This window comes from Ranitomeya imitator, chromosome 10 (genome assembly GCF_032444005.1).
Source record: "Ranitomeya imitator isolate aRanImi1 chromosome 10, aRanImi1.pri, whole genome shotgun sequence".
In the NCBI taxonomy this organism is placed as follows: Eukaryota; Metazoa; Chordata; class Amphibia; order Anura; family Dendrobatidae; genus Ranitomeya; species Ranitomeya imitator.
In genome coordinates this window covers 131115125-131238209 of record NC_091291.1, presented here as the reverse complement: position 1 = coordinate 131238209, position 123085 = coordinate 131115125, and the positions used below count along the sequence as shown (strand labels likewise).

Sequence of the window (123085 nt, the reverse complement as noted above, 5' to 3'; positions counted from 1 at the left end):
CTGCACCTTTTTGAGTGGAACAGGGAGGAGGAGCACCATGTTGTTTAGGACGTGGGGCCCCACTGTACTGTGCAAGAGGGTGGGACATTGTGGAGCCATTATATGGCGTTAGGTTGCAGTGGACACACTACACTGTGAAGTGGCACCTTGGGGCATCATACTGTGTATGAGCATCATATTCTGGAGGGGGTGGGGGGGCACTGTTGCAGCATTATACTGTGTTAGATGGGGAAACCTTATGGAATCTCACTGTTTACAGTTCTTTGTAGGGGCATGATACTGTCTATGGAGGGAACTATAAGGTCATCATTCAGTGTGGAGTAGCACTTGGGCCATCATACTGTGTACATGGCTTCGTAGAGCAATCATATTGTATGGAGGAGTACTTGTGGCGTCATACTGTGTACATGGCTCTGTAGGGGCATCATACTGTATGGAGGAGAACTTGGGACATCATACTGTGTACATGGCTCTTTAGGGGTATCATACTGTATGGAGGAGCACTTGGGACATCATACTGTGTACATGGCTCTTTAGGGGCATCATACTGTATGGAGGAGCACTTGGGACATCATACTGTGTATAGTCATCTGTAGGGGCATCATACTGTATGGAGGAGCACTTGGGACATCATACTGTGTACATGGCTCTGTAGGGGCATCATGCTGTATGGAGGAGCACTTGGGACATCGTGCTGTGTACAGTCATCTGTAGGGGCATCATACTGTATGGAGGAGCACTTGGGACATCATACTGTGTACAGTCATCTGTAGGGGGATCATACTGTATGGAGGAGCACTTGGGACATCATACTATGTACATGGCTCTGTAGGGGCATCATACTGTATAGAGGAGAACTTTTGGCTTCATACTGTGTACAGGGCTTTGTAGGGGCATCATACTGTGTGGAGTAGCACTTGGGCATCATACTGTGTACAGGGCTCTGTAGGGGGCAACATACTGTATGGAGGAGCACTTTTGGCTTCATACTGTGAACAGGGCTCTGTAGGGGCATCATACTCTGTGGAGTAGCACTTGGGCATCATACTGTGTGCAGGGCTTTATGGGGCATCATACTGTATGGAATAGTACTTGGGCATCATACTGTGTACAGGGCTCTGAAGGGGCATCATACTGTATGGAGGAGAACTTGGGACATCATACTGTGTACATGGCTCTTTAGGGGCATCATACTGTATGGAGGAGCACTTGGGACATCATACTGTGTATAGTCATCTGTAGGGGCATCATACTGTATGGAGGAGCACTTGGGACATCATACTGTGTACATGGCTCTGTAGGGGCATCATACTGTATGGAGGAGCACTTGGGACATCATACTGTGTACAGTCATCTGTAGGGGCATCATACTGTATGGAGGAGCACTTGGGACATCATACTGTGTACATGGCTCTGTAGGGGCATCATAATGTATAGAGGAGAACTTTTGGCTTCATACTGTGTACAGGGCTTTGTAGGGGCATCATACTGTGTGGAGTAGCACTTGGGCATTATACTGTGTACAGGGCTCTGTAGGGGGCATCATACTGTATGGAGGAGCACTTTTGGCTTCATACTGTGAACAGGGCTCTGTAGGGGCATCATACTCTGTGGAGTAGCACTTGGGCATCATACTGTGTGCAGGGCTTTATGGGGCATCATACTGTATGGAATAGTACTTGGGCATCATACTATGTACAGGGCTCTGTAGAGGGCATCATACTGTATGGAGAAGCACTTTGGGCATCATACTGTATACGGGACTCTGTAGGGGCATCATACTCTATGGAGGAGCACTTGGGGCATCATACTGTGTACAGGGTTCTGTAGGGGGGAATCATAATGTATGGAGGAATACTTTGGGCATCATACTGTGTATGGGGCTCTGTAGGGGCATCATACTGTGTCGAGGAGCACGTGGCATCATACTATGTGCAGGGCACTGTTGGGGCATCATACTGTATGGAGGAACAATTGGGCATCATACTGTGTACGGGATTCTGTAGGGGGCATCATACTGTATGGAGGAGCATGGGGCATCATACTATGTACAGGGCTTTGTTGGGGCATCGTACTGTGTGAAGTAGCACTCGGGCATCATACTGTGTGCAGGGCTCTGTAGGGGGCATCATACTGTATAGAAAAGCAGTTGGGGCATCATACTGTGTACAGGGTTCTGTAGGGGGGAATCATAATGTATGGAGGAATACTTTGGGCATCATACTGTGTATGGGGCTCTGTAGGGGCATCATACTGTGTCGAGGAGCACGTGGCATCATACTATGTGCAGGGCACTGTTGGGGCATCATACCGTATGGAGGAACAATTGGGCATCATACTGTGTACGGGATTCTGTAGGGGGCATCATACTGTATGGAGGAGCACGGGGCATCATACTATGTACAGGGCTTTGTTGGGGCATCGTACTGTGTGAAGTAGCACTCGGGCATCATACTGTGTGCAGGGCTCTGTAGGGGGCATCATACTGTATAGAAAAGCAGTTGGGGCATCATACTGTTTGCAGGGTTCTGTAGGATCGTCATCCTATGCGGAAGGGCATTATACAGCTCTGGCAAAAATTAAGAGGCCACTGCAAAATGTTTAGTTTCTTTGATTTTTCTCTTTATATGTATATTGTTTAGTAAAATGTAAAATGTTCTTTTGTTCTATAAACTTCTGACAACTTGTATTTATTTTCTGAAAATGAGAAATGGTCAAAATAAAAAAAAACAAAGAACAGTGCTTTCAAACCTCAAATTATACAAAGAAAACAAGTTCATAATCATTTAGAAACACCAATACTAATGTTTTAACTCAGGAAGAGTTCAGAAATCAATATTTTGTGGAATAACCATGATTTGTAATCCCAGCTTTCATGTGACTTGGCATGCTTTCCACCAGTCTTTCACTCTGCTTCTGGCGCAAAAATGTAAGCCTTTCTTCTTTGTTTGATGGCTTGTGATTATCCATCATCCTCTTTATTACATTCCAGAGGTATTCAGTGGGGTTCAGGTCTGGAGATTGGGCTGCCCATGACAGGGTTTTGATGTGGTGGTCTCGTAATTTTTGCCAGAGCTGTAATTAATTAGAAACAAAGTACGAACCGTTGGCGGTCCGCGATGCTACAGCGTTTTACCGCGTGTCATTTTTGTAGAGGGCGCAGTATCGGACCATCTGTAAAGCACGCGTGCGCTGCCATAACCCACGCGCATGCGCTAGAATAGCAAGTGGTGCACGAACCCACAGGCAGCAGAGTCTGCCGCCCAGAACATGCACTCGCCAGGCGAGTGGGCCGGCGGTTTAGTTTCTCTGCCCTACATGATACTATGTTTAGCTTTATGATCTAACATTCCAGCGCCTGCAGGAGCATTTTTACACCCCTCCTAACCTCCTGCCTTACCTCTTTATTCATTTCATGCACTTTTCTGAGGTTAGGGCATTGCTGTCAGTGTGGATCATCTCTCTCCAGATCTTTGTTTTCATGCATATTACTATTTCTTTTGGCCATGTATGGGCCCAGGTCTACCACTTATTTCTAGATATCAGCATTATTGTTGCTATTGCTGGTTACCTCCCCATGTGTTGGGCCATACAGGCTCCCCTTGTTACTGGTTATATTGCATAGCTTATTACTTGCATGTCTATGTATTAATACCGTAATTGACAGGTGATTTTGTACAGGCATTATTGCAATTTTGGGTAATATAATGTATTCTGTGGGGGTAATTCTGCCTCCTTCATGTATTTATACACTTGCATTGGGTTTTGGCAGGGCTGTCACTTCTTTTAACCCCTTCATGACCTTGGGATTTTCCGTTTTTCCGTGTTCGTTTTTCGCTCCCCTCTTTCCCAGAGCCATAACTGTTTTTTATTTTTCTGTCAATATGGCCATGTGAGGGCTTATTTTTTGCGGGACGAGTTGTACTTTTGAACGACATCATTGGTTTTACCATTTCGTGTGCTAGAAAATGGAAAAAAAATTCCAAGTGCGGTGAAATTGCAAAAAAAAGTGCAATCCCATGCGGGTTTTTTGTTTGGCTTTTTTGCTAGCTTCACTACATACTAAAACTGACCTGCCATTATGATTCTCCAGGTCATTACGAGTTCATAGACACCAAACATGTCTAGGTTATTTTTTGTCTAAGTGGTGAAAAAAAATTCCAAACTTTGCTAAAAAAAATAAATAAATTTGTGCCATTTTCGGATACCCGTAGTGTCTCCATTTTTCGTGATCTGGGGTCGGATGAGGGCTTATTTTTTGCGTGCCGAGCTGATGTTTTTAGTGATACCATTTTAGTGCAGATATGTTCTTTTGATCGCCCGTGATTGCATTTTAATGCAATGTCGCGGGGACCAAAAAAACCTAATCTTGGCTTTTCGATTTTTTTTCTCGCTACCCCATTTAGCAATCAGGTGAATGCTTTTATTATTGATAGATCGGGCGATTCTGAACATGGCGATACCAAATATGTGTATATTTGATTTTATTTTTATTGTTTTACTTTGAATGGGGAAAAAAGGGGGGGGGGGTGATTTAAACTTTTATATTTTTTTTTATTTATTTCATTTTTTTAAAACATTTATTTTTTTTACTTTTGAAATGCTTCAATAGCCTCCATGGGAGGCTAGAAGCTGGCACAAGTCGATCAGCTCAGCTACATAGCAGCGATCATCACCTTGAGCTTTACTTGAGTTGGTACACATGCAGCACTTAAACGCATGTTCACATTGGCCACAAAACATATAAAACCTACAAGAGTCTGCCCTTATTCACACTGAGGTCAACATTGACACATGGTAAGGTTTTCATATTTGACAGTGTAGGACCGTCCCAATCAGAGTTACCTTGTCGTGGTGGGATGGCTTTTATGCTATGTTTTGATTAAAAAAACAAGTATTATTAAAAACTCTGTGTATGGCTATGTGCACATGATGCGGATTTATTGCGGATCTGCAGCAGAGATTTTTCTGCACAGAAACGCTGCAGATCCACACTGATTTATAGTACAATGTAAATCAATGTGAAAAAAAAAGCTGTGCAGATGGTGCGGAAAAATCCACGCAGAAACACTGCAGATTTCAAAGAAGTGCATTTCACTTCTTTTGTGCGGATCTGCAGCGTTTCTGCACCCTTCCATTATAGAAATCCGCAGTGGTAAAAACCGCAGAAAATCCGCATCTATTCCGCATAAAATCCGCAGCAAATCTGCACCTGTGGATTCTGCCAGGAGATGCGGATCTTTTGCAGAAAATTCTGCACCCCATTCCGCAGCGTGTGCACATAGCCTTAGGCTGCCGTCACACTAGAAGTATGTGGTCAGTATTTCACATTAGTATTTGTAGCCAAAACCAGGAGTGGGTGATAAATGCAGAAGTGGTGCATATGTTTCTATTATACTTTTCCTCTGATTGTTCCACTTCTGGTTTTGGCTTACAAATACTGATGTAAAATACTGACCAAATACTGCTAGTGTGACGCCAGCCTTATTCAAATGCACTTTTTTTGCTTTTTACTTACTTAGTTCCATCAGGATTTTTGCTTACTTTTTTCTCTTGTAGGTTTTATATGTTTTGTGGCCAATGTGAACATGCGTTTAAGTTCTGCATGTGTACCAACTCAAGTCAAGTTCAATTTTTGTGTTTTTTTTTTTTAAGGCTTGGGACCAAGGAAGGTGACGGGCACAAGGGGCCATTCTTTGCGTCTGGAGGAGAGAAGGTTTTTCCACCAACATAGAAGAGGATTCTTTACTGTTAGGGCAGTGAGAATCTGGAATTGCTTGCCTGAGGAGGTGGTGATGGCGAACTCAGTCGAGGGGTTCAAGAGAGGCCTGGATGTCTTCCTGGAGCAGAACAATATTGTATCATACAATTATTAGGTTCTGTAGAAGGACGTAGATCTGGGGATTTATTATGATGGAATATAGGCTGAACTGGATGGACAAATGTCTCTTTTCGGCCTTACTAACTATGTTACTATGTTACTATGATCTACCCTGTGCAGCGGGAGAATCCTGGTGCCTACACGCTCTGCATTGTCTGACTTCCAGAGACTCGGTTACAACTGATCGGTAGGGTGCCGGACTCCCACCTATTTGGCATGAGTATAGGTCATCAATATCTTAGTCCTGAACAACTCCTTCAAGGCCATTAAAGTTGGTCTAATACTTTTTGTGTATTGGTTCATCACAACTCTGCCCTGATAGATAATAAGGAAGGAGAGAAGGATTGGAAAGTTGATGCACAAGTTGCAAACTTATTAATCTCTACTGCCCTCTTCTCAGGAGGGATAGCAAGGAGCCAAGACGACCACATTCTCCCTTGCATGTGACCAACTGGGTACTCTTAAATGCCAGGTAACTAATGAGTGCCATCAAAAGTGAGTGCCACAGGAAACATGGCATATTCCACCACATTTTCTGGCTTTTTTGGTTCACCCTAGTTACTTACCCTAATGGGACATGAGATCTGTGAAAAAGACCTTGAATAACCCAAGTGTGTAAGTTGTGTAAGGACATACAGATTTACCAACATTATCCGGGCACCTGCTCAATGATGCAGTGTTTTCATTGCCTCGGTAGCTGTCATCACCAATCATTAATCTTTTATGATGAAGGTCAGGAAGCAGAAAGTAAGCTCCCATGGGTGCATCAACGTCGCTGATGTTCTACTCTGATGATGACCTCGACCACCAAAGAGCAAGGACACTGTGAGGAGCAGGCCACTTACTAAAGACTGTTGGACCAAGGCATGTAGAGCGAAGTCCATGGCTCTAAGGCAGAGGTCCCCAACTCCAGTCCTCAAGGCCCACCAACAGGTCATGTTTTCAGGATTTCCTTTGCATTGCACAGGTGATGCAATTATTACCTGGGCAAGACTAAGGAAATCCTGAAAACATGACATGTTGGTGGGCCTTGAGGACTGGAGTTGGGGACCTCTGCTCTAAGGGATGCAGACTTTTTCCAGCACGGAGCACCAGTTATGACTATATCATTTTTGTGTTTTATTAGAGATTTGCTTGCTCGTCAGTTCAGCCTGAGGAATCAATGTTTCCATTCAGTGACAGTAAGCAGAGAAAGACAAGTAGGCTGGATCTTATGCATACGTAAGGCTGGAACCAAGATTAGTAATCAAGGAACTCTATCCTATTGTTCTTCCATCTACTAGCCCCAGTTTGTGTGGATTGGGATTGTAGACCCAGTATAGCTGTCACTAGAGGGGGTCTCACATGCAGTCCCAGGTCATGGGCTTCTGGAATATTCTTCATTCTTTTGAGGTAACATCAAATGTTTAAAGGGAGGGAGAAAAAGAAGCCACATGTTTTAGTCAGAGAGTTGGGTGAATGACATTAAGGGGAGAGGATCCAGGCTGGGGTCCTGGAGCATTAGATGGATGGCCTATGGAGTTTTGGAGATCTGTTGACGGCTGGGCTGGATCCCCCTGCCATGGTTGAGGGATCTGTCATCTGGATTTCATGAACTGTAACTACAGGCTATACTGGTGGGAGATATGAAATCTGTCGGCCAACCACAAGTTGGAGGACAGTGAGTATCATCTGGTATGGGGCAGTGGGACTACCGGCCCCGGGGAGGGGATCTTGTGAACTAGGGGCAATGTATTTTGGCCATCTAACTGGATTTTCTGTAAAACCATGGATGGAAGGAATAAAAAAAAATAGTTGCATCGTTAACTTGCCTAGGAGATTATCACAACCCACAATCTCAGATCTTCACAGACACGTTTGTTTGCATTCGTGAAAGCAGAGGTTTAGGACGGACCATGTAATGTATGATAGCAGCAGACCGTTCTTTATTCTCATGACATTTTATGTCTTACAGAACATTTTTTATCACAAAGTAGCAAAACACAAACAGAAATCATGTTCTACCAATGCGTTTTATTTTCAGACAGACGTGAAAGATGACAAGGACATGGTCTTGGGGAGAAGGTAGTCAGTGTCTATCAGGTACGGCATTAACGCTCACATTATACTTAGCCCCACGTCCTCCTCTACTGAAGACTATCGAGATTATGGATGGGTCAAAGACTACACTTGGAGCACCATGTCATCATACAGTCACTACATGGGAACATTTTAAGCTTGGCTTTGGGCAAGTCTTTCCCTCACAGCTTCCCAAAGTTTGCCAATCTTGATTTTGGCTTCCTCGGCATGGGGCAACAGACGTTCTTTGAGATTTTCAGCCAGAGGTGCAAACTTCTCCTTCAGGGTTTCGATATGCTGGGTGATCTGTGCCCTGTATTCCTCTGCCTTGGGACCAGCGTTAGCTTTGACTTCTTCCAGTTTTTCGATAATCTTTTGCCTCAGCTCGTCAGTGTATGGAGCCAAGTTGGCACGAAGGGAGTCAACCTCAGCACGCAGCTTCTCTCTCAGATCTTCAGCCGCTGGTTGAAGTTTCTTGTAGAAGACTTCTAGGTTCTCTTTGGTTTGCTTCTTCAGCTCTTCTCCTAAAGGTGTCACCCTCTCTTTGAAAGACTTGACATCTTCAGCCCATTTTCTCTGGAAATTCTCGACGATGGGACGGATCTTTTCTCTGACAAGAGGAATGTCTTTCTCCAGCTCTGCAGAAACATGCTCTCTGACTTTGTCCATGTATGGGTTGATTTGCTTCCTCAGGGCCAGTGCTTTAGAGCTGACTTCATCAAACCTCTCTGCGATTTTCAAGCTGAAGGAACAAAAAGGTATAAAATCAGTTCAACTAGTGAAGGTAAAAGATAAAACAAAATCCTGAAACTGATCATGACGACTTCAAGATAAAAGTGATGTCCGTTAACGAATTGATCACGGGTACACCACCCATTCTGCCTTATTCCCGCGTGACCAGAGATGCAAGTGCCTAAAAAAGCCATCAAAAATAGTTGAACTTTCAAGCAGAGCCACCCCATCTTGGAGAAATACCCATAGTGACGTATCCAGTGGGCCACTTACTCAAGCTGCTTTCCAAGATCTGAAGACTCCGCTTGCGACACGGCTTCTCTACCAATATCTCGTACTTTATTTAGGTAGCCTTCAATAACATCCCGGACGTGCTGATACGGGGATTGGGGTTCGTCATGCTGCCATGGATAACGAGCCTGTGTCCCTGGGGAAAAGAGAAACAGTTGTATGTTAAAATCCCCGTATACATTAAAGACATTTTGGCAAGAGTGGACCACCGTCTAATGAGTATGAAGAGCCTCACAAATATCCCTGGACTGTTGATGCTACAGGAAATAAGGATTGTCTGTTACGAATTTAGAGATGACCTATTATTTGCCACCAATATTGTTTTTAGATATAGCTGGCATAAATGTCACTGTTTTTCTGAATCCGGCGATGTTTTTCTTTTTTTCCTGCGCCTCTCCGTTCCAGAGATACGGTGCCTTCTTTTCTATATATAAATCTAGTCTTTTTAGTCAAGAGGGCTCGGCCCTCATGACGACACCCACAGGGAAGAGTTAAGGACAATGCCCTCTTGGCTAAAAAGACTAAACTATTATACAGGAAAGATGGGGCCATATCTCAGGAACGGAGAGGAGCAGGAAAAAAAGAAAAACAACGTCGGATTCAGGAGAACAGCGGCATTTACACCGGGTAAGAAAATTACAAGTTTATGGAAAATGCCAAGGTCCTCCATAAGCTCCTAATCATTTTGTTCACAGTAGAGGTAAGCCGCTGTCTGAGGTGTCCAGCAGCAACCTGGAAGAAATATTGGTTTGTCTTGAGCAAATTTGGCCAGTACCTATCAAAAAGTATATGCATTGTGGGCGTGCGCTAGCGATGCGTCCGACGTAGGACTTAATGGCGGCGTTAACGGACTGCCCGTCTAACGGACGTCTCTAACGCAGTGGGAACCCAGGCCTAAGAAGTAAAACTTTTTTTTTTTTTTTTTTTTTTTACAGAAACAGCACCACACTTGTCCATGGGTTGCTTCTGCAATTGCAGCTCAGCTCTATTAGGCTATGTGCACACGATGTGCATTTTGCTGCGGATCCGCAGAAGTTTCCCATGCGTTTACAGTTCAATGTAAACCTATGGGAAACAAAAAACGCTGTGCACATGCTGCGGAAAAAAACCGCGCGGCAACGCAGCGGTTTACATTCCGCAGCATGTCACTTCTTTCCGCGTTTTTCCGCAGCGGATTTACAACTGCCCTTATGGAAAACCGCAGTTGTAAATCCTCAGTGAAAAACGCGGTAAATCCGCAGCGGTTTTCCCACTAAGGATTTATCAAATCTGCTGGAATCCGCTGCGAAAAAATCCGCAGTGGACCCAGATACATGTGCACATACTCTTAAAGTGAATGCCACTGTGCTGTAATGCCAGCCACCGCCTGTGGGCAGGGGTGGCGCTCTATTGTACTCAAAGTCTTTTTTTGTAAGTCTTTTAAATAACTATCAATAATAAATGTTTTAGACATTAAAGACCGAACACAGAAAATAAAGGATTCTAACTATGATTTAGTTACAGCCGCTTACCTGTGAGGAACAGGAGTGCGAGCGTTACCACGAAACCTCTCATCGCTGCAACTTCTCCTCACCAACTGTTAGGGTGGTCTGTAAGTCAGACCCTCAGGGATATTGGATGGTTGCCAGATATGAGGATGCTCGAGCAATGATGTGACAGAGACGGACGTAATCTGTTTCAGATGCCAGAGAGTTTACTGGTTATATACAGTTTTGTGTAGGCGTATACATTATGTTTGTGCGCGAATCAGCTGTTTATTACATATGAGATCATTCTTAATTCATCAGGTGATCCTTACATAAGAAATGTGTACAGACATGTAGTGTTGAAAGGACCCAAAAGGTACATCTTGATCAGCCTCTCCCTGGTAAGCAGTTACAGGTCAGAATAACTTAGCAAAGCTGGATATATCTGGACATATCCTGCTAGACTACAAAGTATATATGTGAATCAAATGATAGATCAAGGTGGTCCCTGATTTCCCCATCACAACCTATGACGGAGACACATCGGTATCGAACAGGAGTCACATTCCAAGTTTTGACTGTTGTGTTCTCATTTTTTTTTTTTTTTTTTTACTTTAAAGTGAGCTACTGATCAGTAACCACTTTTAGAACCTTTATTGGAAATGTAAGAAACTTTGTAATAATTTTTTTAATTGTATTTTTTTTTAATTTTATTGTATTTTTTTGTGTATTTTTTTTGTGTTTTTAAAGGGACTCCGTCACCTGAATTTGGAGGGAACAATCTTCAGCCATAGGGGCGGGGTTTTCGGGTGTTTGATTCACCCTTTCCTTACATGCCTTGCCTTGCGCAGGCATGTACTACGGAGGACAGAGAATGAACTTCAATCCAATATTGCAGCCAGCGGGTAAGGAAAGGGTGAATCAAACACCCAAAAACCCCGCCTCCATGGCTGAAGATTGTTCCCTCCAAATTCAGGTGACAGAGTCCCTTTAAATAACGTTTCCAAAAATAACGAGGGAAAAATGTGCAAAATGTAGAGAAAAACAGTAACGTACTGGAATGTTGGACTTAGGAAAGATAGAATTGTATCTCGTGCTCAGAATTTGGGACATATTTAATAATTGAATATTGTGATTGCTTCCATGTAATCAATATTTACAATTTAATCATCCTAATAAACATCCTAATAAAACATCATAATATATATAATACAACATCCTAATAAAAAAAAAAGTTGGACCCGTCAAAGTTTAGGGACTCCCCCCCAAAAAAAAGTTTCTACCTGACTCTGCTGAGAACTTTTGCCCCTTTTAATGACGAAGATTCGATCCCCCCCCACTAATGAAAATTTCACTGGAAAAAGTTTTTATCAAACTTTATAGTAACTCTTTAAGCCTTAGTAATAACATCTATCCTCAGGAGACACCGGTTCCAAATCAAATACAATGGCAAAATGGCTAAAAAAGTTCAAGCCCAGTTTTTTTTTAATACAATTCTTAATATCAAATTTAGCAAAATACAATAGGATAATAAAAAAGTTACACAAAAAAACAATATTATTCTATCTCTTCATATAGCAAATGTAATTCCCAATATAAAATCATATAAAAGGTGTATGACACTATGCTTGGAAAATACATGAAATATAGGAAAAATATGTAATAAAGATGGATTTGACACAATCACATAATAATGCACAAAAAAAAAAAAAAAAAAAGCATCTACGAGTTGTAGTGTGAACGCGGCTCTGCCCTATACGTATGCAGGTCACCTCCAGGTTGGGCCGCGCGAGCTCTTACCTTCTCTTCGCTGGTCAGTTGCTCATGGGATCTATGCTGGGCTGTTGCTGGAGCTTTATACTCCGATGTACACGCACTGCCTATGGTTTATCACAAAAGATAAGCTGTATCTGCAGTTTAACATACGGAACTTGGGGATTAAAGGTCAAGATGATGTGCTCGGAAAACACCAGGATTTGCTGTTTCATCCCCCTCCCAAGATATACATAATGGCCACATGTCCAGGTTAGTGGCAGGTGTTCTGTTAATACCTTGTACTTGAAAAATGCGGAGTCCTACTATAGTGTCATAATCCCTGACACTACATGATTAATTCACAATATAAGGATACATCTATTAATATGTTCCAGTGATGAAAAGTAAGAAAAAAATAAATAAAATTAAAGTAAAAGCCCATAATGATGCCGTTCCACCTTGCGGATTATTCAGACGTCTCGCTAGGACTCATCGAGGTCGGAGACATTTCATCCTCTGTTCCGATTTGCCGTCTGAATTCGCTCCTTGGAGGACAGAGATGATGATGGACAGCTCTAAAGGTTTGGCTTCTCCACCTGTAATTTAACAAAAAATGACAAATTCAACAAAGGAAATATGCGCAGCAATGTAAAAAAAACACCTTGCTGTGAACATATTTTGTCTCTTGTCACTTCTAGAGTCTAAAAAACACAGTGTGCACATACCCTAAGGAGCTAGAAGACATTTGGGAAATCCACTTTCATTTGCAGGAATTCTGTTGGCTCGAGCTATGGCATCTTGATGGAAGATCGATCTTACGAAAGCCTATGTAGGTCTACAAGGCTCTTCACCATTATATTGATAGTATCAAGCCATCAGGTTGCTGGTCTCCCCCTTCGCCTTGTTCCTTCTATTCTTCCCACCATGATGTCCTTCTCCAGTGATTGTTGTCTCCGTATGATGTGTCCATAGTTGGCAAGTCGTTGGTTGGTGATCCTCGATTCGAGTGACATGTCTGGCTTTATTTGTTTGTTCTTGGCATTCATGGTATTGATAACATCCTTCTCCAGCACCTCTTATCAAAGGTGTCGATTCTTCTTCCGTCTTGTTTCTTTATCATCCAGGTTTCCCATCCAGTTGTTACCAGAGAAAAGACCAAACTATGTACGAGCCGTGTCTTCATCACCAGTGAAATGTTCCTCGATTTGAAGACCTTATCCAGTGACTTCATTGTTGATTTGCCCAGAGCTATTGTTTTAGTCCATGTGAAACACAGATGACACATGGATGGTAACGAATGGACTAATACAATACAAATGGATGAAAAATTATCCTGTTTTAGCAAGTGCAAAATGGCCACATGTGATGAAGACCATATTCTTATTCCTCTATTTTCCTTCATGGAACCCAAGCCAAGGACACATTTCTTCCATCACGTGGGGACCTTCTGACAAACCAGTGCTGTGAAGCTATGGCACCAAGATTTATTTTTGCCAAATGCATTTTTCAGGCTTTTTACATTACTGATGTCATTGGGTCCACGCATATTGAAAATTCCTCTTCCAGAAGCGGCGGTGTCCTATGGTCAGTATCGTATTTGTAGTCCATGGCAGATGATGGAAATGGAAATCTGTCACCGGAAATCTGGTCTAGTGACGGGTGAAAGGGTGGTCATGTTGTCAACTGTAGACAATCCTTTTGGTCACTGAACAAATAGTTGTTTCACCAAATGTCCAGCTGGAATTTGCTCCGTTGGGCGATCGGCTGCCTGGTTAGTCTGCACGATAAGCCTGGGAACGCTCATTCATAAAAATCCTGCAGTGTAAATGGACATAAACAGGTTTATCCAGGATTATTTGACTTTTTCTTTTTTTTTAAACTATGGCCCTAAACACTAATAGGCAGGTAAGTGCTGGCTACCTACTGGTGGGCCTGGCGCTGATCTCTGCCGGCAAAGAGGTCACAGAACGCTCCTACCAGCAATTCTTCTTCTCTGCTCTGTTGACTCGGCGTGACTGCTGCTGTCATGTTGATTGACAGCTGTCTTCTCACTGCCTAACTGCGGGAAGCGACTGTCAGGCTATACACTGTCAATAATGGGGTCGGAGGTTATACACCGGGAGTAATGTGGCCTGAGATTATACACCAAGGGTGAGGGGGCTGGAGATTATACACTGGGAGCGATGGGACAGACGTTTATACACTGGGGGGTGAGGGGTTGGAGGTTATACACTGGGGGTAATGGGGCCGGAGGTTATACACCAGGGGTGAGGGGGCTGAAAATTATACACTGGAGGGTGAGGGGTTGGAGGGTATACACCGGGGCTAATGGGGCCAGAGGTTATGCACTGGGGGTAATGGAGCCGGAGGTTATACACCGGGATGACATGGAGGTCAATAACCCTGAGGAACCCTTATCAGGAACAGGATTTCCAGTTTTACTGGCCTTGGAGGTCACGAGGTGAATTGTTCCTGTGGACTATGCAATTTCTTTCCTGTGCATCCTGCCATACCATAGATCACACCATATCCCGTGAAACAGGTTATTTTCTTATGAGTCATGTTCTTGCCTGGTATATTGGAAGGTGCAGTAAAACCTTGGTGGTGTTCACGTTTCACTTACACAGGAAAGAGTATTTTTTAGGCGATTGGATAATTTATGCCGGCATGAGATAAATCATCGGCACATCAACAAGTTACCGGCAGCACGGTGGCTCAGTGATCAGGGTTGTTCCTTTGTAGGTGTCCTGGGTTCAAATCCCAAAGACCACATCTGCCATGAGTTCGTATGGGTTTCCTCGGCAGTGTGGGAGGACACCAAAGAAAAGTTTTGGAGTGTGACCTTAGTGCCATCAACCTTTGGCCAACAAATTATAACGTGAGCCCCATAGGGTGTGATGAAAAGTGTAAAGTGCTGAATGCAGGGGCTTAGTGATCATGGACACTGAGGGTGCGACCAGACACGTGTGGGAGTAGGAGGTGGCACCAACGTCAGCACCAATTTCACCTGGATGTACGTCCTCGGACACAGAGCCAAAAGGTATTGCTGTGCGGGGGCCGGCCAGCTTCCTGCACTGCAATACATGCCGACAGCCAATCAGAGGCCAGCAGATGTTGGCTTGCCAGTGACATCATGCGCTGCCTGTGCCGGCACACCCAAGTCAGATACCGGCTAGTGCACCAGCTATAGAAGACAGCAATCATCATGGGAGAAGGTGAGAATTGTTTCTTGTTAAATTGTGCTTAAAAAAGTAAGGTCCCACAATGGGGTGGGGTTAACATTGTTCCTGGAAGGAGCCCAAGATGGGGTGTATGACATTATTCCCAGGAGCCCAGGATGGGGGTAACATTATTCCCAGAAGGAGCTCAGGATGGGAGAAGGGGGGGGGGGGGGGTGTGACATTATTCCCGGAAGGAGCTCAGGATGGGAGGAGGGGGGTGACATTATTCCCGGAAGGAGCTCAGGATGGGAGAAGGGGGGTGACATTATTCCCGGAAGGAGCTCAGGATGGGAGGGGGTGACATTATTCCCGGAAGGAGCTCAGGATGGGAGGAGGGGGGTGACATTATTCCCGGAAGGAGCTCAGGATGGGAGGAGGGGGGTGACATTATTCCCGGAAGGAGCTCAGGATGGGAGGTGACATTCCCGGAAGGTCAGGACGGGAGGGGGGTGACATTATTCCCGGAAGGTCAGGACGGGAGGAGGGGGGGTGACATTATTCCCGGAAGGAGGTCAGGACGGGAGGAGGGTGACATTATTCCCGGAAGGAGGTCAGGACGGGAGGAGGGGGGTGACATTATTCCCGGAAGGAGGTCAGGACGGGAGGAGGGTGACATTATTCCCGGAAGGAGGTCAGGACGGGAGGAGGGGGGTGACATCATTCCCGGAAGGAGGTCAGGACGGGAGGAGGGGGGTGACATTATTCCCGGAAGGAGGTCAGGACGGGAGGAGGGGGGTGACATTATTCCCGGAAGGAGGTCAGGACGGGAGGAGGGGGGTGACATTATTCCCGGAAGGAGGTCAGGACGGGAGGAGGGTGACATTATTCCCGGAAGGAGGTCAGGACGGGAGGAGGGGGGTGACATTATTCCCAGAAGGAGGTCAGGACAGGAGGAGGGGGGTGACATTCCCAGAAGGAGCTCAGGACGGGAGGAGGGGGGTGACATTATTTCCAGGACGGGAAGGGGGTGACATTATTCCCAGGAGCCCAGGACAGGAGGAGGGGGGTGACATTCCCGGAAGGAGCTCAGGACGGGAGGAGGGGGGTGACATTATTCCCGGAAGGAGCTCATGACGGGAGGAGGGGGGTGACATTATTCCGGGAGGAGCCCAGGACAGGAGGAGGGGGGTGACATTCCCAGGAGCCCAGGATGGAAGGAGGGGGGTGAGATTATTCCCAGGATGGGAGGAGGGGGGTGACATTAATCCCAGAAAGAGCCCAGGATGGAAGGAGGGGGGTGAGATTATTCCCAGAAGGAGCCCAGGACAGGAGTGATATTATTCCCAGGAGCCAAGGATGGGAGGGGGGGGGGGGGGGGTTTGACATTATTCCAAGAAAGGGGCCCTGGATGGTGGAAGGGGGACATTATTCAAGGAAGGGGCCAAACACGTATTTATAGGATCTAGAATGCTGCAAGAGCACATGTATCTGACCAAAATGCAGGCCCTTTTACACTGAGGCCCATGGGCCTCTAGTTACACCACTGGCTGTATAACAGGAGCCTGGTATTGCCGGTCCTCTCCATTCATAGGAATTGTACAATATCCGGTACAGGACACGGCTCATAGATAACAGCAGCATTCTTTTAGTTTAAAATGAGAAAAATAAAAAAAAAATATATAAAAAAAAACAATTGCAGCCCCTCTTCTCCAACTCTGGACTGCCCCCCTTGTAATTATGTCCAGGTAGCTTTTAAATAACCTTGAAACCAGAGAGGGATTGATCTGCATATCACAAGTTTATTTCCAGGAATTCACTCCCCAAAAAAGAAAAAAAAAAAAATCTGTCTGACGTCTCAAAATGAAAAAAAATATATATATATCACTGATACAGCCATTTTAATACATCTTTTGTAGTTTTTTTTTTTGTCTAGTCAAACATAAATAAGGAAAAATATCAACCAGTAAAACATAACGAAATCATTACTTTGGACAAAGATCGAGAGCTGTTTTGTTACATTCAGCGGATTCCTGCGTGTATTGGATGCAAAGAAAATACTGAACAAAAAAAAAATAAAAAAAAATTCCCAACATACTATACAGGCTCTTCATAGGAATAGAAAGAAAAAAAAGACAAAATATAATATAAGGGCCGAGGCAGCTGTAATGGGCTCTCGTAACAGAAGCACACCATTCCTTCAACCACTTGCAGCAAACGTTTTTACAAAAAAAAAAAAAAAAATACAGGATAATGGCATTTATCGCCTTTTTAAAAAATTTTAGCTTAGAAAATAATGCGCGGTGTAAGTCATGGACGTGGCTTCTCATGCTATGGATGGGGCAAGTAGAAGTTGTACGGTCAAACGCGAATCCTGGTCTTTGTTACATGGCCTGGGCAACGTCACATTCTCCAGTACCTTGTCAAGAAGAAGGTATTACAAGAACATGCACGACTTATTTTTTGCATCCTTTAGCATTCATATAATGGCCGAAGGTCCCGGCATCATTGAAGTCTGCTTATCCAAACTACTGGCATAATAAATCCATAAAACCGTGAAAATTCGGGAAAGAGATATGATCTGTTCAATGTGAATCCAATTGGTGATGAGTTTTAGTAAGTTTGTTGGCCCTCGGAAAATTCAATTTTGCCCAAATTGCTAACATAAAAGAAAGCTCGCGGTCTCTTTACGCAAAGCAGAAGATTGCATCAGCCAGAGGAGGCCAACGTGATCTGGAATGATCATATCATTCGTAGCCTGTATAAAAGCAGAGGCGAGGAATGCAGCAGCCAATTTCGTGGCGAATCTGGATAGTGAGAGGACGTCGTAGCTCATTAATAAGAAATAGGGAGAGAAAACCATAAATCACTGAAGAAATATTACATGGTATGTGTGACGGGACAGAATAGCTCCCATCCAATTACCCATATAAATGAAGGCTCAGAGAAAAAGATTTGACGGCGAGTACCCAAAATCTTCCTATGTTGAGAATGTTTGGACATTACAATTGTGAAAGTGTTCCGTATAGTCCAAGGAGCGGTACACCCGTCCGTTCGAAACAATTGGAGGCTTTGGAGTACACGCAAATTCAATGAAAATAGAATTTTAGGGGGAAAATTTGACGAATATGGTGAATTCGAAATTTTGAAGATTCCCTCGTCGGGATTTCCAGCCATTGTAGTTCATCTTTACTCCTCACACAAGTTACATGGTTTACTACCATCCTGACGCCAATTTGACCCTGCGGATATTTGTATGGAACATCGATCACTGCCGAAATCTAAGAACCAAAACAAGGTACTGGAGAACGGTGATCGTCGGCCGTCAGTCCGGCTGCAGCGGTAACAGCACATTATACTGCTTTGCCTTATATGTTGGTTTTCCCATCGTCCATTTCTTTAAAAAAAATGAATTTCTCGGATTTTGATGTCATCAGTAATGGCAGCGGTTAAAGGATTTTATTCTTCTTCTGCATTTCTAGGTTTTCTGAATAACTCACAAGGTGTGTTTGGCTAAATATGGCTACCAACGGTGTACCCAATTTGTACCGCTTGCTCACTGTATCCCATTTATTTTCCACAAAAACTTCAGATAAGGTCAGCTAACTCTCCCCATAGCCATGCATGCTCAGTTTGGCAGAGCGTGAGTATGTTCTCATAGTGGAGCAAGTCGCTGCCAGACACCTCTGCATTGGACGCCCAATCTATTTCCTCTCCCAATTTCATAAAGTTGGGAACGTTTTTCTATGCATGTAACATTTACGCCTCTCCGTTCAGAATACATGCATGCTCAGAGAAGTGGAGTGTGCAGGTGTATAAGTGGCAGTAAGGAGAACTAGCGGTGTTGGCATGTCTGGCTTTACCGTACAGGATCAGGACCAATTCTGTACGGTAAAGCCATACATACAGATTAGATGGCTGCGAGCTAAACGCTCAGATTTCCTTTATTGTTTCGTGACGGCCAGGAATTTATTCCAGTCCTGCAGGGTTATGATAATATCTTCCAGGAGGGCAATAAATAACTTTACCTATTATTCAGATACATAATTCCTTATCGAAAACTGGCTCCAAACCAGCTCCACGTAAAACACGGGGGCAGGGGCACTTTTTGCATCAGAGCGGTTACCCAACTCCTTCTGCAGGTTAGTCAATACCTGTCCGTTCCTAGAACACAGGCTCCCGTTGAGGTACACCCCCGCTTTCTAAAAAATGACTCATCGGCCAAACACTTTAGAATGTGCGGAACGTTCTGTGTCCGCATAAACCACAGAGGGGTGCAAAGGCCAGATTGCCCATGCTCATTAACCGATGGATGAACCTGCAGATATCAACGCCAATGTCCAGGGAACCAGTACCATTAATAGAATTATCTATAAAATAATTCTAAGAAGGGTAACCCTGCAACGCGTGAGCAGCAGGCAATAAATCTGAAAGGAACTGGAGAGAAAAAAAAAAGGAACAAAAAAAAAAACAAACAAAAAGAGAAAGGATGCATATAAAAAGCATGCAACTCAAAGATACAGAACATCCACCATTACTCCATGAAGAAAGCCAATAATTACTCAGCGGCTGTAAAGAACTCAGGGGTACGTAACCCGGGGGGCTAGGGCGGCCTCGAGGTACCTACACCCGAATGCTACAAACACTGAAACGAAGTCCACAGCTTCCCATCTTTTACTGCAAACTCTTTTCCGAGGCAGCAAAATGGAATTATTTCGTGCACATGCCAGGAGGGTACGGACGGGTGCCTTAAAGACTGAGGGAAGGGGAAAATGGCTAAAATAACATTTAAATAAAAAAAAAAAAAAAAAGTGTGAGTAGGTACAGCAGCATTAACACTAGAAGTCCCAGAAATTTCGAGCTCCAAAGGTTCCAAAGGTAGAAATGTTAAATGACAACTCTCTGGGACTTCTAGTGTTAAAAGAAAAAAAAAAAAAAGGTCAAAGTGACGGAGTGAGTAATAGGAACAAACGATAGGCAAGCATTGGGAATGGGCCAAAAAGCTTCGCTATCAAAAAAACAAACAAAAAAAAAGACAACTACCACTAACTTTGTCCTGTCGGCAGCACGTCGCGCGTATTGCCCCGATTGTATCAAAAAGGTCTTGTTAAAAGTGTACGGGAAAGTTTACAAATCGAGTCGTACAAGCGAAACAGCGGCGTGTGACAAGTATGGAATGATCTCCAGGTGTATGGGAACGTTTATTACATCCATTCTCCTCCGATGTCCTTTCCGCAGCACGTCTTCAGCCATCGCCAATTTAATCCCCTCCTAAAACTAAAATCACTATATCTATATACATATATATATCTATATATATAGATATATATATATATATATCTTTCTCTCTATAAATAGATCTATTATGGCGTCATAAGGGCGTAAAAAAAAGGTGATGAAAAGAAGAAAACAAGTAGAACAAACGAGAAAATGAACACTGAGTGGGGGACCCACATGCAAACCTGCGTTTTCTGCCCTCTTAAAACACAAACTTTTGTTTAGTCTTATTTCTTTCTTTTTTTTTTTTTTTTTATTACCAATAACATTTTTCATAACATTTAGGGAGACAAAACAATTAAAAAAATAAAAAATAAAAAAAATGAACGATGAAATTAAAAACGGATAAAAGGGAAGAGGACGAAACATTTCTTACATCAGACGAGAGAGAGGCGGTGAGAGCCTGCTTCGGGATTAGCAGGTGTATTTTTATTTTCTTTTTTTTTTTTTCTTCTTTCTCAAATATATATATATATTTATATTTTTTTATATAATTTTTTTTTTCCATATATATTTGTGTTTGTAAGAGAAAAGAGAGGCTCTTTGGGCCAAAATTGAAATGAACTGGTGAGGAGTGCAGGGACGACACACACACGTATATAAAGACATGTTGCCCCCGTAGACCCCCCACGTGACGGCGTCCTATGTCGCACAATATATGATGTATCCAGCATACGCTTCCAAACTTAAAAGTCGGCTGGTTGCATCGTCAACTTAAGGTATTAAGGCAGCAGGGGAAGGAGTGCAAAAAGTTACACGAAAGGGGGCGAACAGTTTACAAGTAGAGCGAGAGGCGGTAAAGCATGGAGGATGAGTGACCGGTTGCTCGTAAAGGAGCTCCCGGTCTAGTTTTAGGGAGGGGGGGGGGGGGAATGCTGACCTGGGATTACAGCCCTGATCAGACGCAGCAAATTCAACACTGGTTAACAGAAAGCCAACAGAGAGGACGACGAGAAACCTTTGTGCGCGTGATGAATAAGTAGAGATATAGACGATGTAAGGCGATAGCGTAGGACAAGGTCTTGTTTGCATCAATAAAAATGTGAGCTGGTTTTATGACCGGACCTCTGGGGAAGGGGGGAGAGAGCATATCCGGCAGCAAATATCTGCACGGCCGTCCTGGACTCATCGCTTAAAGTCCTGTAACAGCGGACATAAAAGGCTATGTATGACCCGACCAGTAAGAGCTGCTGATCTGTAGGAGCACATGTCTTTATATACACACACACGCACCCACTCATGATATATACATCCTTACAGACAATTATATACATGTACATATATATATATACACAGTCCCCACACATACTCTACAAGGAAAACACTTAACGATCTTGTCTCAGACCCGCTCGCTGCTGCATGGAGATGACAACATTCCCAAGCGTGCAATCAGGGGTTAATTACGACCATGATCGATGACGGACGAAATGCAACGCGCACACACAAAAAAAATTAATCAAATGTAAAATAAGTAGCATATTGCACCAGGCGTAATCTCCCAAGGGCCTAACGGGCACCTGTATGGGATCTGTGTCTATGAAAAGTGGCTGGGCAGGAGGAGTTGGCACCCAGGGCGTAAGGTTTACCCCACGTCGACGCACAACCTTAGAGGAGGCCAGGGTTGCTCGTCATCTACATAAATAAAATTAGAGTTCTCTATTGTCTTGTCCTCAGCGATGAGGAATCACTTGGTATGGCACGTCGCATCAACAGAACACCCTCCAAAAGGCAGCAGCTTTATCATGTGCAAAACATGGTGCCAACGTCGCTGATCTCAAGGGTCCCCACCAGGACCCTTACTAGTACAAATATCGCTCGTGTAGCCTCCATCCCACTTGCAAATAACATCTTACGTAGGTCTAGTCAGAATTCTTTTGGGTCATCTCTATGTGTGAGCAATGCGATTCACCTGGTTTTCCAAGGCATCCTGGGCTTCTCTTCTGCCGCCGGCAGCCCGGCTTCTCTCCTGCTGCCCACATCCTGACTTCTCTTCTGCCGCCGGCATCCCAGCTTCTCTTCTGCCGCCCACATCCCGACTTCTCTTCTGCCGCTGGCATCCCAGCTTCTCTTCTGCCGCCCACATCCTGACTTCTCTTCTGCCGCCGGCATCCCAGCTTCTCTTTGGCCACCCACATCCCAACTTCTCTTCTGCCGCCGGCAGCCCGGCTTCTCTTCTGCTGCCCACATCCCGACTTCTCTTCTGCCGCCGGCAGCCCGGCTTCTCTTCTGCCGCCCACATCTCGACTTCTCTTCTGCCACCGGCATCCCAGCTTCTCTTCTGCCGCCCACATCTCGACTTCTCTTCTGCCACCGGCATCCCAGCTTTTCTTCTGCTGCCCACATCCCGACTTCTCTTCTGTCGCCGGCAGCCCGGCTTCTCTTCTACTGCCGGCAGCTCTTCTGCTGCCCACACTCCGGCTTCTCTTCTGCTTCCGGCATCGCGGCTTCTCTTCTGCTCCCGGACTCCTCTTGCGCTTACTAGGCAGCCATAAAATCATGACTTTGCATGAGGGCTAGAAAAGCCAGACACACTCAGATGTAAAAGACAAGCAGTGGCTACAAATTACTGGACTGGATGACAGACGAATCGAAACGCTCATCCATTGCTCATTACTCCTTGTCGAATCCCTCCAGTCCAGTCTGCCTTTGCCTCAAGTGTGTTGATGACATCTAGTGCTAACCCAAAGTTTACCAAAAATGGTTCAAAAACTTTAGAAAAAGTAATAAAAAAAAAACCCTACTTAAAATGGTACATACTTCCTACACAATATTATTTTAGCAAGTGGGATGAAAGGTTTTTCTCTCTCTCTCTTTGGCTTGGAATAACGAAAAATAAAATCAAACACTACCTGCTGAGTAAAATTAAATAGTGCAATTTGTGAAAAATTTGGAACTTGTCAGAGGTCTTAACTCCCGACCTGTGTTAAATCGGGTAAACGTAATCCTGTGAGCCAAGATGGAGAACGAATGTACCCAATTAGTGTGTATGGAGAAGCATAGGCTCTCGGTCAGGTGCCACCTCTCCTACTACAGCACTGCACCCTAGGTACTAGCTGCTCCTGCCAGACCACCCTTGGACATCAGTCTTGTGTGCACTGGTCACCCACAGGTGCCGGCGTCTCCTGCGTCCATGCTCGGATACAAGCCCCTACCCTTGCGAGGCTGCAGTCTCTCTTGACACAGTAGGTGCCGTACTTTTACGGTGAATTCTTTGCTGGTGTTTCTGTATTTCAGTCACCAAATATTTCCCGCCCCAGCCAATATTACCCTTCCCCACCCCCATCTAGCGCCTTGGAGCAAGATTTCTGCATTTCTTGCCACTGCCTGTAGGGGCGGTAGATCACAGACCTATAACAAAAAAAAATAAAATCCAGGCCCTTCTTTTTGTGATGACTCAAAACTCCTCCAATGGGAGGACTTAAAAATAAAAATATGACGACGTAGTATGAGGGGCTCTTCCTTAAGAACTAGTCTGTGATGTGGTGGGGTGACATGGCGAGTCCGTTCGGGGAAGGAATACAGATGAAATTTGGCGCTAAAGCTGCAGATACTGTTGGTGTCAAAAAGATGGGACCTTCTTGTTTCTTCACGGGAACCTGCAAATAAGAAAAAACAAAAGGGAAATTATGCCACCATCAATGCAAGGAGCATGACCAGCTACGAAGACGACCGGTCGGCTTAACTGGGACGACTTGGAATCTACTTTTATGTCCCAGAAAATATCAATGAAGGAGTGACACTTCCAAGAACTCCTCCTGGAAATGCATGAATAGACAGGGTGCTGCCATTCTCCTTGTTAAAGGTGTCCGTCCATGCACCGCCTGCGACTGTCAGCACTGATCTGACTGTTTCCACAGTTTGCATGGACAGGCTGAATCAGGTTGGTTTTCTTGTACCTGTATCTAAACTTTTATTTTGTTTTGGGGTATTTTTTTTTTGTCCAGGATGGAAAGTTACAAAACTTTGCAAATTACTCTTTATTAAGAGATTTGTTTTCATTCCTGAAAAAAATAAATAAAAGCATATGGCCTGTATTTGGCATCCAAACCCCAGCTGCCTTCATGTGTACGGATTTCAGGCTGATGAGGAGCACAGATGATGGCAGTGATGGCTCGGCCCCTGTGTCACTAACGCTGGGGATACTGTACCCATCGCTGCCATCATCTGTGCTCCAAATGAGTACAATCCCAGAGCAATGCAGGCAAATAGACTGGGGAAAAACAGGAGCTTGGAAGCTTCATAAATGCAACTTTTTTATTTTTACAGTACCGTAATTAAGTTATATATCCTAATAAAGTGATCTGCAAAATATAAAACTTTCTACACTGGACAAAATGATTTAAAAAAAGTTTACTTAATGTTTAAGAGTTGTTTTTTTTTAAATGATTAGAATGGTATAAAATAATAAAAATTGTAATACCTCACTGATTCCCCTCCGCTCTTGGTAAAGTGACCGCTGCAGCCAATCACTGACGACAGTGGTGAACAAGCTACACCAATATAGTTAGTGACTGGCTGCTCATGGTCACATGTTGGTTTAAACCCAGCAGAAAGGACAGAATAGCAGAAGATCTGGAAAGTTTTGGAGCAGGAGTAATAAATGAAAGTAAAGTCGAGTATGACTTTTTTTTTTTTTTCTTAATTATTTTATATCATTCTGAGCTTTTATTTTTTTTGTCACCGGACACCCCCTTTAAAACTGTATTTGTATTAATACCTAGAAATCTGCTCCTCAACGGGGTGCTTTAATTATTCCCCCAGTAGTGCTTTATCTAATCATCAAGATTAGCCCACCAGGGTTGCTGGCATGGCCACTTTCCATACCCCTGATGAACAGGTAACTAGCCACAAGTTTGTTTAAAGTTTGGTCTATTAAAAAGGGACTGGACAATTGCAACATGTGAGATTGGACCCCAAAAATGAAAAAAGGGGCAAAAAAAAAACAAACAAAAAACTCTGCCCAAAAGAGACCAAACTATGTCAAGAACCCAGAAAACTACAGAAGTGAAGAACTCGGGACTTCGTACCTCCCTTCACACTCCCGCCTGCTCCATGCTGAAATTCAGATCGGTGTGTTTGTACCCCAACAGCATGGTAGCGGGGTAACAAGAGGTGGCGAGGTGCTGCCCTCCGTCTCCGATCACCGACAGCTCCGTCTCTTCGGGAGATCGCTCACAATCTGCTCGAGGGAAATCAGTGTGAATACACACATCAGAAAAAACGCAGACGAAAAAAGATGAAGGAACGTCACGTCCTGGTGAAAGCAGAAAAGTACGTAGGAGGCGACTTACCCTCACCCTCTCGGTCCTGAAGCTGCTGACTCCCCATGAGCGAGGAGCGGCTCTGAACGGCGTCAGACATGCGAGCCGAGCTCAGCGCTTTACCTGCCATCAGACTCATACCAGCCAAATTATCCAGCTGCACCTGCAACAGAGCACATCTGTGTATACGGGCGGCCCACCTACTGACGTGCTTGGCCCCCCACAATCCCATATACATACATAGGCATCATCACTGGTTTGGATGGTGTGGTGCCGCTGCAGCATCCTGGTCCGGGCGTGCTCGCTGGGGGAGGACCGTGGAGGGTAGGGGACACCGTTATGGTCTGGAACGTCCATGACGTGAGGAGGGGAAACTCGGTCCATGCAGTTTACCGAAGGTCCTGGTTCTAGGGGAGATATATAAAAAAAAAGAAAGTTGATGTTCACTTGTTTCTGCCATAGTAAATTAGCAAGAAACTGCAAGCAAGAGAAAAAAATAAATCACAAAAAACGACCAAAGCTCAGGTCATTTGTGGTTGCTCATGCCAGCTAAAGTCGTCCGCAAGTTGTGCTCGGCCCGTGGCGATATATGGGACGGCACAGCGGTCACAGCCCAACAAGTCGTGGACAACTTCAAAGTTTACCTTTAGTTGGAAATCATGGAAATCACATTGTGTGCAACCATTCTAAAAAGGTACAAAAAAAAAATGTTTATACGACAAGAGACATCTTTCACTTTTTGCTGCCGTAAAATATTTATTTGGAGGACGATCCGACAATCCTACAGAATGAGGAAAATCAAAAACCGTCAGTATGGGGAAACTTCAATGAACCAGGAGACTGCCAGCAGACAGTAAGATTGTCGCAAAAGATGACTAAATATTGATTTAATAAAAAATATCAAGGCACTTCTTTGCTTAAAGGTGTTCTCCAGGGTCTTGTATGTTAATGACCTATCCTTTGGGGGAGGGTTTGCAGCTCCCACTGCGACCGAATGTACATAGTATATAGAGCCGGAACAGGACAGCGCCACACACGGTGTAGTGGCCATACTCCGGTACTGCAGCTCAGCTCCTAGCTAGGTCAACGGGAGCTGAGCTGCAGTACCTGAGAACGGCCACTATGCAGTGTATGGCACTATTCTGGCTTTGTGAATCCGGCCGCAGCGGGGGGCTACAAATATCAGTTCGGTTTGTCAGACCCCAATCTGATATTAATCGAGAAGTTCGGCCGATACTGTAATGTGTAAGGGGGCATCGGCCATCTGATTGTCAAGGGTGATGCCAACCTCTTTGTCCTCCTGGAGAGAAGCCACTGGCTGAGATATAAGTCAGCGGATTTTCTCAGAGAAAGCAGGAGCTCTGGGCTGACGGCTATCTAGTGCATTTAGCCTTGACCATGAGTGCATGGGATTCAGTCCTTTCTCCCCTCATCTGTCCTACGAATGGCTGTAAAACAACCATCTGCAGCAGGAACCTCTCCCCAGGACAAAAGTACACAGCTGGTAAGCCCCTGCTACCGAGCAAAAACCAGAAGACTTAAGGTACCGTCACATTAAGCGACGCTGCAGCGATCTAGACAACGATCCCGATCGCTGCAGCGTCGTTGTGTGGTCGCTGGAGAGCTGTCACACAGACAGCTCTCCAGCGACCAACTATGCGAAGTCCACTGGTAACCAGGGTAAACATTGGGTTACTAAGCACAGGGCCGCGCTTAGTAACCCGATGTTTACCCTGCTTACCAGCGTAAACGTAAAAAAAAAAAAAAAACTACATACTTACATTCCGGTGTCTGTCCTCTCCGGCGCTCTGCTTCTTTGCACTAAGCGCCGGCCGGAAAGCAGAGCACAGCGGTGACGTCACCGCTGTACTTACACAGTGCAGAGAAGCAGAGCACCAGAGAGGACAGACGCCGGAATGTAAGTATGTAGTGTTTTTTTTTTTACATTTACACTGGTAACCAGGGTAAACATCGGGTTACTAAGTGCGGCCCTGCGCTTAGTAACCCGATATTTACCCTGGTTACCAGTGAAGACATCGCTGAATCTGCGTCACACACGCCGATTCAGCGATGTCTGCGGGAGATCCAGCGACGAAATAAAGTTCTGGACTTTCTGCGCCGACCAACGATATCACAGCAGGATCCTGATCGCTGCTGCCTGTCAAACTGAACGATATCGCTAGCCAGGACGCTGCAACGTCACGGATAGCTAGCGATATCGTTCAGTGTGACGGTACCTTAACCCTGTGTTCCCTGCAGGATTTCTACAAGAAAGATCATTTCAGGAACAAGCAAAAACTCCAGCTGAGTAGACGCCGTGCTCTCCTGTATGCCGCCATCACTAGTTTCTCGTCTTCCTTTACTCTGTTTCCTTTCAATATCCAGCAATGGAGAAAATTAATGAAGGATTCTCTAATATTGATGTTTTTGGAAAAGCCCCTGAATTATATGCAAGCCAATGAAGGCGGTCTGATATTTGGGGCACAAGTGGCTCTTAGCGGTACAACAGTCTAAACCCCTAGCACTTTCTAATACCATAGCGCCCGTCCGTCCCAGTGCTGGTGAACGGCACTGGAGACTTTCGGAAACGCGGCAATGGCAGATCCGTAGGTGTAAAGGCGGCGCAGAAGATCCATTCAGCCACCGCCGGGGGGATAATATAATGCAGAAAGGCTTCTGTCCTACCACCTGGCAGTAAATCTGCCAATGCAGAAAGGAAGGGGTTAACCGTGATAATGCAGTGTGCATAAAGGCTGTGACCAGCTTCTTGATGAAAGTCCAAGAGGCAGATGGATAACGGGCCATAAAGAGGAGCGGGACGTGCAGTGAAAGCATGGATGGCAGTGATAGCTGGCGCTGTAAGCCATTCCTGCCGACGGGGCGGCCTTACCTCTGCTGGCCACCTTGGTCCTGCTGTACGAGGTCTGCGGCTGATACTGCGCTGTACTCAACTCCGGCAGAAGAGACTCGGCGTCGTCATGTCCGCTCTCCTGCAGGGGTTTGCTCAAACCTCTGATTGTCCCTCCCTCGCTCATCCTGTGTCCCTCCCCGGAGCAGTCCTCCTCCATGCTCTCCGAATGCAGCATGGCAGGATGATACCGGGGTGGCGACGGCGCGTGCGTGGCCTGCTGCATACATTCTTGTGCTCGGATCTGCAGGAGGTGGTGGTAGGGCTCGGCGGGCGGCGGGTACGATATGCTGCCTGCATCTACTTGGTTCAGGTGCTGGTTGAACAGTTCGTTCAGCTCCTGCTGCTGTTGCTGGTGCTGTTTTATGAGCTGCATGAAATCCGCCGGGGGCAGGCGTGCGTCCGCGTGGCCCGTCAGGGAGTGGCGCGGGGAGAGCAGGCCCTGCAGCATGTGCGGCAGTTGCTGGTGATGTCGGCTGTAAGTGCTGGGGGTAGGAGAGAGCAGTGCTTGCTGCAGCGCCGACGTGGGGTAATTCTGTTGGGGCGTGGCACTGAACGCGGGGTACTGTTCTAGCTGCGGGACTTTCAAGGCTTGAGAATAACCAGCGGCGGCGGAATGGTTGTATCCCGCGCTTCCTTGGCTCGTGTATCCCGATGGGGGAGGCCTCGGCTGGTCAGAAAACACGTGAGGGTGTAGATGGGTCTGGTCGTAAGTTGTGGAGGGAGAGAAGCGGCCCATATTCAAGCTGGGAAAAAAAAATGGAGAAACGGATTAGTAAAATGGAGAACTACAAAAGCATCGTCCACCAGAAAAGTTTTCTGCGCCACTTCTGTGCCCATTAAGTAAAATAGCTTACTTGCAATTTTTTTTTTTTAATGAAAATATGCAACTTAAAAAAAAAAAAAACCTCTCCAAAAACTCTGCGTTCGACCGGATTTTTACAGTCTGAGTTACAGCTGCTCCGGATCCCAAATAACAGCATCATACACACCCACGAGGTTATTCGCTCAGGTCGAAAAACAAGGTCATGTGTACGAGGCCTTGACCAGGGCAAAATGAGCCGATTGCCAGAGGACATGATGGAGGGAGCTCAGGTATTAGAGGGACAGTCGGGGGCCACAGGAGAAATTTTAGAAATGCAACCCATAGATTGAAATCTAAAGGACCCCTGAGGGCGGCAGCAGTCACCCCTTTAACTATGCGAGCTGCTGCTCTAAAGATCTCGACCGACCTGGGAAGGTTTCCCCTGGCAGCCGCTGTTATGACATGTTTCGTCAGAGAAGAAAGGTTTCTTAAAAGTCACTAAACACTACATATATTATTAATTAGATCTCTTAGAACTGATGAAACTGGTGTACTTACTTGAAGAAAAAACATGGCAAACTAGCAACACAATTCTGACAGGTTGTCATAGTAATTACACCAGCCTCATTTGGTCTAAAATATATTAGATTTTAATCGCCTCACTGCATTATTTTACACTGGTAATAATATAATTAAAAAAAGAAGAATTAAATAAAAAAAAATAATAATAATAATTACAAAACAAAGTTGCGCGTATCTTCGCCGCTGTACCTGTGCACTTCAGCACTGTCGGCGCTCAGCTGCTTGGACAGGGGTCGGTGGGTATAATTGCCCAATGAAGCCATGAGCGATGCCCGTTGTTGCATCTGTATGTGATTGGCACAAGGATTGATAGGAATACCCCGGGCGGCTCCGGACATGTCGGGGGGCTCCTGCACCTGGATGGTGACTTGCTGCGCTGACTGCTGCTGGTTTTGCTGCTGCTGTATGCCCATGCGTGGCAGTGTGATGCTAGGAGGGGGGGAGCCGCTGTTAGAAGGCTGGTAGAGAGCGGCGTGAGCGGGCACCCCCTGATACTGAGTGGAAGGTTGGGCCCCTAAAAAGGTAGAAACAAAAATAAAAATCTGTGAGATCAAGAAAAAAAATAAAATAAAGGAAGACGAAAGAGAACTTTAAAAGGAGCAGTACCATGTGTCTGGAGCATGGCACTGGAAGATGGCGGGGGGCTATTGTTTGGCTGCCTGAAGAGGTGGTTGCTGGCTGGATTAGGAGGGGGACTAGAAGGCTGGATTCGCAATCTGAAATCAGACAACAGGATAAATCAGTGACGAGGGCGACCACTAAAAACGGAAATTACAACTGTCTGCACGCTCTTGCTGCTATAACACAGCCCTTTAACAGGAACACGTCATCAGAAAAAATGACCTATTGTGTCATTCAAGTCTTTATTTTATAAGGATTTTTTTTTTTAAATCTCATTTTGATCATGTACTTTATTTTTTCATATCACTATCTAAAAACAAAACTGAAAAAAATAAAAATCCTTTAACAGGGCATTAAAGGGAATCTGTCACCCCATTTTTTGTCTATAAGCTGCAGCCACCTCCATCAGGGGCTTATCTACAGCATTAGGGTGAGTATAATCTACGGTAACTTGTTTTTCTTATCTTTCAGGATACATCGGGACTTATCTACAGAATTATAGAATAGTGTAGATAAGCCCCTGATGGCGGTGGCCGCAGCTCATATACGAAAAATGGGTGACAGATTCCCTTTAAGCCTAATTACTTATGGCACCTTATATAGGCCTTAGTAGCCATAGAGTGACTCAGACCCTAGTAGTGTGAAAACGAGTGTCATCTGAGCATGCTGTACTTTAGGCAAAGGTCATTGTGAAGAGAGAAGGGGGAGGTGAGCTGTGATATCACCTATTGTGAATGGTGGATGCTGTTATCTACTGTATATAGAGGTGTTATCAGTTATTGTACAGGAGGAGGAGGTGAGCTGTGATATCACCTATTGTGAATGGTGGATCCTGTGTTATCTACTGTATATAGAGGTGTTATCAGTCACTGTACAGGAGGGGGAGGTGAGCTGTGACATCACCTATTGTGAATGGTGGATCCTGTCTTATCTACTGTACATAGAGGTGGTATCAGTCATTGTACAGGAGGAGGAGGTGAGCTGTGACATCATCTATTGTGAATGGTGGATCCTGTGTTATCTACTGTACATAGAGGTATTATCAGTCATTGTACAGGAGGAGGAGGAGAGCTGTGACATCACCTATTGTGAATGGTGGATCCTGTGTTATCTACTGTATATAGAGGTGTTATCAGTCATTGTACAGGAGGAGGAGGTGAGCTGTGACATCATCTATTGTGAATGGTGGATCCCATGCCATCTACTGTATATAGCGGTGTTATAAATCCCTGTAATCTTGTGATTATAAAGACTGTTGAAGTGTCTGTACAGAACAGAACGTATGTGTCTAATATATTAAACCTAGTGAATTGCAAGATTTATGCATTTTTTTTTAATATAGTGATTTGAAAAACAAACACACCAACATAAAACTAATTTACACAATAGTTTTTTTTACTAACACCTCACATGAAAAGAATCAGAACAATTCTGCAGTGCAGCGTTAATAACTTTTCCCCAGTCAGTGGCCCAATACCTCTGAAGCTGGTGTGTAAGGAGCGCGGGCTGATTCTCACAAGCCGGGACCATGGATGATGACTGCAGAGGAGGAGATGGCTGCGCAGGACGGATACAATCCTGAGAGGTAATAAAAGGAAGGAGCCGGTTATATCACTTGGAAATACGATCAATTCTGCCTTTACAGTAAAGCCCAAATACAGAACTAAAAGCTTTTATCGAGTCGCATGCAGCAGTCATAGAAAACAAAATTCAGCTTTTATTTATTTTGTCTGCACTAAAACAAAAATGACAGTAGGTGTAATAACGCCCAACTCCTCAGTACTGCAACCCTGAAGAATTCTGCTCCTGTAAAGCCACGTATAGAAAGGAAGCTTTATACAAGTGACGTACCTGGATCTGATGCTGCAGGATGTGCTGATGCTCCTGCTGGTACATCACGTGCTGCTGCTGTGTGTGCTCCAGCGTCCTCTCATCCATGTGTAGACCGTACAGCTTCTGCAGCTGCTCACACTCCTAGAAATGAGCAGGGTCAGCAGCGTCAGAAGCGTTGAGCCAAGAGCGCCGAGCCGCCCCCCCGAACCGGTAATGCCGAGACGCCCAGGAGCGCCAAGCCGCCCCCCGAGACAGGAACACTGAGCTTCCCCCCGAGCCAGGAACGGCAAGACATCCCCCCCCAGCCAGTAACGCCGAGACGCCCCAGAGCCAGGAGCATCGAGACGCCCCACGGAGCCATTAACGCCAAGACGTCCCGTAGCCTGGAGCGCCGAGACGCCCATGAGCCAGGGGCGCCAAGAAGCCCCCCGAAGCCAGTAATGCCGAGACGCCCATGAGCCAGGAGCGCCGAGACGCCCATGAGCCATTAACGCCAAGACGCCCCGTAGCGCCGAGACGCCCATGAGCCAGGACGCCCCCCGGAGCCAGTAATGCCAAGGCGCCCCGTAGCCTGGAGCGCCGAGACGCCCACAAGCCATTAACGCCAAGACGCCCCATAGCCTGGAGCGCCGAGACGCCCATGAGCCACGAGAGCCAAGACGTTCCCCGGAGCCAGTAATGCCAAGACGCCCCGTAGCCTGGAGCGCCGAGACTCCCCAGCCAGGCCCTCCAATTCTAAAAGGTATTAATCACTGAGCCACCGTGAATGCCTCCTGCTCCTACCCATCCATTACCTGTTGTAGCTGTTTTATGCTGCTGTTGTGGTGTCCTGTTTTCTCCAGATGAGCTTTAAATGCTTGAATGGTGGCGGCTCCATCTGAGAACCGGCGCACAGGGGAAAAGCGCTCAGCAGGAAGATGAAGAGTGTTTGAATCTTTGTACATGGAGCTGGAAAAACAAATGATGCCACATAATGGGCGTTAGTTACCATATGGCAATGAAAATCTGCAGCGGAAAATGAACTGATGCAAATTCAAAAGGGTTCAGGAGTGAACTGCTCCCCTGCCTGCGGGCTTCCTGCGTGCCGGGATAGAGGTGGCATGCTCTTGATGATCAAAAGTTTATGCCAGCGACATGGTGGTTGTGCGCTCTCCAATTCTGCGAGCAGAGGTAGATCTGCCTCTGCGGCATCAGAGGAGCTCAGGGACACAAACTGATCGGATCTGGCCAGCTTCGGAGCACGTGACATATGCCTAGGAGACCGGCCACCGCTGATAATGCAGAGATGGCTGCTAACCTGACGAAGAACTGTAAGGCTGTGTGCACACGTTGCGGTGTTTCCCGATAAGAACGCTATAAAACCGAAAAAAAACCCCGCATCAATAAGCATCCCATCATTTAGAATGAAATCCGCATGTTTTGTGCACATGATGCGTTTTTTTCTGCGAAAAAAAAATGCATCGCGGTAAAAACAGCAGCATGTTCATTAATTTTGCGGATTTCCCACTACAAAATTCATTGGGAAGTGTCCGGAAAAAACCGCGGCAAAACCGCACGCAGATTTCTTGCGGATTTCTTGCAGAAAATATCTGGTTTTTCTCAGGAATTTTCTGCATGAAATCCTGAACGTGTGCACATAGCCTAAAGAAAAGAATTACAAATCTCCCGGTTCTTGAAGTTGGAAGGCACTGTACACGGCAAAGCGGTCTGTTTTTACAAGAACTTTGCAATGTTAAATATTTACGAAAATAAAGGTACCGTCACATTTAGCGACGCTACAGCGATCTAGACAACGATGCCGATCGCTGCAGCATCGCTGTGTGGTCGCTGGAGAGCTGTCACACAGACAGCTCTCCAGCGACCCCGAAGTCCCCGGGTAACCAGGGTAAATATCGGGTTACTAAGCGCAGGGCCGCGCTTAGTAACCCAATGTTTACCCTGGTTACCAGTGTAAATGTAAAAAAAACAAAAAACACTACATACTTACATTCCGGTGTCTGTCGCGTCCCCCGGCGTTCTGCTTCCCTGCACTGTAAGCGCCGGCCGTAAAGCAGAGCGGTGACGTCACCACTGTGCTCTGCTTTACGGCCGGCGCTGACACAGTGCAGGGAAGCAGAACGCCGGGGGACAGACACCGGAATGTAAGTATGTAGTGTTTGGTTTTTTTACATTTACACTGGTAACCAGGGTAAACATCAGGTTACTAAGCGCGGCCCTGCGCTTAGTAACCCGATGTTTACCCTGGTTACCAGGGGACTTCGCATAGTTGATCGCTGGAGAGCATGAAGAGGAGATTTTGGCAAGTTTCATCCACTTTGCTGGTCGTATAAAAAGTGTATCTGTGACATTATGCTTTTAGGGACAGACCGCTCAGACAGATTGGACTTAATGGCAGACTTCACCCAGATGTGGCCTGTTGTACTTCACTATCTAATATCCACCTACAACATATACATCTGGCCTCTGCAGGACGGAGAAACGCACGCTGAAAGGCGCATCATTCCCGCTCCACCTGTTATGCAAGTACAGCCGACTTCCTTGAGAAAACAAAGAATCCCAGGACTATTTGCTCCAGCGTGGCAATCAGTGTGTGTTGGGCAAAGTTTGCATGCTCACGTATGCAGCGACCGGTCAAAGGTTGCGAGGACACCTCTGGGACATAGTTCCCAAGAAAACACAGAAGTGCACTGTTGCTCCACAGATACCAATATTCTCTAGTCATAAAGATTATTTATTGTTAATGCAAGTCGGGAAAGGAGAACGAGCTCTAATGTTTAATCCGCTGATTTCTGAGAAGTCGGAGGCCTGACCTATATGTACGGTGGTCTCCGTACCGACTGATGAAGCCGGGAGAAAGAAGGGCTACCGGGCGTTCATCCGATACCCATCAGATGTGTAATGTTAAAAAAAAAAAAAGAGTAAGAAATTGGTCAGCACACCCATGATCCCGGTACTCACCGATGCTGGTCAGGGATCAGGTGCGGAGGCCACACTCTGTTTCGGAAAGCCTGCTGCCCCAACTGGCGCTGTAATTCTGGGGGGATTTCAGCTGAAGGACTCGTCATTGCCAGTGTGTGCCTCTTGGAGCGGTTTGCAAGATACCTGAAATTACGATCACAATACATTAGGACTCCATTGTGTACGGAGGTGTTATCTGAGCATGCTCGGGGCCTAACCGAGTGACTTCGGCGTGCTTGAATATGTTTCAGTCCCCGCGCCTGCGTGTCTCATGGCTATTCGACAGGGATTCCCTGTTTGTTAGACAATCCCTGCATGTGTTGCTGATGTCCAACAGTCAGGAGACATGCAGCCGCGGGACTGGAACATATTTTTTGTACACGCCGAAGACACTGTTAGGACTTGGGCATGCTCAGATAACACCTTATCCCAGCACGTTTGCTCATCACTAGTTATAATGCGTCATGTGGACCAGCGGGGTCTACCCAACAAGGCAAGTTATCACCATTCCACATGCTGACAGCAGCCCGATTCTTGATATCAGTGAGGGTCCGATCAAACAAACATCGGCAGATTATCACAAACTATGAATAAGGGGTAACATGCAAATGTTGGAAATAACCCTTCAGCAGCCAAGAGTTGGCCGGCCCCGAGCAGCCAGGGCGGCCGTCCCCAAGCAGCCAGGGCGGCCGTCCCCAAGCAGCCAGGGCGGCCGTCCCCAAGCAGCCAGGGCGGCCGTCCCCAAGCAGCCAGGGCGGCCGTCCCCGAGCCAGCAAATAGCTGCAGGGAGAACATAACTTTATATTCTCCCTGCAGCTGCATTTCCAATGACATTGCTCCACATGTTGATTATTGCTACGTCTGCAGATAAATAGTGGTTTGTTTTGTTTGATTTTATGGTGATGGGTTCCCTTTATGTATTGCACCATTTTTCAGGTTATAAAGCCTGATATTATGCACCTGTATGACTCCTCTTTAAGTGCAGGCCTTAAAAAAAAAAACCCTTTGATTGTGAGTAATTGTATCTAATGATGGTACAATACAGACTCCCCTCTGCTTTGTAGAGTTCATGTTATTTGTGGTTGGAGCGTTTGCCTTCTTTATGTTTTGTGCTGGATGGTAGCGATAGTCCATGATCAGAAACAGAGGAAGAATACAAAATTGATCTTTAGACACGTCACTGATAAAAGTCTGAAGATCGGGTGAAATGGACACCATAGGGCTGAGCAGGACAACGCTGATTTGCTTAAATCACCGTGTCGAGGATCTTTCCGGAAGTGAAACGTTTACCTCTGCACCGCCTCTTGATCGGGTTCCCCATCGGAGCTCTCCTCATCTACCGGGGTAACTGCAGGTACGGCCTGAAAGACAGAAGCAGAAAAAAAGTTACAAAATGAAAGTTTCCTCAATCCCTTTAAAGGGTATATATTAATATTATATTATTTCAAATTGACATATCAGAACATTTGATTGATGGGGGGGGGGGGGGGGGGGTCAAGACATTGAGACTCCCACTGATTGCTCAACCCTGCATAAAAATGCTGACGATCACCTGACGAGGAAAACGCTTGTTTTTGGGGCGATTTAATGGTTTACACAGGAATAATGGAATAAAAGTCATAATTACAGGCAGCGCATCTCCCGTGTAATCAGATGTGCTGCCGATAACATGATGATTGCATTAGCAGTCTGGCTGTACATCAGTACTCATTGGCCTTTGTAAACGAGCACCGACTGACTTGTACATAGGGAAACGGAGCTCATTAAAGGGCTGAGATGGGCCGGTCTGAGTGACCCTGAGTACATACAGGTTACACACGTTAGTAATCGCACACTCACAGTGGTCATTGTCACCAGCGGTGAAGGACCCCGTGGCCTCTTCAGGAACTGTTGTGCATGTAGCTGAATATTCGCCCCTCCGTCGGATGCTCTGCGTCCAAGAGGTCCCATGCCATTTAGGAGCTGAAGTGTAGGAGGCTGTAAGAGGGACTGTTCCTACAAAAACAAATACACATGGAAATGATTAGCTTTTGAGCAATTTACAATGAGATTTCTATCATCGCACCACACACAAAAAATAAACCCAACGCAATCCAGCCTATATTACTGAGAGAATATTACTGGGAGAGACACACAGAGCTCACATCCAGCCTATATTACTGGGAGAGACACACAGAGCTCACATCCAGCCTATATTACTGGGAGAGACACACAGAGCTCACATCCAGCCTATATTACTGGGAGAGACACACAGAGCTCACATCCAGCCTATATTACTGGGAGAGACACACAGAGCTCACCTCCAGCCTATATTACTGGGAGAGACACACAGAGCTCACCTCCGGCCTATATTACTGGGAGAGACACAGAGCTCACATCCAGCCTATATTACTGGGAGAGACACAGAGCTCACATCCAGCCTATATTACTGGGAGAGACACACAGAGCTCACATCCAGCCTATATTACTGGGAGAGACACACAGAGCTCACATTCAGCCTATATTACTGGGGGAGACACACATACCTCACATCCAGCCTATATTACTGGGAGACACACAGATCTCACATCCAGCCTATATTACTGGGAGAGACACACAGAGCTCACATCCAGCCTATATTACTGGGAGAGACACACAGAGCTCACATCCAGCCTATATTACTGGGAGAGACACACAGAGCTCACATCCAGCCTATATTACTGGGAGAGACACACAGAGCTCACATCCAGCCTATATTACTGGGAGAGACACACAGAGCTCACATCCAGCCTATATTACTGGGACACACAGAGCTCACATCAAACCTATATTACTGGGAGAGACACACAGAGCTCACATCCAGCCTATATTACTGGGAGACACACAGATCTCACATCCAGCCTATATTACTTGGAGAGACCCAGACCTCACATCCAGCCTATATTACTGGGAAAGACACAGACCTCACATCCAGCCTATATTACTGAGAGACACACAGAGCTCACATCCAGCCTATATTACTGGGAGAGACACACAGAGCTCTCATCCAGCCTATATTACTGGGAGAGACACACAGAGCTCACATCCAGCCTATATTACTGGGAGAGACACACAGAGCTCACATCCAGCCTATATTACTGGGAGAGACACAGAGCTCACATCCAGCCTATATTACTGGGAGAGACACAGAGCTTACATCCAGCCTATATTACTGGGAGAGACACACAGTCCTCACATCCAGCCTATGTTACTAGGAGAGACACACAGAGCTCACATCCAGCCTATATTACTGGGAGAGGCACACATAGCTCACATCCAGCCTATATTACTGGGAGAGACCCAGACCTCACATCCAGCCTATATTACTGGGAGACACACAGAGCTCACATCCAGCCTATATCACTGGAAGAGACACACAGACCTCACATCCAGCCTATATAACTGGGAGAGACCCAGACCTCACATCCAGCCTATATTACTGAGAGACACACAGAGCTCACATCCAGCCTATATTACTGGGAGACACACAGAGCTCACATCCAGCCTATATTACTGGGAGAGACCCAGACCTCACATCCAGCCTATATTACTGGGAAAGACACAGACCTCACATCCAGCCTATATTACTGAGAGACACACAGAGCTCACATCCAGCCTATATTACTGAGAGACACACAGAGCTCACATCCAGCCTATATTACTGGGAGAGACACACAGAGCTCTCATCCAGCCTATATTACTGGGAGAGACACACAGAGCTCACATCCAGCCTATATTACTGGGGGAGACACACAGAGCTCACATCCAGCCTATATTACTGGGAGAGACACACAGATCTCACATCCAGCCTATATTACTGGAAGAGACACACAGACCTCACATCCAGCCTATACTACTGGGAGAGACACACAGACCTCACATCCAGCCTATATTACAGGTAGAGACACACAGAGCTCACATCCAGCCTATATTACTGGGAGAGACACACAGAGCTCTCATCCAGCCTATATTACTGGGAGAGACACACAGAGCTCACATCCAGCCTATATTACTGGGGGAGACACACAGAGCTCACATCCAGCCTATATTACTGGGAGAGACACACAGATCTCACATCCAGCCTATATTACTGGAAGAGACACACAGACCTCACATCCAGCCTATACTACTGGGAGAGACACACAGACCTCACATCCAGCCTATATTACAGGTAGAGACACACAGACCTCACATCCAGACTATATTACCGAGACACATAGAGCTCACATCCAGCCTATGTTACTGGGAGAGACACACAGAGCTCACATCCAGCCTATATTACTGGGAGAGACACACAGAGCTCACATCCAGCCTATATTACTGGGAGAGACACAGAGCTCACATCCAGCCTATATTACCGAGAGAGACACACATACCTCACATCCAGCCTATATTACTGGGAGAGACACTCAGACCTCACATCCATCCTATATTACTGGGAGAGACACACATACCTCACATCCAGCCTATATTACTGGGAGAGACACACACAGCTCACATATCCAGCTTGTATTACTGGGAGAAAAAGCACAAAGCTCATATCCAGCCTATATTACAGGCAGAGACAATACCACAAGAGAAAAACCTGAAACTTAGATCAGGCAACAAACTGCGTATCATAACGGAAGGGTCTGCAAAATAAGGAATGAAGATTGCAGTCTGAAATGCAGGGCAAATTTATAAGCTAAAGGTAACCACTGACATAAGTAAAAATCCTATTTAGGGTATGTTCACACGTTCCTGATTTCCATCCTTTTTTTTTCAGGATTGTTTTTTAAAAAACTGCAGCTCTTGGCAGAAAACGCAGGTCCTTTTTTTGTCCTTTTTTGATGCGTTTTTTTATGCGTTTTTTTTTATCCTTTTTTTTATGCAGTTTTCTATGCAGAGTCTGTGTGTTTTCTAGGAAGTTTTTTAGGGTTAAAATGGCTGAAAATACCCTAACCCTACCCCTAACCCTATTCTAACCTTAGTGGAAAAAAAAAAATAATTCTTAATTTTTTTTTATTGTCCCTACCTATGGGGGTGAAAAAGGGGGGGGGGGTCATTTACTATTTTTTTTTATTTTGATCACTGAGATAGATTATATCTCAGTGATCAAAATGCACTTTGGAACGAATCTGCCGGCCGGCAGATTCGGCGGGCGCACTGCGCATGCGCCCGCCATTTTGCAAGATGGCGGCGCCCAGGGAGAAGACGGCCGGACGGACACCGGGACGCCGGGTAAGTATAAGGGGGGGGAGATTAGGGCACGGGGGGGGGCATCGGAGCACTGGGGGGGGGGCATCGGAGCACGGGGCGGTGGGATTGGAAAACCGGGGGAGCGGGATCGGAGCACGGGGGGGCAGCCACACTCCGCCCACGCACTTCCGCCCGCTTCCCCGCACTTCCTGCTGCAGCGGTTCTGCACCACAAACCGCAGTGAAACCCGCAGATATTTTTTTCATCTGCGGGTTTTACTGCGGGTTTGACCTCACAATGGAGGTCAATGGGTGCAGAACCGCTGCGGCTCCGAAAAAAGAAGTGACATGGTACTTCTTTTTTCCCGCAGCTATTCAGCGCGGCTTTTTTTTTTTGATTTTCCGCATTGTGGGCACAGCAGTTCCTGTTTTCCATAGGGTACAATGTAATGTACCCTGCATGGAAAACAGCTGCGGACCCGCAGCGGGAAAATCGCGGCAATTCCGCATGAAAAAAAGGATCGTGTGAACATGGCCTTAAAGGTGTCCACAGCTTTTAGGAAATCTTATACTATACAGAAGTAAAATAAGGTATCAAAGGTCAGATCCTGCAGTCAGTCATTCTCAGGTCACAAATATTGCCAGTGCGCAGCGCCACCTGCTGGTCAAATCTAATATAGCAAGTGACACAAATCTGACTTCTGGAAACCCAAGACCACCATTTATGTTCACGCTGGGTTAAAATCTAATGTGCATTTTCCTCTTCGTATGTTGGAGGCCGACCCTTGTAACTGGAGCTTCCACACAAGAATAAGTCCGAATCAATACAGCTAGTGGATACCGAGCTTTGAGAACCACATTCACATTTATGGGACGCCGGAGCCATGGAAGGAAACGTCAGCAAAAGCTACACGACGTCTGACACATCTAGTACAGGTTACTTGTAGACTGAAAGGGGCATTTCCATCACATTTATGGCATAACCATAGTAGACGCAGGTCCCACTAATACCAGCATCCATCTGAAGAACGAGCGCCATCAGTGGGGAGGTGGTCGGATCTCCCATTCATTCATATAGGACCTCCGACCTCCTTTTTACTGACTGTAGCACACAACGGGGCTCCATACTTAGGACTCTACTACACATTCATGTCACATCTTGTAAATATGCCAAAAATGTACAAGATGGGAACATCCCTTTAAAGGGGTTGTGTGAGCTCAGAGAAATGGTGGCCGCTTTCTACCAAAAAACACGACGCCACATTTTTATTTTTTATGCATTATAGCATAGTAAGTGGGGTTTATCGGTGAGGGGCTCTGAGCCGAGACGTCCATTCGCTCATCTCATGACAGCGCACAGATTTGTGCACCGGCCCGTAGACTTCCCATTCAGCCCATGCATGCTTGCACTGAAGGACATGCTGAAAGTTCCTGACCTTTGGTTTGAGCGACCCTTTAAATTTTAGGCTGAAACAAAAACATTTTGAGCGTTTTCCTTCAGACCACCCGGTGCATACTCAGTAACCGGGTGCAAATCTTGATCCCATTGCTGCAGAACACGTGACTTTACGTACGATGGTGCATTTGGATGACTTTGCCCGTGGACTATACCTTGTACTCGAGGTGGCCACTAGGTGGCATGTTTTGCATTGGCAGCAACGGGTGAAGGGTGTTTGTGTTTTGTGCCACTGGGAGGAATGGAGTCTGTGGAGAGACCCGTGGGAATCCAGGAATGATCTTCTGCAGCTCCTCTGCGCCTCCCTCGTTACTAAAAAAACAGATAATGTCGGTGAGCACAAACACGAGGACAGGAGCAAATATAACGTGTGACCCTACAGCGCTTGTAGATCTACAACTCCCGAAATGCCACGACAGACTAAGTCCATCGGGAATGCTGGGAGTTGTAGTTGCACAACACCATGTTCTACATGCCTAGGTCCTGAGACTACTCCGGAAGGAGCGGTGACTTACTGTGTGTCCGGCACCCCCACCGTATGTCTCCTCATTGACAGGTATCGGGCCAAGGCTTCCGGGGAAGGTTCTTCTCCTTCGTCGCTGTCCAGGTTCATGGTGCCGTTAGTCTACAGGTCAATGGAAATGGTGGAAATTCAGACGACATGATGAGATCAATGGCAGAGCGACCGTAGAGGTTACCGAGGGGGAATAATCGGAAGCGGCGTGCCCCGAGCTCATCCCTATGTCTAATGTCGTAACGTTTTACATTCGCATTGTGGCTGCAAGTCCGGGGCCCAATCACTGCTTGTATGATCCCAACTAAAGGAATCCTAGGGATCTAAAGAGCCATTCAGGGTGGCAGATAATCCCACCGGGACTTATGGCCAGAACAGGAGTGTTAGGAAGCAGCTGCCGTAAAATAGTTCTTCGGTGGAGCTCACTCCCACGTCAGGACACCGTCAAGAGATTACTGCCAGGAAGCGTGCTAGATCGGCAGGTATCATGCACCTGTCCTAATCTTTAGTTAGGATGCAAGCACATGGTCCTCCGATGATGGGCACAAGCTGGCGGCCATCCGCCGACGATGGGCACATCCTGGCAGTCATCCACCAACGATGGGCACATCCTGGCAGTCATCCACCAACGATGGGCACATCCTGGCAGTCATCCGCCGACGATGGGCACATCCTGGCAGTCATCCGCCGACGATGGGCACATCCTGGCAGTCATCCGCCGACGATGGGCACATCCTGGCAGTCATCCGCCGACGATGGGCACATCCTGGCAGTCATCCGCCGACGATGGGCACATCCTGGCAGTCATCCGCCGACGATGGGCACATCCTGGCAGTCATCCGCCGACGATGGGCACATCCTGGCAGTCATCCGCCGACGATGGGCACATCCTGGCAGTCATCCGCCGACGATGGGCACATCCTGGCAGTCATCCGCCGACGATGGGCACATCCTGGTAGTCATCCGCCGACGATGGGCACATCCTGGCAGTCATGCGCCGAAGATGGGCACATCCTGGCAGTCATCCGCCGACGATGGGCACATCCTGGCAGTCATCCGCCGACGATGGGCACATCCTGGCAGTCATCCGCCGACGATGGGCACATCCTGGCAGTCATCCGCCGACGATGGGCACATCCTGGCAGTCATCCGCCGACGATGGGCACATCCTGGCAGTCATCCGCCGACGATGGGCACATCCTGGCAGCCATCCGCCGACGATGGGCACATACTGGCAGTCATCCGCCGACGATGGGCACATACTGGCAGTCATCCGCCAACGATGGGCACATCCTGGCAGCCATCCGCCGACGATGGGCACATCCTGGCAGCCATCCGCCAATGATGGGCACATTCTGGCAGCTATCCACCAACGATGGGCACATCCTGGCAGCCATTCCCCAACGATTGGCACATCCTGGCAGCCATTCGCCAACAATGGGCACATTCTGGCAGCCATTCGCCAACGATGGGCACATCCTGGCAGCCATTCGCCAACGATGGGCACATCCTGGCAGCCATCTACCGATGATGGGCACATCCTGGCAGCCATCTACCGATGATGGGCACATCCTAGCAATCACCTACTGAAGCAAAGTCCTCAGTTGCACTCACCTTCCTGCGCAAAAGTGAGTGAACCCAGAGAGCCCCTTTAAGTCCATCTGAAATCCCATCTATTCGAGACATATAAAAATAAACACTTCCCAACTTGGAGCATTTTAGATTTTTTTTGCTGAGGTTTTTCTACTGCAGATGAGCCCTGTAAGCACAGATCATTGGGCCCTCCATACACAATGGACTAAATCGTTAACAGGCACGGCCGTCTGTCTACTGTGTATGCGGACCACAGACCATTGATCGTAGAGGAAGCCATCTATCACACATGTCTGATCTCGGCTGCTCTCCCGGAGATAAGCCGCCAGCAAAGATGTGTGGCAGCAGCTCACTCCGAAAACGCAGGAGCGCTCGGCGGGACGACAGACGGTCTATGTGACTGCCAGTCGACCCATCGTTCACCCACCAGCCATCTAATATGTACTCGGGGTCTTGCCCATCTGCTGATCATTGCTCACCTCAACTATTTGATTTTCAGGATTGATGAGTTGGACCTGGGGCACATTCATGCTGACGGCACTGCCAGCTGCATCAGCCTGTAGGAAAAACAGGTCAGGAAAACCTGATCATGCACATAAGTAGGTTTACTCAGACTGTACGGGTAAGAAAATGTACTACATGACTTTTCTAAATTCACTTTGCTCAAAAAATGCTGTTCCCTCCATCATCACAAGATCTCACGTCATATAAAGTCTGTTAAATGGCTCCAATCCTGACCGGACGACCTCCGGAGACCACAGTAGAAGGTCCGTTCTTAGGTCAGGTGGCATCTACCTACTGTATTTTTCGGACTATAAAATACACTTTTTTCACCCAAAATTTGGCAAGAGTCGGCCGATGCTGTATGCCCTGGGCACGAAGGAGGTGGGTGTTCAGAGATGTGCTGCTGCGGGGCGATGCTGTAAGTCCCAGGCTGCTAGGGTGGGGTGCTCAGCGGTGCCCACACGTCAATACGGTGGACTCCGGGAAAATGGTGTCAGGAGTCCGCCCATTGACTGATTTCGATCTCAGGAGATGAGGTCTTGGTCCTAATATCGGAATCTGTGCATGCGTCGCCTCCGGCGGCCATTTTTATGGAGTTCACCGCACTGAAACCAAACAAGTGTGGGGGTTCCGGGCTTTCACAAAATGTTGGCAGAGCCCCTGCACTGCCAAAAACCATTTGCTACCAGCCAGGGACCAAACACGCGTAGTCACCCTGCAGCATCGCACCTCCGAACACCTCCTGTGACACTGCTCCAGCACCGCCGCCCACCCCCCACTAGTAAGCTTAATTTGAACTGTAAGATGGACCCCCACTTGACGGGTTACATTCATTTCCCTATTTTCCTCTTGAAAATTTTTTTTGGGGGGGCGTCTTATGGTCTGGTGCGTCTTATAGTCCGAAAGATACAAGTTCTTCAATGCTGCAGCCAATCACTTGCAATTTCACTAACTCACATCTTTAGTAAATTGTTTTCCTTTTTATATACAATGAGGCACAAATCACGGGGTTAAATCTGAAACTGGATCAGTGATGATAAAACACTTTATATAAAAAAATATATAAAAACACCTCCTGAACAAGAATCGCATAAAAGGAAAGTGTAACCTGTATTGGTGACGCCGTGTAGGACAGAGGGCGGGGGGCGCTGGGGGGAGTCGGGAGGCGTAAAGTTTTGTGTCTTTTCAGCCGTTCGCACAGCAAACTGTAGATAGCACTGTAATTATCGTAGGCGTCCGTTCTGAGAGACTGGATAGAAAGCACAAACATAGAAGACGTAAAAGGAAGGTAAAAACTATAAGAATATAATAAAAAGCAAAAAAATAACCTGGCTAATAAAATGGGATTTTATGTATTTTTTTTACACAACCTAAATCGATCATTCCTAATCGTTAACCCACGAACAAGCATATGCTCGTTTATCAGCTGATCGTGTCTTCTATGAAACCTAAAAAAAAAACCATTTCCATGAAGACAGAGGATGTGCAGCCGACAATCTGCGAATGGCACGGAGGCCGTATGATGGTATTATCGTCAGGCAACCCGCTGCAGATGGTATTAGCCCGCTCGCCTTTATGCCAGCGCCATTGTTAGACCATCAGGTGGTTCTCATAATCTTACCTGTAAGGTGCGGTCCTTGTCCAGGCCCATCTCCACCATGGTGTGCAGGACTTGCTCATTTAGGGGCTCCCTCTGCCTCTCCAGCTTGACGTGCTGGCATTCAGCTATTAACTACAACACAATGTGAACCCTCATTAGCCACAAGTGATAGCGGTCCTTACAGGCAGCGCCCTAAAACCACGACACCTCGACTGGAATGGGTTGTCGGCAAGATAAGTGATGACTAGTTGATGGGTGACGGTCCGATTGCGGGCACCTGCACTGTTTATGTCACTTTTATCCCCCCATTACAATGGCGCACATGCTCAGCCATCGCTCCATTCATCATCTATGAGGCTACAAAGTGATGCACTCCGCTTCCCCATAGAGACTGGAGCAGAAACCAGTGCAAGTCCCACCAATCGCCAAGTAATCCCCTATTCTGCACATAGATACATCTTCCTTTACCTGGACAACCCATTTAAAGGGCTTGCTCAGGATCAGATTCGGCTTCTTAGGACGCAGTCAAATGGTCCTTTAACTCAGACGACAATCACAATGCAATGCTCGGACTGTCCGTCTGCTCTGCTGACCCGACTGACAGCATGTACTTCTATGTGGCTATCACGCTCGGGTCCGAGCATTGCACTGCGATCCTTGTCCGAGTTATACGGCCGTCTGACTGCGCCCATATTCGTCATGTCGGTCTTGCAGCACACAAGCCATCAGATCCCTTTTTTCTCCCCGAATCACCAAGCACAACGCACCTGGATCACATACAGGTTATACATCTTTGAATCACTTCTGCAAATGAATAAAAAAATTAAAAAAAAACACAAAAATACAAAAATATATTGCACTGGCTCACCCTTTCAAAGTCGAGATCCTGCTCTCCCTGACACATCCATTTGTGTTTGCAGATCTGCTCCATCGACAGGCGCTTACTGGGCTCCAAAATCAGCATGTGTCTGATGAGATGTTCACATTCTGTAAGGATGGAGGGAAGCGTCAGCACACGCCGTGCACGTGTCTCCACGGGACCATACATTACACCGTGTCCGACATTCTCCATACCTTCAGATCATTGACGCAAAATAGCTCCCCTCCAGAAGGACGCTGCCCCTCCGGTGCCAACGAAGGGTGGCATTAAATGGGACAGTCGTCTTCCTTTTGGAGAAAAGCTATTTTGCCGCAGCTCCTCTGAAGTACAGGGGGTGTTGGGAATGGGTTACGCTCCGAAAAGGCCATCAATACTGGGGGAAGGGGACTTGGTAGTCCAATACATGACCACATTATACTTTATATAATCACTATTTCTGGTATTACCCACGGATCCAAAGCAAAATCTGCAAGTGCGGCTTCTTGCAAAAAACATGGCCACCAGAATGACGGCTTATCCCCAGCCTCCTGCAATACAGAGGCGGGCACAGCACCGGGCTAGAAATACCCGGGAGTTCAGGAAAAATCCGAAAATCTGCAGCGAATCTGCAACAAAACGTTCATTGCTTGATGTGGATTTCCCCCCAGAAATCAAGGGATGAAAAGCAAATATTAATCATCTGCCGTAAAGACAGGCGACATCGCCAACGCATTTCTGAGGCTTTTTCCATGGGTCTTTTTTAATTCTATTGAGTCCCGAAACTTTACCTGTAGACATGAAAAAAGGGATCCGGAACTTTCCGCTCAAGACCCTGGCCCGCAGGTTTTGTAACGTGCTTCCATCAAATGGGAGGGCGCCGCACACCAACACGTACAAGACGACCCCCAAACTCTGCAAAGAGAAAAAAGAAGAGACATAGAAAAAAAAAAAAGATTATATAAAAGTAGTATACCAGCCAGCCAGCAACCATTGAAGGCTTATTCCCTTCTTCGTAGATGGATACTGTCAGGATAGAGCTTGTAATAACAAGCAATTTTGCAATTTACTGCTTATTAAAATGCGCAGCCGTTCTTGAGATAGTAACATTTTTCTTTTGTTTACAGATCGTTGCCTAGGAGACCGACCACCTCTGCTGTCTAGCTTGTAAGTAGTGCCCTGAGGCTGGCCAGGATTAGGAGGCAACAGTGCTCACCAGCCGTCCTGGTCGGCCTCACAACAGTGGCTCAATAGAAAGGAGCTGGTAAGCGCTGAGCATGGTCTGTTGTCTAGCAGCGGTGGTCGGTTTCCAAGGTAATGAGAAGTGACAAACGAAAATGTGAATATCTCAAGAACGGATTAAAATTGTAATAAACAGTAAATTGAAAAATTGCTTGTACTTATGAGCTCTATCCGACAACATGCATTCATGAAGATGAGAATAATATCTTAATTCAAGATGATGGGGGGGGGCATACGGTGCAGGATGATGCGGCCATTTCTTGGCTTTATGTATAATACAGAAAAATAAATAAAGAATGGTGAAATGTGAACCTGGCCTGAAGGCACTCGCCCCTCTGTGGGGCGTTACGTTATGATACGCAGCCAGCAATCACCACCAGTCCATCATATAGTGTAGGCGTCTGTACAGCGCCCCCTTGTGGTGAGTCCATGTGCATCTGAACTGACCATGATGGGGTCACTGTGCTCCCCCACAACACGGCTGCTGGGTGTTAGCAGAATTACATCAGTTCTGCCATGATCGACATCCACACTGGGAGCAGGGTCCCCCTATAACTCCGCTGCTATGGTGCCCTAAGGAACAATGGAAAATCAGAAGAGTCTGCTACTCACCCAAATGTCGACCTTGGGTCCTTCATACTCCTTTCCTTCAAAAAGTTCCGGTGCTGCATACGGGGGGCTCCCGCACCAAGTCTTCAATAATTGCCCTGGAGTAAACCGGTTACTGAAACCAAAATCTGAAAGACGAAAGTAACGAGAGAGTTATGGATGAAAACCGATGTCGCTCTGCAGGGTACATAACGCTCCGCGACTACGTACGGCTGTGTGCACGGACAACCAGAAATGTCACAGCAGGGTCCATCGCCTCAGGGAGGGATGCTCGAGAAGTAGCGGGAGCAATCAGGGGCCGCAGCAGAGATGTTCTGTGACGTGGGGCCGCAGCAGAGATGTTCTGTGACGTGGTAATGCAGCAGACATGCTCTGTGACGTGGTAATGCAGCAGAGATGTTCTGTGACGTGGGGCCGCAGCAGAGATGCTCTGTGACGTGGCGCCGCAGCAGAGATGCTCAGTGACGTGGTAATACAGCACAGATGCTCTGTGACGTGGGGCCGCAGCAGAGATGCTCTGTGACGTGGGGCCGCAGCAGAGATGCTCTGTGACGTGGGGCCGCAGCAGAGATGCTCTGTGACGTGGGGCCGCAGCAGAGATGCTCTGTGACGTGGTGCCGCAGCAGAGATGCTCTGTGACGTGGGGCCGCAGCAGAGATGCTCTGTGACGTGGGGCCGCAGCAGAGATGCTCTGTGACGTGGGGCCGCAGCAGAGATGCTCTGTGACGTGGGGCCGCAGCAGAGATGCTCTGTGACGTGGTGCCGCAGCAGAGATGCTCTATGACGTGGGGACGCAGCAGAGATGTTCTGTGACGTGGTAATGCAGCAGAGATGCTCTGTGACGTGGGGCCGCAGCAGAGATGTTCTGTGACGTGGGGCCGCAACAGAGATGCTCTATGACGTGGGGACGCAGCAGAGATGTTCTGTGACGTGGTAATGCAGCAGAGATGCTCCGTGACGTGGGGCAGCAGCAGAGATGCTCTGTGACGTGGTGATGCAGCAGAGATGCTCTGTGACGTGGTAATACAGCAGAGATGCTCTGTGACATGGGGCCGCAGCAGAGATGCTCCGACGTGGTGATACAGCAGAGATGCTCTATGATGTGGTAATACAGCAGAGATGCTCTGTGACATGGGGCCGCAGCAGAGATGCTCTGTGACGTGGGGCCGCAGCAGAGATGCTCTGTGACGTGGGGCCGCAGCAGAGATGTTCTGTGACGTGGTAATGCAGCAGAGATGCTCTGTGACGTGGGGCCGCAGCAGAGATGCTCCGACGTGGTGATACAGCAGAGATGCTCTATGATGTGGTAATACAGCAGAGATGCTCTGTGACATGGGGCCGCAGCAGAGATGCTCTGTGACGTGGGGCCGCAACAGAGATGCTCTATGACGTGGGGACGCAGCAGAGATGTTCTGTGATGTGGTGACGCAGCAGAGATGCTCCGTGACGTGGGGCCGCAGCAGAGATGCTCCGTGACGTGGTGATGCAGCAGAGATGCTCTGTGACGTGGGGACGCAGCAGAGATGCTCAGTGATGTGGTGATGCAGCAGAGATGCTCAGTGATGTGGTGATGCAGCAGAGATGCTCAGTGATGTGGGGCCGCAGCAGAGATGCTTTGTGACGTGGTGATACAGCAGAGATGCTCCGTGACGTGGTAATGCAGTAGAGATGCTCTGTGACGTGGGGCCGCAGCAGAGATGCTTTGTGACGTGGTGATACAGCAGAGATGCTCCGTGACGTGGTGATGCAGCAGAGATGCTCTGTGACGTGGGGACGCAGCAGAGATGCTCAGTGATGTGGTGATGCAGCAGAGATGCTCAGTGATGTGGTGATGCAGCAGAGATGCTCAGTGATGTGGTGATGCAGCAGAGATGCTCTATGACGTGGTGATGCAGTAGAGATGCTCTATGACGTGGGGACGCAGCAGAGATGCTCTGTGATGTGGTGATGCAGCAGAGATGCTCTGTGACGTGGGGCCGCAGCAGAGATGTTCTGTGACGTGGGGCCGCAGCAGAGATGCTCTGTGACGTGGGGCCGCAGCAGAGATGCTCTGTGACGTGGCGCCGCAGCAGAGATGCTCTGTGACGTGGGGCCGCAGCAGAGATGCTCTGTGACGTGGGGCCGCAGCAGAGATGCTCTGTGACGTGGGGCCGCAGCAGAGATGCTCTGTGACGTGGTGATGCAGCAGAGATGCTCTGTGATGTGGTGATGCAGCAGAGATGCTCCGACGTGGTGATACAGCAGAGATGCTCTGTGACGTGGGGACGCAGCAGAGATGCTCTGTGATGTGGTGATGCAGCAGAGATGCTCTGTGACGTGGGGCCGCAGCAGAGATGTTCTGTGACGTGGGGCCGCAGCAGAGATGCTCTGTGACGTGGGGCCGCAGCAGAGATGCTCTGTGACGTGGCGCCGCAGCAGAGATGCTCTGTGACGTGGGGCCGCAGCAGAGATGCTCTGTGACGTGGGGCCGCAGCAGAGATGCTCTGTGACGTGGGGCCGCAGCAGAGATGCTCTGTGACGTGGTGATGCAGCAGAGATGCTCTGTGATGTGGTGATGCAGCAGAGATGCTCCGACGTGGTGATACAGCAGAGATGCTCTATGATGTGGTAATGCAGCAGAGATGCTCTGTGACGTGGCGCCGCAGCAGAGATGCTCAGTGACGTGGTAATACAGCAGAGATGCTCTGTGACGTGGGGCCGCAGCAGAGATGCTCTGTGACGTGGGGCCGCAGCAGAGATGCTCTGTGACGTGGGGCCGCAGCAGAGATGTTCTGTGACGTGGGGCCGCAGCAGAGATGCTCTGTGACGTGGGGCCGCAGCAGAGATGCTCTGTGACGTGGGGCAGCAGCAGAGATGCTCTGTGACGTGGGGCCGCAGCAGAGATGTTCTGTGACGTGGGGCCGCAACAGAGATGCTCTATGACGTGGGGACGCAGCAGAGATGCTCTGTGACGTGGTGCTGCAGCAGAGATGCTGTGACGTGGGGCCGCAGCAGAGATGCTCTGTGACGTGGGGCCGCAACAGAGATGCTCTATGACGTGGGGACGCAGCAGAGATGCTCTGTGACGTGGGGCCGCAGCAGAGATGCTCAGTGATGTGGTGATGCAGCAGAGATGCTCAGTGACGTGGTGATGCAGCAGAGATGCTCTGTGACGTGGTGATGCAGTAGAGATGCTCTGTGACGTGGGGCCGCAACAGAGATGCTCTGTGATGTGGTGATGCAGCAGAGATGCTCTGTGACGTGGGGCCGCAGCAGAGATGCTCTGTGACGTGGGGCCGCAGCAGAGATGCTCTGTGACGTGGGGCCGCAGCAGAGATGCTCTGTGATGTGGTGATGCAGCAGAGATGCTCAGTGACGTGGGGCCGCAGCAGAGATGCTCTGTGACGTGGGGCCGCAGCAGAGATGCTCTGTGACGTGGGGCCGCAGCAGAGATGCTCTGTGACGTGGGGCCGCAGCAGAGATGCTCTGTGACGTGGTGATGCAGCAGAGATGCTCAGTGACGTGGGGCCGCAGCAGAGATGCTCTGTGACGTGGGGCCGCAGCAGAGATGCTCTGTGATGTGGTGATGCAGCAGAGATGCTCTGTGACGTGGTAATGCAGCAGAGATACTCTGTGACTTGGGGCCGCAGCAGAGATGCTTTGTGACGTGGTGATACAGCAGAGATGCTCTGTGACGTGGTAATGCAGCAGAGATGCTCTGTGATGTGGTAATGCAGCAGAGATGCTCTGATGTGGTGATGCAGCAGAGATGCTCTGTGATGTGGTAATGCAGCAGAGATGCTCTGTGACGTGGTAATGCAGCAGAGATGCTCTGACGTGGTGGTACAGCAGAGATGCTCTGTGACGTGGGGCCGCAGCAGAGATGCTCTGTGACGTGGTGATGCAGCAGAGATGCTCTGTGATGTGGTAATGCAGCAGAGATGCTCTGTGACGTGGCGCCGCAGTAGAGATGCTCCGACGTGGTGATACAGCAGAGATGCTCTGTGACGTGGGGCCGCAGCAGAGATGCTCTGTGACGTGGGGCCGCAGCAGAGATGCTCTGTGACGTGGGGCCGCAGCAGAGATGCTCTGTGACGTGGGGCCGCAGCAGAGATGCTCTGTGACGTGGTGCCGCAGCAGAGATGCTCTGTGACGTGGTAATGCAGCAGAGATGCTCTGTGACGTGGTAATGCAGCAGAGATGCTCTGTGACGTGGTAATGCAGCAGAGATGCTCTGTGACGTGGTAATGCAGCAGAGATGCTCTGTGACGTGGGGCCGCAGCAGAGATGCTCTGTGACGTGGGGCCGCAGCAGAGATGCTCTGACGTGGGGCCGCAGCAGAGATGCTCTGTGACGTGGTAATGCAGCAGAGATGCTCTGTGACGTGGTAATGCAGCAGAGATGCTCTGTGACGTGGCGCCGCAGCAGAGATGCTCTGTGACGTGGCGCCGCAGCAGAGATGCTCTGTGACGTGGGGCCGCAGCAGAGATGCTCTGTGACGTGGGGCCGCAGCAGAGATGCTTTGTGACGTGGTAATGCAGCAGAGATGCTCTGTGACGTGGTAATGCAGCAGAGATGCTCTGTGACGTGGTAATGCAGCAGAGATGCTCTGTGACGTGGTGATACAGCAGAGATGCTCTGTGATGTGGTGATACAGCAGAGATGCTCTGTGACGTGGGGCCGCAGCAGAGATGCTCTGTGATGTGGTAATGCAGCAGAGATGCTCTGTGACGTGGGGCCGCAGCAGAGATGCTCTGTGATGTGGTGATGCAGCAGAGATCCTCAGTGACGTGGTAATACAGCAGAGATGCTCTGTGACGTGGGGCCGCAGCAGAGATGCTCTGTGACGTGGCGCCGCAGCAGAGATCCTCAGTGACGTGGTAATACAGCAGAGATGCTCTGTGACGTGGGGCCGCAGCAGAGATGCTCTGTGACGTGGGGCCGCAGCAGAGATGCTCTGTGACGTGGGGCCGCAGCAGAGATGCTCTGTGACGTGGCGCCGCAGCAGAGATCCTCAGTGACGTGGTAATACAGCAGAGATGCTCTGTGACGTGGGGCCGCAGCAGAGATGCTCTGTGACGTGGGGCCGCAGCAGAGATGCTCTGTGACGTGGGGCCGCAGCAGAGATGCTCTGTGACGTGGGGCCGCAGCAGAGATGCTCTGTGACGTGGGGCCGCAGCAGAGATGCTCTGTGACGTGGGGCCGCAGCAGAGATGCTCTGTGACGTGGGGCCGCAGCAGAGATGCTCTGTGACGTGGGGCCGCAGCAGAGATGCTCTGTGACGTGGGGCCGCAGCAGAGATGCTCTGTGACGTGGGGCCGCAGCAGAGATGCTCTGTGACGTGGGGCCGCAGCAGAGATGCTCTGTGACGTGGGGCCGCAGCAGAGATGCTCTGTGACGTGGGGCCGCAGCAGAGATGCTCTGTGACGTGGGGCCGCAGCAGAGATGCTCTGTGACGTGGGGCCGCAGCAGAGATGCTCTGTGACGTGGGGCCGCAGCAGAGATGCTCTGTGACGTGGGGCCGCAGCAGAGATGCTCTGTGACGTGGGGCCGCAGCAGAGATGCTCTGTGACGTGGGGCCGCAGCAGAGATGCTCTGTGACGTGGTGCCGCAGCAGAGATGCTCTGTGACGTGGGGCCGCAGCAGAGATGCTCTGTGACGTGGGGCCGCAGCAGAGATGCTCTGTGACGTGGGGCCGCAGCAGAGATGCTCTGTGACGTGGGGCCGCAGCAGAGATGCTCTGTGACGTGGGGCCGCAGCAGAGATGCTCTGTGAAGTGGGGCCGCAGCAGAGATGCTCTGTGACGTGGGGCCGCAGCAGAGATGCTCTGTGACGTGGGGCCGCAGCAGAGATGCTCAGTGACGTGGTGATGCAGCAGAGATGCTCTGTGACGTGGGGCCGCAGCAGAGATGCTCCGACGTGGTGATACAGCAGAGATGCTCTATGATGTGGTAATACAGCAGAGATGCTCTGTGACATGGGGCTGCAGCAGAGATGCTCTGTGACGTGGGGCCGCAACAGAGATGCTCTATGACGTGGGGACGCAGCAGAGATGCTCTGTGACGTGGGGCCGCAGCAGAGATGCTCAGTGATGTGGTGATGCAGCAGAGATGCTCAGTGATGTGGTGATGCAGCAGAGATGCTCAGTGATGTGGTGATGCAGCAGAGATGCTCTATGACGTGGTGATGCAGTAGAGATGCTCTGTGACGTGGGGCCGCAGCAGAGATGCTCTATGACGTGGGGACGCAGCAGAGATGCTCTGTGATGTGGTGATGCAGCAGAGATGCTCTGTGACGTGGGGCCGCAGCAGAGATGTTCTGTGACGTGGGGCCGCAGCAGAGATGCTCTGTGACGTGGGGCCGCAGCAGAGATGCTCCGACGTGGTGATACAGCAGAGATGCTCTATGATGTGGTAATACAGCAGAGATGCTCTGTGACATGGGGCTGCAGCAGAGATGCTCTGTGACGTGGGGCCGCAACAGAGATGCTCTATGACGTGGGGACGCAGCAGAGATGCTCTGTGACGTGGGGCCGCAGCAGAGATGCTCAGTGATGTGGTGATGCAGCAGAGATGCTCAGTGATGTGGTGATGCAGCAGAGATGCTCAGTGATGTGGTGATGCAGCAGAGATGCTCTATGACGTGGTGATGCAGTAGAGATGCTCTGTGACGTGGGGCCGCAGCAGAGATGCTCTATGACGTGGGGACGCAGCAGAGATGCTCTGTGATGTGGTGATGCAGCAGAGATGCTCTGTGACGTGGGGCCGCAGCAGAGATGTTCTGTGACGTGGGGCCGCAGCAGAGATGCTCTGTGACGTGGGGCCGCAGCAGAGATGCTCTGTGACATGGCGCCGCAGCAGAGATGCTCTGTGACGTGGGGCCGCAGCAGAGATGCTCTGTGACGTGGGGCCGCAGCAGAGATGCTCTGTGACGTGGGGCCGCAGCAGAGATGCTCTGTGACGTGGTGATGCAGCAGAGATGCTCTGTGATGTGGTGATGCAGCAGAGATGCTCTGTGATGTGGGGCCGCAACAGAGATGCTCCGACGTGGTGATACAGCAGAGATGCTCTATGATGTGGTAATGCAGCAGAGATGCTCTGTGACGTGGCGCCGCAGCAGAGATGCTCAGTGACGTGGTAATACAGCAGAGATGCTCTGTGACGTGGGGCCACAGCAGAGATGCTCTGTGACGTGGGGCCGCAGCAGAGATGCTCTGTGACGTGGGGCCGCAGCAGAGATGCTCTGTGACGTGGGGCCGCAGCAGAGATGCTCTGTGACGTGGGGCCGCAGCAGAGATGCTCTGTGATGTGGTGATGCAGCAGAGATGCTCTGTGACGTGGGGCCGCAGCAGAGATGCTCTGATGTGGTAATGCAGCAGAGATGCTCTGATGTGGTGATGCAGCAGAGATGCTCTGTGATGTGGTGATGCAGCAGAGATGCTCTGTGATGTGGTAATGCAGCAGAGATGCTCTGATGTGGTGATGCAGCAGAGATGCTCTGTGATGTGGTGATGCAGCAGAGATGCTCTGACGTGGTGGTACAGCAGAGATGCTCTGTGACGTGGGGCCGCAGCAGAGATGCTCTGTGATGTGGTGATGCAGCAGAGATGCTCTGTGATGTGGTAATGCAGCAGAGATGCTCTGTGACGTGGCGCCGCAGTAGAGATGCTCCGACGTGGTGATACAGCAGAGATGCTCTATGATGTGGTAATGCAGCAGAGATGCTCAGTGACGTGGCGCCGCAGCAGAGATGCTCAGTGACGTGGTAATACAGCAGAGATGCTCTGTGACGTGGGGCCGCAGCAGAGATGCTCTGTGACGTGGGGCCGCAGCAGAGATGCTCTGTGACGTGGGGCCGCAGCAGAGATGCTCTGTGACGTGGTGCCGCAGCAGAGATGCTCTGTGACGTGGTAATGCAGCAGAGATGCTCTGTGACGTGGTAATGCAGCAGAGATGCTCTGTGACGTGGTAATGCAGCAGAGATGCTCTGTGACGTGGTAATGCAGCAGAGATGCTCTGTGACGTGGTAATGCAGCAGAGATGCTCTGTGACGTGGGGCCGCAGCAGAGATGCTTTGTGACGTGGTAATGCAGCAGAGATGCTCTGTGACGTGGTAATGCAGCAGAGATGCTCTGTGACGTGGTAATGCAGCAGAGATGCTCTGTGACGTGGTGATACAGCAGAGATGCTCTGTGATGTGGTGATACAGCAGAGATGCTCTGTGACGTGGGGCCGCAGCAGAGATGCTCTGTGATGTGGTAATGCAGCAGAGATGCTCTGTGATGTGGTGATGCAGCAGAGATGCTCTGTGATGTGGTGATGCAGCAGAGATCCTCAGTGACGTGGTAATACAGCAGAGATGCTCTGTGACGTGGGGCCGCAGCAGAGATGCTCTGTGACGTGGCGCCGCAGCAGAGATCCTCAGTGACGTGGTAATACAGCAGAGATGCTCTGTGACGTGGGGCCGCAGCAGAGATGCTCTGTGACGTGGGGCCGCAGCAGAGATGCTCTGTGACGTGGCGCCGCAGCAGAGATCCTCAGTGACGTGGTAATACAGCAGAGATGCTCTGTGACGTGGGGCCGCAGCAGAGATGCTCTGTGACGTGGGGCCGCAGCAGAGATGCTCTGTGACGTGGGGCCGCAGCAGAGATGCTCTGTGACGTGGGGCCGCAGCAGAGATGCTCTGTGACGTGGGGCCGCAGCAGAGATGCTCTGTGACGTGGGGCCGCAGCAGAGATGCTCTGTGACGTGGGGCCGCAGCAGAGATGCTCTGTGACGTGGGGCCGCAGCAGAGATGCTCTGTGACGTGGGGCCGCAGCAGAGATGCTCTGTGACGTGGGGCCGCAGCAGAGATGCTCTGTGACGTGGGGCCGCAGCAGAGATGCTCTGTGACGTGGGGCCGCAGCAGAGATGCTCTGTGACGTGGTGCCGCAGCAGAGATGCTCTGTGACGTGGGGCCGCAGCAGAGATGCTCTGTGACGTGGGGCCGCAGCAGAGATGCTCTGTGACGTGGGGCCGCAGCAGAGATGCTCTGTGACGTGGGGCCGCAGCAGAGATGCTCTGTGACGTGGGGCCGCAGCAGAGATGCTCTGTGACGTGGGGCCGCAGCAGAGATGCTCTGTGACGTGGGGCCGCAGCAGAGATGCTCAGTGACGTAGGGCCGCAGCAGAGATGCTCTGTGACGTGGGGCCGCAGCAGAGATGCTCTGTGACGTGGGGCCGCAGCAGAGATGCTCTGTGATTTGGCACTCGTCTTTGAAGACAGATGATGAAGGGGAGTGAGGCTTAATTTCAGCAGCCGACCATTATGTTGTGCGCGTAGCTAAGCAGCCAGCAAAACGACAGCGGCAGAGAACGCAAGAACGTCCCGTGCCAAAATAGGGGGTTCAGGAGAGATCGCTCCCGGCTGATCCAGCGTGTGTACGGGAGTCTCAACTACAACCACAGTATGCAATGAGATTAATCCAGAACGCCCATCGGTTCACCACACGTTTCACTCCTTGTAAAAATATCCGGGTCAAACCAACGGAAAATTTCCGGCCTTACTCGGACAGGGATGGGTACAGGCGGGGACGCCGGCCATTAGAGGCAGACAGCACTGTGGGTGCAGCGAAGCGAGCGATTTGTTTGAGACAAACAAGGATCAGAAAAAGTGTTTAACGTTCACATCCGAGGTCTGCAGCAGAAAAACAAGCAGCGGTCCTGACAGGACATCAGCATTTCCATCCTACTCATCAGATGACTGTGCTCAGCCGCTGCCAAAGCAAACAGCAGATGGGAGTATCGGCAGCGCCTCCGGAGCAGCGCTCATCCGCAGGATTCCCAGTAACAGTCACTTCCTTCATACTCCACTATATAGAGACGTGGCCGGGCCACGGACTGCCAGTATGAGCTGCGCTAACGCCCGCCGCCGACAATGCATCTAGAAGCAAAAAAAGGGGTCCGCTTTTGTGCAGAGAGAAGGCACCGCTCTTGTTGAGCAATTCTGCCGCTTGGCCTTATTCACTTGAATGGACTAACGTGCAATTCCAAACACAACCCATACGCAAGGGTGGCGCTGTGTCTGAAGAAAAAAAAAAGCTAAATATTTGTGCTAAACCTGTGCGCTGGGGTATGTAATAAAATGCAGCCACGAGGTAAGAGGCCATGGCTCAGGCTTCCCTGTGGAACAGCGGCCCCTTCCTACAGTGCCATCACCCCCCTCATCATCCAGGACCACCGTCTGGCCGAGCCTACCAGCCATGATTTACCTTTGTGGTTCTGCACCTGTAGGGTCATTGGTGACACACGCTCATCAGATCCCAGGGACCGGTGACCGCACGTCCACCTCTTGTAGTATTCGTCAGTACTCTCCGAGTCCTCAGCCCCCAATATTTCTATTATTCCCCCAGAACAGTCGCATTCGCACATGACACAGGTGAAAGAACAATGGTTTCAAGAGTGTATAAAATCTTAAAGGGAGTTTCCTCAACATCACAAATGGGAAACTTTGCAGGGCGCTTGTAAAAACTAAGCAATGTATGTACCCCTTACTAAAATTCCTCTCCAATGTCAGTAACAGAGGGGTCTTTACATTTTATAGTTTACTGCTCATTGCCTCGGTTACCAGCCACCGCTGCAGTCTATCAGAAGTGGCCGATCCATTAGGTAAGGAGTGCAGCGCTTACAAGCTCTTGAAGCTTGGTGGATCGCTAGATCTGGTCAGCTTCAGTGACACGTTGTTCCTCCGATGTGGCAATGCTGATGCCGCCGGTCCGAGCCGCCAATCATCAGGAGCTCTCTGCCCCCAGACAAGCAGGATATCAGGAGGCAGAGGAGCGGCGCGCTCCTGATGACTGAGCGATTCATACAGGTTCACCATGGTTCTGACCGTCGCCCTTTGTGAAAACTGAGCAATGTCGGTGAGGTGTACAAATGCAGCGGTGGGGAGGGTAGCCACATTTCATTCTGATTTCTGGCCACTCACCGGCAATCTTGATATTGAGGTTTGCATCAAGCAATAAATTCTCAGCCTTCAGATCTCGGTGCACGATATTCCTACAGTGACAGAAGTGGACGGCGGCGACAATCTGCTTAAACTTCTTGCGCGCTTCTTTCTCTGCCATCCGCCCGTGAGCCACAAGGTGATCTGTAATGCAAAAAAGGACGGTCAGGTGATGGCGAGCAAGTACCAGTTACCACTCTGCACGGTCAGCGGGTATCGGGCACGTCTTATCCTATAGATCAGGACATGGGCACCGCGCATCACGGGCACCGCCAATGTGGAAGTGCACGATGCATGATGACCCTGTGCTAACAGGCAGGAACTCTTAGGCTGGTGTTCTACTTTGGCACTGATGAGGGGGGGAAGGCTGCAATGTCACATCACATCTAAAGACAGTCAATGGGGCTGTGATGCCACCGGCGACATGCCGAAATGTGACTGTCACACTGCTGAATTTTTGGGTGCAGGTAACGGCAATGCTGACCCCTAAGGGCCAAAAGAGAGTACTACACTGTACGAAAATTCATCACTTGTTATGGGAATAATTAGAAAAGTAGTTCAATAACGAGACTGCAGCCTAAAAGTGCATGAGTCCGTCTCCACACAGGAGGGATATTGAGCTACCGACAATGATTTTACAGCAGGATCAGTGGTCGAATGAACGATTTATAGTTTGTGGACTGATTGCCAACGTGATTACAAGGGTCAGGGATCAGAAGTGAGCTTTATTATAAATGGGATACACATCTACAAAAAAAAAAAAAATCTACGTTGTGCGGATCTGACGATGTATATATAGACCCAGACATATCAAAGCGTATACTGCGGTATGTAAAAGCTGGGGCACATCTGGTCACTCTTGTTGTTAAAGTTAAGCAAGGTGAAGATGAAATGATCTCTAAAAGGGCTGAAGTTACAGATGACACATTCCCTTTGTATTTTAGGCAGAATATATATATATCTATAATATAACGCTGGAAGCGTCACTCTGTCCGAAGCCTTTATAGACTGCGCAGGCGCAAGCGCCGGCGCAGTCTGGCCCCCACAGAGTGACGCTCCCAGGAGATCGCAGTATACGTAAACACTGAACGCATACCGCGATCTCCACCGGAGAGTCAGGGACCGTGGACGCGCCAGGAGGGTGAGTATTATATTCACCTGTCCTCCGTTCCAGCGCTGCGTGCGGCTCCGTCTCCCGGCTCCTCTGCTGTGACGCCGGCGCCGGAAAGCGCGGACTGCGCAGGCGCCGATTCCTGCTGCCGGAATCAGCGCCTGCGCAGTCCGCGCTTTCCGGCGCCGTTTTCTTGAAGACACACTCTGGCTCCACTGCAGGTGTGTCTTCAAGAAAATGGCGCCGGAAAGCGCGGACTGCGCAGGCGCCGATTCCTGCTGCCGGAATCGGCGCCTGCGCAGTCCGCGCTTTCCGGCGCCGTTTTCTTGAAGACACACCTGTAGTGGAGCCGGACAATAGGTGAGTATGGTGTTTTTTTTTTTTTATATGGCAACAGCATACGGGGGGCATATAATACAATGGTGGCGCAGGATGGCAGCAGCACATGACAAAACGGGCGCAGGATGGCAGCAGCACATGACAGAACGGGCGCAGGATGGCAGCAGCACATGACAGAACGGGCGCAGGATGGGAGCAGCACATGACAGAACTGGCGCAGGATGGCAGCAGCACATGATAGAACGGGCGCAGGATGGCAGCAGCACATGACAGAACGGGCGCAGGATGTGAGCAGCACATGACAGAACAGGGGAGCAGCACATGACAGAACAGGGGAGCAGCACATGACAGAACGGGGGCGCAGGATGGCAGCAGCACATGACAGAACAGGGGAGCAGGATGGGAGCAGCACATGACAGAACGGGCGCAGGATGGCAGCAGCACATGACAGAACGGGCGCAGGATGGCAGCACCACATGACAGAACGGGCGCAGGATGGCAGCAGCACATGACAGAACGGGCGCAGGATGGGAGCAGCACATGACAGAACGGGCGCAGGATGGGAGCAGCACGACAGAACAGGGGAGCAGGATGGGAGCAGCACATGACAGAACGGGCGCAGGATGGCAGTAGCACATGACAGAACGGGGGCGCAGGATGGCAGCAGCACATGACAGAACAGGGGAGCAGGATGGGAGCAGCACATGACAGAAAGGGGGCGCAGGATGGGAGCAGCACATGAGAACGGGGCGCATGATGGCAGCAGCACATGACAGAACGGGCGCAGGATGGCAGCAGCACATGACAGAACGGGCGCAGGATGGCAGCAGCACATGACAGAACGGGCGCAGGATGGGAGCAGCACATGACAGAACGGGGGAGCAGCACATGACAGAACGGGGGTGCAGGATGGGAGCAGCACATGACAGGATGGGAGCAGCACATGACAGGATGGGGATGCAGGATGGAGCAGCACATGACAGGATGGAGACCATATACCAATATAAATGCTCGCCACCCGGGCGTAGAACGGGTTCAATAGCTAGTATATATATATATATATATACATACACACACACAGTGGGGCAAAAAAGTATTTAGTCAGTCAGCAATAGTGCAAGTTCCACCACTTAAAAAGATGAGAGGCGTCTGTAATTTACATCATAGGTAGACCTCAACTATGGGAGACAAACTGAGAAAAAAAAAATCCAGAAAATCACATTGTCTGTTTTTTTATCATTTTATTTGCCTATTATGGTGGAAAATAAGTATTTGGTCAGAAACAAAATTTCATCTCAATACTTTGTAATATATCCTTTGTTGGCAATGACAGAGGTCAAACGTTTTCTGTAAGTCTTCACAAGGTTGCCACACACTGTTGTTGGTATGTTGGCCCATTCCTCCATGCAGATCTCCTCTAGAGCAGTGATGTTTTTGGCTTTTCGCTTGGCAACACGGACTTTCAACTCCCTCCAAAGGTTTTCTATAGGGTTGAGATCTGGAGACTGGCTAGGCCACTCCAGGACCTTGAAATGCTTCTTACGAAGCCACTCCTTCGTTGCCCTGGCGGTGTGCTTTGGATCATTGTCATGTTGAAAGACCCAGCCACGTTTCATCTTCAATGCCCTTGCTGATGGAAGGAGGTTTGCACTCAAAATCTCACGATACATGGCCCCATTCATTCTTTCATGTACCCGGATCAGTCATCCTGGCCCCTTTGCAGAGAAACAGCCCCAAAGCATGATGTTTCCACCACCATGCTTTACAGTAGGTATGGTGTTTCATGGATGCAACTCAGTATTCTTTTTCCTCCAAACACGACAAGTTGTGTTTCTACCAAACAGTTCCAGTTTGGTTTCATCAGACCATAGGACATTCTCCCAAAACTCCTCTGGATCATCCAAATGCTCTCTAGCAAACTTCAGACGGGCCCGGACATGTACTGGCTTAAGCAGTGGGACACGTCTGGCACTGCAGGATCTGAGTCCATGGTGGCGTAGTGTGTTACTTATGGTAGGCCTTGTTACATTGGTCCCAGCTCTCTGCAGTTCATTCACTAGGTCCCCCCGCGTGGTTCTGGGATTTTTGCTCACCGTTCTTGTGATCATTCTGACCCCACGGGGTGGGATTTTGCGTGGAGCCCCAGATCGAGGGAGATTATCAGTGGTCTTGTATGTCTTCCATTTTCTAATTATTGCTCCCACTGTTGATTTCTTCACTCCAAGCTGGTTGGCTATTGCAGATTCAGTCTTCCCAGCCTGGTGCAGGGCTACAATTTTGTTTCTGGTGTCCTTTGACAGCTCTTTGGTCTTCACCATAGTGGAGTTTGGTGTCAGACTGTTTGGGGGTGTGCACAGGTGTCTTTTTATACTGATAACAAGTTTAAACAGGTGCCATTACTACAGGTAATGAGTGGAGGAAAGAGGAGACTCTTAAAGAAGAAGTTACAGGTCTGTGAGAGCCAGAAATCTTGATTGTTTGTTTCTGACCAAATACTTATTTTCCACCATAATATGCAAATAAAATGTTAAAAAAACAGACAATGTGATTTTCTGGATTTTTTTTTCTCAGTTTGTCTCCCATAGTTGAGGTCTACCTAAGGCTACGTTCACATTAGCGTTTCCCGACGCTGCGTCGGGAAACGCAGCGGCGACGCACGCGTCATGCGCCCCTATGTTTAACATGGGGGACGCATGCGTTTTTCTTGTTGCGTTTTCCGACACGTGCGTCGTTTTTGACGCTAGCGTCGGACGCAAGAAAATGCAACAAGTTGCATTTTTCTTGCGTCGGATTTTCGTCAAAAAACGACGCACGCGTCGAAAAACGCAGCGTTTTTGCGTGCGTCGCCGACGCAGCGGCACGCAACGCTAGTGTGAACGTAGCCTATGATGTAAATTACAGACACCTCTCATCTTTTTAAGTGGTGAAACTTGCACTATTGCTGACTGACTAAATACTTTTTTGCCCCACTGTGTATATGTGTGTATATATATATATATATATATATATATATATATATATATATATAAATATATACGGTACATATTAGTCATTTTTTACATTTTAACAATTACAAAAGGAAAATGGACCGATGCATAAGTTTGGGCACCCTTGGAGATTTGTGTGCTCAGATAACTTTGACCAAGGTTTGTGACTTTATCCTGTTAGGGTTATGGCTTGTTCACCATCATTGTTAGGAAAGGCCAGGTGATGCAAATTTCACAGCTTCATAAAAACCCAGAATCCTCTATCCTTGTGCCAAAAACCAGCAGCCATGGGTTCTTCTAAGCAGCTGCCTGGCACTCTTTAAATAAAAATGGTGGAGGCCCACAAAGCAGGAAAAGGCTAGAAGATAGAAAACCATTTTGAAGTTGTCCTTTTCCTCAGATTGAAATGTAATTAAGAAATGGCAGATACCAGGAACAGTGGAGGTCAAGATAAGGTCTGGAAAACCAAGCAAAAATTTCAGTGAGAGCTGCTCGTAGGATTGCTAGAGAGGCAAATCAGAACCCCGGCTTGAGGGCAAAACGGGTGGGCGGCGAGGGACGGGCGGAAGGGGGCAAGAAGGGAAGGGGGCAAGCAGAAAGGCAAAAAAGGATTTAAATTCCAAGGCATACTATACAGTAAAGAGAAAGGAATACCAAGAGCACCGTGGAGGACGATTCCTTACCAATGTTCTCAGAAAGTCGAGCACTACAGCCACAAGATCCCCGGAGACGCCGGGCTCAGCCAAGTCTCTATTATTTTATACAGCACATTGTGGACGTTCATACGGGTTTGTTTTGTAAGGTTGGAGCTACGCAGCCACTATTGCCCATGACAGACGTGGCGCGGGCGCGGTATTCACTACACCTTTGTTACGCCGCAGCACAGTGTCAGTGAATGGGGTTGTGTTGTAACTCGCCGTTTGCTGCAACCACACACAAGTCACAATAATCTAAATTGCAGAAATGTTCATGGCCTAAGACTACAGGACGGCATCTGGGGTATAGAAATCTGCGGGAGCCCCTCTTGGAATAGGCAGGGTGCATGGAGGTCCGCAGACGTGGCGGAGGTCTCCTCTCAGCACATCTCGTATCCGGCGCTTTCCTTTATTTTACATTGCCACATCCCATGCACTGAATATCTGTATACCATTGGATTTGACGTCTCGCTCAAACAGTTCCTTGTTGCAAAAAAAGGTGAAAAATTCAGTACAAGCCTGACAGCTGCAGCTTGTACTGAGCAATGAGGGACCTCAGCAGAGAGGAGGGACTCTGAGGAGCTGCCAACTCGGACTAGGTGGGAGGTGACAAAGGAAAAATGTAAAAAAAAGGATCACACAGCTGTTCTGACATGGATAAGTAATTACGTAAGCACGTCAGCCTCAATAGGTAGACCAAACCTAGGGATATTGTGAAATCGCTGCAAAGTTGCATTATTGTCTGAGTCTTATGGGTCCTGGAGGCCGACCCGACTTTGTACTGTAAACAATGGAGGTCCATTTTGCCCCTGTCCCACTTCAGGGTACAAGCGAGAAGCGTCCTGGTCTTTGGGAAGGAGGCTGATGGAGGAGACCTATTTATAGGGGCGGCGGATGGAGGAATGCAAGGAAACCAACATGTTTCTCCAATGCTAGACTATTTGGACAGAAAGGAGGAGGGGGCAACGGAGGCAGGGGAGCTGTGCTGACAAAAAAGGGCTCAGAACAGGATGTACTGCCAAAAAAAGGGGGCAACGGGATCTCCCCCAACGCCTCCAGAAATTAGGACATTCTGCTAGAGGTTCAATGTTTTCACTTTTAATCCCATTGATTTCTTAATTCCCTGCAGTGACGAATGAAATTTGTTCTGGCGATTAAGGGTGACAATGCACGACGACGACTAACCCCAATATATCCCCCCCCCCCTGTTTAATCTCACCTGACAGAAAAGGAAGGGTTAAATGATGTTATGACTCCCACACACACGATACATCCTGTTTACAGCGTCAGGCTGCTGCATGCACGGCGGACCCGTATCTCATTCACAGTCACGCGGCCCAATTAACCCTTCCCCGACTCGTGAGGAGGGCTACACGCTCACAGGCACGCTGCTGCCGCGGGTCTCAGCTCACATTTAGGTGCGAATATAAAACTCCCTGGAGCCATAAAGTTCAGATGTGAGATGGCCGTCCACTCGGCACAGAGACGAAACTTACCGAATATCTCCCCTCCGCTGGCATATTCTGTCACCAGGTAGATCATCCGCTCCGTCTCCATCACCTGTAGCAGAAAGATAAAGGCAGATGGTAAAGGAGATGTAGAAGGAACAATGGACTCCACGTTCTCAGCAATGGGACTGCCCTAAATATACAGTGAAGTCCGAGCCCCGCGGCACCTACCGAGGCCAGCAGCGCCTACCGAGCCCCGCAGCGCCTACCGAGCCCCGCAACACCCACCGAGCCCCGCGGCACCTACCGAGCCCCGCGGCACCTACCGAATCCCGCAACACCCACCGAGCCCCGCGGCACCCACCGAGCCCCGCAACACCCACCGAGCCCAGCAACACCTACCGAGCCCCGCGGCACCCACCGAGCCCCGCGGCACCCACCGAGCCCCGCGGCACCCACCGAGCCCCGCGGCACCCACCGAGCCCCGCGGCACCCACCGAGCCCCGCAACACCCACCGAGCCCAGCAACACCTACCGAGCCCCGCGGCACCCACCGAGCCCCGCGGCACCCACCGAGCCCCGCGGCACCCACCGAGCCCCGCGGCACCCACCGAGCCCCGCGGCACCCACCGAGCCCCGCGGCACCCACCGAGCCCCGCGGCACCCACCGAGCCCCGCGGCACCCACCGAGCCCCGCGACACCCACCGAGCCCCGCGACACCCACCGAGCCCAGCGACACCTACCGAGCCCCGCGGCACCCACCGAGCCCTGCGGTACCTACAGAGCCCAGCAACACCCACCGAGCCCCGCAACTCCTACCGAGCCCCGCGGCGCCCACCGAGCCCCGCAGCGCCTACCGAGCCCCGCAACACCCACCGAGCCCCGCGGCACCTACCGAGCCCCGCGGCACCTACCGAATCCCGCAACACCCACCGAGCCCCGCGGCACCCACCGAGCCCCGCAACACCCACCGAGCCCAGCAACACCTACCGAGCCCCGCGGCACCCACCGAGCCCCGCGGCACCCACCGAGCCCCGCGGCACCCACCGAGCCCCGCGGCACCCACCGAGCCCCGCGGCACCCACCGAGCCCCGCGGCACCCACCGAGCCCCGCAACACCCACCGAGCCCAGCAACACCTACTGAGCCCCGCGGCACCCACCGAGCCCCGCGGCACCCACCGAGCCCCGCGGCACCCACCGAGCCCCGCGGCACCCACCGAGCCCCGCGGCACCCACCGAGCCCCGCGGCACCCACCGAGCCCCGCGGCACCCACCGAGCCCCGCGACACCCACCGAGCCCCGCGACACCCACCGAGCCCAGCGACACCTACCGAGCCCCGCGGCACCCACCGAGCCCTGCGGTACCTACAGAGCCCAGCAACACCCACCGAGCCCCGCAACTCCTACCGAGCCCCGCGGCGCCCACCGAGCCCCGCAACACCTACCGAGCCCCGCAACTCCTACCGAGCCCCGCGGCACCTACCGAGCCCCGCAACGCCTACCGAGCCCCGCAACTCCTACCGAGCCCCGCGGCGCCCACCGAGCCCCGCAACGCCTACCGAGCCCCGCAACTCCTACCGAGCCCCGCGGCGCCCACCGAGCCCCGCAACACCCACCGAGCCCCGCGGCACCCACCGAGCCCCGCAACACCTACCGAGCCCCGCAACACCTACCGAGCCCCGCAACACCTACCGAGCCCCGCAACACCTACCGAGCCCCGCAACACCTACCGAGCCCCGCAACACCTACCGAGCCCCGCAACACCTACCGAGCCCCGCAACACCTACCGAGCCCCGCAACACCTACCGAGCCCCGCAACACCTACCGAGCCCAGCAACACCTACCGAGCCCCGCGGCACCTACCGAGCCCAGCGGCACCTACAGAGCCCAGCGGGACCTACCGAGCCCTGCAGCCCCTACAGACCAGACTGACATCAGTATCGGGGTCAGGAAATCGTAACTGCATCACCACGGGGCAACTTACCAAGAGTACATAGCCCAATATATAGGGGTACTCCCACCTGACAGTGTAAGAGTGGGAGGCGGGCAACGGGAGCCACGGGCAACGGTCAACGGGAGCCACGGTCAACGGGAGCCACGGGCGTTGACCTTTAGCTCCACGTTTTGGATGTAGCAATCTTAAAAGTCAACATAAAACCTTTAAAAGCTTCTTGGAGTTTCTGGTTTTGGCTTCTTATCCCATGTCATGTGGCAGTGACACTGCTGGAATCAGGCTCTCTGCTCCATAAAATTATGCTACTCTCAGATGGAGTAGCAAAAAACAACGGGTGACAGATTCCCTTTAAAAAGTAGATTTTTACGTTTTAGGATTACCACCCCAATATGTGGCATTAGAAGTCCAAGCCTTTTCCTCTCTGAAGAGACTATCTGTATATTGAAATTCCAGAGGAGCATTGCATGGCCTATAAGTCTCCTTAAACTGACTTGGAACTCTCGAAAAGGAGATATATTACCCATTCAACCCACAAAGCAGCCTGCAGAAGTGGTAAATAAAGCCTGGCCCATAAAGTTCTCCAACATCACTTAGAGCTCGGTGGGGGTCCCACCTTTAGGACCCCCGTGATTCTAAGAATAGGGGGTCGGCAGCGCTGCTTTATAGACTTTTCTCTACGTTACTGAATTTCCAGCCACCAGTTGCAGAGCAGCTTTTAAGTCAATAGGGCCGATTGTGGCACGCTGGGGGGGCAGAGCTGTGCCATGTATGGGAAAACGCAAGGGTATGAAGAGCTGAAGACTTACAGTTCGGGACCGATGAAGGTCCCAGCGTAACACAGCGGCAGCACGCTGCAGACATCATCCTGCTGAGCGCATTTTACAATCTGTAGAAAGTAGTTTCTTTGTGCAGATTTTATTCACTTTACTATTGCAACGCATGGGGTGAAATTCACAACAAAATGCACATGAAACATTTTGATGTGGAAAATCCTCAATATGTGCATCTGTCCTTAACCCCTTTATGACCAGAGCTTTTCTAGGTTTTGCATTTTTGTTCCCCTCCTCCCCGTAGCCATAACTTTTTTATTTTTCCGTCAATATGGCCATGTGAGGGCTTGGGTTTTGCGGGACGAGTTTTACTTTTGAACGACATCATTGGTTTTACCATGTCGTGTACTAGGAAATGGGAAAAATATACAAGTGCGGAGAAATTGCAAAAAAAGTGCAATCCCACACTAGTTTTTCATTTGGCTTTTTTGCTAGGTTCACTAAATGCTAAAACTGACCTGCCATTATGATTCTCCAGGTCAGTACGAGTTCATAGACACCAAACATGACTAGGTTCATTTTTATCTAAGAGGTGAAAAAAAAATCCAAACTTTGCTTAAAAAAAAACAAAAAAAAAAACCTGCACAATTCTCTGAGACCCGTAGCATCTTCATTTTTCGTGATCTGGGGTTGGGTGAGGGCTTATTTTTTGCATGCCGAGCTGGCGTTTTTAATGATACCATTTTGGTGCAGATACGTCTTTTTGATCGCCCCTTATTGCATTTTAATACAATGTCGCGGTGACCAAAAAAACGTAAATCTGGCATTTTGATTTTTTTTTTCCGCTACACTGCTTACCGAGGTTATTCCTTTTTTCTTTTTATTGATAGATCGGGCGATTCTGAACTCGGCGATACCAAATATGTATAGGATTTTTTTTTTATTATTGCTTTATTTTGAATGGGGCGAAAGGGGGGTGATTTGAAGCTTTATATATTTTTATTTTTTTTCATGTTTTTTAAAACATTTCTTTTTTTACTTTTGCCATGCTTCAATAGCCTCCATGGGTCAGATCGCCCCTATGTAGGTGAATTACAGCATTGCCATGAATGCCGACCACAGGGTGGCGCTCACAGCAATCCGCCATTAACAACCATGGAGGTCTGCAGGAGATCTCTGGTTGTTATGACGATCCACTGGTGACCCCCAATCAAGTGATGGGGATCAGCAGTGCGCACATTTCTGGCCGGAAGCGCTTGTTAAATGCCACTATCAGCGTTTGACAGCGGCATTTAACTAGTTAATAGGTGCGGGCGGATCGCAATTCCGCCCGCGCCTATTGCGGGCTGAGACGCACACAGGAGCGCGGCTCGTCACAGATCCAGGGTGAGTCAGAAGAAGCCGCGCTTCCACCACAAGACGAGGACAGGGTTTTGTCACTGGAAATAATCAATGAAAGTAATGACTGTACGACCACAGCCATCATTCTGAAGCTGTAATACCCCTTTATCCTCTGCGGGGGGCAGTCATGGCAGGCAGGACGGGACGTGGGACAAAAACAAACTAGTGCGCTCTCTTTTGCACCTGTTGCAAAAAAATACACTTCCCAATTCATCGGTTCTTTAAAAAAAATTTAATAAAATAAAACACCCTTTTTTTCCTTCCCAGCCGTTTCCTCACTTTCCTGTTGCCACTTTCAGCAAGAGAATAAAAGGGAAATAGATTTACAACTTTTTTTTTTTGCAATGTCAAAGGCTTAAAAAAATATATATATATACAGGCAGGATGTTTTACGGTGTATACTGGGTAGATATGGGGGCAACAGAGTCCGGACCCGGCCTTCTCTACGTCATTAATAGTGATGAGTGAGCGTGCTGGGATAAGGTGTTATCTGAGCATGCTCAGGTGCTAACACGGTCTTCGGCGTGCTCGGAAAACATGTTCCAGTCCCTGCAGCTGTTACACAGCCACAACACAAGCAAGGGTTCCCTGTTTGTTAGCCGTGAGACACACACGTTTTTCGAGCACGTTGAAGCCACTCGGTTAGCACCCGAGCATGCTCAGATAACACCTTATCCCAGCACGATCGCTCATCACTAGTCACTAATATTCTCCCATACCTCAGCTCCATTAGGGCCGAGCTGTGATCCATGACTACAGCTCAGACGCGCTGCCTACGGGTAGTCGATGGTAGTCTGAGACACCCCTCCTGCCCCATGATTGGCTGCAGCTCTTCCGCGGTTTATTGGCTACTCTATAAACACAGGACTCTCAGGAGGACGACGGAGCTGAATGTGTTATCTGAAAGTAAAATCCCAATGACATGGCAGGTATAGGGGGCTTTCAGCGGACCCCCTGCTGTCAGGCAGCCCATCAGGACCCCACAATAACATGACTGCGGAAATGTAAGGGCGTCGGAGCGTGGAACGGTGAGCCACCCATGATTACACCCGTAAACAGACAACGCAATGACCGGCCGGATGACGGAACACCATTTCCCGTTTTCTTTCCATTCTGCCTGATTAATGACATACCTGATACAGTCGAATAATATGGGGGTGGATGAGCATCTTCATGATCTGAACTTCTCGGAAAATTTTCTTCAGGTTTTCATCATCCAACTTGGTCTTGTCAATTATCTTGATTGCAACCTGGGATAAAAAAAAAAAAAAGACAATATTTAGCTCCAAAGTAATGGAGGGATCACAAGCTGACAGCCCTCATTATCACAGAGGGGGAAGCCCTCGTTACATCGTATCACACGTACGAGTCTGTGGGTGCAGCGTGAAAAAACACCACGACGTTATTTAACGTGGGCAGAATGAGGCGAGTCACCGAAAACTGCATGGAATTCCCTGAAATGACGGCTGAGAAAGATGAAAAAAAATGCATTTAAAGGGAATGTGTCACCAGAGAGCGGCCTGAGGGTTATCTCCGGATCCTTTGGGGACCCTCTATCCTAAATTCTGCGCCCCTATCTAGTCCTGACCAGGTAAAACAAAGGTTCTTTCTACTCATCAAGTCAACCTGAACCTTACAACTTATACTTAGGAGGGGGAAGCTTTCAAAATTACTGTTTAGAAATCAGATTTGTGTGTAAAAAAAAAAAAAAAAAAAGTCTTGCAATTTTCACTCTGGCCCTGGGGAATTTTTAGATTCACACTTCCTATCCATTGAGTGTTTTCAGCAGCCTCATTATCATCACAGGCAGGATTACAATGACAGGTAACGTTTTTACATTGGGAAGAAGGTAATGATTTTTTTTGATTTTTTTTTTCTTTTTTAAGGGGTTTTCCGGTATCCAAAAACCCATCGCCAAGAGCAGCTTATGAAAAATAAATAAAAACCCCGCTGTTCACACCCTCCCCAGGTCCAGAACTCTGTTTCTGCTCCACGTGACTTATCGTTGGCAGAGCTGATGTCACATGGACAGTGCTGCAGCCAATCAGTGAGCTCAGGTCAGTAGGCAGCACAAGCTGCGCAAAACAGCTGATTGCTATTGGCTGTAGCCAGCGTGTGCAGCCTAGAGACCTGAGCACTGCGCTCACTGATTGGCTACAGACCGCACCAGACGCCGCGAGCAGAAGAGGAGACTCAGCGCTGGACCTGAGGAAGGTGAGAAAAGCTTTTTTCCTTCTGTTTGTAAACAAAACTGAACCTGGGCACAGGGTTTATTATCTGACCGTGGTGCGGAGGAGGAGGGTGTTGGGCTATTTTGCATGTGGCTTCATGGCTCGGCTTCTCATCAGATGCTTGCAGAGCAGATGCCAGGACATTGCTGTACTAGGACCTGTCGCACCATCCTCAGCAGCGACTGCCTCCCCCCGGAGCCCGATAGGCCCCTCGCCCCACAATCCACCCGCCGTCATCACGCTGCATGTTTACAAGTGGAATGAATCGAAGGCTTGTTTTGCAGGAACAGCCCCTCCATAAACCTGAGAGCCGGGGGGCGAGCGGGCCGAGCAGGCATCTGCTTCACGGGATCACCCCCACCTCACTACTGGTGGGGTACACGGGCGCAGGGGGCGTCTCGCATTAGTGCACAATTACTCGCTTAGAAGATAAGTGACGACATAGGAAGTATATTGGGGAACGTCTCCGTAAACCGCACTCAGCCCCGACACCTGCCGATCTGTCAGATAATGTGAGACAATCTGTTGTCATAACCCCCAGAAAAACAGCTGAAAAATGAGGACCACCATGCTTCTCCCTGCTGTCCACTGCCTGCTGTCAGGTGTAATCCACATCTAGTAGCTTAACCACCGAAAGGAGAGTGGGCCGGCGGGGATGCCATGTCGAAAGCGGAGGGCAGCACTGGGGGTCTCCATGTCGGAAGCGGAGGGCGGCACTGGGGGTCTCCATGTCGGAAGCGGAGGGCGGCACTGGGGGTCTCCATGTCGGAAGCGGAGGGCGGCACTGGGGGTCTCCATGTCGGAAGCGGAGGGCGGCACTGGGGGTCTCCATGTCGGAAGCGGAGGGCGGCACTGGGGGTCTCCATGTCGGAAGCGGAGGGCGGCACTGGGGGTCTCCATGTCGGAAGCGGAGGGCGGCACTGGGGGTCTCCATGTCGGAAGCGGAGGGCGGCACTGGGGGTCTCCATGTCGGAAGCGGAGGGCGGCACTGGGGGTCTCCATGTCGGAAGCGGAGGGCGGCACTGGGGGTCTCCATGTCAGAAGCGGAGGGCGGCACTGGGGGTCTCCATGTCAGAAGCGGAGGGCGGCACTGGGGGTCTCCATGTCGGAAGCGGAGGGCGGCACTGGGGGTCTCCATGTCGGAAGCGGAGGGCGGCACTGGGGGTCTCCATGTCAGAAGCGGAGGGCGGCACTGGGGGTCTCCATGTCAGAAGCGGAGGGCGGCACTGGGGGTCTCCATGTCAGAAGCGGAGGGCGGCACTGGGGGTCTCCATGTCAGAAGCGGAGGGCGGCACTGGGGGTCTCCATGTCAGAAGCGGAGGGCGGCACTGGGGGTCTCCATGTCGGAAGCGGAGGGCGGCACTGGGGGTCTCCATGTCGGAAGCGGAGGGCGGCACTGGGGGTCTCCATGTCAGAAGCGGAGGGCGGCACTGGGGGTCTCCATGTCAGAAGCGGAGGGCGGCACTGGGGGTCTCCATGTCGGAAGCGGAGGGCGGCACTGGGGGTCTCCATGTCGGAAGCGGAGGGCGGCACTGGGGGTCTCCATGTCGGAAGCGGAGGGCGGCACTGGGGGTCTCCATGTCAGAAGCGGAGGGCGGCACTGGGGGTCTCCATGTCAGAAGCGGAGGGCGGCACTGGGGGTCTCCATGTCAGAAGCGGAGGGCGGCACTGGGGGTCTCCATGTCAGAAGCGGAGGGCGGCACTGGGGGTCTCCATGTCAGAAGCGGAGGGCGGCACTGGGGGGGTCTCCATGTCAGAAGCGGAGGGCGGCACTGGGGGTCTCCATGTCAGAAGCGGAGGGCGGCACTGGGGGTCTCCATGTCAGAAGCGGAGGATGGGACTGGGGGTCTCCATGTCAGAAGCAGAGGGCAGGACTGGGGGTCTCCATGTCAGAAGCAGAGGGCAGGACTGGGGGTCTCCATGTCAGAAGCGGAGGGCGGCACTGGGGGTCTCCATGTCAGAAGCGGAGGGCGGCACTGGGGGTCTCCATGTCAGAAGCGGAGGATGGGACTGGGGGGGTCTCCATGTCAGAAGCGGAGGGCGGGACTGGGGGTCTCCATGTCGGAAGCGGAGGATGGGACTGGGGGTCTCCATGTCGGAAGCGGAGGATGGGACTGGGGGTCTCCATGTCAGAAGCGGAGGGTGGGACTGGGGGTCTCCATGTCAGAAGCAGAGGGCAGGACTGGGGGTCTCCATGTCGGAAGCGGAGGATGGGACTGGGGATTTTCCTGGCCAGAAGTCGGGCGTAGGGATTCCCCCAGCTAGAAGCAGAGGCCAGACCTGGGTGTCTCCCAGCTGGAAGAGGAGGGTGGATCTGGGGTCTCCCGGCATGCAGCGGGGGACAGGTCTGTCTCTCTTTATGGCCTCGTGTCAAGCTGTATACAGAAAGACTGGATGATGGCAGGAGCAGTGAATGCAAAAAAGTGAGGGAAAGGAAGTTCCAGCACCTACAATGCTGGTAAATTACTGCATATCAGAGTTGCGGTCCATGAGAATGTAGACTGCTATTGGACATATTAGACGGATATGTGCACCAAAACAAGATATCATTTGTTCATGTGGTGTACAATACTCTAACTGCAGATTTCATCACGCCATTCTTCTCACCCTCTGCAGGTGAAATCTGTGGTTACGTCCAGAACTTAACAACGTGCTGTGGAATTTCACATTTCTGAATATGATATAACCCGGGCGGCCAGGTAACAAGCAGAAGCTTGAGAACGCTCTGATCCTACCGATTTCCCCAGAATCAGAGGCGTCCCTGAAATAACAGGGGGGCAATGTAGTGTGATCTCTGAACTCTCTGCAGCCCTCCGGCCCCTTTATCTCTGATCCGGACGTCTATCTATCCTCACAGCGTGGCCCAGGAGACGCCGCTCACGACACGCACCCGTCTACACGTGGCCTGGGAAGATAAACACGTCACACAAAGCGATCCACACCGTCAAGCATTGCTGCATCCAAACAATCAGGACTTCTCCAACCTCGGTGGAGAATCGGAACTAAGGATTGCTTTCGCTAATACAATGTGGCCAATATTCGGCCGGGATATGCCAGAAAAGGGGGAAAAACAACGGTGGTATAAAGGTCTCGGCACTGGGAAATCGAGAGGACGAGAAGGGAGAAAATCCTAAACATTGTGGGACTACAGGCAGGACTACGTGGGAAATGTCTGATTATAATGAGCAACGATACAGAAATCTGACCGTCATTAACGACCCTTTCACGTGACCACCCGACGGCCGCCCGCGGGTCGCTTACTGGCCTTTTTACACAGGCAGACGAAAAATGATTGGGATAAAACGATGGCCGACACGACCAAGATCGGAGGGTCCCTGCAATGATGAGGGATCGCCACCCAACGTATGAGTTTTGCTTGCACCTATTAGTTGTTTGCGGCCAGAACCAAGTACGGAGCCTGTGTTCTTAGGAGCCGCTATCATCGGGCCCCCATAGATCACCTTTCCGTAGGTTATAAAGAGAAGATGTGCCGGCGACAAAGATTCGTTTTCATGCCCAAGTATTTGAGCAATGACTGGAGAACGGGCGTTTTCCGGCCCAATGTTGGATGGATACGAGATCAATACTAATGACTGTAGATCTGTGGAAGGCTGGGAGCAGAATTCCCCCATAGGTGGTCAAAGAAGCCCGAGGAAGAGCGGCCGTCCATGGCCAAGTGAACATTCGGCCAAACTTCATGGGAAAGTCTAGGAGAAGGAATGACGTCTAACTATTCTGGAAGAAAAAAAAAAGCAAGTCTAGTCAAACACAGCCCGATTCATCCAACTGATAAAGTCAGATCTTGGCACGAAGAGATGAAGCGTCTCGGAGGTTCTCGAGGGGAATCTCCTGCCCAACGCGTCCCATAGTAAGTGTCTGCCAAATGAGGTCAGGGGCTTTAATTTGATGTCTACAGAGGAGGAATAATCTATGGTGCCATAAATGGCTAATGATCGCTGAAAACTGCCTTAATATGGGGGAGAGGAGCCGCGCACAAGGTCATTCCCCAAAATTCTAAGTCTTCACCTATGTACACAGGAGGCGGCGTCAGCCACGGGGACCCCTCGCCAACCCTGCGAATAGGGATCTAAAGTACCCCATTTATTCTCTATGGGACTGCGGAAGAAAAACGAGCGCTGCGCTCAGTCATCTCCAACAGTCCCATAGAGAATGAATGGAGCGCTGGCGCATGCATGACGTGGGGACGGCGAGGGTCTGACCGCTGGGATTAGAGTTACCACTTAGGTCACTTGTAATATAGGGAATAACCCCTTTAAATAGCCCGCGCTCTGCTAACTCTGTCCTAGTCTACACAGCGCAGTCAGCTAAAAATATCAGCCTTTTGTATCTCCTCCAATTTTTTCGGTGAATCCTTTTTTTTTTTTTAAAGTCCCAATGGCCTGGTGAGAATGTAAAATAGAGCCCCATGATACTAATATTCTCCTTACGGCTTTTTCCTTAGCCAGCTCCATACATTAAGAGCGGCCGGTCCCTGGTACAATGTCATCCTGGCAGACGCAAAACCGTGGATTTTATCGGTCGAGATCATTGACCGGAGAAAAAAAATCATCTAAAATTGGCAGCTGTGTTTGGGGCGGTTGATGAACGATCTTTCTTTGGACCGTTTTTTGGGGGGGATTTTACTGTCATTCCTACGCAATAGGACACCCGCCGGGTCAGCCTTGTATTACAACCCACTTTCAAGTTATTTAGAAGCAGGAAAAGCAGCAAGAAGCCGACATTGCAAGAGAGATCAAGGACAGAAGTCAGAAGCCCCCCCTGAGTGAGCGCGCTGTCGAGAGGGGCCGCCGCACACTAAAGTGCACAATGTACATGTCCATCCACACGGCCGGTCGGAGGGCCTCTTATCCGCCATTACCTCTCTGGCTGGGCTGAGGACAGGCGGCCTCTTATCATCACCCGGTAAAGTCACCACCACGGCTCCAGCGAGCACAAGCAGAGATTACACGAGTCGGTGCCCAGCGCCCAGTCATGGCCTCTGAATACATCCATTATAGAAAGGTTCTACAAAGAAAGGCTTGTCCTGGACCGTGGCCTGCTGCTTGTAAAAACCGGCATGTCAGAAAGCCACTGAGCGAGGTCTACAAAGAGCCCGAAGCACCATCACAAAAGCCGAAATCCACGGCCACTAGGGCGGGCGCAAAAAAACAACAACAAAAAAAGTGTGCACATGTCAGCATTTTCAGCAGACGTTTCTGCGCAAAAAAAAAAAAAATTGGAAGGAAAACCGCTGCATAAGATCAGAGCGTTTTTTTCTTATGTATTTTTAATGGGTGAAAAATTATGCAAAAACGTTGAAAGAACAGACGCCGCAGAATTGAGAAGAAAAAGAAAAAAACACATTTTGATGGTTTAAGTCCAAAAGTAAAAAAAATAAGTAGCGTGTGCAGGAGATTACAGAAATGTTATTCACTTTGCCGGTACTGGAAAACACTGCGTTTTTCCTGTGCCAATATTGCGTGGGGGGAAAAACCTACTTAAAACTACAACGTGTGAACAAGCCCTTACTGTACATTCACACGGGATAATTTTCCACAATACTTTGTATTACCGTGCCTGTATTGTCTGTATTACCAAGTCTCAACCATGGGCGCCGGAATTAGGCGCCGGCGGACGCTTCATTCCCACGTGGATGTACTCTTGGTATTAGGGCGATTTCACATTTGCATTTTTTGTTATTGCGGTAAAAAACGCAAAAAAACGCATGCGTTTTTCCCCCCTATATTTAACATTAAAAACGCATGCTTTTTTTGTATGCGTTTTGACGCGTTTTTGCAACGCATGCGTTTTTTTTCTGCATGCGTTGTGTTGCAGAAATGCAACATGTAGTATTTTTAGCGGTGTTTTTTTTTTTTTGCCGCAAAAAAAGCATGCTTTTTTTGCGGCAAGAAAATGCATTGCTGTCTATGTAAACGCATGCGTTTAAAAAAAAAAAAAAAAAACACTGATAAACCACCCCACACCATAAAATTGATAAAGGGATCCTACCCCTAATCCCTTTAAGGGTAGGGTTAGGGGTAGGGTTAGGATCCATTTAGGGTTAGGGGTAGGATCCCTAACCCTGCCCCTAACCCTAGCTCTTTCTGTTTATAGTGGGTTTTTTACTTTATTTTGATGATTGGCAGCTGTCACACATTTATCTGCATGCGTTTAAAAAACGCAAACGCATGAAAAAACGTATGTAAACGCGTCAAAACGCCGTGTTTTTTCTCACCACATGCAAAAACGCATGCGTCAAAAAAACGCAGCGTTTGCACGCGTTTTTTCACCATGCTTTTTTTTTTTTTTTTAAAACGCATGCGTTTTGAAACGCAAGTGTGAAACCAGCCTTACTTGGTCAATTTTTTTTTTTCCCCCCCAGGAATGGCATTTTTAGATCTGCTCCGCCATTTTCTGCTTTTCCACTGATTCTGGAAGTGTTTTTCTTTTTCGTCTACGCCCCTCCGTTCCAAAGTTATGCCCCTGGTAATAAAGGGAGTACATTTTTCCCGCCAACCAGTTGGGCGTGTACCAGAGAACTCTATGGGAGTGGCTGCGTTTTGATTGGCCAGTGTCAGAGGGGAAAACGTTAACGCCCACAGTGAAGTCCCGCGGCACACGCCTAGCTGGTTGGCGGGAAAATTTACTCATTTCCAGGGGGCATAACTTTGGAACAGAGGGGCACAAAAGAAAAAGAAAAACTGTTCCAGAATCAGTGGAACAGTAACAATTGGAGGAGATGTTCAGTTTAAAAGAAGTCGTCCCCTTTAAATCGGAGACCGGACAACAGTTTTGGCAAAAACCTCACCACCCTGTGGTTTATCCTGTGAATTGGCAAAGTTTTCAGCGTGCTAGAGGGCTGTCTTTTGGTCATCTGCCATGGCGTTCGATCGGATGCCTGGATAACCACATGAAGTGGCCAATAACACGTCGCCACCGTGTGGTTTTACCACGAATCAGCTTTAAAAATGATTCCAAATGGCTTCACATACCCTTTAAATTATTCCAAACTGGAATTCTACTTGCATATCAGGTTTTACAATAATTTATTGCTTCTTTTCCATATTACTCATTACCCCACCCAAGTAATTTCACATATCACTGCTTCAAGAGCACAAGCTGGACCTTGCCAAACTTTTCCACGAGTACCGATTTGTACGTGATTTACCGCGGACATCCAGACATTACGGGGTTAATTTTGTTGCCTTGGGTAGTGAAGGTGGCGCTGTGTCACGGAGGTATTTATACTAAACTTTCTCCAAAACTGGCTTTACTGAGGAAGCACAAAAAACATTGCCAGGATACTCGGGAATCACCCCTGGGTATCCGCGGCTCCGGCACGTAATCATGGCAGCCACAATGACAAAAATTAGGTCACAAAAGAAAACAAAAAAAAAAAAAAGAAAAGAGGGATTATTGTGGTGAATGTATTAGTAATATCGCTGGGTAACACTGGGACTGGGAGATTAGTGCGCGGGGAGCCGTCCAACGGCCAAAGTATGCGGAAAACTCAACAATGTGCCCTAAATAGCGACGCACAAAAAGTAGTTGTCGCTCTCCGCGAGGCCACATGGTGGAATTACAGCAGATTTTTAGTGAGGATTTTGCACACACAAAAAAGGAGCCATGGAAAGCTGTACATAATCTTAGAGCAGCACGTAGGGGCAGAGACACTGATTCCAGTGATGTATCACTTACTGTTCTGTCACTTGCCGTTTCAATACAGTGTTTTATCAGCAGGAGATTATCACTACAGGACTCGGTGTCTCGTGCCTCCTGGCCCTGCCACGCCTCCACCACTGATTGGCAGCTGTCAGTATAAACTGGAAGCTGCCAGCCAATCAGGGGTGTGGGCGGGATTATAAACAGCTCAGCGTTTGAGCCCCGCTAGATCTGCTGCGGAGAAAACTGTGATTGTATCACAACTGCTGCACCCTGAAAATTAAGTGAGGCCTCGCAGGCATCAGGGTCTCTGCCCCTACATTATGCTGCCGATTATTTTTAATCTCTTTGCTCTATTCCACTCTCCCTGTTCGATCCTCGATTTCCCTAAGCAAATAAATGTTAAGTTGATAGGAGAACAATTTATTTTTGTGCTTGGATTTCATTACAAATTTTGCACCGTTTTGCTTTTACAGTTAAGTTTCTCATTGCCGGCTTTAATCTGTCTTTTTCTGCACTCCTCTGTGTCGATTTATAACCACACTAAAGTTCAAGACATCTCTGATGTGGTCTCTGGTCTTAAATCAGCACGTAAGAGTTCAGGGACAGATAAAGGGTCTCCCAGCTGTGTCACTTTACTGCTTGCTGCAATTTCGATAAAATCACAGTTGCAGATCTAGCAGTTCTCTGAATGTTGAGCTCTGCATAACTCCACCCACCACCACTGATTGACAGCTCCCTGTGACCTCTGCAGAGGCAGAAAGCTGGTGGGGGATTGTGGTTGGACTACCCAGCAAGCAAGTTTACTAGATCTAGTGATAATCTCCTGCTGATAAAATGCTGATTTTCTGAAAATTACACTAAGTGACATCGCTGGAATCAGGGTCTCTGTCTCTGCATCATTGTGCTCTCAAATTTGGTGGAAAAATAGACTGAGTTAATTTGGAGAGCACCGAATGTTTTGCCACTCCAGAGCAGGCCGTACTGTGCGCCATCGACATCTGCGCAGTGTGCCCCCTAGTGGCCACAGCGGCACAACAGACGACATGAAAAACAAATCTGCTAGCCGTCAGAAGATAAGAACTAGCACGTCAGACGTTATTTCCAGATAAAGCCATATTCCCAAGTTCTGGCAGCCGAGGAGCAGCAGTGGGTCAGTTTCCACTGTACAGTAGGGTCCCACGGTTATTTAGAGGAAATATTAATGGTTTTGAGTGGGTCCATGGGTTTTTTAAACATTGTAAGATTCTTTTACTGTAATACACTGGGAAACTATTCCAAACATGCGGCCACTTTCCTGCAGAGCAGGAACTCTCACCGCTGCTCCCAGGCCTCCTCCTCGTACAAGTTTTCATCTTTCCTTCTACATATAAACCCGAACCAGGACAGGACCACGGACGGCTCAGGAACTTAAAGGGGTTGTCCCATAACCGACCACAGGACTGGCGATACAAGGATGATCTTTAATTGCTGGGACCCCCATTGGAGGTGACAATACCCCCAAAGACGCCGCACTATATACACCTGACACTCTCCTCTCCCCATACAGACAAGTATACACACAGTAAGGTCAGAATAGATGAAGGTTACTCGCTTTTCAAGGGAATCTATCAGCAAGCTTGTGCTATGTAATCTGAGAGCAGCATGATGTTGGGACACAGACCCCGATTCCTGCGAGCTGTCACTCACTAGTCTGTGTGTGATTTTAATACAATCAGTGTTTTATCAGCAGTAGATTATCACTGCAGGAAGAGGAGGCTTGTGCCATGTAGTCCTCCTGCTCTGTGATTGGCAGACTTCTGTCAATGTACATATTAATCTGCGGGTGATGTGGGCGAGATTATACAGGGATCGGAATTCCGAGATCCGCAGAAGAGAGCCCTCGCGGGCAGGGTCCTCCCTCCTTATGTACTCGTGTGCCTTGTTATCTGCTCATGTTTAATGTATTTGTCTATATTTGCCCCGTATTCACATGTAAAGCGCCATGGAATAAATGGCGCTATAAAAATGTATAATAATAATAAGAGAAAACAAATTGTGTAAAAGATGACAGCATGCAGTCCAGCAAGTGACATCACTGGAATCAGGGTCTCAGCCCCTACATCATCAGATTACATAGCAAAAACAAACAAAAAAGGCCCCCAAATAGCTTTCTCTCCCAAATCCCCCGTGCACGAGACCTCGGCTTTTCTCCTTCTTCCTGTCCATCTAGTCTAATGTGTATATAATGGGAGACCACGCTCATCCTCGGCAGTTTACAGCGCGGCACGGTTCTTTTATCCCACGTAACGCCTTCTTCTATGAATGTAAAGAAGGTATTCCTCCCACAGTCTCCTCACCGCATCACCGGGGAAGAGGAGGAAGAGGAGGAGGAGGCCGGATTTACCATCCTGCTCACTGGCCGGGCCGGCAGCTCTATACATGCCAATGCCACACAGGGTATCATGAAACATGGAAAGCTGTCAGACACCTCCACCGGAGAAGACACAAGTGACAGACAAAACGTGGGAAGACACGAGAAGCCACAAACACTGAATACATTCCCGGCCAATGACGGCTTCTGTCTGCTCCACTACGATAGAAATAATGAATTGTCCGTCCTGAGAGCGTAGCGAAAGCCTGTAAGTCACATCTACCGGCACGACGGCCATCACGGTGGCAGGAACCCATCAGGCTCTAGGAAAGCTGGGTGACAAATGTATTACTGCTGCCAGTTCCGCACATAGAGGGTCCATCATTACCACAATTATCAGCATGATAGCTAAATGTAGGACTGCTGGGGGTCCAACCAGAGATCATTGCTCCTTAGTGGGGCGGACGTGTGTATGCTCGACCTCAGCTTCATTCATTGTCTATGGAACTGCAGAAGAGCCGAGCGCTGTCCTCTGCGCTCTCTGGTAGTCCCATAGAACAGATACCTCTGCTTCAATCCTACTACTATAGCTCTCTGCGAATCAAGTGAATATCCAATCAGTGGGGGGCCAACTTCTGGTACACCCCACAAAAGTTCAGCCCCCCATCAATCAATAAAATCAGAACTGTCAGACCCCTGGCAATCAATAAAATCAGGACTGTCAGACCCCTGGCAATTGATAAAATCAGAACTGTCAGACCCCTGGTGAACAATAAAATCAGAACAGTCAGGCCCCTGGCGATCAATAAAATCAAAACGGTCAGACCCCTGGCGATCAATAAAATGAGACTGGTCAGACCCCTGGCGATCAGTAAAATCAAAACGGTCAGACCCCTGGCGATCAATAAAATGAGACTGGTCAGACCCCTGGCGATCAATAAAATCAGAACTGTCAGACCCTTGGCGATCAATAAAATCAGAACTGTCAGACCCCTGGCAATTGATAAAATCAGAACGGTCAGACCCCTGGCGATCAATAAAATGAGACTGGTCAGATCCCTGGCAATCAATAAAATCAGAACTGTCAGACCCCTGGCAATCGATAAAATCAGAACTGTCAGACCCTTGGCGATCAATAAAATCAGAACAGTCAGACCCCTGGCGATCAATAAAATCAGGACTGTCAGACCCCTGGCGATCAATAAAATCAGAACTGTCAGACCCCTGGCGATCAATAAAATGAGACTGGTCAGACCCCTGGCAATCAAAATCAGAACGGTCAGACCCCTGGCAATCAATAAAATGAGACTGGTCAGATCCCTGGCAATCAATAAAATCAGAACTGTCAGACCCTTGGCAATCAATAAAATCAGAACGGTCAGACCCCTGGCAATCAATAAAATCAGAACTGTCAGACCCCTGGTGAACAATAAAATCAGAACTGTCAGACCCCTGGCGATCAATAAAATGAGACTGGTCAGACCCCTGACGATCAATAAAATCAGAACTGTCAGACCCTTGGCGATCAATAAAATCAGAACTGTCAGACCCCTGGCGATCAATAAAATCAGAACTGTCAGACCCCTGGCGATCAATAAAATGAGACTGGTCAGACCCCTGACGATCAATAAAATCAGAACTGTCAGACCCTTGGCGATCAATAAAATCAGAACAGTCAGACCCCTGGCGATCAATAAAATCAGAACTGTCAGACCCTTGGCAATCAAAATCAGAACGGTCAGACCCCTGGCGATCAATAAAATCAGAACTGTCAGACCCCTGGAGATCAATAAAATCAGAACTGTCAGACCCCTGGTGAACAATAAAATCAGAACTGTCAGACCCCTGGTGAACAATAAAATCAGAACTGTCAGACCCCTGGCGATCAATAAAATGAGACTGGTCAGACCCCTGACGATCAATAAAATCAGAACTGTCAGACCCCTGGCAATCGATAAAATCAGAACTGTCAGACCCCTGGCAATCAAAATCAGAACGGTCAGACCCCTGGCGATCAATAAAATGAGACTGGTCAGACCCCTGGCAATCAATAAAATCAGAACTGTCAGACCCCTGGCAATCGATAAAATCAGAACTGTCAGACCCTTGGCGATCAATAAAATCAGAACTGTCAGACCCCTGGAGATCAATAAAATCAGAACTGTCAGACCCCTGGTGAACAATAAAATCAGAACTGTCAGACCCCTGGCGATCAATAAAATGAGACTGGTCAGACCCCTGACGATCAATAAAATCAGAACTGTCAGACCCCTGGCAATCGATAAAATCAGAACTGTCAGACCCCTGGCAATCAAAATCAGAACGGTCAGACCCCTGGCGATCAATAAAATCAGAACAGTCAGACCCCTGGTGAACAATAAAATCAGGACTGTGAGACCCCTGGTGAACAATAAAATCAGAACAGTCAGACCCCTGGCGATCAATAAAATCAGAACAGTCAGGCCCCTGGCGATCAATAAAATCAGAACAGTCAGGCCCCTGGCTATCAATAAAATCAGAACGGTCAGACCCCTGGCGATCAATAAAATCAGAACAGTCAGGCCCATGACGATCAATAAAATCAGAACTGTCAGACCCCTGACGATCAATAAAATCAGAACAGTCAGGCCCCTGGCAATCAATAAAATCAGAACTGTCAGACCCCTGGCAATCAATAAAATCAGAACTGTCAGACCCCTGGAGATAAATAAAATCAGAACAGTCAGACCCCTGGTGAACAATAAAATCAGAACAGTCAGACCCCTGGTGAACAATAAAATCAGAACAGTCAGGCCCCTGGCAATCAATAAAATCAGAACTGTCAGGCCCTTGGAGATCAATAAAATCAGAACAGTCAGGCCCCTGGCAATCAATAAAATCAGAACAGTCAGGCCCCTGGCAATCAATAAAATCAGAACAGTCAGGCCCATGGCGATCTCTAAGGTGAGAATGATGAAACACCTGGTGATCAAAATGGATGGAGCCACAGTAATCAATATGTTTGGAACGGTCCGGCCCCAGACATCAAAAAGGCTGAAATGTTTGGACCTCCTGCCATCAATAAGGCTGGAATGGTCAGACCCCCGGTATTCAACACGTTATCCCTTATCCCTCTAAACATCCGATTTATCAGCAGCATCGGAGACGATACTGGAAAAAAAAATATATGCACAAACCCTGTCAGCCGAGTCTGGTCTTTGTGGCACTTAGAGAGTTAAATACACAAAATGTCGACAACAACCTGACGGAACAGGTTAACAGGAGCGGATGCAGGACCTTGGTGGCGGCCGCACTTCTGCCGCGCCAGGAGTTAATTCTGTCTAGGAAAGAGCGTGCACAGCAATGCTAACCAAATCCCAGAAGGACAGTGTGAAAACAGACACTTAATTATAGGGCTGCTTAATTAAATAATTCAAAACCATGATAATAAATAAGAGGCTGCAGTCTCCGGCGCTCGGGGCGGACGCGCAAGCTGTAATGTGCGGATATTAATTCAGTGACCATCTTGTAGATTGTGCGGGGCTCAGACCATTCATCAGCAAAAGACGATCCAATGATTACACTGGTCAGCAAAAATAATTTTCTGGCCTGGACTTTAAGAAGAGTTTTAGACTAATCTGAGGGTGCGGAATTCAAATCTGATCTTATAATTTCTCTATCATCACGTTTTTGCGCTATAGGTATATAGCCCATTTTCATGAATTCCATGATAAATATAAGTAGTGTATGAAAAGTCTAGGTTTATACGGTTCACTAAGGTGAATTTAGTTTTCATTTAGTCTCCCAATAAATGTGAGAATATCTTTGCTTTCTTTGAACATGCATAATTCCCATTTGTTATGATAACAGCCTTGTTTTCTGTGCTACTGGGACAGTAGAGCTACAGCAGAGCATTGGGTGAAAACTGAATGGCCTCAGCGGCAGAGTTTGGCATCTGGCGATAATGTCATCCATGATCCTAGTGGACAGGAAGGACATTGTCTTTCCTCCCTTACACATAAAACTTGGATTGATGAAGCAGTTCGTCAAAGCTCTCAATCACAGTGGAGAATGCTGTAACTATATATGTTCAACTTTTCCTGGTCTCAGTGGAGAGATGGAGAATGAGTATGAAGATTCACTATTTACACGGCCATTTGGGCTTTATTCCAGAGAACCTTGGGGATGTGAGCGAGGAACAAGGGGAGCGTTTTCATCAGGACATTAAAACAATGGAAGAACGGTATCAAGGCCGGTGGGACTCACATATGATGGCGACTATAGCTGGAGCTTGACGAGAGACAACCCAGAAGCCGTAAATCACAGATCAGCCAAGAAAAGAAAGTTAACGGCCATTTGTCATTCATCTGTGCGCCATATATACGTGTTTTTATATTTTGTAGTTTAATTCTGTAAGTATATGTGACTTCCTGTACTTAGACTTTGTAATCTTTGTTATTCCTTGATTAAAAATATACAATGTAGTACTGAAAATCATGTGTTTTTATCATAAAACATTAGGAGCAATTTTCATCAAAAATTTAAAATATCTCGAAATCCTGATTTGATAGCCAAAAACGGAGTTCATATTCGTAATCAGCAGCCAAAATTGACTTAAAATAGGTTTTAAAACCTTTTGCCAGAAAAATTGCGTTGACCGGTGTTATCTGCCATGACTGTGTGAGTTATGGTAGCACCAACCTGCCGCGTCACGTCAGACAGCAAGGATGCAGTGGCAAAGGCCGAGCCGCCGGGACATTACTGGCACTGACCGCTGGATGGCGCTGGTCAGGAGGGGAACATACTGCGCAACAAGTAAAGAGTGTGGGGAGAAAGTAAGAAATGAGTAACAGAGAAGGTGAGCGTCTGAGAAGAGTAAAGTTCTGGTGGCCGCACGACTGGTCAGAGCATCACCATAACACAGATCTTACAGGGTGCACCCGGTACGTGGCGAGTCTTGGTGAGGAGGGCCCGGCGCGACTTGCATGGTGCGCCCGGCATGCATCGCCACTTGCATGGTGCGCCCGGCATGCACCGCCACTTGCATGGTGCGCCCGGCATGCACCGCCACTTGCATGGTGTGCCCGGCATGCACCGCCACTTGCATGGTGTGCCCGGCATGCACCGCCACTTGCATGGTGCGCCCGGCATGCACCGCCACTTGCATGGTGCGCCTGGCATGCACCGCCACTTGCATGGTGTGCCCGGCATGCACCGCCACTTGCATGGTGCGCCCGGCATGCACCGCCACTTGCATGGTGTGCCCGGCATGCACCGCCACTTGCATGGTGCGCCCGGCATGCACCGCCACTTGCATGGTGTGCCCGGCATGCACCGCCACTTGCATGGTGTGCCCGGCATGCACCGCCACTTGCATGGTGTTCCTGTGAACCGCTTCCTACCTGCCAGCATCCATGGCTCCTCTTGAGTAGCCGGCCTGGCGTATCATCGTTACATGGGACATAAAAACAAGCTGGCCAATCAATATAAAACCATGGATGCTGGTAGGCTATAAGGCAGTGCACTGGACTCCCATCCCGCGGCCACTGAACCGGCTCCTGGGAAAGAATTGGCACCATCTCTAGTACCTACCAATAGTGGCCTGAGGAAGGACAACCATTACACTGGGCTGACCTCTAGGCGCTGACCTCTAGAGGCCGGATAGCCTCGGCTGCACTGAGGAAACGTCTTATTTTACAGCTTACATACAGAAAATCAGCTGACGATCACTAGAAAGCAGAAGATTGAGGACAGGACCCCCGACACAGAAGGCGATGAGGGGCCAGAGTGCTCTGCCATCGACGACTGTTCACCTCAGGTTCCACTGATTAAACTGGAGCGTTTGGTAGGAGCACGGACTGGACGGATGTCGGCCAAACCCACCGACCATATGCAATGTATGGGGCTAACCGGAGTAACCCAACAGAAGAGGTCAGGAGAGGCTAGGATTTCTCATGGAGGCTTTAGTCCGGCAGCGGACGCTTTCCCTCTCCCCATTTAAGGGGTCCTCAGTCACTTCTGGATCATCACTTCCCGCAGCGGTGCCGCTCCTCTGACCTCCCGGCGGCCATGTGACATTAATATGGCGTGTGACCACTGCAGGCTCCAGTATTTACTCCGGGCAGACCGCCACTCTAATAGAATAGTGAAGGCTGCAGCTGATCAGGTGCTGCGACTGGTTGCAGCGGTCATGTGGCTTAACAATATCAGCTGACCACAGCACAAACATCAGTGCAACGGCGCTGATCCAAGAGGTACATAAACAGTTAAAGTTTTTGTACATAATGCATCTTGGGGCTAATCAGAATGAGTGGTCGAGTAAGAACTAACCTTTTTGAAGGGGTTGGCCGGACTTCTGACAAATTTACAAATCCTGACAGCGTGGGGTGTTCACGTTGTCAAAATCCACTAGTATTGTCAGTGGGTGCAGGAGGTCACAAGGATGCGTTTTGGATACATACGGTCACATGCCGACTAGATGTGTCTGGGGAGGCCGAGCACGACTAGTCGGCATGTGACCATATGTTTGCAAAATGTATCATTGAGGTCATGCCTGCTCCCAATGGCAATACTTGTGAATACCAAGAGCTGTGTGGGAGAAAAAATAATAATTATTTGAGACGGATGGACATCAAACATGGGCACCAAACACATTCAAAATTATATATATATATATATATATATATATATATATATATATATATATATATATATATATATATATATATATATATGCAACAAGACATTGACATTTTGGGCTTTCATTGTAGAAAACTGCAGTGAGCAGAATTAAATTCCTATTAATGCTACAAAATAATATATATATAAAAAAAAACAACAACAATGTAGACGTTTACACCCAAGTTAATGGATTTTTATAGTCGTTCTCCCTTTAATGACATATCTGAACGCTGGCGTTAATGCTGTGAATGGCAAAGAAAACAAACAAGTGTCTCCTTGACTAAACAAGTCCATTCTCCCACTTGACGCACAAATGACCGGGAGGAAGCCCAATATAGACTGGAGACGTCTTCGAATCATTGGAGAATAGTTCTGCCTGGAGGATTCAAAAGGGGAAAATGGAAATAGAGGAAGGACGACCAGCAAGAAAAACACGGTCAGAGACGTTAGAAAAAGCAAGAAGAACCGAGCAAAAGACAAACGCACACAAAAAATAAATTATGAGAGTTCCTGATCCTGAGACGCAGATACAACAGCACCAAGTCTAGACAACGTTCTGTGAGCTAAACACATCATCGATCACCAGGTCACACACACAGGGCATGTCCGGGATCACGACATTGATGACCTATGCTTAGAAGCCCGACCTAAAAAAAAAGGCACAGAAGAAAACGGACTCACGCTGCACGATCGCGGATGATCGGCGGTCACTTACGGCTCCGTTCAGAGAGGCCGACCACAATTCTACGCGCACAAGACGAGCGTGGATACAATCCTACTGTGTGCACAGAGCATCACGTCATTGGCAGCATCTCCCCTGTTTACACAGGACATACAATGATTAAAAATCCTCTCGCCCGACGAACAAGCATCCCGCTCGCTCGCCGAGTTCTCCCGATCGATAAATCCTACAAACACTCATTCGTTCCCTGATTAGTCCATCTAAATAGAATGGGGACATCACAAATGATTTTTTTTTTTTAATTAAATCTCCAGAAATACTCAACGCCTTCAAAAATCTTGGACACGCGCTCTTTTTTTTTAGGGGGGGGGGAGGGGGAATCAACTTTAGGAAACTTTCTCTCTGCTTGAATCTCTGCCCCATTCAATGTGCCGATATCGCCTCCGTCGCTTTGTTACAAAAAAGGGTCGATTCTTTGGTGTAGATCACAGAAAAACGCACATTTTTGTTGATGTTTTTGCAGTTTTTTTTCTGAGCCTTTTAGGCAAAGTTTTTGAAAACACGCCAGAAACAGTGTACCCTGTTCATACACCCCATGTTCTCATTAAAAAAAAACACAAGAAAAAAACCTTGCAGAAAAACGCATCAAAAACGGAGTTCTTACAAAACCCCGTCAATAAACATTGGTCTTTTAGAAGCAGTTTTTTTCTTTCATATGTGGCTTTTTGGGCCAGAAAAGCAGCGTGTGAACATGCCCTTCTACATTTGCACCAGTATCCGGAAAGATAGAAGATCCCGTGCCCCTGGCCTGTCAGTAAGATGACGGGACGCGGAGCTGCCCAGAGCCGTGGCGTCACTGTACTTTCCACTAACGCCTGATATTAATACCTCTCATTCTGAGCGGACAGTTGTCGGGCACGGGGCTGACCTCATCCAAGTCCCGCTCATCAGCTGATTTTGCAGCATGACCAGAAAGGATGAAGGTCCCACTCATGTATCTGGTGCGTAGAGATCCCAGGAATCAGTGGGGTCAGAGGGTACCGAGCACCAATCAGAATGGCGGCATGTATGACTGTATCGGGGGCACCCAATTATTTGGAGGAGTCCCTTTAAGCCATGTTCACACGCAGATTTTTTTTTTTTGTGCAGAAAAGTTGCATTTTAAAGTATCAGCAAAAGCTATGAGATTTCAGAACTCTCACGCACACGCTTGCGTTTTGCAAATGAGAACTGCAGCAATTTAGAAATCTGTACGTTTTTCTCAACGTCTTTGCAGCATTAGAAAGCGAAAAAAAATGATGCAAAAAAACTTTTTTTTCAGTGTTTTTGCAGCATTTTTTGCTGCGTTTTTGATGAATAAAACTAACTTTATTACACATATACGGCGGACAAAGCACATAAAAAATGCTGCAAAAAAAAAAAAAAGAAAAACATGGTGAAAATGTTGCAGGTATTGTGTGCAGGAAAAAAAAAACCACCAAGTGTGAACATAGTCCAATGATCTCCGGCGCGGCGTCTGATTATCCAGGGACTGAATGAGGCGGTCTGTGCGTCTCGCCAGCCCCGGGGGTCCCGCAAGCCTCCCGCCCAGCAGCTAAAGACCACCGACTCGTAATCTGCACTGGAGTCCTGCTCATCTCTAGAAATGAGAGTTTGTGTAATAAGAAAACCCCAAAACCATGCTTCCTTCCCAATTCTCGGCCATTGTAAACCAGCGATCACCCAAAGAACAAGCAAACTGCTCCTTCACCAGATGGAGCAGACGGTTTACCTTAAAGTGAGTTCATCAGCAGGTTTTTACATGGAATCTGAGAGCAGCATGATGTAGGGGCAGAGACCCCGATTCCAGCGATGTGCAGCTTCCAGTTGTTTCAATCTAATCAAGTGTTTTATCTGCAGGACTAGGTGTCAGGGCCAGGCGAGTACAGCCAATCTGTGTAACTCCGCCTCCATCACTGATAGGCTGCCTTCTAGTGGTGTGGGCGGGGTTATACACGGCTCAGCAGTCTGAGCTCTGCTACACATACAGGAGAGAAGCGATGATTCTATCAAAACTGCAGCAAGCAGCCCAGCATGTGATACCTCTCCGGAATCAGCATCTCTGCCCCTACATCAGATTTCATAGCAAAAACCTGCTGACAGACTCCCCTTAAACCCATATTAAAAGAGAGCTCTCATTCAGTTACAGTAGTATTGAATTTACGCCTTAGACATTTAAAGGAAAGGGGAAAGACAGGAAAAAAAAAGGAAATTTACTGGGTGACAGTTAGGGAGAACCTACCGGCCCATTTTTATGTATGCCTGTATAAGGGCGAATGCCTTCATTTTTTTGGCCACATTAGAAAACTAGCCAGGTCATATGCAAATCAGACTCGGAGGGGGCGTGTCAATGCACTTAGAAGTTGGCACGCCCACAATGCACTCCTGGCCTCATTTGCATATGGCTTCTAAGCTAATTTTCTCCTGATTGGTACAACCGATCCCTGGGATAAAAAGCACATTTTTATGGGGGGGGGACAAGCAGCTGCACAGCTATACCATTATTTTCATATGCAAAAAAGTTCCCCTTAGGTCATCTTGCAAATTATAGATTTTTTTAAAAATTTTTGCGAGGGGGGGTGGGGGGGTTAATGTGAATTTACAATTTCAGACTACCTGGGGATCTGAAGGATAAAGCGGAGTGTGAAGAGTGCGAGGCCGATGACAGAAGTAGTGAAAAGAACAGGAAGCAGGTAAACAGGCCAATTAATGGGGTGGGTGGGTGGGAGCGGGTACAGCAGCTGGTTGTACAGCATGGGTAGAGTGGGTAGAGAGGAAAAAAAAAAAAGGAAAGCAGCCGTCCACGGTGTCAGTCTCGCACCAGGAATGCGGTTTCCAGGAAGCGTCAGAGCATCTGATCTCGGTGTTGCCTGGATACAGGATACACAATAACTGCAGCGAGTGGCTGGCGCAGTGCGTCACACGCCGACTGTGCACGCACAGCACACTCACGCTGGGCACGGGAAAGAAAAACGCAGCTGCAGTTATCAAAATTCAGAAAAGAAGCCTGAAGATAGACGTGCGGCGGTCACGGTACACTAAAAGCAGCCCCACCTGCGTAATCACAGCTTCTCCCGGGGTCACAATTACCCGCAACTCGTCCTCCGAATCCATCTGTCCGCGTGCAGACGGCGCGGGAACCTGCACCACGGCGGGCAGGTGTTCCTACCGCAGGTGCCGCTCTCGGATGTGGCGGGGGGCAGCATCGCTTGCTGCATGACTAAACCGTTTTGCATCCCCCGCTACATTTTTTGGGGGGTTCCTTATACCTCATCTTGTCTCCCAAACACAAATTCCTGTCCATGTGGCCTAGGGAACCCCCCCCCCCTCTACGAGCCAGAATCAGGGGTTCGTCCGCCCGGGTCCTTTTGGAGCAGCAAAATCAACTGGAAATCATATAGATTTTGGGACCACTTCACCTTGTATCAAAAGGGGTCAACTCCTAAAGACGAACTTTGTCCATACGGCCTATAAGACCCCCATCCATGAGCCAAAAATCAGGTCCTCGTCCACATGGGACCTATTCGCGGCAGACATTTTCACAGCAGCGCCAGTGTCAGATCCGCACCTTTTCGATATTGATGACCTAGGCTATTGATATCTTATAGGGTATGTACCTAGACTAGACGCTACCCCTAACTATAACACCAAGAAGTTATCCCCCATCTCACAACTAAGGGATGAGCGAACGTGCTCGGATAAGGTGTTATCTCAGCATGCTCAGGTGCTAACCGAGTGTCTTCGGCAGGCTTGAAAAATACGTTCTAGTCTCGCAGCTGCTTCTGCTGCCGAAATTGTGCAGATAATTGCACCATATATGTTGCATTTACTGCAATGATAATCCGCAGTGTAAATTGATTTTAAATCGGCACTGCGGATCCATTTATGCTGTAGATTTTATTCTTTTTATTTTATGCAGGATACGGATGAGATTAGACAAGATCCCAGCCACAACGCCGTCTGACCCGTGTGGACGAGCCCTCACACAAACCCAAAGCGGTAGCCCAAGTGGCAAGCTGCAATCTAATTCTATCTAGAGAAACCCGGAGGAAGGAGTCGCCAGGCAACACTGTCTACGGTCCTCCAAAAAGCGGGGCCTGATGTCGGCTGCTTGTTTATTAGGCGCCATTCAACCGCCCTCCATCCTCCTCTGCTTTTCTTACATTCCCAGATACCAAACATTCATTAGTTGCCTCCCATGGGCCTTATATTCCAGCCTTCATTTAATTTCAGGAGAAGGCGCGCTCTGCATATCGGCAGCCGGGCCCCTGTAGATGATTCTTAATCACTGCACCCTAGGTGTATAATCGGCAGCCGGGCCCCTGTAGATGATTCTTAATCACTGCACCCTAGGTGCATATCGGCAGCCGGGCCCCTGTAGATGATTCTTAATCACTGCACCCTAGGTGTATATCGGCAGCCGGGCCCCTGTAGATGATTCTTAATCACTGCACCCTAGGTGTATAATCGGCAGCCGGGCCCCTGTAGATGATTCTTAATCACTGCACCCTAGGTGCATATCGGCAGCCGGGCCCCTGTAGATGATTCTTAATCACTGCACCCTAGGTGTATATCGGCAGCCGGGCCCCTGTAGATGATTCTTAATCACTGCACCCTAGGTGTATAATCGGCAGCCGGGCCCCTGTAGATGATTCTTAATCACTGCACCCTAGGTGTATAATCGGCAGCCGGGCCCCTGTAGATGATTCTTAATCACTGCACCCTAGGTGTATATCGGCAGCCGGGCCCCTGTAGATGATTCTTAATCACTGCACCCTAGGTGCATATCGGCAGCCGGGCCCCTGTAGATGATTCTTAATCACTGCACCCTAGGTGTATATCGGCAGCCGGGCCCCTGTAGATGATTCTTAATCACTGCACCCTAGGTGTATAATCGGCAGCCGGGCCCCTGTAGATGATTCTTAATCACTGCACCCTAGGTGTATAATCGGCAGCCGGGCCCCTGTAGATGATTCTTAATCACTGCACCCTAGGTGTATGATCGGCAGCCGGGCCCCTGTAGATGATTCTTAATCACTGCATCCTAGGTGTATGATCGGCAGCCGGGCCCCTGTAGATGATTCTTAATCACTGCACCCTAGGTGTATATCGGCAGCCGGGCCCCTGTAGATGATTCTTAATCACTGCACCCTAGGTGTATATTGGCAGCCGGGCCCCTGTAGATGATTCTTAATCACTGCATCCTAGGTGTATGATCGGCAGCCGGGCCCCTGTAGATGATTCTTAATCACTGCATCCTAGGTGTATATCGTCAGCCGGGCCCCCGTAGATGATTCTTAATCACTGCACCCTAGGTGCATATCGGCAGCCGGGCCCCTGTAGATGATTCTTAATCACTGCACCCTAGGTGTATATCAGCAGCCGGGCCCCTGTAGATGATTCTTAATCACTGCACCCTAGGTGTATATCGGCAGCCGGGCCCCTGTAGATGATTCTTAATCACTGCACCCTAGGTGCATATCAGCAGCCGGGCCCCTGTAGATGATTCTTAATCACTGCACCCTAGGTGCATATCGGCAGCCGGGCCCCTGTAGATGATTCTTAATCACTGCACCCTAGGTGTATATCGTCAGCCGGGCCCCCGTAGATGATTCTTAATCACTGCACCCTAGGTGCATATCGGCAGCCGGGCCCCTGTAAATGATTCTTAATCACTGCACCCTAGGTGTATATCGGCAGCCGGGCCCCTGTAGATGATTCTTAATCACTGCACCCTAGGTGCATATCGGCAGCCGGGCCCCTGTAGATGATTCTTAATCACTGCACCCTAGGTGTATATCGGCAGCCGGGCCCCTGTAGATGATTCTTAATCACTGCACCCTAGGTGCATATCGGCAGCCGGGCCCCTGTAGATGATTCTTAATCACTGCACCCTAGGTGTATATCGGCAGCCGGGCCCCTGTAAATGATTCTTAATCACTGCACCCTAGGTGTATATCGGCAGCCGGGCCCCTGTAAATGATTCTTAATCACTGCACCCTAGGTGCATATCGGCAGCCGGGCCCCCGTAGATGATTCTTAATCACTGCACCCTAGGTGTATATCGGCAGCCGGGCCCCTGTAGATGATTCTTAATCACTGCACCCTATGTGTATATCGGCAGCCGGGCCCCTGTGGATGATTCTTAATCACTGCACCCTAGGTGCATATCGGCAGCCGGGCCCCTGTGGATGATTCTTAATCACTGCACCCTAGGTGCATATCGGCAGCCGGGCCCCTGTAGATGATTCTTAATCACTGCACCCTAGGTGTATATCGTCAGCCGGGCCCCTGTAGGTGATTCTTAATCACTGCACCCTAGGTGTATATCGTCAGCCGGGCCCCCGTAGATGATTCTTAATCACTGCACCCTAGGTGTATATCGTCAGCCGGGCCCCCGTAGATGATTCTTAATCACTGCACCCTAGGTGTATATCGGCAGCCGGGCCCCTGTAGATGATTCTTAATCACTGCATCCTAGGTGTAAGGGATGGAGGGAACACAGCCAGGAGACATGGAGAATGCTGGCCGCCATGTTTATTAACGGGGGAACCAAAGGGACCTAGAGATGTCCTCTATCACGGTATTTGCCAACATGGTAATTGTTGGCTGCGCAAGAGACCTTTCCAAGGGTCGTCCGGTACTTTTACATTACCAGTCATCAGTACCAGATGGTTGGGGGTGCGATACCCGGCACCGGAGCAAAAGAGCACAGCTTCGTCAGCGGGGTCATGCAGATCCACCTTTAGGGGCAAATAAGCAGTACCCGGCCGCGGCCACTTTGCAGTTGATGGCGCTGTACAACTGATCATGTCCGGCTGCCACCATAACCGGCAGGAATAGTGGATCGGCAGAAGTACAGGGTGATCTGGTATTGATGACTTGTCCTAAGGATAAACCACCAAATATAATATTACTGGACAACCCTTAAATACTCTCTGGAGGTAAAAAATATGCAAATTACGTCGCCAAGAAAAGAAAACGGGCCAATTATTGGAGGCGATGATATCAGAAGTCAATGCCTGACCACTGGACTTTGCAAAAAGTCATCTGTGTCCAATAGGCTTCTTTCTTCCGTTTGGCTAATTTTCATATCTTTTTCCCAGGCCTAAACAGCTTAGGGGTCTCCACATTGAGGACCCTATATTCCTCAGAAAGTCTTCATTTTTACCAATAGTGACGGATATCCTGGCTTCCTTTTTTGGTGACCTGGATCATTTGGAGCACCGGCTACTTAGTGACTTGCTGCAGCCTCACTACTCTGGCATTGGTGGCGGTCTTAGTTATTGTTGCCCCCATGATAGTTTTGCGGCTCAACCATTTAAGCAGGGGGCACCCAGTGACGGGGTCATCGGTGGTGGCTGCGGGGGGCGCTGCTGTCCAATATGAAGGGAACAGCTGATGTAGATGGAAAATCTGCAGTGCAGCAGCACCACGGCAGAGCGAGCAAGACCGAAAGCCACGGCCTCAGCACTTGTCGGTAATCTGAATATTGCTTAATAACGGATTCTCGGCAGCGCTACAGTCCGACGGGACAGAAATAACAGAACTACAGATGCTCTAGATACAACAAATGGAGAATTATAGTAATCAGACAGAACCTTATAGGGAATTCCCGGGTTTCCAAAAATATCTGCTATGAAAATGAGCACATGGCCTCATACAGAGACCGAGTCTCTGATCGTAGGTCCGTGTAAATCTGCTGCAGATCGGCCAGAACGATTGTTCGTCGGCCGATCTAAATCCTTACGTGGGCCCTAAAGACAGCGCGGGTGTAAACGGGGGATATCCGGTATGGACTAAATGACAGTGCGGTTCTTCGTCGGCCGATCTGAACACTTGCGTGGGCCCTAAAGACAACGCGGGTGTAAACAGAGGATATCGGGTATTGACTAAATGACAGTGCGGTTCTTTGTCGGCCGATCTGAATGCTTACATCGGCCCTAAAGACAACGCGGGTGTAAACAGAGGATATCGGGTATTGACTAAATGACAGTGCGGTTCTTCGTCGGCCGATCTGAACACTTGCGTGGGCCCTAAAGACAACGCGGGTGTAAACAGAGGATATCGGGTATTGACTAAATGACAGTGCGGTTCTTCGTTGGCTGATCTGAACGCTTACGCGGGCCCTAAAGACAACGCGGGTGTAAACAGGCGATATATAGGGTATGGACTAAATGACAGTGCGGTTCTTCGTTGGCCGATCTAAATGCTTACGTGGGCCCGAAAGACAGCGCAGGTGTAGACGGAGGATATTGGGTATGGACTAAATGACAGTGCGGTTCTCCAGGGACAGGTCATCAATATCAATTTGACCTGACAACCCCTTTAATTGACCACATAGAGCCAGCAACAGCCCATGAATAAACAGCATTAGGCGATCACTGATCAACTTGCTACTGTACATCATTGGTCGGCTTAAATGTAAATCCACAAGACGGCTGATTCTGCTCATGTGTTCTCTAAGAGAAGGTCAGGAAGAACAATGCGATGGTCTGAAATCGGACATACCCAATCATCGCCCCCCGATCATCAGACAGTCAGCCGAGACTGTCCGCACACAGGCCTATAGGCTTGTTCACATTCTATATACTGAGAGCATCTCCCCTTAGAAGTATTGCTATCAATGCATGTGCCTATGACCGTCAGCCTTGCCACATGGCCGAATTATGGCTTTGATCAGATGCTGTAATGAATTAAGTCCATCTGGCCGACTAGTGACGACTCCTTTTACTACCAGATATGGCCAACTGGTTCCGTCATAGGGAACATTTGGGACCCTAGATCTCCAGTTGCTGGTGGTTTAGTGGTCCACAGACCTGGAGGAGATTAAAGCTCTTTTCTAAGTAATACCTATTTATACTGCGGCAGAAGGATAATTACTCCAGCTCCTGCACGACCAGAGTTCCTCCGTCATGCCCAATGTCATCTCCAGAGCCCACGATCCAGGAGATTCACCTTCCGTGTCAGAAACGGTCATTTATAACGAGACGACTATTTGTTAAGAAATTCACTGCTCTGAGCCACGATGAGTGGAAGGAAGATGGAGGAAAGTCTGGCTCCCTCCTGCCAGATCCAAGGCAGATTTCTGCTAATAACCAGCGCGGATCCACGATATAACACGGCGACCAGACTGCGACTAAATGCCCAACAAAAGGAGCCGATGCAAACTGTACAGGGACAAGCAGTCGTTCCTACGATGGATCCGTCCTCAGAAACTTTGCCTATTGCTTGCAGCTAGTGATGAGCGAACATGCTGGGATAAGGGGTTAGTTAGCACCCGAGCATGCCCCGGGCAGGGGAAGGAAACCAGCCTCCCCGACACCCCCGGGCAGGGGGAAGGGAACCGGCCTCCCCGACACCCCCGGGCAGGGGAAGGAAACCAGTCTCCCCGACACCCCCGGGCAGGGGAAGGAAACCAGCCTCCCCGACACCCCCGGGCAGGGGAAGGGAACCGGCCTCCCCGACACCCCCGGGCAGGGGAAGGGAACCGGCCTTTCCGACACCCCCGGGCAGGGGGAAGGGAACCGGCCTCCCCGACACCCCCGAGCAGGGGGAAGGGAACCGGTCTCCCCGACACCCCCCGGGCAAGGGAAGGGAACCGGCCTCCCCGACACCCCCGAGCAGGGGGAAGGGAACCGGTCTCCCCGACACCCCCGAGCAGGGGGAAGGGAACCGGTCTCCCCGACATCCCCCGGGCAAGGGAAGGGAACCGGCCTCCCCGACACCCCCGAGCAGGGGGAAGGGAACCGGTCTCCCCGACACCCCCCGGGCAGGGGGAAGGGAACCGGCCTCCCCGACACCCCCCGGGCAGGGGGAAGGGAACCGGCCTCCCCGACACCCCCCGGGCAGGGGGAAGGGAACCGGCCTCCCCGACACCCCCGGGCAGGGGAAGGAAACCAGCCTCCCCGACACCCCCGGGCAGGGGAAGGAAACCGGCCTCCCCGACACCCCCGGGCAGGGGAAGGGAACCGGCCTCCCCGACACCCCCGGGCAGGGGAAGGGAACCGGCCTTTCCGACACCCCCGGGCAGGGGGAAGGGAACCGGCCTCCCCGACACCCCCGAGCAGGGGGAAGGGAACCGGTCTCCCCGACACCCCCCGGGCAAGGGAAGGGAACCGGCCTCCCCGACACCCCCGAGCAGGGGGAAGGGAACCGGTCTCCCCGACACCCCCGAGCAGGGGGAAGGGAACCGGTCTCCCCGACATCCCCCGGGCAAGGGAAGGGAACCGGCCTCCCCGACACCCCCGAGCAGGGGGAAGGGAACCGGCCTCCCCGACACCCCCGAGCAGGGGGAAGGGAACCGGTCTCCCCGACACCCCCCGGGCAAGGGAAGGGAACCGGCCTCCCCGACACCCCCGAGCAGGGGGAAGGGAACCGGTCTCCCCGACACCCCCCGGGCAGGGGGAAGGGAACCGGCCTCCCCGACACCCCCCGGGCAGGGGGAAGGGAACCGGCCTCCCCGACACCCCCCGGGCAGGGGGAAGGGAACCGGTCTCCCCGACACCCCCCGGGCAGGGGGAAGGGAACCGGCCTCCCCGACACCCCCCGGGCAGGGGGGAAGGGAACCGGCTTCCCCGACACCCCCCGGGCAGGGGGAAGGGAAGCGGCCTCCCCGACACCCCCCGGGCAGGGGGAAGGGAAGCGGCCTCCCCGACACCCCCCGGGCAGGGGGAAGGGAAGCGGCCTCCCCGACACCCCCCGGGCAGGGGGAAGGGAAGCGGCCTCCCCGACACCCCCCGGGCAGGGGGAAGGGAAGCGGCCTCCCCGACACCCCCCGGGCAGGGGGAAGGGAACCGGTCTCCCCGACACCCCCCGGGCAAGGGAAGGGAACCGGCCTCCCCGACACCCCCGAGCAGGGGGAAGGGAACCGGTCTCCCCGACACCCCCCGGGCAGGGGGAAGGGAAGCGGCCTCCCCGACACCCCCCGGGCAGGGGGAAGGGAAGCGGCCTCCCCGACACCCCCCGGGCAGGGGGAAGGGAACCGGTCTCCCCGACACCCCCCGGGCAGGGGGAAGGGAACCGGCCTCCCCGACACCCCCCGGGCAGGGGGGAAGGGAACCGGCTTCCCCGACACCCCCCGGGCAGGGGGAAGGGAACCCGGCCTCCCCGACACCCCCCGGGCAGGGGGAAGGGAAGCGGCCTCCCCGACACCCCCCGGGCAGGGGGAAGGGAAGCGGCCTCCCCGAAACCCCCCGGGCAGGGGGAAGGGAAGCGGCCTCCCCGACACCCCCGGGCAGGGGGAAGGGAACCGGTCTCCCCGACACCCCCGGGCAGGGGGAAGGGAACCGGTCTCCCCGACACCCCCGGGCAGGGGGAAGGGAAGCGGCCTCCCCGACACCCCCCGGGCAGGGGGAAGGGAACCGGTCTCCCCGACACCCCCGGGCAGGGGAAGGGAACCGTCCCCCCCCGACACCCCCAGGTGGGAGAGGGGGTTAAGGAACCGGCCTCCCTGACATCCTCGGGCGGGAGGGAACCGGCCTCCCTGACATCCTCGGGCGGGAGGGAACCGGCCTCCCTGACATCCTCGGGCGGGAGGGAACCGGCATCTCTGACTTCCCCGGGCAGGGTGACATGGGCTCCGGTCATTTCGCTCTAGGTGTAGTCACACTAGGAAGGCTCTGTTGGAGGGGCCGGCACCGATCGCCTGTTTAAACACACTTATCAAGAAAAACAAGACAGCAGTCACTGCAAGAAACCCTGCTTTGTATTTAAGAGGAATGCAAGGTCTTACACCCATGAGATCATTGGTATGCCTCAGATTTCTCCCCATCAATGATATTCCAAGTTCACAGACAACCACAGAAGGCCGGCCACAAACGAGCCTATGTGAGGCCGTCAGCCGACAGTGTCTCATGGTTCCTACACAGCCGAAGGCAACGGCAACAGCTGCGGAGTCAGGCCCGCGCCGCCGTCCTCATTATGCTGGGTCAGATCTGTGGGACGCCTTCATCACATCCATACAGGTCTGACAAATGGATATTTTGGTTCACTCCAGCCGACATTTGACCTCAGTGGTGTTGACACATCAGCGCTGCAGTGATTGGCTGGATAGAGATCACATGACCGTATGGACACAGCATGGAATAGAGGGATCCGTGGCGGACCAGGGGAGTGGTCCAGGGGTAGTGAAGGCGGGAAAGGTGGGGAATTACTTCTTGCTATAATTTTAAAACAGGTTTTTAATAAAAAGGCAGGCGGCTAGACAACCCCTTTAAAATGGATTTTCTTGGCTTTTCAATCCAGGGCGTCTCCCTAGGATAGGCTGGCAATGTATAATCAGTGGTGGTTCCAGCGCTACATCACAGCCCCTTCATTCTGCGTGGCGGTGGGGATCCCAACCAGGCACATCCTATGAAGAGGCCAGCCATTAAAATGCCTGGAAAGCACATTTAAAGGGGTCTCCAGTTCCCAAATAAAATCTTATTCATTTTTTGATAAAAATTCTATTTAATATACACTGCTCAAAAAAAAAATAAAGGGAACACTTAAACAAAAGAATATAACGCCAAGTAAATCAAACTTCTGTGAAATCAAACTGTCCACTTAGGAAGCAACACTGATTGACAATCAATTTCACATGCTGTTGTGCAAAAGGAATAGACAACAGATGGAAATTATTGGCAATTATCAAGACACCCTCAATAAAGGAGCGGTTCTGCAGGTGGGGACCACAGACCACATCTCAGTACCAATGCTTTCTGGCAGATGTTTTGGTCACTTTTGAATGTTGGTTGTGCTTTCACACTCGTGGTAGCATGAGACGGACTCTACAATCCACACAAGTGGCTCAGGTAGTGCAGCTCATCCAGGATGGCACATCAATGTGAGCTGTGGCAGGAAGGTTTGCTGTGTCTGTCAGCATAGTGTCCAGAGGCTGGAGGTGCTACCAGGAGACACGCCAATACACCAGGAGACGTGGAGGGGGCCATAGGAGGACAACAACCCAGCAGCAGGACCGCTACCTCCGCCTTTGTGCAAGGAGGAACAGGAGGAGCACTGCTAGAGCCCTGCAAAATGACCTCCAGCAGGCCACAAATGTGCATCTGTCTGCACAAACTGTTAGAAACTGACTCCATGAGGATGGTCTGAACGCCAGACGTCCACAGATGGGGGTTGTGCTCACAGCCCAACACTGTGCCGGACGCTTGGCATTTGCCACAGAACACCAGGATTGGCAAATTCGCCACTGGCACCCTGTGCTCTTCACAGATGAAAGCAGGTTCACACTGAGCACATGTGACAGATGTGACAGAATCTGGAGACGCCGTGGAGAGTGATCTGCTGCCTGCAACATCCTTCAGCATGACCGGTTTGGCAGTGGGTCAGTATTGGTGTGGGGTGGCATTTCTTTGGAGGGCTGCACAGCCCTCCATGTGCTCGCCAGATGTAGCCTGACTGCCATTAGGTACTGAGATGAGATCCTCAGACGCCTTCTGAGACCATATGCTGGTGCAATTGGCCCTGGGTTCCTCCTAATGCAGGACAATGCCAGACCTCATGTGGCTGGAGTGTGTCAGCAGTTCCTGCAAGATGAAGGCATTAAAGCTATGGACTGGCCCGCCCGTTCCACAGACCTGAATCCGATTGAACACATCTGGGACATCATGTCTCGCTCCATCCACCGTCACGTTGCACCACAGACTGTCCAGGAGTTGGCGGATGCTTTACTCCAGGTCTGGGAGGAGATCCCTCAGGAGACCATCCGCCGCATCATCAGGAGCATGCCCAGGCATTGTAGGGAGATTATACAGGCACGTGGAGGCCACACACAATACTGAGCATCATTTCCTTGTCTTGAGGCATTTCCACTGAAGTTGGATCAGCCTGTAATTTGATTTTCCACATTGACTTTGAGCATCATTCCAAATCCAGACCTCCGTGGGATATTCATTTTGATTTACATTGTTAGTTATGTTTTATTGTTATGAACACATTCCACTATGCAATGAATAAAAATTTGCACTGGAATATTTCATTCAGAGATATCTAGGATGTGGTATTATAGTGTTCCCTTTATTTTTTTGAGCAGTGTATTTATTGTGGTTTTTACGTTTGCTGCCTCGGATAAAAGCAAAATAATTAATCATAGAAACTAACTATAGAGCGAGCGCCGATTACAAGAACGTAAAGGGAAAAATATAAAATAACATCAAGAACTTTAGTAAATTCCCAGTGGAACCCAGTCTGCAGCTTCCCGGATTCCCCGCAGGATAACGCGTCGGCACGGACACGTCGCAGAAGTGACCGCACTTTACCACTGTAGCAGAAAGAAAGGAGCCCTATGGGGGACCCGGGGAGTCATCACATGGGGTTCATAAGTTCTACTTCTTTCCCATAAGACTTTTTACAATTTAAATAGCTGGACAGCCCCTTTAAGCTCGTTGCACCACTGCCAAGTCTGAACACTCACAAACCAATGTAAAGGAAATCAGCAAATTGGGTCTCGTTGCAAAAGCTAGAGCTTTACGTCAGCGGTTCCTGGCGTTCATAACAACGTAGAGGTAAGCGGGGAGACTGACCAAGAGGACGGGCCGCAGACATGTAACCCAGATCTCCACCTAATATTCTCGTGCTGCAGGAAGCTGGCATAATGGCCGGCCTTGTGCATACTCTACGAGATGAATCCCAGTCAATGCCTCCCTTGTTTTCTTTCGTCTGGCATGGTCTGTGAAGACAAAGACTGGGAAGCTCTCATCCGAGCTCGCTGCACCGCCGCTGAAGTCGACCCCTGGCAAACAGGAAAACAAGCTTATAGCTTCAACCACCGCGTCCAGAGGCGGAAAACAGACACGTACCCGGGCACAGAGCGGGCACAGTGCTGCCACCTGATCCCAGAGGTCACAGCTCATTACACCAAGCTCTAACAAAAAGAGAGAAAATAAATAAATCCCCTCAGGCATGGCTAATGATGTGTATGGTAGCATGGCACCTCACCGCTGCCAACAGTCACAACACCTGTCTGTCACACCCGACAATTAGTGGCATAACGAGCAAAGAGGGAAAAGATAGAAACGTGCTGCAGCCATTCTTCAAAAAACATAACGGCGGTGTCCAGGGAATACAAAGTGGAAGCAAACAGTTACAATATTGTCCTTTCAGCCTCTTTAATTACCTGCAGATAGGTGGGGGTGCTGGTCTGAGACCCCCGACCCATAAGCTGACAAGATCGCCGAGAAGGGCTGCAGCTTTCTTTGCATCCGTCCTATCTGTTGGCAGCGTATCTCGCACGGCACGCACCAATTCAAGTCAATGGGAGCGAGCAAAACATCGGACGGCACTGGGATGTCACCAGGGTGCGGTCCGATATACACGGAGACAGGCGATGGAGAAGGAGACCTTAATCTGTCCTCCTCCTCCTCACCTGGGATCTTGCAGAGGATGGGATCACAGGAGCAGGACACTCGGTGCAGCACAGTTTGAGCCAAGTGTCTCATTCTGGGGTCCAATTTTTCCACATACGAAAGTCGGGGCAGAGTCGTTTTCTTTTTCAAAGAAGGAGGGGAAAAAAAAAAAAAGGTCCAAGCTTCTTTTTAATCAGTGTGGTCTGTGTCAGTTTTTACCATCAGAGTTTAGTCAAAGTTATCAGTTTCTCCATTTTTGAAAAAACAGTTGTTACGGGTTTTTTTGCACAAACTCAGACTTGCATTTTCGATTTGGAGCCAACACTCAGATCAAGTTCGGACAGGTCTTGGTAATATTGAGGGGTCCACCAAAAGAAAAAAAAAAAAAAGAATCATGGACAGGTGAACAGCCCTATTGACTTCCATAGATACCAGTGATAACCGTAAAAAAAACACGATAGCATTCGTATGAGAAAAAATGACAAGTGAATGAGCATTTCTAGGAAATTTTGTGAGCAATTGTTGGGGGATCTCAGGACCCGGACCCCCACTGATCTACACCCAATTAAAGTGGCTAAAAAGTGTATTAAAAAAGTTGGCAAACTATTTACTTAATGTAAAAGTCATCAGAGTGATTAAAACATGCTGCAACTTCTGTCCTCGACTCGTGCAAATCTCTGCAAATTCCCGCGAAGTAATGACTGTCTGCAGCAGTGACCCACCTCGGCCAGAGACTGGCTAAGGGGGCATTATCCACCATTTCTGGTGTGTTGATGACAGGACTAGGAAGCAAAGATTAGTGGGGACTGTAAGCAGTGGACAGGTCTGCTGTGGAATCGGGTGGGGGGGATAAAAAATTTTTTATTTTTTTTTAAAGCACTTTAAGCTAGATGTTCAGTTCCTTGGAACACCTCCTTTAAAGCGTTTGAAGTCCCAAAGAAGTTCTTCCCGTGATCTCCCCTTCTAGCTCCTTTATGACAAATTGTAGGGTTTCCTTTGCCGTCTCGGGAGCGGTGGAAAACACCTTTGAAGGGGTTGTGCAGCCTTAGGATACATAGGACTAGAGATCAGCACATTGATTCGCGGGACCCCGCTCCAGCATCCAGGTCGGTGGTGACGTCTGTGCATCACGTCGCACAGATAACTTTGCGCCAGCCCTGACAAATCAAGTACCAAGACGATGATGTCGAAAAGGAAAAAAAATTTGCGTGATCCCCATCTAGTCACTAGGTACCACTGACCTGGACCAGAGTCCTGCGAATCGATCAGCTTAGCTCTACTGATGAAATATCCTCAACTTATAGCGAGCGGAGGTGCAGTTTTCGCACTGCTCACATTCGACAGCTGAGTGGTGGGGATATCAGGTGTCGGACCCCACTGATCTGAAATTATTGACCTATCAAAAGGAAATGGCTGGCATGTCCAATTTTCACAGTGATGTTGGTAAAGAGTCGAGAGCCCGACATACACACTGGATGATCGACAGGTTTTACAGACTTAAAGGGTCAGGGTCCAGGCATCTAATATTGATAGCCTGTTAACAGCTGCATATTTTTTCTCATCGGAGATAATTGGTCTGGTCAGAAGGGAGGGTCAGGAGGGAGGGTCAGGAGGGAGGTCAGGAGGGAGGTCAGGAGGGAGGTCCGGAGGGAGGTCCGGAGGGAGGTCCGGAGGCTGGTCCGGAGGGAGGTCAGGAGGGCGGTCAGGAGGGAGGCCCGGAGGGAGGTCAGGAGGGAGGCCCGGAGGGAGGTCGGAGGTCCGGAGGGAGGTCAGGAGGCTGGTCCGGAGGGAGGTCAGGAGGGCGGTCAGGAGGGAGGTCAGGAGGGAGGTCAGGAGGGAGGTCAGGAGGGAGGTCAGGAGGGAGGTCCGGAGGGAGGTCAGGAGGGAGGTCAGGAGGGAGGCCCGGAGGGAGGTCCGGAGGGAGGTCAGGAGGCTGGTCCGGAGGGAGGTCAGGAGGGCGGTCAGGAGGGAGGTCAGGAGGGAGGTCAGGAGGGAGGTCAGGAGGGAGGTCAGGAGGGAGGTCAGGAGGGAGGTCAGGAGGGAGGTCAGGAGGGAGGTCCGGAGGGAGGTCCGGAGGGAGGTCCGGAGGGAGGTCCGGAGGGAGGTCCGGAGGCTGGTCCGGAGGGAGGTCAGGAGGGCGGTCAGGAGGGAGGCCCGGAGGGAGGTCAGGAGGGAGGTCAGGAGGGAGGTCAGGAGGCTGGTCCGGAGGGAGGTCAGGAGGGCGGTCAGGAGGGAGGTCAGGAGGGAGGTCAGGTCCGATGTTTCTCATGTACTCATTGACTACCATGGTTGAGTGCGATCCAAATATTGGACAAAAAATTAAGGCTACGTTCAGATTTGCGTTGTGCGCCGCTGCGTCGGCGACGCAACGCACAACGCAAATAAAAACGCACCAAAACGCACGCAAAAACGCTGCGTTTTGCGACGCATGCGTCCTTTTTTGCCGAAATTTGGACGCAAGAAAAATGCAACTTGTTGCATTTTCCGCGCCCGACGCTTGCGGCAAAAAAAACGCATGCGTCGCACAACGCAGCAAAACGCATGTCCATGCGCCCCCCATGTTAAATATAGGGGCGCATGACGCATGCGTTGCCGCAGCGTTTCCCGACGCAGCGTCGGGAAACGCTAATGTGAACGTTGCATAAGAAAGCTGTGATTTTTTCATTCGACAGACACAGTCCGAGGAAAAGAAAAATAAATCGGACTTGTGCACAGCCCCATAGAATAACATTTGTGTGAGTGCACACCGAAGTTGTCGGATCTCACTCGGACTGATAATAAGGTGAAGTCCTTAGAATCGGTCATCAATATCAGATTGGTGGACCCCTGACACCCCACCAATCAGCTATAGCAGACATGTGTAGCGGCCGCTGGCGAGAACCGCACATCAGCTCCCATTCAAGACAATAGCACCCCCACTGATCTGATGACCTTCTCAAAAGGATTGCCGTGCAATATTAGATGCACGGATAACCCCTCTAACAAGTGTTGGGGTCTCTAGATTCAATAGTTGCACATTTGATACCGTTGTGGTTACACTGTGCAGTAAAACAATGCAGTACGTGACATTGTACGCCAAATGGATGCCCCGAGTTAACAAGTATCTGAAGCATCCGTGCAACCTGTCTAAAATTCTAACTAGTTCACATCGACTAAAGTGAAATAAAATTAAAGCCCGATTTCCGCACATAACATCTAAACCAGGGCGGCTTTTGCTTCTTCAAAATGCTCGCTGAGTGACACTTCCTCTTAGGAATAGACTGTTTTCCATTTAGTTCCCAAAAATTCCGCTCGCAAAGGATTAATTGTTCTCCGGAAAATAAGTGGGGAATATATGAAGAAGAAAAAAGGCCGTAAAAAAACAAATGTCATTGTTTGTCATCCATTTTCATTGCTATACTGTAACTTTACTTAAATCCCTCCTGTAAGACCAGGGCATTGGAAACCTGAGGACATAATGCAAGAACGTTAACCACAAGTCCAGCTCCAAGCCAAAAAAGCTATTCAAGCTGAGAAGAAAGACTCTACATGGCACCTCATCAGCGCCGCCGAGCGCTAGAAGCTCCAGGACAGAACACTGCTGGAGGTACGGTGTTTACTACTTGTAAATATTTAGGAAGGAATCAGATGACAAATATACAGGTCAGGATCCCATCCTGCAACCTGATCATGGAGCTACTGGATCTATGTCTCCAGCTGCCTAAAAAGCAGAAGATCTGAACGTTATCCTAGAAACCAGGCAGGACAGAAGGAACGGACAGAACAGGTGGTAGGAAAAGCTCCTGGTCTCAGTGGTGAAAACACAGGCAGAAAATAAAAAGGTTTTCCTGGGATCAAACTTAATGGTTGTGTCCATGCGAATCTAATAGGGGAGGGGGGTAGATAAAAAGTACCAAAGGCAAAAAAAAAAATTTGTATCTGCAACACGTTCATTCTTGCAGCTTTTTTTTTTATATCTGCAGCACGTCAATTCGTGCACTGTTTCTGCAGCGTTTTCTATATCTACAGCACGTCAATTCCTGCACTGTTTCTGCAGCGTTTTCTATATCTACAGCACGTCAATTCCTGCACTGTTTCTGCAGAGTTTTTTATATCTACAGCACGTCAATTCCTGCACTGTTTCTGCAGCGTTTTCTATATCTACAGCACGTCAATTCCTGCACTGTTTCTGCAGAGTATTTTATATCTACAGCACGTCAATTCCTGCACTGTTTCTGCGTTTTTTTTATATCTACAGCACGTCAATTCCTGCACTGTTTCTGCAGCGTTTTTTTTAATATCTACAGCATGTTAATTCCTGCACTGTTTCTGCGTTTTTTATATCTACAGCACGTCAATTCCTGCACTCTTTCTGCAGCGTTTTTTTTAATATCTACAGCATGTCAATTCCTGCACTGTTTCTGCGTTTTTTTTATATCTACAGCACGTCAATTCCTGCACTCTTTCTGCAGCATTTTTTTAGATCTACAGCACGTCAATTCCTGCACTCTTTCTGCAGCATTTTTTTATATCTACAGCACGTCAATTCCTGCACTGTTTCTGCAGCGTTTTTTATATCTACAGCACGTCAGTTCCTGCACTGTTTCTGCAGCGTTTTTTATATCTACAGCACGTCAGTTCCTGCACTGTTTCTGCAGCGTTTTTTATATCTACAGCACGTCAATTCCTGCAGCGTTTTTTATATCTACAGCACGTCAATTCCTGCACTGTTTCTGCAGAGTATTTTATATCTACAGCATGTCAATTCCCGCACTTTTTCTGCAGCGTTTTTTTAATATCTGCAGCACGTCGATTCCTGCACTATTTCTGCAGCTATTTTTCTGCAGCACGTCAATTCTTGTAGGTTTTTTTTTTTTAATATCCGCAGTACATCAATGTTTTTCATATCAGCAGCACGTCAATTCTTGCAGTGTTAGGCTACGTTCACATTAGCGTTTTGCGGTGCTGCGTCGGGCGCAGCTGCGGCGACGCATGCGTCATGCACCCCTATATTTAACATGGGGGGCGCATAAACATGCGTTGTGCTGCGTTTTGCGACGCATGCATTTTTTTTGCCGCAAGCATGGGGCGCAGAAAACGCAGCAAGTTGCATTTTTTTTGCGTCCAAATTTCGGCAAAAAAGGACGCATGCGTCGCAAAATGCAGCGTTTTAGCGTGCGTTTTTATTTGCGTTATGCGTTGCCGACGCAGCGGCGCACAACGCAAATGTGAACGTAGCCTTACTGCGTTGTTGATTTTTATATCTGCAGTGTGTCAATGCTTGCAGCGTTTCTGCATTTTTTCTCAACCATAGAATGCAACGAGGAATGGAAAAAACAATGCAAAAACAAGCCAACAGCATTTTTCATAGCATTTTAACTTTTTACAAGTGCTTTTTCTTATGAATACAACTTTACTAAAAATGTACTGGAAACAAAGCACAAATGTAATCTGCACCTAAATAATCCTGCAAAAAGAGAAAGGCATAAAAAGCAGCAAAATGAAGAGAAAATGCTAAAATATGGGAAGGTGCTTTCCCTGACAGAGTGGAGCTTTTGACCACAGAGGAAAAACGCTGCATGTGAACATATACTGAACGGTGCAGTCTTTTTATGGCAGATTGTTTTGCAGTAAATGCTCGGTGCTTGCGGCACATTTTCAGCCTTTGTTTTATGCGACGTTCAGCTGTGATAATCTGCCAACTGAATATCATCAGAGCTGCATTTTTCACATGTAACTCATTGAAGAAAAATCTGTCTGCAGGCTTTACTATGGAATCTGAGAGCAGCATGATGTAGGAGCAGAGACCCTAATTCCAGGAAAAGCGTAAATTGCTGTCATTGTCACACAATCCTCATTTTCTCTGCCGGGGATCTGGCAGAGCTCAAAATGCTGAGCCCTGTATAACCCCGCCCACACTACTCATTGGCAGTTTTCTGTGTACGCTGTGCATAGACAGAAAGCTGCCAATCAGTGGTGAGGACTTTGTTGGACCAGGAGGCACCAGACACCTAGTCCTATAGTGATAATCTGCTGATAAAAAAAACTGATTGTATGGAAACAGCAAAACACAGCATAGTAAGGCACACATTGCTGTAATCAGGCCCTCGGCCCATACATCATGCTGCTCTCGGATTACATAGTGAAAACCTACTGACAGATTCCCTTTAAGATTTCTAAAAGCGGTTGTGCCTCCGGTGGAATCATCAAAAATACGCCGTTTGTAAACGCATCACAGAACTGTGCGACGCATGCAGGGAAATGTAGTTTTGGCATTACGCTGACACTACTGACAAGCGCCGCCATTCGTAGCGATGGAAGGAAAATGAACATTGGACCAGGGATGTGGATATGACCCGTGACAAGCGCCGACTGATGATAAAGATAGTTGATCATCTTGTTTCCTTCCTGACCAAAAAAAAAGGATCGCACTCTGACCAATGTTATTCAATGAGGCAATGCAGATGAGCGATTTTTTTTTTTTTCACGGACCGAATGCGAGCGGAAAAAAAAAATTGGCGCCTGCACTAGTTTCTTTCAAGTCTATGGGTGCGGGAAAGAAAAAAATGTTGCAGCACAGTCATATATACCTGTGTTAGCGGATGCCAGGAAGCAAAAGAGACAATTGATGCTTCCTAAAAAAAAAGTTGCATACAGGACAAAACTAAACATTACTGCCATGTTCCAGTAAAAGAAAAAGGACGTCCATACGGCAGAACCTTGGTGCAAAACATATTTCCCATTTTTCGTTTTTGTTTGAGCCTTTATTTTTTTTTATACTTAAAGGTAAATTCATCACAGTCTCCTACGGTCGTGGCCACGGTACTGGCTAGCCGCTAGTGACAGATGCCCGGAGGAGGAAGCGCTGAGTCCAGCAGGGAATTGGTAAGGCGACTTATCTTACAGAATGCCGGTTGTATGTTAAAAAGCATGTCTAGCGATGGACAGAGTCCACCAAAAAGATGTGCAGGGACCGTGGTCCGGAGTCCATGTTGGCAGACGGACCAAGGAAGTGTGATTATCCTCGGTTGGCACCCCGGGTCAATCTTCAAATTACTACGTCCCATCACGTGGCATGAAGTCTAGGCATCACAAGAAGCATTCGAGTGCCGACCAAGGACGTTTGCATGCTCCTGGTCCAGCTATTAGAGTACCAACATGGACACAGGACTCGGCAAGCTGCAAACCATTTTGCTTAAAAACCCTCCTGGATGCTAGAGTCTTCTGAGCGAGGAGCCCAGGGATCCCTCATTAGGCAACACTGACGCTACCAGCGATTATCGGGTCCTATATCTGGAACAGATGAGACATGATGCAGAATTGGGCATTTACATGTGAAAAGAGAGAGGAACAATTGCACACACTTGAGGAACGAAGCAGCAATAAATTAATGAGAACGGCTCCTCCAAATAGAAACTCTCTAATCTCATCCATTCGTAACTGGAGAACCTCACAAAAAAGTCACCAAAATGCTCCACAAAGGGCCCAAATTCATCCCATGTTGTACTGGATCCGTAACGCTTGGGGAGTTGGAATATCAGAAAGCCTACAATACACCAGAACACGCGATGCCCAAAGGGAATAGTATCTGCGGTAAACGGCACCGGCATAAAGATCTGTACAGCCATAGAGCAGCGTCTCACCAGACATGTGAGGCATCACTGCCAACATATGCCAAGTGTGCCCTCCTCTCCAAGACAGAAGAGCAAGGATCTCAGAATCCAGAGTATCGTCAACTCTCACTTATCAGCGGTGCCCAGACTACTGGCGCCTCCTCCTGAGCAGCGGGGTCACCCTTATCAAGAACATGGTGTCCGACCACTCCTGTAAAGAAGGGGATGATCACAGATAAAACCCAGCGAAAAAGTATGACACGGGGGACGGGCCGCGCGCGATCCGACACGGGGGACGGGCCGCGCGCGATCCGACACGGGGGACGGGCCGCGCGCGATCCGACACGGGGGACGGGCCGCGCGCGATCCGACACGGGGGACGGGCCGCGCGCGATCCGACACGGGGGACGGGCCGCGCGCGATCCGACACGGGGGACGGGCCGCGCGCGATCCGACACGGGGGACGGGCCGCGCGCGATCCGACACGGGGGACGGGCCGCGCGCGATCCGACACGGGGGACGGGCCGCGCGCGATCCGACACGGGGGACGGGCCGCGCGCGATCCGACACGGGGGACGGGCCGCGCGCGATCCGACACGGGGGACGGGCCGCGCGCGATCCGACACGGGGGACGGGCCGCGCGCGATCCGACACGGGGGACGGGCCGCGCGCGATCCGACACGGGGGACGGGCCGCGCGCGATCCGACACGGGGGACGGGCCGCGCGCGATCCGACACGGGGGACGGGCCGCGCGCGATCCGACACGGGGGACGGGCCGCGCGCGATCCGACACGGGGGACGGGCCGCGCGCGATCCGACACGGGGGACGGGCCGCGCGCGATCCGACACGGGGGACGGGCCGCGCGCGATCCGACACGGGGGACGGGCCGCGCGCGATCCGACACGGGGGACGGGCCGCGCGCGATCCGACACGGGGGACGGGCCGCGCGCGATCCGACACGGGGGACGGGCCGCGCGCGATCCGACACGGGGGACGGGCCGCGCGCGATCCGACACGGGGGACGGGCCGCGCGCGATCCGACACGGGGGACGGGCCGCGCGCGATCCGACACGGGGGACGGGCCGCGCGCGATCCGACACGGGGGACGGGCCGCGCGCGATCCGACACGGGGGACGGGCCGCGCGCGATCCGACACGGGGGACGGGCCGCGCGCGATCCGACACGGGGGACGGGCCGCGCGCGATCCGACACGGGGGACGGGCCGCGCGCGATCCGACACGGGGGACGGGCCGCGCGCGATCCGACACGGGGGACGGGCCGCGCGCGATCCGACACGGGGGACGGGTCGCGCGCGATCCGACACGGGGGACGGGCCGCGCGCGATCCGACACGGGGGACGGGCCGCGCGCGATCCGACACGGGGGACGGGCCGCGCGCGATCCGACACGGGGGACGGGCCGCGCGCGATCCGACACGGGGGACGGGCCGCGCGCGATCCGACACGGGGGATGGGCCGCACGCGATCCGACAGAGCATCAGCCCTATTGTCAGACCATCGGGCCAATCATTGCAGCTCATATGAGAGCTAAGGCTAGGTTCACATTGCGTTAGTGCAGTCCGTTTAGCGCATACGCTAACGGACTGCGTTAACGCAATGTCTAAAAAGGGATCGCATTTAGCGATCGCGCTAGTGCAGAAGCCCGATCTGCGCTAGCGAGAACGGACCCAAAAACGCTGCAAGCAGCGTTCGAGGGCCGTCAGAAAAAAACGGAACATCGCTAACGCATGCGTTAGGGATGCGTTACATAGCGTTAGTTGCGCTATGTAACGGATTCCGTCAGCGGACACCCACTAACGCAAAGTGAACCTAGCCTAAGGGTCACAAGGCAGAAGATGTGGGGCCCCAGGTGGGGCGATGACATGGATAACACAAGGCCAGCATGCAGGTGACAACGTAGATGAGGTGGCACCACCAGGCGGTGATAACAGGCGAACTGTCAGGACTCCTCACATAACTTTGCTCATGGGGGGCTCCTCGCGGGCTGGGGCTCGGGGGGGCTCCTCGCGGGCTGGGGCTCGGGGGGGGGGCTCCTTGCGGGCTGGGGCTCGGGGGGGGGGCTCCTCGCGGGCTGGGGCTCGGGGGGGGGGGCTCCTCGCGGGCTGGGGCTCGGGGGGGGGGCTCCTCGCGGGCTGGGGCTCGGGGGGGCTCCTCGCGGGCTGGGGGGCTCCTCGCGGTCCGGGGCTCGGGGGGGCTCCTCGCGGGCGGGGGCTCCTCGCGGGCCGGGGCTCGGGGGCTCCTCGCGGGCCGGGGGCTCCTCGCGGGCTCGGGGGCTCCTCGCGGGCCGGGGGCTCCTCGCGGGCCGGGGGCTCCTCGCGGGCCGGGGGCTCCTCGCGGGCCGGGGGCTCCTCGCGGGCCGGGGGCTCCTCGCGGGCCGGGGCTCGGGGGCTCCTCGCGGGCTGGGGCTCGGGGGCTCCTCGCGGGCTGGAGTTCGGGGGGGGGGCTCCTCGCGGGCTGGGGCTCGGGGGGGCTCCTCGCGGGCTGGGGTTCGGGGGGCTCCTCGCGGGCCGGGGTTCGGGGGGCTCCTCGCGGGCCGGGGCTCGGGGGGGCTCCTCGCGGGCTGGGGTTCGGGGGGCTCCTCGCGGGCTGGGGTTCGGGGGGCTCCTCGCGGGCCGGGGCTCGGGGGCTCCTCGCGGGCCGGGGCTCGGGGGGCTCCTCGCGGGCCGGGGCTCGGGGGGCTCCTCGCGGGCCGGGGCTCGGGGGGCTCCTCGCGGGCTGGGGCTCGGGGGGCTCCTCGCGGGCTGGGGCTCGGGGGCTCCTCGCGGGCTGGGGCTCGGGGGCTCCTCGCGGGCTGGAGTTCGGGGGGGGCTCCTCGCGGGCTGGGGCTCGGGGGGGCTCCTCGCGGGCTGGGGTTCGGGGGGCTCCTCGCGGGCTGGGGTTCGGGGGGCTCCTCGCGGGCCGGGGTTCGGGGGGCTCCTCGCGGGCTGGGGCTCGGGGGGCTCCTCGCGGGCTGGGGCTCGGGGGGGCTCCTCGCGGGCTGGGGTTCGGGGGGCTCCTCGCGGGCTGGGGCTCGGGGGGCTCCTCGCGGGCTGGGGCTCGGGGGGCTCCTCGCGGGCTGGGGCTCGGGGGCTCCTCGCGGGCTGGAGTTCGGGGGGGGGCTCCTCGCGGGCTGGGGCTCGGGGGGGCTCCTCGCGGGCCGGGGTTCGGGGGGCTCCTCGCGGGCTGGGGCTCGGGGGGGCTCCTCGCGGGCTGGGGCTCGGGGGGGCTCCTCGCGGGCTGGGGCTCGGGGGGGCTCCTCGCGGGCCGGGGTTCGGGGGGCTCCTCGCGGGCTGGGGTTCGGGGGGCTCCTCGCGGGCTGGGGTTCGGGGGGCTCCTCGCGGGCCGGGGTTCGGGGGGCTCCTCGCGGGCTGGGGCTCGGGGGGCTCCTCGCGGGCTGGGGCTCGGGGGGGCTCCTCGCGGGCTGGGGTTCGGGGGGCTCCTCGCGGGCTGGGGCTCGGGGGGCTCCTCGCGGGCTGGGGCTCGGGGGCTCCTCGCGGGCTGGGTCTCCTCACAGGTTGTCATCTTTCCTCAGGACCCCCGACTCCCGATAAATCGGCCTATGGCGGCGCCCTCTCCCGCCCCCGGCTGCAGGCTTCTCCCCGCGGCCCCGGTCCTCCCCGTGCACTTCTCGGCGGCTTCTCCCCGGCTCCGCTCCCTCCCGGTTACCTTTGCCCGTGTGACGATGTGCGTGGCCAGCTTCACCACCGCGAAGTTGCCCTTGCCGATCGTCCTGTCTATCTCGTAGTATCCAATCCTCGCCGGGGCTGAGCGGTGCGGCGGGAGCTGGGTCCCGGTCGCCCCGGGCACTGTAGCCGCCATCTTGTGCGAGCGAGTCCCGGTCTGACCGGCGGACACCGCGGCCTGACGTCACGGGGCGGGGCTTGTTGACGATAGCGCTGAGCGGGGAGGGAGCTGCCGACGAGCGTAGAGAGGGGCGGGGCCCGGATGGGCGGAGCCAGAGCCGTGTGGGCGCGCGGCCAGTCAGTCACCTCACTCACTCAGTGCTGCTGAGGAGAGCACCGGGGGCGGGAGTGTCACTATCTAGTGAATGTAAAAGTCTGCGCACCCCTGGTAAACACCAGGTTATTGTCGTGTATATAAATCCTTTTCCACCGTCACTGTCCCCCAGCAGCTGCTCAAATCCACTGAGAAGCCAGCTGACATAATTTTGAGGGGAAAATAACAGTAAACAACACTCCAGCACGTGTGCCGAAAGCATGGTGTGAACATGATGTGGACTCATGAGACCAAGGGGGAACTTTTTGGTCATACTTCCACAAGCCATAAAGCCAACACTGCACATCATGAAAAGAGCACCATCCCCACAGTGAGGCATAGTGGAGGCAATAGTGTGCTTTGGGGCTGTTTTACGGCACCTGGGGCTTTAGTCAAGCTGAAAGGAATTATAAAGAGTACCAAATTCCCAAATATTAGTCAGTTTTTCACCTTTCAAGACGACAGTGACCCTAAGCGACCAGCTTCACCAGAAGAAAATCAAAATATTAGAAAGTCCTAGACCTGAATCCAAGTGACAAGCTGAGGGTGACCTGATGAGGGCGCTGTACGCAGGAGAGGCCCCAGCAGCCTGACAGATGTGGAGCTGACAAGGATGGCCAAAGTGTAGATACACTGATAGACTCCAACCCGACTGAATGCTGCTAGAAATTCTAAGTATTACTGTAAGGGTGTGCAAATTTATACACAAAAAAACATTACTGTTTTGTGTTTTTTTCACCCAATTTTTTAATTAAATTGTACAGATTATGGGAGACATTAAAGGTTGAAAACCATCTAAAATTATTCTTCTTGCTATGATTTTCTTTTACAAAACAGTAACCTGGTATTTAAACAGGGGCATGTAGACTGCTTATACCCACTGTAGTTGTGACTATATATAATGTATAATATACGCGTCTTAATTCAGCCAAGTTTTTCATTCAGTCTTTTCAAAGGCGGTTAGTGACTTTTCAGAAGACTCTAGGAGAATTGCTGGTGTTCCATCTCGGTGGTCTTCTCAAGCTAAGTGTTCCCCTCGTTCATCTACCCTCTCTATTTTTAGTCGTAGTGGGGACTGACTCCCTAACCACGACCTATCGCTAGTGTCAGGCAGGGATTATGTTCTTGCTCAGCGATAGGCGCAGAACCTGTATAGGGACGTTTAGGGCAGACAGGGTGATTTTAGATCTGTTTGTTTTTTTACTTTTATTGCTGTGTTTTGTCCTGAGGAAGAGGCAGGTGTGCTTCGAAACGCATTAATAAATAAAAACCGCCGTTCCATCTCCACGATCTCTTATACTATTGGCAGCGTGGATTTATCTCCACCTTTCTCCGGTTTTACACGGTGTTCTGCAGCTGACAACGTCCCGTACATCTGACCAACACGCAGCTGGGGCCCAGGTCCTGATTTTGCACCGGGACCCATCAGACGTCATATTAGACCAAAATCTTCATAGTCTTTTGTTTGTTTTTTTTTTTGTAATGGTGCGTTAGTTCTGATTCGTTTACCATTATTGGATCTTCCTTCTACTTCTTATCCATCAGGATTTGTGGATTCTACAGGCTTTACAAGCAATCGAAATTTGTTATCTTTCTTTTGAGTCTCAGTGTAACATTTTTTTTTCCAAACAAATCGGATAAAATGGAATATTATTTTTCAAGAAAATGCAAACAATGCAGATCTAATGGGGCTTAATGGCACGCTTCCTGTGCCATCCGCCTAGTCCTGCAGATGGCATTGCGCACAGCACCATCTGCAGGATAGCCTGGAACACTGGCAGGCTGACCCTGGATCCGTCAGTTCCATGTCACTAAAGACGTCATATTGAGATCTGAGCCCCCTAGAAGCTGCGGCTTCTGCATTTGGTTGCTGGGGATTCTCGTGACATCATTAATGACAAGGATTCCCTGAAAACAAAGGCGCTCGGAGTCACGCAATAAGCATCTTCTCGGAATATCTGTGCATAGAAATCAATGGAAGGAGTGATCTAAGTGACTATAAGGCTGCCATCACACTAGCAGTATGTGGTCAGTATTTTACATCAGTATTTGTAAGCCAAAACCAGGAGTGGGTGATAAATCTAAGCAGCAGCAATGTTAATGAGTTTTATGAAACCTCGTGCACACTCTGCTTATTTTTTTCCTTGCAGATTTGAAACTGCTTTGTTTTTCACCCCTTCAAATGAACCGGGGGGGGGAAAAAAAGCATCCAAAAAACAAACAAACGTGTTTGTTCCTGCAAAGAGACACAATTTTGGTGAAGAAATGTGTACTGCAAATAGTTAATGTGTGCACGTATCCTTTAAGCGCTTTTGCAGCTTTTTTCACCTATTCAAATGAATGAGGGAGGGGGAAAAGAATTTAAAAAAAACACTCACAAAATGCAGCAAAAACGAGCATATTGTATGCAGCTTTTTTTTTTGCCAAGAGACGTGTTTTTTTTTTTTTTGGTGAAGAAATGTCTGAAGCAAATACTTTTTTGATTTCAATAGGTTTTTATTAACAATAAAAGAAGAAGAACATCACATTCTCATCCACATTTCAATATGTTACATACACATTTTCTTATTTTAAAGAAACTGAAGCAAATACTTACAATGTGTGTTCAGTCCTCTCGCAGCAATGTAAGGATATGTGCACAAGTTGCGTATTTGCCTGCGGATTGCGGGCTATTTAGCTGACTGTCTGCCTCTTATCTCTGCCGGTTGTAGCTTTGCTCTAGTGGTGGGCGTTTGTCTCTGTGCTTTGAGTTCTAGTATTCTGATCTTTGCGGCTGGACCTTGGATTTGCCCTTGACCATCCGTTTGCCTAGCCCCTTTGTCTTAATCCAGGGGTCCCCAACTCCAGGCCTCGAGGGCCGCCAACAGTGCAGGTTTTCAGGATTTCTTTAGTATTGCATCGGTGGTAATGTGATCATCTGCACAGGTGATGATTCCAACCCCTGTGCAATACTAAGGAAATCCTGAAAACCTGCACTGTTGGCGGCCCTCGAGGCCTGGAGTTGGGGACCACTGTCTTAATCCATTAACCTTCTTGGAATTCTGACCCCGCTCTGTGACCTGACTATCCTTTGCCTCACCGCTCTGATTATGACGTACTCTCCTGACTTTTGACATTGGAGACTCCTTCACTTCTCCACTCACAGCTTATCAGTGAGTAGTGACTAGCAGCATATCAATGTCTTACTCCTGAGGAATAAACGTTTTTTCTTGGCATGTAAATGAGCTGTTAAGATCTATGGGCCGAACATAGATCTCCCTCACAATCTGCCTCCGGAGCTTATTGTAGCGTTGCCAGTGGAGAGCAGACTATCAGTCATTACATGTCTCACACTGGTAACATCCCCTTTTATTTACAATAATCTTTGGAGACCTATGTCCGGCCCATAGATCTTAAGAGCTCATTTACATATTAAGAAAAAGGTGGATTGCTCTGGAATAAGACATCGGATCGCAGATATCAAGGTATCGTTTTATTCCATTTCCTATGACCTATATGCTAATATAGAGGGCTTAGGAAGTTGATCCTACTAACAGGTTCCCTTTCATATTTTTTTTTCATTGGACAACCCCTTCAATCCACAGGATAGGTGATAAATGGCTGATCAATCGGTGTCCCTCCGCTGGGACCCGCACTGATTGGCAGAACAGAGAATTTTTATTCCCAATGATGAACTTTTATCTCCGTTACACAATGGGTCGTAAAGTCGAACACCTGATAACTTGCTCCGTTCCTTCCCTATAGGGCTCCCAGAAAAAGCCGAGAGCAGCGCTCAGCAGCCCCATAGAGAATGGACGCAGGGCAGGTAGAGCAGGCACACTGCTGCTCCATCGTAAGGGGCCTAAAGGTTCCCCATTCTTCCGATTGGTTCAGGTCCCAGCGATCGGACCCCCACCTATCCTATGGACATACCTACCCATTTAAAGTTAAGATGATGATGATGAGTAATACATTCTACAGCAGGCTCCGATTCATGCCGCCTGTGATTCGGGCTGCAGTAATCTAGTGGCAGGTTCCCATTAACTCTAGATCAGTCTGGGCTTATTTTTTGGGCTTCAAACTAGAAGATTCCTCCTCTTTAGGGGGAACCACTGAGGTTTCTGAGCCTGTTGTAAAAAATGGAGAGACTAATATGTCACCTAAAAAGTCCTCGGAGGTGGCGACTTCTCGAGAGGTTGAGATGGAAGATGCAAAACCGAAAACTGCTGTTCTACCACACGATGCACCAAAAATATCAAATATTAACGTAGTGTTCATTGGACTCGTAGATGCTGGAAAAGGAACTATTTGCGGGGCAGGTTATGGATTGGACTGGTAAAAATATGAAAGGTTAGCAGATGTAAAACCGGGCTTTCGGCACTAACCAGGATGGACGAGACAAGGTGAAGAAGTTGACTGTGCCTATGTTGAAACTGATAGTGCCAAGGAGGTGGCGGCAGATGATGTTGCTGGGGTATATAGGACACTCAGAGTAGCTAAATACTTTATTGCAGTTGACACACCACGCGTTTCAGGCTCAAAACGCAAGGTCAGGTCTGTTACCTTAAAACTGACACAAAGCCCTATCTTTGATGCCCCTGGTCGCAAAAATTTTTTGCCCAACACGCCTGGTGGAGCCCTACAAATGGATTTAGCCACACTGAAAATCTCTTCCCGAAAAGGAGAATTTGAAACAAGATTTGAGAAAATGGGACAGACGAGAGAGCATGCCGGATTCTGAAAAACAGCAGGTACAAAGCATTTATTAGCTCTTACTAATAAAACGAGTGATCCAACCGTAGACTGGAGCAATCATAGATATTAAGGATGTAAGGAGCAATGTGTGCCCTTCTTAAGATATTCACTTTTTGCCATGTTCGGGTTTGAATGGTACCATTAACCCCTTCACGACCTTAGAGAGGAATTCTCACGGTGATCTGCTGTGTCGCTGAGCTTGAACTGCGGTGACCTCATCACTGACTTTTTCCCACGCTGCTGAGGTCACCGCAGCCTCTCTGACCGTCAGTAACCACAATTATATCACCGCCGGTCACTGACTCATTCATCAGTGGTTCTCAGCCTAGAAAGTGGCATCTTGGCACCGTTCAGATTGAAAACTATTTATCCCCCAGAAATGGATTACGGTGTGGGACACAACAGCTGAGAGTTGAGGGATATTGTTGTTTTTTTTATTTTTGATTTATTACAAGAGACGAGGGCTTCAGTGGAACTAAGCGTTAGGTGAGTATAACTGTGTTTGTTATTTTTAAATAAAAATGGAAAAGTGTGTTTTGTTTTTATTTCTAATAAAGGATTTTATTCTGGCCGTGTCTTTATTTACCATATAACTATAGGATTAGTAATGGATAGGTGTCTTATAGACGCCTCTCCATTACTAAGCCGTGGGCTTGATGTCACCGGACAATAGAAAGGTGACATCAACCCCACAAATATGAACCCCACTTGCCACCGCTACAGGGCAAGTGGGAAGAGCCGGGCAAAGAACCAGAATTGGCGCATCTAAAAGATGTTCCTTTTCTGGGCGGCTGCTATTCTTAGACTGGGGGGAGACAATATCCATGGCCCCTTACCAGCCTGAGAATACCAGCCCCCAGCATGGGGACCCCTCTATTCTTGATAACGCTGACAGCTGAGGGTAGCAGCCCCCAGATGTCAGTTTTAGAAAATACAGGGGAACCCAAGCCGGATTTTTCATTTATTTAT

At 49.9% G+C, this 123085-nt stretch overlaps 2 protein-coding genes across 2 annotated transcripts; both read right to left on the bottom strand.

The window, feature by feature from the left end:
- Positions 1-7779: 7779 nt before the first annotated feature.
- On the bottom strand, positions 7780-12384 carry LOC138651848 (apolipoprotein A-I-like). Its single transcript, XM_069742397.1, has 4 exons — positions 12229-12384; positions 10474-10634; positions 8945-9098; positions 7780-8681 (listed from the first exon to the last, which is right to left on the bottom strand). Exons 2-4 carry the CDS (start codon positions 10514-10516, stop codon positions 8093-8095), a joined length of 786 nt encoding a protein of 261 aa, XP_069598498.1. The 5' UTR covers positions 10517-10634; positions 12229-12384; the 3' UTR covers positions 7780-8092.
- Positions 12385-21093: 8709 nt separating this feature from the next.
- On the bottom strand, positions 21094-117251 carry SIK3 (SIK family kinase 3). Its single transcript, XM_069741454.1, has 25 exons — positions 117053-117251; positions 71957-72073; positions 66745-66808; positions 60099-60260; positions 49159-49283; positions 48096-48219; positions 47317-47435; positions 46470-46580; positions 45957-46097; positions 44824-44901; positions 42753-42862; positions 42393-42549; positions 37426-37581; positions 36877-36947; positions 35587-35730; positions 33423-33576; positions 32647-32769; positions 32273-32373; positions 30781-30890; positions 30364-30688; positions 28770-29533; positions 26120-26286; positions 25910-26042; positions 25646-25797; positions 21094-24214 (listed from the first exon to the last, which is right to left on the bottom strand). The coding sequence occupies exons 1-24, from the start codon at positions 117203-117205 to the stop codon at positions 25652-25654; spliced, it is 3855 nt and encodes a 1284-aa protein (XP_069597555.1). The 5' UTR covers positions 117206-117251; the 3' UTR covers positions 21094-24214; positions 25646-25651.
- Between the last annotated feature and the right edge of the window lie 5834 nt (positions 117252-123085).

Excerpts from the sequence above, each read along its gene's own strand:
- LOC138651848 (XM_069742397.1), bottom strand. The coding sequence starts at position 10,516 with ATGAGAGGTTTCGTGGTAACGCTCGCACTCCTGTTCCTCACAG. Across the intron at positions 9,099-10,473 it reads CGCACTCCTGTTCCTCACAG|GGACACAGGCTCGTTATCCA; the intron begins GTAAGCGGCTGT and ends TCTTTTCCCCAG. Across the intron at positions 8,682-8,944 it reads GATCTTGGAAAGCAGCTTGA|CTTGAAAATCGCAGAGAGGT; the intron begins GTAAGTGGCCCA and ends TTGTTCCTTCAG.
- SIK3 (XM_069741454.1), bottom strand. The coding sequence starts at position 117,205 with ATGGCGGCTACAGTGCCCGGGGCGACCGGGACCCAGCTCCCGCCGCAC. Across the intron at positions 49,284-60,098 it reads CCTCAATATCAAGATTGCCG|ATTTTGGTTTCAGTAACCGG; the intron begins GTGAGTGGCCAG and ends TTCGTCTTTCAG. Across the intron at positions 47,436-48,095 it reads CCCTTTTTTCATGTCTACAG|AATGTGAACATCTCATCAGA; the intron begins GTAAAGTTTCGG and ends CCATCCTTACAG.